Here is a 139,663-nt window from a genome sequence, read left to right on the forward strand (position 1 = left end):
CATAATTATTTTTTAAAATTATTATGAAATTTAAAATTTATTTTAAATGTTTTAACAAATAAAAGGTTGATTTTCAAATTTAGGTTTTAAAACTAAAAATTGCTTTTAAAAATAATTAAGAATTGTTTTTAAAAACTATTTTCAAAATTTTATTTTCTGAGAACTATTTTTAAAAACAGGGCAAAACAGATCCCAAACTTATTTAGCTTGGAAATATGTCAAAGACCATGACAGCCTGCTTGGGACAGTAGGTGTGATGTGCGGGAGCAATTAATTATAATTTAGCTTCCACATGCATATATATTCATGTAACCCACTTTAATGATCAGCCCCTACACAAAGCCCCTCCCTTCGATCCTATTATTGTTTTTTAGTATTTTTACTCATAGCATATTTTCATTGAAACATTTTTCCTTCAAAGTAAAAGCAAAAGCAAATGGCTTGTGTGGGTACTGTATTTTTCCCATGCATTTTCATTCTATGGTAAGATTCAATTTTTATTATGAAAATTTGAATTTTTTTTTAAAAAATAATTTAAAATCATCATTTATATTTGTTTTATTTAAAAAAAAAAAGAAAAAAAGAAAAAGAAAATCATAAATGTAACTCTTAACAGGAAAAGACAAATCTACGAAAAATACTCCCACTGACTCGAAATAAGGATCTACGCCTTATTCCTTGATTACCTACTATTATTATACCCACTGACTTGAAATAAAACTTTCATTTCTTTTCACCCTTGAGAATAAAATATGTATCCTTATTTTTTATTTTTTATTTTTTATGTTATTTATCCGTCCAACTTATCATCTCCTTCAAGTGTTTACTGCAGAGTGAGGGACCCGTGAGAGTGAGGATCCCGAACGAGTGGCTCCTAACCCTACAAATACAAGGCAAGGGGCGTAGCCAACCTCCTCTCCTGGGCTGACTCAATAAATGCGTGCATGTGCTGCATCATGCATGCAGCTTCCCTCATTCACCTACCTTGAAGGTGATGGATTGCACGAATCCCATAGATGCTTCCCTTTACATTCATCCAAAAGGACTCCCAATTAAATGCCGTCCTTCAAACGAAACAGAATTATTACATAGTGGATGTAATCATAATTTTGGTGGTCTCATCCTTCAAACTGCTTTTATTGTTTTCATTACTTTCCAAATCTGCCTATTTATTGCATACCTTAAATACTATGTAAATTTTTTAAATAAGGAATCATGAAGAGAGCATACTGCCATACTTTATTGAATAAATAGGAAGTAAAAATTAAAAAATAAAAATAAAATAGAAGGTTGATATCATTTGTCCTCATCAAGGGAGAGAGATGAGGTGATGGGGGTGGGGTGTGACCCATTGAGGGGTAGGGAATAAATTCAGCTAAAGCAAAATCTATCTACTATTGAACATTCCATGTGATCTCATGAGCCCATGCTTTAATGGGAGGCCTCTTCTCTCTATTTAATAAACCCATCTTCCTCTTTGTCTCTTCAAGTTATATCAACAAATAGACTCCTTCTCTTCATTGCCTATATGCCTATGGTTTTAACATATCTACACCCTATTGGAAATTCAAAAATCCCACAAACTTCCATGGCTTCAAACCTACAGACATTTCTTCAAAAACAATGAAGTTCAAATCTCTAGCCTGGGCAATAAGCCCTCTTGCATGTCAAGAAGCCCCTCAATGATTTCTCACCCTTAGAAACGATAATGAGCACAAATTTTTTCAAGTACTCGTCCTATCCCTCTTCTAATAAGAATTTTGTTTTAGATGGAATAAAGAAAAAAATATGTTGAAACACTCGAGATGAGTTGGAATGGGAATGACCCCTCGAACTGCCATCCCTACTCAATCACCTTCTCCTAAACACGTACATTCACGTGTTTAGGAATGCAACAGCTAGAATTTTTTAGCTGTATTTAAGTATTATTTTTAGAAAAAAAAAAAAAGAAAAACTAAAAAAAAAAACCAGTGCATTCATTTAATGTTATCTTCAATCAGCCATACACAAATAAATGAATGCTCAGCTTTATGTTCTAAGACCTTCCCCTGTAGTTTAAGCTGCAGTTGAGGCATGATACCAAATAAATTGAACATTTTAAGCAGAGTATGGAGAAATCAAAGGGCAAAGGTATGCATGAAAATATTTGGCTGGTGGAGGAATGATAGAATTCTATGAGCATTTCAAAAATTAATATCTTATGATATATTGGAATCTCTTACCATAATTTTCCATAATTCAAGTGTGTTTTAATGCTCCAAAGTTGGATGATACATAACCTTTATAAAAGGACTATATAGCTATACATGCATTACCATTTTCATTATTATTTTGATTTTGAAGGAACTTGAGCATTGAAGTTTGTTCTGATTATGATACCGAAGAGATACCTATTGAAAAGTATGATTGGAGTATATCATTTAAATTTCATTGTTTTATACCATGATGTTATTCATTTGCACACAATCTCAATTTTTATACATTAGTCTCATCATTTGTATTTTCATCTAAAAACCTAAAATTTTCATATATATTGAAGCTATCAAAAATTGAACCACTAAGAGAATAGTCTACCTCAAAACTTGAAGGCGATGTGTAAATCCATCTCACCCCAAATTAAGGGTCATAAAAAGATATGACTTTCACACTTGCAGGTTGACCTGACCGATCGACCTACACCTAAAAAGGTGAGCACAACTGCTCTTATTCTCATATGCCTAAAAGTCAATAAAGTATAAAAAGTCTAGAACAGTCTATAGTAGTAATAGAGCAATCGACTATATAAAGCCCTCACCATGAAGTAATAAGACATAAGATAGCTTCCCTAATCACTTAGAAATTGGTGTAAAAATTCTCATAAAAATCCTCCCCTTGTGGGAAATTCTTCCCTATATCTGGTAAAGTATAATGAAATTTTAGTTATCTTAAAAGATTTTGAGCATCTTCACACATCTAATATTGAAGATGGGGAATTTAGCGGTATCTCTTCAATTAGATTTTTCATTTTTTTTTTCTCTTTTCCTAAATGTGAGACCCGACCCCAACTAATAAATGGGGGAAACATGGGAGGGATGGGAGTATGAATGAGTAGATAGTGGTTAGGATGTCAATCTCCAAACAACGATTCGTGGTAGGGTTGAATTAGCAAGTGAGTTGGATACACCCATCTCAATCATCTGCAATCCATTGAACCTTCATCTTCTCATATGTGTAGTCAGCTTCTGTGGAATTGAGAAGCAACAAGAAATATATGGCGTATCCTTATGGATCCTCCCTCTTTAATTGCTATGTATGACTGCCCATCGCCCAAAAAGGGCCCAAAAAGTTGGGGGAAAATTTATATGATGTATTATTGGTCATGTTTGATCATGAAAATGACCTAAGAATCTACTATATACCATTTAAATTCTAATTTGACCTTGTTCCATACAAGAAGTATTTTTATGCTAAGATCTTGTTTGGATTGATGTTTGAGAAGTAAAAAGTTGTCTTTTAAGCAAAATTTGTCGTCCCATGGAATAATTACTCATGACTAAGTAAGAATTTTATTGTCCCGTAGAATTAGTAATTATTTTTTATGGACATCCAACAATTGGACCCCAAATATTCGTTTGTGAGTATATAATGTAAAGATACTCAAAATTTTTTAAATTAGGTTATATTATATATCTTGTCATGTTGATATCATGTATTTATGTTATACCTATATTTCATGACAAAAATAATAATTTTGGAAATGTCTATGTATACTTTACTAGTGACATTAATTTTGACACATCATATTAACATAATCAATCAATGAAATTGCTTAATATTTTTTTATTAAAAAATTACGAGTCTTCTAAATTTAAATTAGTATTTTTTTTTCAAAAATTGATTCATAGTATAAGTATATTAGGGAGTATAATATAACATACAAAATTGTCAATTGCATAAAAAAGTTCAAAATCTTTTAAATTAGGTCTTGTTATGATGTATTATGATATAGTGCATTTTTGTCATCTTAATAAATGTTATAAACAAAAATAACTTTGATTTATAACGTTTTCTTTTCAATTATTCTCTCTATTTATATAATTATTTTTAAAAAATAAAATTAACTAAAGTATGTTATTGTAAATACTCTATTTATATTATTTAAAAAAAATTATTTTCTACTTTCTAATTATCAAACATTTTTTTTACAAGTTTTTTTCCCTAACATAAGTTCTAAGATGTGATTGAATTAAATGATGAAGTTGAATATCAGAAATCTTCATATGGAATTGATTGACGCTATATTTTGATCCATACTTTTCATTACCTACCTGCTTATGTCTATGTCCCCATGACCAGGTAAAGGAATTCAAATTCTTTTTTCAAATTTTTAAATGGGTTTCATGTTTTCAGATTTTTTTTTTCCTTTTTTATATGATTGTAATATAAAAATACTAAAGAAAACAAGATAAAAAAAAAATATGTATTTTTAAATTAAAATAAATAAAATGAGTTTGAAATAATATATAAAAATTATTTTATTAATTTTAAACCTATTTTATAATTTTTTTTATGTTTTTTTTTTTATATATATTTTTCCCCTTATTTTCTTTAATATAATATTGACTGAAAATAAATAAATCGATTGACCTCAATCTTCAACGTCATCCCCTCAACTTTAGGCAAATCTGCAACTCTTTTTCTACCAAACACCCCCACAGGGAAATGCGAGAAAGTTGGTACCACCAAAAGAAACCCAAGTGGATATCATTTTCTGGCGTGCCAAACACCCCCATGAGGACAGTGGTACTTTGTCCACATCAGATCCTTATCCGGAGACAAGCGCATTTAAAGCGAACCCACGTGGCAGTCTCACCACCCTCCGATTCTTAAACGAGCGTCGGTTGCTTTGTCCCTTTCCAGTGTCCACCCCTTCCAGCTCAGTCATCCTCAAAAATATATGTAATAAATAAATAAATAAAGGACAAAAATGATGTCACGTTATCAGCAACAAAGGCTTGGACCGTTTTTTGGCTTTCAACATCGCACGTGACCGCCGCCTTTTATTCGAGGTTCGGCGAACGTCGTCGCTTTGTTACGTGTCTAAAGCAAAGTACACGTGGCACTCTCTTTTGATCTGCATTGCCAATAATAGTTTAAAATGCAATCAAGTGCCAGCTGGGCTGACACTGGACAACTGTTGCGTCACCACTTCACATTATTTAGCTAATTGACGTATATACCCTCAATCCAGAATGCAATCCTTTTTTAGGTCCATCTTCTAACCTATATAACATTTAAAATGGGTTAATTTCACTTACTCCGTCAGGTTTACCATTCATTTCAAATTAAGAGTGTGTTTTCTATGTTTTTTAAAAATATTTTTAACCTAAAAAGTGTTTTTAAATAATAAAAAATTAGATCTTTAATAAAATTTAAAAAATATTTTTAAAATTTAGAAAATTACTTCTAGCATTAAAAAAATTACTTATAATGTTGACTTATTGATTAATTCTTACTTTTAAATATTATAATTAATTTATAAAATTAACTTTAAATTTATTTTAAATCATCAATTTAATATATTTATCCTTATAAATTATAATTACAGTAAAAGCGATTCAGTAACACTAAAGGATCGTGAAGTAGCAAAAGATATTTGAAAATAATTAGGCCAAATAGGGATAAAAAGGTAAAATAAAAATATGAATTTAAGAATGAGTTAATTGTTTTTATTTATTACTTAAAATTGTTTTTTTTTTTACCAAATATACTTAATTTACTTAATAACTTGAATTAAGTTATTAAGTTACTTTAAATTATCAAGTTATTTTACCAAATACCCATTAACTAAAATTAACCATGAAAAAATCTCATAATAATGATTGAGTTCATTACATTTAAAGTAAATAATCTTTATAAAAAAGATAGTAAGTCACTAGAAATTATATTAGAATAGATCATTGATTAACGTGAATACTTACTTATTTCTAAATTTGTATATCATCTTTGTAATAAGCTTTTTTAATTATATAAAGATATATAACAATTTATTTTTTGACTAAATAAAAAATATCAAAATATTTAAATTTATTTATTTATTTAAAAATAATATATTAATATCAATCAATATTATCAAACTAAATCTATTGATAAGTTATATCAACATGTTACTAAAAAAAGTTAAATGTCATAATTTTCTTATTCAATAAAAAAACAAACAAATTATTTTGTAAAAAAAATTCAAAACAATTCACAAGTAGCTATGGATGTAGAAGATGGGTCTTGAAGTTCATGTATAAATCCAAAATGTTGTTCTTCATGGGTTGTAGTCAAATCTAGTCCATGATATGACATTTCTTGGGAGAATGGGTGGTTGCTATTTATTTCATTTTACCAAGCAATCATTCTTTTACGGACATTAAAAGGAAAAAAACAAATCAAATTTTCAGACATATCTTTCTATAATTATTTTCAAATTTTGGATTTATTTTATATTGGTCACAAGGAACCGACAAGGGTATATGCGAGACAGAGTTTGGAGGGTAAAAATAGTAAAGATGATGGGAAGAGGGTAGATCTCAGTGACGGGGAAAAAGGAAAATGCCAAAAAGGGTAAGGACACAGGGCCCTTGATCTGCGGCCTGGGCTCGGTCGTCCACATGCGCTTGGAGAGTCATGGTTTTGAAGATGAGGCTGAGATTTGAGTCGGCCCGCCCCACATTTTGTGATTAATTATTTATCATTTTAAAGAAAAGAACAGAAAAGAAGGGGGGCGTAGGACAACATGGGTGGTTCCCATGAAAGCCCAGGAACAGGTCACGATCGTGAGAGTTTCGATTAGGTCAGCTGGATTTTCAGTATCCCTTCGCCCTCTTCTCATGGGCCCCCCCTTTGCCCCTTTTTTCTGGCCCACATCGCTCGTGGTATGTTTCCATGCTAATTGTTTATTGCGCTCTACCTTTAGGGGCATTTTTGTCTTTTGGTTTTCGGGCCGGGTCGTCTTTCCTGGTTAATAGACCATGGTTACCTATCTAATTTGATGTCTGCTTAGGATGTTATTATTAATTTTGTCTCGAAATTACTAGAATAGACTTCCATTTCGACAATTTTACACTTTTTTTTTTGGCCTTTTATATGGATTGCTTTTCCTACGAGGTTATTTGTCAGATGTTCTTCCAGCAGCGCCGAAAGTTTACCATAAAAATAATATTTTTTTGAAAAAAAACTAAGCCCCGGTTGATTTTGGATTCTTTAAGTTAATCTGAGTTTGAATTGCATAATTTAAAATCTATTTATAATATTATTTTAATACATTTATATGAAAATTTAAATAACTAAAAGGATAAAATTTCAAGACAATCACAAAAAAAATATATAAATTTATGTATTTTTTAAAAATAATGAAAAACATATAATATAATTTTATATTTCTTTTTAGAAAAATGAATATTATTATATATAATAAAATGTATTATAAATATTATAAAAATATTAAATCGAATTTGAGTTAGACTCGAGTCGTCTTAATCTTAACTTGATCTCAATTCAAATTGAGTTCAAGTTAAAAAAAAATCTAACTTAAGTACAACTTGAGTATTGAATATGATTATTGAAACTTGCTCAAAAATCAGGATCCACATAAATAACATCCTTAATAAAAATACGAGAAGGGGAAGAAGAAAAAGAACAAAAATGAAAAAGATTACGATTATGATTAAGGTTTAGTAGGTATACACGATTAATTTTTTTACTTTTAATAAACAAGGAGAAAAAAGGACGGAAAAGAAAATGAATGATTAGGATAAGTGGTTCGGTTTAATAAGTATACACGATTAGTTTTAGTAGGTATATACTACTAGCTTTAACTTTTAATAAATTCTTTTATCTAAAAATGGAAACAAAGAGGTGCAAAAAGGAAAGGAGAAAGAGAAGGGAAAGGAAAAGGATTAGGATAAGGGGTGGAGTTTTATAAGCATACACGATTAGTTTTAACCTTTAATAAATATTTTTATTTAAAATTAAATACAAAAAGATACCAAAAAAGGAAAAAGAAAATGATTAGGATTAGAGTGAGGATTATGGTTTAATCCGTATACACTATTAGTTTTAAATTTTAATGTATATTTTTAGTTGAAATAGTTCGAGATATATTTTCCTAATTTTTTGAAAGGTATGTTTAATATTATGTTCTTTAAATAAATTTTAGTTTTAAACAAATATTAATTTTTTAACCTAACAATAACCTAAATTAAATGCATCCAAATTTAGAGGAATTAATTTGGAGTTCATTTAACTATGATTTTAAGAAGTGCTTTTGAAAAAAAATTGCACTTTTGGTAGTGATTTTAAGAAGGGATTCTAATCTTTTTAATATTTGAAATTTTTTATTATTTAAGTATTAAAAAGACTAGAAACGTTTTTTAGAATCACCACCAAACACAATTTGATAGTAATTCTAAAAAGCGTTTTTAATATTTATAATACTTTAAAATTTTTATCATTCAAGTGTTAAAAATATTATAAACGTTTTCTAAAATCACTCCAAAACACACTTTAAATGTTTTGTAAAATATTAAAAACACTTTTAAAATCTAAAAAATCACTTAAAATATTAATAAATTACTTATAATGTTTTTTGAAGAAGTCTTCACTCGATAGGTAATTCTCCTAAAAACACTTTAAAAAAACATTTTGATTAAAAATATTTTAAATAGAAACACTATCAAATGCACTCTTAGAATGAGTTTAATAGTAATTTTAAAAAGTGTTACTAGTTTTTTTAATTGTAGAAAGTGTTTAACAATGATTTTAACTTTTATATCTTCCCAACATTAGAAAAATTAGAAACACTTCTTAAAATCACTCTTACATTTGACAGTGATTCTATAAAATGTTTTTTTGTCATTTTAATACTTTAAATTTTTTATCTTTAAAGTATTAAAAAAATTAAAAACACTTTCAAAAATAACCGTCAAATATGGTAGTGATTATATGAAATGTTTTTAATATCTTTAATACTTGAAATTTTTATCACTGAAGTGTTACAAATATTAAAAACGTTTTCTAAAATTACTCCCAAATGCACAAACATTACAAGTGATTTTTGAACACTATAAGTGATTTTTCATATTTTTAAAAGTAATTCCTGAATTTTTCTAAACACCTGATTTTTTTTAAATTAAAAGTGTTTTTTAAAATTACTGTCAAAATGATTCTTAAAGTGGGTTTGATAGAGATTCTAGAAAGTGTTTTTACCATATCTAATACTTGAAAAACCACTTGCAAACATACTATTAGAGTTTTGATAGTAATTATAGGAAATATTTTTAACCTCTCTAACACTTGAAAATTTTCATCATTCAAGTATTAAAAATGTTAGAAACTTTTTCTATAATCACTTTTCAAACAGTTTAAAGATTATGTTTGACTATGATTTTAAAAAATATTTTTAATATTCAAAAGATAAAATATTTTAAATATTAAAAAAACTAAAATCACTCCCCGTAGAACCTGAGACATGATGGATAGAATCAGGTTACTATTATTATTATTATTGAATTTAAAATTTTATTTTAATTTTATTAGTTTTGAGAGGAAGGTAGGATTTGAAAAAGTGATAATGTTGTCCTTATATTTAAAAAGGATGCCTTTGGTTTTTGAAGGCCAGGGGGTGTTGTGGACCGACGACTTGTTAAACTGTACCTTTCAAATGTAGGGCTTTGAGTACCTAACAAGCAGCAAACCCACGCACTCTCTGAGTTCCATTGTCCATTCCATTCACAACACACAACACACAACATCTTGGAGATATGTCCTTTTTATTAACTATAAATAATTAAATATGATCCCCATTTTACAATTTCAAATTATTTGAAAACAAATAATGACAATGAAAATGTTACTTAATTATGGGCCCAACTTAATCTCAAATCAAAAGAAAGTATTTGGAGCTACTCGAGTATAAATTAGGGTTGAAACGATTTCGAAAACTATCATAAAAAATAGTTTTAAAAATTGATCTTATATTTTCTAAAACAAAATTCTATTTGAAAATTTAGAATCCGCGTGATAACTATTTTAAAAAATAGAAAACAATTTTTTTTTATTATCAAATTTGTTTTCTATTTTTTTGTTTTAAAAAATAAAAAATCACTTTTGAAAACAATTATCAAACAAGTTTTTAGAATGAATTTAACTTATATCACATGTTTATAATTTTTTAATTATTTGAAAATTACTTTTTTTCTGAAGGCTAAATTAGTCATTTAATGCAGCATTCTTACTGTAAACGAAACCAACGTTAATGTATCAAAAAGTATTTGGATTAAGGTTCGAGGTCAGGCTAAAATGACAAATATTCCACGCAATTATTTCCATTAAACAGAGATTCGGGCGCTAGGGTTTAGCATTAAGACAGAAAGTGAGGAGGATAAAATCCGGAGAATGACGAAAATACCCCTGTAATAGCATCCAACAAAAGGTTGAGCTAAGAGAGCCGTGGCCATGCATGCCTCACAACAAGTAATTGTGGATGCCATGTGCCATTGAGCAGCTTTTGTCCTTACCCTCCATCCGAGTACTTAGTCATCACTGTGACCAGTGACAGTGGCAGTTTCGTTGTTTTATTCAAATCTGGGGGTTAGTTTGGAGGTGGGCATGCATAAAAGCCGGTGCTCACCTCTTTCGCTCAGAGCATCGGCATCACCTCCACCGTTTCTCCCTTTTCTCTCTTCTTCTCTCTTAAACTTCGCTTCAACCAGACACTCCCAATGAGAGCTGTGGCGTTTCTTTTGCTACTATTGTGCGCCACCTGCCACATTGCCTTATCCTTCACCGACGGTAAGTGCCATTTTCCTGATTTACCTCCTCATCTCAGGCCTCTTCTTCTTCTTCTTCTTCTTCTTGAGAGCTGATGGTGTCTCTGTTCCAATGTTTTTCTCCTCCGTTGGATTTGTTTGACGAACTTTATTTTACGGTTGAGATTAACGGTTATTTGTACGTTATGCATTGGCACTAGGTTAGGATCAATGCTAGCGGTGACCGGCAGCTCTGCTACTAGCTAGATAAACTGACCAAATTAACCCTACCTTTCATGTCGAATTCTAGTCTCAGGAAGGGGCTTAAGGGTCATTTAGATAGTCATAAGTTGCAGAGGTTTCTGGCCGACATTCAAAAGTTGAGGGGCAAATATGCCTTTTTACGCTTCAATAATTTGAATCTCTCGTACTGCTGCGGGGCAGAGGCGGCTCCACATGCTCTCAGTATGGAGAGAAAGTCTCAGTCGTCCATGTGCTCATATTAATGGCTCTGATATGAGCTGTGTGGGCCACTAAGTATCTGTTTAAGTTCAGGTGAATAGAAGTGTGTTAAATGACAATATTGGCCATTCTAGTCCCGCCATATGGTCGTCGGTTTCACCGTCGTAGCTTTCAGCTTCTAACGGCCTTTGGCCTGCTCGATAACCTTAACGAAAACATGGGTGTTATCCTCCTTTCAATTCCTTTGTCAAATGTTTTCAATTTCATGCAAATTTATTGAAGCTAAATTCCAAATAATACCCACTGGAAAACGCAGGGCTATTACCGAATGGGAACTTCGAGCTGGGGCCGAAGCCATCGGACATGAAGGGAACGGAGGTGATAGGCCCGCACGCCATACCGGAATGGGAAACATCGGGTTTCATCGAGTACATAAAAGCAGGACAAAAACAAGGCGACATGTTGCTGGTCGTCCCTGAAGGAGCCTTCGCAGTCAGGCTGGGGAACGAGGCTTCCATAAAACAGAGAGTGAAGGTGATCAAGGGAATGTACTATTCCATTACCTTTAGTGCCGCCAGAACCTGCGCCCAGGAGGAGCGCTTGAACATATCAGTGGCGCCCGACTGGGGAGTCCTGCCTATGCAAACTCTGTACAGCAGCAACGGCTGGGACTCCTACGCCTGGGCGTTCCAGGCTGATTACGATGTGATCGAGATCGTCATACATAACCCAGGAGTAGAGGAGGATCCAGCTTGTGGACCGCTGATCGATTCCGTTGCTTTCAGGGCTCTGTATCCTCCCAGACCTTCCAGCAGTGAGTTTTTATGGTTTGATTCGTTTGAATGCATATAAGCATATTGCATACTGCATACACATTATTATTATTATTATTATTTTTAACATTTGGTACAAGTATATAGTAGTTATGGCACTATGGTCCCCTGCATTAGGTCCCCCCTCTTATATATTGGACCACTTGTTTCGGATTGGGGCTCATCATATAACTATTTGTGGGTAGGTTTGAAGGCCCCGTTTTCCACTCTGCCTTATAGGTATTAGTCAAGGTTTGCTCAAATCTGTGAAATACTGTGAACCCCAATTAAATTATTGGGCTGATCCGGTTTTGTTTTTTCACTCTTTCTGGTAAGGAACACCTTCGTACATGCATTATTGCATTTCCAGGAGCTGTAATATGGTGCTCGATATCTCTCATTTATAACATTTCAGACCCTTTTTTGAGGTGGGATGATCCCGCTTATGTCGGGTAATGGGTCGCCCAAACAATTACTCCCAGGGTATGATGTACAATGTCATAAAAGACACCCATACAGGAAAATAATCGGTTTTTGTATGGGATGATCAAAATTTGGACCTTAGGTTGTCTCTTTGAATCACACCCAACAAACAAATTCATGAGACACAAGTATATTTTTCTAGTGGCTAAACCTTCGCATTCTTTCTTAATTCAATCATCACGTACTTCTTCTTTCATTAGGGTCATTTCGATTTCACATTTAGGCCGAGACCCATTTAAGACACAGACATAGAAAGTACGAGTCCGACGCCCAGAGATCACATTTTGTTAAATACATAGACACGAAGTTACCTATAGGATATAGCTATTGCTTTCAAGAGTTGTATTATTTATTGGCCCAGGAATTAAGTGGTTGGCCCGTTGAAGACCTTGCAAGCATGGTGACAAATCGCCTTTATGAAGTAGGCCAAAGGGTTGCAAAAATGGCACACATCTTCTATGGGTGGATATGCAAGAATCTGATCGATTATGGTCTACTCTAGAAAAAGAATAATAATAATAATAATAAAAGTTTAAGGATCTAGCTTTTTGGAATTATTAATATTTTCATGTCTTGATCATGCAGAGAACCTACTGAAAAATGGTGGGTTTGAAGAGGGCCCATATGTGTTCCCCAACACATCCTGGGGAGTTCTCATCCCACCCAACATTGAAGATGATCACTCTCCGCTCCCTGGTTGGATGGTGGAGTCCCTCAAAGCCGTCAAGTACATCGACTCCGACCACTTCTCCGTGCCGCAGGAGAAACGTGCGGTGGAGCTGGTGGCCGGAAAAGAGAGTGCCATAGCCCAAGTAGCCAGAACCATCCCTGGCAAAACATATGCGCTCTCATTCTCAGTAGGAGATGCCAGCAACTCCTGTGAAGGGTCCATGGTGGTGGAGGCCTTCGCCGGCAGGGACACCATCAAGGTGCCATATGAATCAAAGGGCAAAGGAGGCTTCAAGCGGGCTGTTCTCCGTTTTGTAGCGGTATCCAACCGAACCCGAATCATGTTCCTGAGCACATTCTATACCATGAGGAGTGATGACTATGCCTCCCTCTGTGGACCTGTTCTTGACGATGTGAAGCTGCTCAGCCTCCGCACTCCTCCTAGGCACATCTAAGCCGGCGGCCAGTGTTGATGCAAATTAAAAGGGTGGTTTCTGTTTTGAAGCTCTGCAACTCTGCAGAAACATCAGTTATACTAGAAGTATTTTTGCTATATGAGAAAGCGAGGTGCACTAGCTTGAGTTCTACTACAATCTGGAAAAAATAAATAAAAAAAATATATATATATATATAAATACTAATTAATGTAACAATATATAGTATATGGTAGGGTGTGATTTTATTAAGTGGTTGTGTACTTTTTTAGAAAAATAAATGACAAAAAAAGGGAAAAAAAAAAGAAAAAGAAAAATTAAAGTTGTTCGTGATTTTAAGATCATATGTTTGTGTCTGGGTTCATAATTGTACTGATTTTCGAGGTTTGTTTTAATTTGAGATACTTAAACATGGGCTTAGCCCAATCATGAATGAGTCCCATACATGTACTCAAGTTTGAATCAAGAATCTATGGATCCTACTTAATCTACAAATTGAGTATTATATCTTCACATTTACAAATGGGACCATTTTGACATTACTTTAGTTGAGATGCCTACTCTGCCATCTTACTGTTCGGGTGCCCAAAATCCTATGGTTGAACGTAGATGAAATATGTGAATCAGGTGAAAGATTTCAAATTGTCGATCTTCGTGCAATGATTCCTGGTGAAGAAATTAGAGAAAAAAAAAACACACACACATAGATTTAATGTGATTCGATGAATTGCTTACGTCCACGAGAACAAGGAAGAAAACTTTCACTATATGTCAAATTAGGGTTACATAAAATAATATTTATACTAATTATCAGATAATAAAATTCCAAAAATGCCCATACATCGTACACTCCCCTCGTTCCACTTTGCTCTATTCCGATATTTGTCATTTTTTTCTCCATATGTGTCTTTCTCTCAATATGAACTACATACTACAACACAGAAAATGCTCGAACAATGCTCAAAGAAATGATAGGAGAAAGAAGAATACAAAAATAAAAATGAAGTATACTTGGTGTCGTTCTCTTTCTCATGCTGACTTACAAAAATTTAATTTCTGATGATAATGACACGAGAATTTGGAGGGGTAGTGGTGAAATGGGCCGCACAATTAATCCTACCCTTTATTGGGCTTCATTTTGCTGGATCCAAGTTTGTCCGGATAATATAATTTCAATAAACTGAAATCAGCCCTTAAAGACAAGACCCAAATTGCCAAGCCCTAAGGCACGGCTGGGTTACTGCCACGTGCATTGCACGTGGGGTGTAAAAAATCACAAGAAGAATGGAATCGGACGGTGGAGAGAGTCGCGTTAGGTTGAAGCTAGACGCTAAAACCCTCTTATAGAAACCCTCGCGTTCGTGTTTGTCTCCCTCTTTCTCCTCACACTCTCTCTGCGGACGCATTTTCACAGGGGAAAATATGGTGAGTTTCGTTTTCCTTTATGTTTTTTTCTCTAGAAAAGTTTTAGGGTATTTTCTTTTGGTTTAACAAAAAGGAAAAAAAGAAGACTTATCCAGGACAAATTGAGCTTTGGATCTTGTGATTTATGCTGCATTACTTTCTGTTGAGTTGAGATTCTGTTCTTCTTAGTCATCAAAATGTTAATTGATTTTCTTTCGTTGTCCTACCTTTCGCAAGCAATCAATCGTAGGATAAGTTTGGTTCTGTGATTCGATCCCGTTCGATTGATCTATTTATTTTTTTTCTGTCGTAGGCTTTGCCTAATCAGCAGACTGTTGACTACCCAAGTTTCAAGCTTGTAATCGTCGGGGATGGTGGAACAGGTGATCACAATAAAAATTATATTCTTTGTTCTTCGCTGTGTTCGGTCGCTGAGAAGACCAAGGAAAAAAGAAGACTTCGTTTTTTTCTTTTTTCCTTTTCATTATCTGGGACTTGATGGAACAAAAACTTCCCGTCTTAATCAATGCAACTATTTTGCTCGATCGATTCCTTTTTTTTTTTTGCCTTTTCCTTTTCTTTAAAAATGAAATGCAATGAAACATATTCGAAAATTTCTTTTCCCTTTTTTCTTTCATTCAGAAGTCAAATACAGAGTTCGGGATTTGATTTTCTATTGCCTGTAGTTAATATAAAACCTCACTGTATCCAAGTTTATTTTCCCCATTTTGTGCAATTGGGGTTTTCGTTGGGGCTCTTGTGATTATAAAACTGTAGAGCTTATATAGAAAAGGGATCAAAGCCTTGGAACTCATTTTATGTTGTGGAATTTAATGCACTTTATTTACAGTGATTTTGCTAATCTGAAAGTGGTTTGCCAATGCAGGGAAAACAACATTTGTTAAAAGACATCTTACAGGCGAGTTTGAGAAAAAATATGAACGTAAGTTTGGAGAAAATGTTATGCTCTAAGTTTTCTATCTTGTATTTACTTATTGGACTGTTTCTGAAGATTTTCAGAGTGCTCTTCAGCCCTTAATAGCCCAAATGAGAGGAATATTCTATTCCCAAAGCAAAAGAAAATAGTATATTCTGAATGCAAACTAATTTTCTTTTCCTTTTTCTTTTTTAATCATGATAGCAACCATTGGTGTGGAAGTTCATCCGCTGGATTTCTTCACAAACTGTGGTAAGATTAGATTCTATTGCTGGGACACTGCTGGGCAGGAGAAGTTTGGTGGTCTTAGAGATGGATATTAGTAAGTAATTTTACTAATTGGTTTTGCTGGCCCATTTTTTTACTAAATTTTTTCTGTCCCTGAACATGTATTTGTATTTAACATATTTAACAATTTGATGTTCATATTCATTGCATCACAATATTGTATGTATGAAATCTTTTTCTTTGGTTGGCTGGTTTTTTCAATTTGTGCTCTTGACCTTCATACTGTTGTTAGAATTCCGATTAGAATTGAAGGATTCTTTGTTTTATTATAACCATCTTAATATTTTTTTTTGGTGTTGCTCATGGTGTTCTTCGCTTACAGTTGGTTGAAATTGTTTCTCTAACTCATTGGTGAATGTTCACGTGTTTATTGAATGTGCATGAAGCAATCGGAAGTTAGAAACTGTTTTTTCATATGATTTCTGATTGATGCTAATTTGGTATATTTTAGGCTTCCACATTTGATACCGTCCGTTTGGGTTATTTTTTTCATATTATCTTGCTGTAGAAGTTATTGGTGAAAAAAATGGAGATAAGTGGTTTATAAAACAATTTGTAAGCAAGTGGTTTGTTTTCTTTTGAATTGGACTACCATGTTTGTTTGGGTGAATTAAAAGATTATATTTTTTAAGGCGGGTTGTAATTTCAGTTTGACTGCCCAAGTCGTATTATTGATAAAATCAATTTTAAAGGTGTGTTTCAAATTGCTTAAAAGGTCAAGTAAAATTTTACTTTTTGACTTCATAAATGTCAAAAGAAATATAAATATAAACTCTGCATTTTGGATATAATAATTATGGACATGTTAGACCTGGAGGCTAGTATATGATGATGATATGTATCGGTTAGGGTGTTGTCGTGGTTTGGTTGTTTTCAGGGTGGTGTTGGTATTTGGCCCTCTTCTCTCCATTGCCAGCCTTTTGGTGTGTACTTTGTTGCGCCTCTTTGATGGCGCTTTTTAATATATTCTGTCATTTTACCTATTCAAAAAAGAAAAAAGAAAAAGATGTGTATTGAAGTCATCAATTATCCAATTATATCAGTTGTCATCAATTGCTTATTGAAGTCATGTTTCAGACTTTCTGCATTTGAAGCTGATACATATCAAAATTATCATTTTATATTGCAATTTGCCCTTGGCCATCCAACTCTCTGTAGTCCTTCTTATCCATTGCAAAATCTAAATATCAAGCTCTTCAAGGCCCATTATCAATTCATAGTACAATTCTCAATCCGCTCTGTTCATCCAAACATGAAATGTCTGTATAATGTCAATTTATATACAGATTTTGAGCCACATGCTTCCTTTAGATCATTTTGTGCTAATTAATAGAAATTTGGTATTGTTCATGCTTCACATTGTTTTCCAGATTCACCTTTTTTGAGGTTCACAGCCTCTTTAAGCAATTTGCTAAATTTTTGTTTAATGTGCAGCATCCATGGGCAATGTGCCATTATCATGTTTGATGTTACTGCTCGCTTGACATACAAGAATGTTCCAACATGGCACCGTGATCTTTGCCGGGTTTGTGTACAGGAATCCTAATTTCCTAAATCTTAGCAATTATCTATTATTGAAGGCTTATTCTGAGCCTTAAATCTTATGAAGAATTTTCTGGTTTACCAATTACAGGGTTTGTGAAAATATCCCCATTGTGCTTTGTGGGAACAAGGTTGATGTCAAGAACAGGCAGGTGAAGGCAAAGCAGGTTACTTTCCACCGGAAGAAGAATTTGCAGTATTATGAGATATCAGCTAAGAGCAATTATAATTTTGAGAAGCCTTTTCTCTACCTCGCCAGGAAACTTGCTGGGTAAGGAAGGAGTGCACTATAATTCCTTTATTTTCATATATTTCCAAGTATGGAGCTTAAGGTAATCATCACCAAAATCGGTGTTGTGGTGGCAGGGATCCTAATTTGCATTTTGTCGAGTCTCCTGCTCTAGCTCCTCCGGAAGTTCACATCGACTTGGCTGCACAGCAACAGTAAGCATTTTGTGACAACCAGAACTATCTCTTCTCCTTGTCTCTCACTCTCAAATACACACACAAGCACATACATGCTCCAGCCAGCTCTGTTTGGGAAGTGTTTTTAAGAACAGTTTTTGGAAAATGTTTTCTTATATTTTGTAGAATAAAAGTTTGTTTGCCAACCTGAAATATTTTAAACCTATTTTCTATGTTTTTTATATATGTTTTAAAAATAAATTTTATTTGTGTATTTTCTATGTTTTTTAAATATGTTTTAAAAGATGTTCTCTAAAAATATATTAGTTTTTGCTTTTGGGTTGTTAATCGTGTTTAAAAACTGTTTTAAAAAACAGCTCCCAAACAAGGACTAGATTTCTAAGTGGCCACTGGTTACATGATGAACGACTATTGTAAAACTGTGGTTTTGTTCTGAATCATGTGGTGGTTTTTGGCAGGCATGAGGCTGAACTTGCTGCAGCTGCTAGTCAACCCCTTCCAGATGACGATGATGATGCGTTTGAATAGATGGAGGGTTGTTCCCTGTTGTCCAATGTCTTCCCAATTTTTCTCCCATACATTTAGGACTTGGTAGTTTTTTTCCCCTTTTTTTGGGCTTTTTTTGTTTCTCCCTATATTTTTCTCTTGTGGTGAGATTTGAGGCGGGTGGGGTTTTTTCATTTTTGGTTTGGTACTGTGAGATTTACGCTGGTGTTTTGTGTATGACAAAGATTACATATTTGAAATTATGTGGACTTGCGACTGCCCCTTTTCCTTTCTATATATATCTTCGCATATGTGAGGCTTGTCTTTGGCTTTTGAAATTAATATCCTTTTGAACTAGTAAAATATTACTCTATATAAAATAAAAATCATGTGTTAGATTAGTTTGTAGTAATTAATAGTAAATTAAGTTATTTGATTAGAAGGGTATTTCAAAACTCAATTTTAAAATTTAATTCTTTATATTTTTTTTTCTTGTAAAAATAACTTTTTATTAAAAGCCTAAAGGGTATTTATATTCAAAAAAAGAAAATGGGATGATTAAATTCATAAATTTGAAGATTATTTTATTATTTTTAATTAATTAATTTGAATAAATTTGTATATATATAATAAAATTTTAAATATTTATAAGAGTAGACTTCTGTTTATTTTATAATTCATTTTAATTAAAACATTATCAAATTTTTATTGATTTATTTAAATATTTATAATTAGTAAAATTTTGTTAATTTATAATTAAATTTAACTAAAATATTATTATTCAAAAAATAATAATTAACATAGAATGTCAATTTTCATATTTCATAATATTCACTAGAATAATACCATTTTATTTCATTAATAATTATTGATATTTTATAAAATAAAAGAAAATTGTAATTACAAAACTATTTGTTATATTTTCTGGATTTTATTTTAATATTAATATAATTTTGGAATAAAAATTACTTATTAAAAAAGGTTTTAAAATATCTTGTTGAATCGTTCCACCTATTTATCAAAGTAGGATGGATATACAGCAATTCATTTCTTTATTAAATATGAAATATGTCCATATAAATATAAATATTTTTTTCAAAATTCAAATATCTATTCGTTGGATTTAAATGTAAGAAATGCTATTATGAAAGGGCAAAATGGGAAGAGATAGAAATAAAGGTCGGCGCGCGCCTTGATGCAACTTGTAGGGCTAAGATAGAAGCGCCGGTTTAAAGCGGGATCTAATCCAACGGTTGAGAGAAATAGCGTCCATCAAAGGCTATAATGAAAACACGCGGCGCCTACTTATATATATACGGCTAAAACTCCTACTACCACCGCATTCAAAACTCAAACCTTTTTTCCAAAGCGCTCCTTGGCGGCTTCCATACGAGAAACTCACGCTCACCCTCCAGATGGTTTCCCCTCTCTCTCTCTCTCTCTCTCTGCCTGTTTGGCTGCTTTGAAAGAACAAGGATTCGGGATTTTCTTTTCCATCTTCTCCCGTTTCTCAGCAACCAAACACCTTTTTTAGTCTATACGTGTTTTTCTGATCCGTTTTCTTTCTTCTACAGGCGCTTCCAAATCAGCAAACTGTGGATTACCCTAGCTTCAAGCTCGTGATTGTCGGTGATGGCGGAACAGGTGCACCATTCGTTTTTTTCCTTTCTCTCTCTCTCTCTAAAATAAATAAATAAACCTCGCTTCTTTTCTGCACTGGTTTCTGTTATTTAGATCTGATTTTTAAAGTCCAAAACCCTAACTTTCTTTGATTACTGTAAAAAAAGCGGAAAAGAAAAGGAGAGGGGATTTTACTTTTCTTTTCTTTTCCTATGTTTTTTCAGCAACCAAACGGACGGTTCAAAATGTCTACATTTCCTGTAAATTTTGGAAAATTTATTTTAATTGTAATGGTTGTTTGGATTTATGTGCAGGAAAGACTACATTTGTGAAACGGCATCTCACTGGAGAGTTTGAGAAGAAATATGAGCGTGAGAACTCTTATGTTAATAGATTTAGTTTCTACAGCAATGCATTTTTTATGGATGAATTAAGATGTTGATGTTTGTTGTGAAATTGCGAATTACAGCAACCATTGGTGTGGAAGTTCACCCATTGGACTTCTTCACAAACTGTGGAAAGATTAGGTTCTATTGCTGGGATACAGCTGGGCAGGAAAAATTCGGTGGGCTCAGAGATGGATACTAGTATGTGTTATCTTACTTAGCAATGATGAAATTGATCATTGACCCATTATTCTTTTGAAATCTAGTGTTTTACTTTTATTGTATTTCCCTAATCCAGTGGTTTCAAGGGTTATGGCATCTTTCAATGTTGATACTGCTCTCTCTCATATGTTTCACATTGTGGCTCATTATTTGTATGTCTGTTAATTTTTTTTAATATTTTTAAATGGCGGAAATTTTAATGTTTTGTCTCCTTCCAGTGTTTGAAAAGCATATCCTTGAAATCATGGTTGAAAATCTGGAGTTGCTGTTGTTCTTGCAACATAATAGTTAACTTGTTTGGATGCCTTCGCTCATGTCCCTTCAGTCATGTCATGTAAACTCTTTCAATAAAGTTCCTATTGGAGAGGATTTTTTTTTTTTTTTTTGTCATATGCAGCAGTGTGTTCTTACAATCTCATTAATGGACAGTCTCCTCGATCAGTACAAGCACAAAGAATTTCTTTTTGCTGGTTTTGTTTTTGACTGAAACAAACAAAAGCCTTTTAATAGTTTGAAGTCAGAGAAGGTGCCTTTCAATTTCTCAATTTTTAGATTTCAAAATGCTTGATCACTTATGTTTGATAGGCAATACCTTAATAGAATGTTAGTTTTTCTTCGTTGATTCTACGCTTCTATCATGCTCTGAGAATACATTAAATTCAAATTATACAACAGTATCTCTGTCATGTCTCAGATTGTGATGGAAGATCCTGATGTTGATGTAGAGATTTAAAATTGATTTTTGATGTGTAGTTCTATGATTCCATTATGAGATCAAAGGATCGAATAATTTATCTTACATAAAAGGTTGTGACTTTCAAGGATGATATGCAACCATATCCCTATATTTGATTGTAATAGAAGATCCTGATGTTGGCATAGAGATATATAACTTATTTGTGGTCTATATTTCTATGATTGCAATGTGAGACTCAAAGGTTCATTCCATTTTGTTGTGTAATATGTTGGACATGATTTTAGTTTGTCATGTCATCAGATTTATTTGTTGATCACTGGAGGTGCCATGTGACACCTAACAGAAATGTATTCAAATTCTGAAAAGGGAAACAAGTGAACTCTATATAGGGAATCCTACTGCAAGGGAATATTTTTCTTTACGGTGTTCTAAGATATGTCTGTTAAAAGGTTGAATTCCTTTCAAGTTAAAAATCTTTTGTTCATCAAAACTCAACTGGGAGAATTTTCCGATGTTGTATTGAAATTGTTATTTTTTCTTTACATACCTGTTACCTGTGAGTTCATGATCGTCTCTGCATGGTGCTTGATGTTACAAAGTTTATATGTCAATACGATACATGTTCCAAGCCTTCTGTGTCTTTGTATGTTGCCCACTTATCAGGAGTTGGTCTCATGTTTATTGCATGTGCTTTTTTGCCTTTAAAATCTTTTCATGCTTCTAAGTGGTAATATTTGATTTTCTGTTTGTGCAGTATTCATGGACAGTGTGCCATCATCATGTTTGATGTCACTGCTCGTCTGACATACAAAAATGTTCCAACATGGCATCGGGATCTCTGCAGGTGCACAAATGGAGCCATTCTTTTCTTTTTCCTCCTCCTCCTCCTCCTCATCAAAACTGTCATCACTTGCCTTCTATTTTCTCCTATATTCTGTGGTGGTAGTGTTCTTACTGACAATTATTTATGCTGTATTTAGGGTGTGCGAGAATATTCCAATTGTTTTATGTGGAAACAAGGTGGATGTGAAAAATAGGCAGGTCAAAGCAAAGCAGGTTACTTTCCACAGGAAAAAGAATCTCCAGTACTATGAAATTTCTGCAAAGAGCAATTATAACTTTGAGAAGCCCTTCTTGTACCTTGCTCGAAAACTTGCAGGGTAATTTTTATTGAAACCTTTTCTAATTATTGCTTTCATACCAGTTTGGGCTTAGTGCCTTCATGCTTTTGTTTTCCCTTTTGTCTAAGACCATACTTGGTTTATTGCTGCCTGCAGAGATGTCAATCTCCACTTTGTTGAGTCACCTGCTCTTGCTCCTCCTGAAGTTCAAATTGATATGGCTGCACAAGCTCAGTAAGTGATTCATACCATTTTTCTTTTATGAGACAGTCCTTGTGAACCTTCTTACCTGCTAGATCCACTGAGAGAAAAAACTTCTAAATGTAAATTTTTGCTGTCAGTATGTGGGTGATAATCATGCCTTGAAATTACTTGCGGAAAACACAATAACATATTAGTAGCTTGGTGGTTTGTTGATGACCGCTTAAATCTAATTCAAGAAATTATGTTGTAGCTTAAGATTATCTGGGGAATTTCTAACTATTGGAAGCAATAATCCATCTTTAAACACATTGGCCATTTGGGTTACAGTTTTGATTTTGATATTGTACCCTACCAAGACTACCAGCATCACTGCCATAGATTATGAAAAAAATTTCCAGCTAATATGCAATATTTAGCAATTTTTTTATGGAGTTACGTGGAAATTTCTTGCTCAGACTAACTATTTTGGTGATTTTGTTTCAGCCATGAAGCAGAGTTGGCAGCAGCCGCAGCACAACCACTTCCTGATGATGATGATGACACGTTTGAGTAGTGGGGCTTTAGGCCGCCCAAGCTTCTGTTTGCTTGTCTCGCCAAACAAAAATGAGAGAAACTGTTGCGATGTTTGCTATTATTGCCCATCAACATGTTTAGGTTGAGAATTTGTTCCTGCAATGTGCCTCAGTTTTCCAGTTGAAATCGAGGGGTGGGGGGTTGTACTATGATGAGATTCAATGTCCAGCTTCTTCATTTAGATATCTAGAATCTTGTTTTTCATTTCATGCATGTTGAATGTCAGGGCGGAGGTGTACTGTCTTGCTTGCTCCTCTAGTTCTGAAGTTAGAAAGGAGTTTTCTTTCTTTTCCCTTTTTTTTTTTTGGCTAATTTTTTAATTCTACTACTTGATGATGCTAAGTTATGAGGTAAGAGTGAGATGTACTCACTCTGTTTTCTTTCTCTAGTAACTGCATCCAAATCTGAAAGAAAAATTATATTTCAAAATGGATATTTAATTGAAAAAATTATTGGATCATGGTCACTAATTAGGTTGTTAATGATAAAATACTGATATAACGATGATATCATAAATATATTAATCCATGGATAAACCTTTATTCATAATTGATATATTTGTCAAAGATAAATAAAAATGCTAATATTAATTTTTACTTTTGAGTTTGTTTCATTTGAACTACCTATTCACCCTTTAGATGGTTTCATAGATTAAAATAAGTTTTTTTATAAACTATGATTGTGAATCATTTTGATCCTTAAAATCTCATGGATTGTTTGTTAATTATTCTCAAAGATTGTTTTTTTTTTTTTTTGAGAATAAAAAAATATTTGATAATCAAAAAATAAAAATAGTTTTTTATTTATAAAAATGAAAAATATTGTATTTTTTAGAACATTATTTATTTATTTTTTGTTGTTTTCATTATTTTTTTGAAGTTTTTTTTTAAAGAAATAATTATACAAATATGAATCATGATTAAATTAAAACGTCATATATAACAATTTTTTCCAACACAAGATATTTTAAAAATATTTTAAATTCTCATGTAGACTTTTATTTTATTTTTTTTAACAAAACATTAAAGAATTTTAAAAAAAAATTCTCAAAAATAGGTTTTCAAAATGGTTATTGAAATCACTTTCCAAACAAAACCTTATTCTTCTCTATTTTCCCCCCAAAACCTTTTTCTCTTCATCATGTCACTTCTCCAACGTTCAACCATGTGAAATTCCAAATCTAGTAGCAAAAGGAAAAAGTCTAGCACATGGTAAGTAAAAATACAAATATTAAAATTATTTTGCAAGTGTCATTAACATATTTATGATATAATTTGTAATATTAGACAATAACATTATGTATGCTAATGAGAAGCATGAATTTTGTAAATGTTCACTCAACATTAATGTCCATTAAATTTTTTTATTTCATCAAATGTAATAATTTTTACATATTACATTATGAACCTATGGGTCCTTCCAAATCTTTAATGCATTTAATATGAAACATGGTATGACATTTATGTAAGAAGATCGTAATCTTCATCAATTGGACTTGAACCCATGGAATAATTTTGATGAGGTTGACCACAACCCATCATATGTGAGGGACAAATATTGACCTTATTTGATCAATCACTAAATTAAGTCTTTATATTCCATCAACTCGAAATTAGCTAAAAATGAGTCATTGTTATACAATGTCATCCTTCGATTCTTTTCTCTATAATGCTTTTTAATAGTTCCAACGCCTAGACTAACTCTTCTAGAGTTTTGGTCTATGTCTTATACACAATGTATAACATCATCTTCACAAGTAAGTAATCTCAATGAATGTTCAATTTGGTGTTATTCTCCAATATCCCTTTCATCATTTTTAGCATTATCATCATGTCCATCATTGGTTCTTTTTACTCTTAAAGCATCATAACCAAAATCCTAAAATTATAATTTTTTTATAAAAAAATCACAAACAAAATTGAAGCAATATAACATTAAGAAACTTTCAATTGAATTGTATATAAACCAAAATGAAAATTAGGTATCCATAGAAAAAATTCTGATCAAACAAATCCTTGAATGATCATAAAACCATTATAATTCAATTCTACCCGTTGGATCAAAGTTTGGTTGAAATCTTATGGTTATATCTTCATCTAACCGTAGGAAGCACTTCCCAACATATGGATTGAATTTAAAACACATGGAAAAATTTTCAACCATTGGATCAAGTTATTGAAGATGATAGAAATAATTGTATATCCCAAAAAAAATGGCCAAACTGCCGGCCCATCTTTTGTTGACTTTTGTGAGAAATTTTCTAACATTTTGGTCTAAGATAATAATTGATGAAAATATCAATAATCATAAATATATCTATACTTTAATTTTACAAACATATTAGAGATATATCAATAGATATTTTAAAGAAAAAAAAATCGATAAACCATGATCAAAACTCATGAAAATATAAGAAAAACGTCATAACAATGTAATTAAAAGTATAATAGACATTTTAAAGTTGTTTTATTGAAAATTTTAATATATATATATATGATATAATTTATCATATTTGATAATAATATCCTATGAGTTAATAAAAAAAAATATGAATTTTATAAGTGTGTATTTATTATTAAATTACATCAAATATTATTTCATAATAATATTATGATATTAATTATAATATGCCTAATTTTAAAATATATTTAATATTAAAACTATGATCTATTTAATTCAATTATATTAAATGATATAAAATAAATGATAATATATGTATAATTTTTTTTTAATATTTATATTTCTTATATTTAATTAATATATAAATAATATAAAAAAAAGCTCAAGAAAATTATCACCATAATTTTTATATTTTTATTGTTCAATTAAATTAAATTTAAAAATAAAATAATTAAAACTAATTTGTTTATTATAATATTTTGTTTTTATCAGTGTTGGTATATATTAATTCTCGTGCACATCATGTTATGAAAAGCCAGGTAGCCCAATGGTGAGTGGGGGTCTCTAAGGCTTGTTTGGGCAGCTGGGCTTTGGGTAATACTCCGGCGCCCTGCAATTCAAAATTTGAATTCTCTTCATTTGAATTTTGACTGGGCAGCCCCTAAAGAATCTTTAGAAGATCAACGCAGGTAAACTCAAAGCCGTCGGATCAGCGGACCAAGGAAGTAGGAAGAGAACCCCGTTTTTTTAAAAAAAATTGCCAATAAATCGCCCAAATTTCAGCGATTTTCTACAGTTGTCCGCGATTTTTTTTAGAATTTCGCTGATTAATCAGCCCGACCGATTTTTTCAGCTATTTCTCCACTCATCCATTTTTTCCGAAATTTTGATCTATGATGGTAACAACCATGGGTTTGTTATATCCTCCTTTTTGTGATTATTTTAAAAAAATTTGTCAAATTCAAATCTTATTAAAAAATTACGTTTATTTTTACATTTTTAAATTATCTTTATCTTATTAAATTACTTTTAAATTTGATTTAAATATTTTATTTAAGGTATTTCATAATAAACACACTGACGATGTTTCCTTCAAGTATTTTACAAATTACAAACTGCAATTCTTTAATCTTTATAAAAATTAACAAAGCATTTCTTAGATTTATATATATATATATATAAAATAATAATAGGAAAAAATTAAATTGAAAAGAAAAAAGAGCGGATAGTTTTGTCACTAACCCACATGCAGGACCTTGGAATGGGCGTCACAACTCTTCCCAATTGCCGTCCCATGTAAGTGCTTCAGAGATGGAAAATACAGCCGAAGCTCGCAATTTCCACAAATAGTAAACCTAGCTGTAAATGATAACAGAGTCAAATGCAGTCTGCCCACCAATGCCTTCCAAAACCCAGGGAAAAAAAAGAAACTAGAAAAGATAAAAATCCAGACTAAACAACAATATGTAACAGATCAAAAACAGTTAAAGAGGGCTGAATATACCACCGGTCTCACAAGACTTAAGGTATCGAGGGATCTCCTCTTCATGGTCATTCCTCAACAACTCATCTATTACCAAGTCTTCAATGAACCAATAATAGCCTCAAGGTTTTCTTCTTATGGCGAGCATCATCAGAATCACAAATACAAAAACCTTGTGCTTAATCATCTGACCAGTTGTCATTGACTGATCCAATGGAATTGCCTTTCAGGTTTTTCAAATGATCACTACAATTTGAAAGTATCACCTCTGCCCCAACCTTGTAACTACGTGTCTCAAGGTCCTCTTTTTTCACCCTGTTCAACCACTAAAAATGGTTACCTATAAAGCAGTAACAACAGTAAATAAAAGAAACAAATTATGAAAGAAAAGAATGAAAGAGTGAGCCGTTTATAAATTGTCTTACAAAAATCAAAATAGACCATAAGAACTATTCAGGGTTCTTAGCAGACAGAACACTACCAATTAACTAGGAAGGAGGTCAAGCTTTTTGAGAATCAAAGAACATATGATCCTGTTGAATCTGAATAATTCAGATCCTAGAAAAACAAAAAGGAGAAAAGAAAAGAAAAGAGGAAGCATTAAAATGTGATCACATTTCAAGTAGGTGAAACTACTAAATAAAAATTGTAACCATTTTCTGTCATATATATATATATAGTTGATAATACGCACCTCAACTAATCCCATGGAGCCCTGAAGTAAACGACCAGACAATCCTCTAGTGGCCTTGAGGGGACTCGAACTAGTGACCATTGGGGAGCAAACCCAAGGCCGGACCAACTGAGCTACCCCTCAGGGCTCATTTTCTGTCATATATCACACAAGGTTGGTTTAACCGCAAGCAGGAGAAAATATCTAGTGGTAGTATACATTTTATCCATTACACTCAGAGGCATCAATCCATCTCTACAAAATAAATTTTAGATGCAACAAATAAAATGAATTGAAATCCTATAAATAATATAATAATAAAAGGGAAAAGAACATAACAAAAAGGAAAAGAATACAAATCACCATAGTGGAAAGAATACAAATAACCAAAGGGAAGATGAACCATAATCAACCTACTGCAGCAACCACCCCACAGCCAATTCCTTCCGACCCAATAAATAAATAAATATTGTATAGTAAGTTGCATGTAAGAAAAGATACAAATGTGAGGCCTGATATTGTGATATATAACAAAATGGTAAAAAGCATGAAGATCCTGTGTAATATGATTGTTTGGAGAAAACACTAATAATTCCACAAAAACTGGTTGAAATTATGTAAATTCTACATCATAGAGACAAGAAAATTGCACACAATCTAGGCAACCTTGGTATTGTTTTTTAACATGATTAACAAGCCTGTAGTGACATTCTTTCAGACACCAGCCAATAGGTACTATGACTTAGATTAACCACTCAGCAGTTTGCTTCACTTCCCCCAAAAAATTATGAAGTAAAGAAATATCCCTCAACCAAAACTTAGGCACTGAGCAGCTTCTTCCCTAGATGACTACAAGGAACTTACTTAGCCCCCACAAAACCAGCTATCCCAGGCAATGTTTTTCCCCTCTTTTGTAAATTTCCTCATTCAAGGATAAAGTGAGTTCCTGAATCAATTTTAAAATTGTATGGTCATCCCCTCGTAACACATCCCAGGGAATTCAATAGTTCTTGGGTAAATATCACAGATATTGTACTTTTCTTGATTAGGTTGTGAAATTTCTAAATTAATCTACACATTTTGAATGATTATATACTCCAATGGCATGCATAGCTTTTTTTTTAATAGGTAACATTTTCTTTTTCCTAGGGAATCAAACCTGGAACCTTCCCATATCCCTATTGCAACCACTTGCTACTTGAGAATAAGTTGCATAGCTATTCTCACCCTGGGTTTCAATCTTGAATTTCCCAATGTGTTCCATCTGTCAGAACAAAAACAAACATCCTCCCTCCCTCATCTAATCATCACAAACACCCACAAATTAAAGGGTGTTTTACTGAGTGTATTAACACTGAGTTCTGACAAGCAAAGAAAACATTAAATGTTATAATAGTATGGGCCAAGACACAAATAAACAGAAAACAGGGGCAATGCAAGAAATACTGAAAATTGTTTAGAACCCCCCAAAGCAATTGTGAATATGGATTTTAACAAGTTAGGATGACAGTACAGGATTTTTTTTTCCTTTTCTATTCTTCTCACTAACATATACAGTTGGGATAAGGATTCTCATAGCATATCTTTCATATGATCATGACTTACATCTCATAACAGAAAAAAATAAATAAATAAAGGTAAAAAAACATGCTTAATATAATCTTCACCATTTACATTTTTATTTTCTATGCTATTTCTGTATAACTACATGAATTCCAAAACTGCATATCTGACTTGGTGAGTCAGAGATTCTTAAATTTCAAGAACAACAAACTTTGAACCAATATGCAAAAGGACTTCACATAAGTGAACTTGCAATTAATTTAAGCATCCTAGTTGGGGGCATTTAAAGAAATGAGGTTGCTATTCAGTTTACCTCACATTCTGGTTGTGGGGTGGGGTGGATGGGCCTCCACCTTTTTATCTTCAATAGCAGTTAAGTTCCTCTCGTAAGGACGGAGTTGTGGGTGACAGCTTAAAAGTAATCAAGTTGAAAGAAATTGAAGAGATGGAAGAAGATTTTTATCTTAAATGTAGGGGAAACTGATTCTCAACCAAGATACAATTTATTGTTCATGACCTTTTTCATGTTTGATTTGCATTTTACACCTTTCCTTGTCTCAATGGCTGCAAGATATAAAGGCTTTTGAGGAATCTTATATTGGATGGCCCAGGGTGTAGTTCCAATATCTTCTGGCTGATCCTAGGTCCATGTCTAATTATGGAGAAAAGTAGGGTTTGGCATTTGAGATTTGTTGATTGTGAAATAAGCACCTAAGGAACTCTTTTTGAAATTTTAATATTTGATAGTAAGGAATATTGATGGGATTTTTGCATGACACAAAAGTCTCACTCCTGTTCTTTATTTCTTAAGCTTGCTCCCGCTTTCTTAAGCTCACTTGCTCACCATCCTCTGTCCTCAAATCCAACCCAACCCAACCCCGTGCAGCAACCAACACCACCCCCCCAAACCCCAAAGACCCCAACACTGACCCACCCATTGGCCCACCCCTTCCCTCTCAAAAACCTATCCTTCACTCTCTCCCCCTTCCCCTTTTAGTTATATATAAGTTCGTTCAAATGCAGGAAAATACAAATTTAGATTATTTTACCAAACTTGTTCTTTGATAGGCAATTTTTTTTTTTCCTTTTTGGTACCTGTTGGGACTTTAACCTAGAACCTCCCACAACCTCGCCTCCACCCTTTACCGCTTAAGTTAGGCCTCAAAGACTAGACTATTTTAATAAACTTATTATGATTTTGTCTCTCTTCATTTTCATAGTTTCAAGAATAAATTGGTTTGAGGAGGACATGGACTTTGATCTGTTGATGAATAGGATGGTGCATTGCATAGCACAACATGAAGTGCAAAAGGTGCAGCAACCCCTATACAAGAATATAGGATAAACCAGAAAGGAAAGAGCGAAAAAAAGAAAAAGAAAAAGAAAAATCAATGCATGAATGAAATAAAGTAAAGAAGTAACCCCTAACAATGACTTACACTCAAACCCTTCCCATGTCTTCAAAAAAATCCAAACACCATAAAGATTTTGTTCCCATACTTCATCATATAGCTGTAGACAACAACTAAAAGATAGTAGAATATCTGAGTTGGTCAGAAGAAAAGATACAACAGATCAAAAATCCGTATTAGTAGAGTTGGGATAGGATAAGCAAAATTCTTTAATAGACTTTTACATGTATATAGCTCAAACCCATTTATATCAGGAAAAATTTCCATCGCAGAAATTCTTTGTTAAATCCATTGTTGCATCTTTAACTGAAGGTGGGGATGGGTCATTCCTGAAGAAGGATGCATGTGCTCCCTGGCTACAATTATGGGGGACTCTTTGCAATCTGTAAATCAACCACTTCGTAAGAAAGAGAGTTTTTTTGGAGGATGTCTCCTTTCCATTTGCAGGTAGAAGAAGCATAATAGAAGATTTTTTTTTAGCTTGGAGCTTATACACCACATAAGTGCAAGGAAATCTTTAGAAATTTTATTTTGCGAGGATTTACAGTCAACCAACCTTAAAGATTTTTCTTCTTTTCAATTACGGGAAGATATGAGGATATGCTGATTTCTTTCCTCTCTTTTTTCTAGGTTTATATACCTTGTAATTACATAGGTATATATCAGAGGGTAATAAATCCTATTAAACAACATTCCAAAGAACAATTGCAATAATATAAGTATTTTTGTAAATAATATGGTCTAAAGTCGTGAAATATTAATGTATTCAAATCACAAATTGAAGTAAACAATAAAAAGTAATACGCCAGAGATATTGTAAAGAACAATTCAGATTATTTTGGAACATTGAACTGAATAAAATTTAGTACTGGCACAACTTGGAATCATGAACTCCCTATACCATTGCATTTCCTAATTTTGAAATCAAACCACATTACAAGGTGTATTATCCAAAGTAGTGAAAAAGCATATAACTGCAAACAATAATATTATGATGCAATATGCAAAAAGGAAAAACACAGATCAGCATGCAAGAGAAGCAATGATGTGCAGTATTTAAATGAAAGTTTAACAAGGACACCTTCCATATCAGGAAATTCATGCCAGCTTTGTCAAATTTTTGTTTTTACTTTCTCTGACATAAGACGCATCAACGGTTCACAGCAAGCCTGAAAACCCCGCATCATCTTTAGACCTTTGGAAGCAAGGCATGCATGCCTCCAACTTTGGCCCTGGAAAATGCAGGGGATTCATCAATAACATCCTCAAAACGGAACTTCCTATGCTGTCAAAACGTATGGATGAAATCAAGTTATTATAAATTAGTTCTGGAAGATTTTTATATCAAAACTGAAGAGTACTGAATAGCTGCCTACTACTTTAACTACTCATACATAAATCAACCCATACACTAACTAATAAAAGGAAATAAAAGTAATGGGGAAAAGGAAACAAAATTGCCATTTGCTAGAAGATGTAATAACATTGTCAACATCCATGCCTCAGATTCCATAGGTACACCCACAATACAATAAAAAAGCTTCAATGTTCAGAAAAAAAAAAAATCAGTCACCTTGTCTTACACAAAAAAAAAAAAAAATGGATCATGGACATATATCAGATCACTTTCAAAGATAAAGACTTTCAAACAATGCAGAAGTCAATAAGAGTTCTCTCACACCAAATGGAAAGGCTATTATCTTCACATAAATTACATATATTGCCTTGAAAGATACAATTTGGATCACAAAGGCTGTATCTTTTCTCAGTTCTCACTGCAAATATATCTGTTGCATTTGCTTAGCATTCACAACTATTAAAAATATATTCCAGATCTTTACTAGGAAATACTTAAGGATTATGAGCTCAGAAAGAAAAACTAATTGAGAAGAGTAATAACACCAGGCCTGAAAATATTCATTTCTTTATAAGATCTCTGGTACATAATTTCCAAGTTACAGTAATTCATTGTCAAGACAACTGCACATTGACCAAAGAAGACAAAGCTAAAAAATTTAACAATTCATCCTGCTTCTTACATTGTTGGAGGGGCTTTAAAGCCAAGTAAAAAAAGAACCTATTATAAAAAGAAGGAAAAAAAGAAAACCAAACTACTAGTTAATTACAAAAATTTATTCCAGCAGATATTAAGTTCTTTAGCTCCATCAAATGTTCATCATTTGAAATATGAAGTGAACAGCGAAGATTTGTCAACATTGTTGATTGTTCCCAACTTAAAGGCCCAGAAGCATGCAATGCCGCTAGAGTGCGGCGATAAGCATGCAACTCTAAACTATGGATACTTGCTGCTAATTCCTTTTCAAGAGAAATGGGGCACTTTTCCTCCTCATCTCTCACATCTCCCTCATATCTCTCATCTTCCTCATCTCCCTCATCTCTCTCATCTCTCTCATCTTCCTCATCTTCCTCATCTCCCTCATCTCCCCAATGGTAAAATGATTCAGCATCACTACAAAGGTCATCTGTATCTTGTCTAGGATGTGCTAAAATACAACTGGAAAACTTATTAGGACCATTATTATTAATGCTACAACTACCAACAGAGCATGACATGCTATCAGAATCATTAGATTCTGAACTTCTTGCAAGAAAACAATCAACACCATTTGGTTTTCCCCTCTCCATTTCGCAATATTTAGTTGTACGGTCATTAAAGGAAGCATGCATGTATTTTTCACCCAGATTCAATCGTGGGTAAGCAACAGCATCTACCTTGTCTCGTAATGGAGATGAATACCCGGTGATCACTCGTTGGCGTCCACCATTTTCGATTGCTCTCATCTTCTGAATGTTTCCAGAGTATGCTTCAAGACCAGAGGAGCAATATGGGGATGCTCTCTTCAATGTCTTGGATGAGACCATAGGAGAATCCTGGAAATCAGCATGCTTCTTAAAAAAAGCATCTCCTGCTTGCAATTTTAGCTTCATATCAGCTTGTGGCACCTGGAAACTCATCTTCTGATGACAATTTGAAGTTAACAGCTTGTTGACTCTCACATCTTCAAAAGTGATAGAGCCCTGAGGGCAGAAGCCAAAAGTTAGTAAGTTAATGTAGAAGTGAAGATAACCAATAAGAATCACCAACAATTTTAGTATTGAAGAGAAAAAGACTAAGATCAGTAGTGGACTTACAATTTTAAAAAGTCCCAATATCCTAACATAACTACTTGATAACCATAATTTAAAAAAGGAAAAAAAAAAAAAAAAAAAAAAAGGAATACACGAACTTGACTGAAGATGCAATTCTCAAATGCCGAAACCATGAGCATAACCAAAACCATTATTGAACAACTATTTTAAGAAATTTGCATTCGGACCAATAACAAGAAACAAGACACAAGATCAATCACCAAAGGAGGAGAGAAAATTACTACAATAGAACCAGATTATTACCTGTCCAATCACAACCCATTTGTTATCTATCCAAGCTTGTCGCACTCTGATGTTAGACTTGTGGACTTCAAATTCGTGGCAAGATCCAAGTAGCCTAACCAAATAGTAAACCGCACATGTAACCTTCAAAACCATAGCACATTTCCAAGAACCATCATTGAACACCTCCACAACATCACCAGTCACCCAACTTTCCATACCTTTCACAGGGAGAGGGCAAGGTCTAATAGCCTTCCTAGACACCCTATCCACATTCGCCTTATTTGTCATGCCCAGATAAGAGTCATACCTAACACTGTAGTTGTGCCCATTACCGGAGATAATTTCAGCACAGTGCCAGGCACCTGAAGGCACTTCCTTTTTGTTCAATACCTCCACTTTACTCCCTTTCCTGAATTTCATGTTGGCAGCAACTTCACTAATCTAACCTTCCAAAACCTGTCACAACCAAGAAATTAAATAAAAATTTAATCAGAAAATTCCAATGCATTCCATAAGAACAAAACAACTACAGAAAGGGTTATATTAATTCCAATGCTTTGTAGAACTTCCCTATTTCTACCTTTATTCTCTTCAAACCTGAAATCCGTTTTTTTCCTTCTTAGGAGCTGTTTTCCATTGAAACAAACAGATCAGGAAGAAGAGAAGAGAATGAGAACAACTTTTAAATAGATCTTTAAAAACAGTAGTTAATGATTCAAAACTTACATAAAAAATCCCATAATCAAATCATATAAAAACAAAATCAAGGAAAATAAAAATTAAAAGTTTGATTCTCAATATGAATTTCTTGTACACCCATCACTCACGGGAAACTCCAAAATGCCCAAAAAGTATAAAGAGAAATTAAAAAAAAAATAGTGAACAGTTCAAAAAATTAGTCCCAATTTTTTTTAAAAAAAAAAACATCAGAAACTTTCGAGAAAACCACAGGCAAACTTTGATCACCAAAATACTTATAAGAATTAATCAAATCAAATCAAAGTAAAGCAAACCAAATTCACTAAATACATAACAACAAAAACTCAAAATCCTAAAAAAAAAAAAATTAACACATACACAACCTAAATTTCTCATCAGCATGCAAACACCACGAAACTATTCAACTCCAGATTTCTCATTTCCAATTAAATAAACAGTAATTGAAAAAAAAAATAAACAAATAATATTGAAAATTTGAAAACTCTGAAACTTACCTTCATCAAGAACCAAGCAGAGCAGAAGATGATTTTCGAAACCTGAGAGCTGAATCGATTTTGCAGAAAAAAAATATATGAAAACTAGGGTTTGTTAAAATGAATTTATTTGAAGAAAATAAAAAAATAAATACAAAGTTAATTTATACTAATTTTGCAACCCACAAAAAGTGGAGGTGCGCAGTGCGCACAACCTACACCTAATTCGTAAAGCAGGAAAGGTATAAGCGTAGAGGATCGAGATCCCGAGTTCAGAAGCACTCTCCTGATCTTGCCACGTTGGCAATGATGGGTTTTTGATGAGGTGTCAAGATCAGAGGAGGGATGAGAAATATTCGGGTGTGGAATGGAGGTACTACGGTTATCGGAGCAGGAATTCGTATTCTTAAATATTTGTGATGATAAGTATTTGATGACACGTGTACAGTCAAATAGATTATTGGGAATTTTGGGATTTATCTCTTGGGTAATTTTTAATCCTAGACTCCTACTACAACTGCATCTCTCCATTTTAGAATTTTTTATTTCTTTCAAACTTATCTGTTACGTGCCTTCTCCATCAGTTTTATTGGAAATCAATTAACTAAATATAAATACTCTTACCTGAATTTCTATTGATTTTCCAAATAAACTAACCAAACACCATTCCATATTCCATATGTGTGGATTGATCTTTATTGATATTATTTGTATTATTTTAATTTAAAGAAAAACTAAAAATAATTTTAATCCCAACCATATACTAATACCCTTCTTATACAATTTTCAAATCGCCCTAATTTTGACCATATTTGAAAGATTAGAATAGAGAATGAGAATGAAAAAAATGAAAAATCAATCACGATAGATGTAATGGGGGTTTTGATTCCACTCTTCTACATGGTATTATAATTCATTTTTATTCTCATTTTGTTTCCATTCGTAATCTCGGGTAACAAACGGACCTCAACTGTATTGAAAAAGAGGTCAAACATTGATTATAAGAACCCAATAAATATTTGAAATTTTACATGTTTTGGGTTTCATTGATTAAGAATTAAAAGAGAAAATTAAAGTTTGGTCTTATTCAAGGGGCGGAAAGGTAAGTGGATGAATGTACAAGCTGGACATTGAAGTTTTGTTGTACCAACCTCTCGTGTCATTGTTGCCTAATCTCAAGTGGTATAATATTTTAGAATTCTTGGAATGATAGAGCCATCAAGCCATCAAGCCATCAAATAAAAGAAAGGAATGGGGGTAGTGTATGAGTTGCTTCAATTGACCCAGCATGAGGACCAAAAAACAATGTCAAGATTCCTCCCCACAGGCATCGATATGATGCCCTTCATTGCCCTTTTTCTTAATGAGAAGCAACAGAGATTCCAAGCCTTGTGTAATGTGAGACAGATCCAAAACCCAACGATGTTTGCAATGTAAACCAGGGCGGGCAGGCAGGCAGTTATTGTGGGGTTGGAGCCTGAGGCCAGCAGCCTCACCATTGCCCACTAGGCAAACCTGCAACCTTACCACAGATGGCTAACAAATTTATCATTTATAGGCAGTTGCTGTAAACAATGCATGGTCCCTGAATTTTCTTCCTTAGAATGACGGTTAATACAAGCCTTCCAGGAAGATGGGGGTGCTCAAGAACAGCATCCCTCCGTGATTAACAATAGTATCAATCCATGAGAACATGTAGAAAGTTTCTCTTCGATTAAATAAACTTATAAAAAGAATACCATATTTCCAGCCTTTATCTTACAGTTGCCGGTTTGACTCAAAACCATGTAAGCCTACAGCCAGTTTTAGAAATTCTGTGTTGGGCCTCATTTTATACATATAATACCCACATAGAAAGAACAAAATAGTGGGTTATCTAGCTGGATCCATGTTTTCTCCTTAAAGGCCAAATATCCCAAGAGTAGGCAGCACAAAATCTGAACAAACAAGGCAAACAGATCCCTCCCAAGACAAATACGAGAGAAGCAGCGTGCTTCATAGCATCCAAGATGTTACACATTGGAAGGTTAGCAATTCTGGATCGTTAATAGCGGTGCAGAGTTATCTAGAGATCAAAACGTGCATGCTGGCCTGAGCATTCAAAAGAAACAACAAAGTTGGGGATGAATTAGAAAGGTGAATAAGGTTGGCTTTGAATTTGCAACCATGGACTTGCCTCTATTTCATATTGAAGTTCAGATGGCATAAATGTCCAGAAAAGTACAAAATACCAATGTTTCAGATCCATGCCATTCATCACGCTTAAAATGCTGCAAATTGTTAGAAAGGACAGAAAAATATAAACAGACAGCAAAGGAGGAAATCCGTCTAAGAAGATAAGATGCATCATAAGGGAAATAAGAAAAACTCTAAGAAGGCATAGGGGAGCCTAAAAGTGCAGCAAAACCCTTTTAGCCAAACAAGATCCAAATTGCTACCCTAAATTCAATATACAAATGAATCAAAAGGCAAAGAAATATCCACAATTTCTCTCATAGATTAAGTGCTAAGAAATAGCCAATCTAGAATTAACCATCTGATCACATTACTCAGGTCCCACAATAATGTGAATCTTACCCGTTTTCTCTAGTTTCCCAAGCCCCCATAAGAGTGCCAAAATGCGATGAACTGTTGGCACTAGTCCTACATTTTGTCTCTGTAGACTGAAGCGAATGCAGGCTCCAATACCCAACCAAAGGGCCACTGCTGTATCAATCAAAAAGACGGTCTTCATTACTGGACAACAAAATTCATTATAAAATTTATTAACACTCTCCAAAAAAAAGGAAGGTACTGTTAAAACAATAACTCAAACCACTTCAACTTCACCAACCAATCTCAAGAGAAAGATACATGAATGCTACCAGTAACAGTATGCCCTGGGTTATCAGTGGAGAACACATTAAAGTTTAATTTCAAATGGCTACAGGGAAAGATACATGTACTTTAGATGCTCAATTTGTTCTTGTTACAATAGAGACTAGAATTTCAATCTCTAACATGATACTTTGACTTTTAGAAAACACCTATATCCCTAAAATTATATATGAATGGAATATAATTGAGTAGGCCAAACTATCAAGCTTGAAACAGCTTGACCATTCCAGCTATAAGCCACAAGTGAAATAGAATCACTAGTTCACTGATAAACCAGTAGGCTATAAATTTTGCTTACAAACTCAGATAAATCTTGCTTACCAACCATGATACAATACTGCACATTTCTGCAATTATCATTCCTGTTATCAATAATTAACAGGTTGTCTCCACATGAAATCCTTCACATGCCAAAGTGGTTAAAAACAACACAACCACACAAACATGTGGCTAGTAATAGTGGCCTGCTTACAATTACTTATCTCAAACCTGCAGTTTTTCAGTTTATACAGCAAGAAATCAGGTCTTTACACTAGGAAAATTTTAAAATTTGATCAATTTATGCAACAATAAATGCCAGGAGTATCTTAGCATTTGCTCTATTAAAAAAGGAAAAATCATATATTGGCACAAGCAAATGTCAGCCAATTTGATAACTTATACAAAAAAAAAGTGTATGGACTTATGGTTCATACCTCGAGAGAATGCAGAAGGTGTAATCAATGTTAAAGGAGTGCCCAGCATTCTAGAGTTGTTTAGATCCATTGATCCAGGGAAAGATGAGGACAGTCAACCTAGTAGATAAGAAGGGGGGAAAAAGGAGCAACTGGTAAGTAATGCACAAGCCCATCAGAGTGATCCCTATATATAAAAAACACACTATAGGATAGTGTAATGGACCTTATCTTCTTGGACGGATAAGCTTACAAGGATAAGCGTCACAGCTAACAACATATTTCTTCCTTGATGACTTAAACAAAGGCAAGAAGCAATTTACAAAGAATGACCAATTGAGTGCTGATTTAACCATGTGAAGGCCTAGAAAGGGATCGATCTCCTTTGAACTTTCCATTTATGAGAATATCATAGGTTACATCATCAGGTACAAGGCCTCTGTCAAGCATCTCATCATGCAATGTAAAAGCCTCTTTCAAATTCCCTTCCCTGAAATAACCAGCTATCAGTGTGTTATAAATAAGAACACTAGGAGTCATATTTTTCCTATCCATCTCTTCCAAGATCTTCCGTGCATTCTCTAGCTGTCCTTTATTGCAAAGTCCATTTACCAGAACATGAAATGTGATAATATCAGGCACAATACCCTTGGAAAGCATCTCCATGTAAAGATCTGATGCAAAGACAAGTCTACCTTCTTTCAGCAATCCATCAATCAAAGTTGTGTATGTTCCTAAATCACAAGGAATCCTGTCATTGATCATCTTCTTATACCAAACAAGTGCTGCTTCCATGTTATTCAGATCTCTGAAGCCACTAATCATGCTGTTGTAAACAATTCTATTTGGGGATAAGCCAACTTCAAGGAGTTCAAAGAAAAGATCTTGTGCACTTTCCATATCCCTTCTTTTGCAAAAACCATCAATAAGAGCACTATATGCTGTAACATCCAATTCAAGACCCTTTTCTCTCATTTCATCCTGCGTTTTCAAAGCGAGATCAATCCTATTACTTTTGCAGAACCCATTAATCAAGCTGGTGTAAGTAACAACATTTGGGGAAACTCCAAATTCACACATCTCTCTATAAACAGCCAATGCAGAATCGATGTTACCCTCCTTGATAAATCCATCTACAATGCTGTTGTAAGTCATACAGCTTGGAATGAAACCCTCCTCCAAAAACTTCTTCAGCTTATCCCTTGCCTCTGACATTTGGCCAACTTTGCACAAACCATTGATAATTGTATTAAATGTAAAATCAGTAGGGGCAATATTTAAGCTCAGCATTTGGTCAAACAAGTCTAAGGCTTTTTCACTATCACCTTTTTTGAAATTCCCATCTATCAAAATAGAATAAGTGACCACATTTGGTTTCAAACCCCTTGCGAGCATGTCTGAGAATACACTGGATGCCATATCCATATTCCCTTTCCTGCAGTGGCCAAGTATCATGTCATTGTAAGAAACTACATTGGGTACCATTCCTTGATTTACCATATTATCCAATAAACTGCAAGCTTCATCCATCTTGCCTCCTTTGCATAGCCACGACATCATGATATTATACGTAAAAATATTGGCAACACCGCAATCAACAGCTTCATCAAACAGCTTGGATGCTTCTTCCCACAATGGAGCTTTCAAGTAACCCCGTAATAGGGAATTCACATTAAACACACTAGGCGGGATACCATTGAGTTTCATTTGAGTGTACAGTTCAGAAGCCTTTTCAATGTTCCCACTGTTACAGCAACCTTCAATCAAGACTGAATATGTAACTTTGTTCGGAAAAAGTCCATCTTCAGTGATCTTATTAAACAAATTCAAAGCACTATCCAAATTGCCTTGAGCACAATACCCCTTCATTAAACTCGTTGCAACCACCAAATTCATCGGCTTCCCACAATTTATCATCTCCTCCTTTAGCCTTAAAGCCTCCACCATATTTCCCTGTGCCACACAAGCAACAATAATACTAGTGAAAGTGGCCTCTGAAGGAACCCACCCCCTCTCTTTCATCTCCTCCAACAACTCAAGACCCAAATTCGAATTTGGTTTCTTGCAAACAGCCTGAATAATAATACTATATGCCCCTGCATCAAGTTTAACACCCCTTTCCTTTGTTTCCCTAAAATACTCCTCCGCCTCCTCCACCCTCCCTTCCTTCAAACAAGCTCGAACCATGACATGTACTGTAAAGTGATCACCATATATTCCTCTCAAAACCATTTTATTATACAAATCTCGCAATTCCCCAATCAGATTTCTCCTAACCAGAGCAGTCAAAAGAATATTCATATACGGAACCCAAGGAATCACATCCTGACAGATCATCGCATTGAAACAATCGATTGCATTTTCAATTCGATTGGCCCTAATGTAAGCATTTAGCAAATAATTAAAAACCCGATGATCTAATTCAAAATCGAACCTTTTCGCGCAGTTGATTAGATGATCAACAAAAACAACTGGACTGGGATCCGAATCACCCGAGACATATCGATTAAGCAATTTCCGAGCATGTCCATGAGTCTCAGGCGACCGCATCAAAATGTGGAGCAAAACACAGTAGGCATCTACCCCTCTGATAAAACCACGCTGCGTTTCGGCCCGTTTAAAGTATCTCAGAGCTGATTGTGGGTCATTGACGTGGCACAGAAGAGCATCTATTACATGGTTTTGTGAGAGAGGCGTTGTTTCTTGGTGAATTTGCGAAGTGGGTACGGTGTCTTGGGAGTATCTTGGATATGGGGAAGATGAGTTTCCTGGAAAACTGGACTCTGGACTGATTTTCTCGGGAAAATTGGCTTTCGGATTGGGATCCTCGGGAAAATGTGAAAGTGATTCTGAGGTGGATTTCTCAAGAATCTCTGGTTCTGATATGGCTGGTGGGATAGAAACAGAGCAGACACATTTCGGGTTTGTGAAAGGCCATCGTAAAATTGGAGAGAATGTGGAAAAAGAAATTGCAGATCTCATGCTTGGTTTCTGCAGAAACGAAGGGCTCTACAAAACCTCGAAGCTGTTAAACTTAAACCCTACCGGTCCTCGACTGTGATTTGGGCCTGGTTTGTACTATGATGGCATCATGGCACAAACCGATGTCAAATTCAAAGTCGAGTCGACGTTTTTGCTATGGGCTGGGCTTGTTTGCATCGGGTCGGAGATTTTTAACCCAAGCCCAATTTAGTCGGGCTCTGACTGAATCTCATGTTTCTATGATTGAATAAGTAATAATTTGCCTCTGGCTATATTATCAAACCTTCTAAAAATACACCACCAATCAGATGATGCCACATATCTATTTGTTTATATCCCAACTTTGATCATATACATTTTTTCACTTCATAGATGCCACCATGTTCCTAACATTTTCCTAATAATTTTTATAAGAAAATTATATACTTTCTATTGGTTATGATATCATTAATTATGTCTGCAAAACAAATTTTATGATACAATGCATTGATAATGAAAAATTAAAGCATAAATATAATATAAAACTTGCAATGTTATGTATAAGAAAAAGATAATTTTTCAAAACTATTTTTAAAACAATTACCAAACAGACCCTAAATTTTCCCGATCCGTGATTCATATGTCCCAATCCTTAGTTCTATTCTTGACTCATGAACCCCTTAGCATGATCTCTTCAATCAACTATCAAATGCTCATGAAAAAAATACCAAATCAAACATAATGATAATCATAAGAATTTGATTGATTAATGACTACTAGAAGTTCATATTTAATATTTAATTAAAAGTTAAAACAAATTCTCCTCCTTTAATAAAATGAAAAAAAAAAATGATTTGCTTTGCCCATTTGAGCCATATGACAGAATTCTTATAACATGTCCACTTGGGGAGGCAAAGGGACAAATCTGATGATCCCATCTTGCAGAACTACAAATAGAATTTCCTCTAACAAGATTGTGTGGTGTTGAATGTGATGATACAATTTGCTTTACAGCCTCAAATGAATATACTGTCCATATCCCAATTATATTCACAACAGGAAATTTGATAAATTTTGCTTTGCATTGAGCTTTATAGGAATCCAGATGGATGGGTCATGCCTTTGCTATAAGAAATTGAAAATGTGCATTGTGGAGTGGGACTGACTACAATCCTGAAGGTTCAGTGAATAGATATGTAAGTAATGGAGCAACCACTGCTACGCTTAGACTGTTCCCCAGCAATGCGTATCTGCATACAAAAGCAACTCAATTATATACAAAATTTATTCATCACAAATATTTATGATTTACCAAACTTTGCTGTACTCTTACTACGAGGCCAATGGATTAGCAGAAGGCTGAAGGCATACCCATGTTTTTGTCCAGATTGAAAATGAATTACAGTGAGAAAAAGATGCAACTGGGAACTATGCAAACAGGTCAGAGATTAAAAGAAACAGATAACAGTTATGATGTGGTAATTACTTATTTCCACTATAAAACACCCTACCCATGAAAACATATAAATTGTTCCATGCTAATAGGACTTTTTCAGAAGGAGCTGAATGTTCAGTTTCATCAAAGCAAGCGTTATATCTTTTATAGGAACAGCAATATATCTCATTATATGTGGCACTTGATGAGACATGCAAACATAATGGTGAAACATGATACTATTAAGGATTGGACTGTTAAAGAAGAAAACTTCTAGGGAGCTTTCCTGAGGAGAGGCAACTGCTAAGATGATGAAAATATACAAAATTTTATGGTTTCATCCTATAAAGTGAAGCTATAATACTTGGTCTCTCCAATTTTCTGGGTTTTATCTACTAAAGGGAAGCTATGATACTCGGATTCTCCAACTTCACCCAGCATATTCATATCAACACAACACCTTATGGGTGTGAGTATATATAGCATCATTGTTTAATACTCATATTTTGTTTTGGATATGGTTCTTTGATTCTAATTGATTTCCTTTTACTACTACCACATTCCTTATCAGATAGTTACATTGAAGAAAGAGAGAGTTGCTGGAACATGACCTTTTAGAGTAATATTAAAATATAATAAAGAAAAGAAAAGAAAAGAAATAGATAAAAGAGAAGGAAAAAAGCTTTTATTCTTTGTTATGATCTATCCTCGTGTCCATATTCATTATTGGGATCCTTTTTAGCTAAGTCTTATTATTATATCCTAAAATTTTTATGTCTAAAATATCATCCGCCAAGAAACATAACCTACCCACACTAGAACTCAAACCCATGCAACATTTAAGTCAAGGGTCGAGCCACTTGATTGTAGGACTGGGAAACAGTTCTATGGGATTCCAAAAGTTGGTTTCCATGTGAAATACATGCTTTAGATCACTAATCCTATTGACAATGTAAACATTATCTTAAGATCATAAAAATTATATTTCATTCCACAATTTAACTGGAAAGTGAAAAATAAACACAAAACTTAGAATATGTTAGGAAAAGAAATGTCAATTTATCTAACAACTAAACGCAACATGAGACTAGCAAGAGCTTAGGGTAAATTATAGTTTCTTAACCAGATCTCCCATCTATTTTATTGGTAAATTGGTAAAAATTTGTCAAAGTTCATTGTTCCTACTTTCATCCAATCCTCACACAAAATCATAATAACAAAAACAGAGGGATAAATGTAACATACCGCTGTCTAAGGTTTACATGCTGTGGAAAGTGAAAATCCTCTGGGAAAGAATGCAGATTAGCAACCTAAAAGCTATCAAAATCATAAATTAGTTGATAAGAGACAAAGACAAAAGAAGAAAGAGATATGAGCAAAATTTACACACCTCTCTAGGGGTAAAATATCTAAGACACTGCTCCTCCAACGAGGATGCTTTATCCTTCTTTGACTGCAAGTCGCCCATTTTATAGAAGTCATGAAAAATGAAAATGGTCATAGCAATAATTTCTATAGTGTGAACTAACCTTGAATGCAAACTAAATTTAACTCAGATCTTGGGAGTGTTGCAGAGAACTACCATGGGTTGCACGGAACACTGGGGGCCGAATTAATTGTGGGATGTGAACTAAACAATCAAATATTTTGAAACTAAATCTGGATATTGGTCCAGTGAAATGCCTGATTGAATTAGACCAGGGTTTTTGGTCGCATCCATCCAACATAAATAATAACTATTAGACACTATTGGATGCTAAAAAAATTCTGCAATCTTTCAACCATTCCTAAATTTTACATCATGTATAAAAATAAGATCATCACATCTAAGGGCTAATAAGTATTTGAGCTCACCAAACAAATGAACTGCCATGGCAAACAAGCCCATAAGTCCATTTGATCAAGTATGATGAACTCAAAACATTGTGATGAGCCAGGTTGCTGAAACCTTCATGTAATGGCCAAAGCAACCAGACCAGCTAAACAGACAAAATTTTATAACAGTAGTCCAAACTAATGGTTGCAAGAGTGCCTGATATAATATGAGAAACAATCAAGACTAAGTTTTTAAAATAAGAATATCTATCACGAATCAGCTCTATGCTGTTTAAGAGACTGTCTTTACAGGACTCACTCAGATATTCAACAAACAGTGAACATAATTGAAATTCATACCTGGCCAGTTGCCAAAAGAGAGCCAGTACCCTTCACATACCGATAATAACTTTTTGTAAAACAGCAGCAACGCTTTGAGTTAGGATAGACAATATCTATGATCTTTTTAAGGATTCATTAAAAGACAGAGAGGGGTTTATTCAATAAAAAGTACAACATGACTAATTACAAATGGTACAGGTAATCAACAGGAATAAGCAAGGATACCCATAGCACTTCCCCACCTCTCTATCAAGCTCAATGGAACAGAAAACTGGTCCCAAGAATTACTGTCAGATCTGTCTCTTTCATTGTTCTCCAACTCTCCAGAAGCATCTGTAGAAACACTAAGGGTGTCCAAGTAGCTGGACTCTGTTTCTAATGGGTTGATAGTATTCTTGAATTCAAGAAATCTCTCCACTGGCTCACATGATTGGAGCAACTTATCCCAGATCTTCTCTGATTGATCATGTTCATCAATCAGTGAGTCATCCTCATGACCAAATAATGGGCTTGGAGTTGAAAGTAGTTGGTTATTGAAGAGTTGGTTTTCAAATGATAAAGGTTTCCTTTTTGCCTGTAGCAATAAGTAGATTACATTTATCAATTAAAAATCTGGACAAGTGTGTGTATAGGACTTCTTAAAATCATGATAATTTTCCACCCTTGTATCCAACAAATGACCATAAATTGGTTAGGCTTTTAGTTTGAATTGCATGAACTTCCACAAACCACCTTGAATGAGACCTGATTTTTTATAACAACCCTAATTTTTAAAGGGAAATATTTATCCAATTCATAACCCATCCTAAGTTCCATCCCCTTGTTCATTCTTATATGGAAAAGATAAGAATAATGACAATAATAATAGTGATAAGTGAGACAGCGTTTACCAGGCAAAAGTATCGTGGCCTGGAATATGGCACGCCAAATTGTATTGGGCTCAAAATAAATTCCTGGGTAACAAAACCAGTTTTTGATAATATCTCAATCATTTTCTCGTGTGTATCAGATGTCTGCAACAAAAAAGACAGTACAAAAGATAAGCAAAGAATACTTGATTGAAAATAAAAAATTTATATGCCAAGTTCACAGACCTCGAATCCAACAACATTCTCAACAAAAAGCATAAGTGGAGGATGCAAGGTGTGTTGTATAAGTTCAAGAATCTTGAGAAAAGAAAATGCCCGGGCATCGCCAGAGTGCTTTTGGAGACCTAATCACAAAGTATTTTGAGAAAACATCATCAATCCAAAGATAATTCAAAAAACAAGAAAAGGAAAGCAACAATAGTTCACCTTGTCGGGTGTATGGCTGGCAAGGAGGAGAAAGAAGCCATGCATGAGCTCTATATCTATCAAGATCAGCAGCAGTAAGGCTCTGGATGTTACCCTAGGACCCAAAAAAAAAGTCCATTTTAAGCATCTTAGAAGCCAAATGTCAAAATTTTGAAATGGGTACCTCTGATTTTCTTATTTTTTAGCAGCTCAAAAGCCAAATACCAAAAATTTGAAAAATGGGCAATTAGGATTTTCCGTTTTCATGAACAGCCCAAAAGCAAAAAAAAAAAAAAAAAGCTGCCTACTTTCGGGTGGAAAGCAGTATTCCTCCATTTAATTGCTACTGAGAAACATAAGGAAAAAGAAGGAAAAAAAAGTTTATATTTATGTTGATTTGATTCTAAGCACAATTAAAATTTAAACCAAAGAGTAGGAAGTAGAGTGAGGTGAATGCCAAATTCTGAAAAATCTAAAGAAAAAGGGTTTTTCTGCATATTGCGAATAGGAGTTGAGGTGGAAAGAGAAGAAAACCTGGCAAGGGCGGTGACCGAAATTGTGTTGATAAACATCGTTGGCAATGTTGTTGATGTCGAATGCTTCCACAATTTTCGCATTCACACCTCCCCTCTTTAAAGAGTATCTCTATCGAAACATACACGCAGAGATACACTGAAATTATAACGAACACATATATGCATCTACACATATGGAGAGAGTGAGAGAGAGAGAGGGAGAGAGAGAGAACCATTCCGCCGATGCCACTGTAGAATTCGAGGACTCGCCATGGATCCTCACCTTGGGGTTTGCACAAACCCTTCTCCATTGATGGGTGCTTCCCCTGTGAGAGAGAGCGGCGCCAACTCAGTGCCTTCACGAAAGTTGCATATCATACGACGTCGTATTGTCGTCTCTAGGGATGAAATTGGGAAAATCAAAGCAAGATATGGTTTTATACTACAATCAAATTAAATTATGTAATTTACTTTTTATTAATAAAAATTATTATAGATGTAAAGAATTATTAAAATAGTTCTCAAGACCATTTCTTTTTCATGTAAGTTTTTAAGAGTTTTTACATTTTATATTATTTTTATAATTTTAAAAATAAAAAATATATTCAAACGGACACTTGATTATTTGCACCTTCATGCAATATTTCCAATTTTTACCAGCAATTAGGCTAAGAAAAATATTGGTTAATGTAAAACTGTTGTTTAATTTGACATGCATTTTGTTCATTTCTTATAAGTTATATTTAATTTAGGGATTTTTGTCTCAAACTTAATAAAGAGCTGCACTTTAGCACTCTAGCATCATTTATTAACGAGTTTACTTTTTTTGCACTTCGATTCAAATTTGGTAAAAATAACTTTAAATTGATGTCGTTGAAGTGAAACTTCTAAAAAATATGTTCTCATAATTATTCATAATTTTCTCCTTCCACTACAAAATGTGGTAACTTAACCTAGTGGATTGATATATGTCTTTACATTCAAAACATATCGTTTTATTCTTTAACAAAACGATATGTTATGTTATATTTAATTTGTGAAATGATAAAATAAAAAATAATATAGAATATATATTATTTTTAATATTTAAAATAAAAGTTATATTACATTCGAATATTTTTTATTTAAAAAGTGAAAATTTTCTTATATTTAATAATATTTATGATTAAAATATTTAAACTTTATAAATATTTTTTTATATTATGTTATTAAATATATAAAAATAATTTATATATCATATATTAATATTATTTTATAAATACTTTTTTAACCATAAATTTAATTTATAATGAAAAAATTTATTTTGCAAAATAAGTATATAAAAAAAATAAATTTATGATACATGAAATGAAATATGCATACTTCATATCTTAGTGTGAAATTAACATATCTCATATATAAAAGATGTATTTCATCATTCACTTTTCTCTTTTATCCTATCACATTTTATATCAAATCAACCAAATATAGTCTTTTGATATTTCCCTTGATCGCCAATCAACCTTTGTAGTTAAGTTACTTTTGAGAATTTTAATATACGATTACATCATATGCCAAGTCAATAGGATATCTTTGTACATCCATATGTCATGGACGTTTAGTCCAATTATGCATTTTTATAGCCTTTGTACCCTATTATATGCTTTTGAAATCCCTAAAGCACAATTATCCCACTATTGGGGAATGGCTCCCTTTCCTCTAATTCTTAATGAATGAAATAATTAAGCATGCCATAAAATTTACCCTAATAAGATCCCATTGAATTTGTAACAGGGGACAAAGACATTCCTTAACTTTAGGTTTTAGCCTTTTTGTCTTATAATTTAAAAGAAATTTGATGCTAATATTGATTCCTTTGGGTAGGTTTATAGGTTACAAGGGGATATAAAATGTGGTTAATATGATTAATTATGTTTCCAAAACTTGGGTTTAGATTATGGAGACATGAGAGAAAAAAGGAGAAAGAAGTGGAGATAGGGTTAAGCAGGTTTGGAAGAAGGAAAGAAGGAACGTGGCGGGACTTACCAAGAGTCCAACCGAATCACAATGCTTTGTTCGGTTGTTCTAGACCCGCATCCCATTCATTTGTATTTTGGTTTCATTCTTTTATACTTTGATCTCATTTGTTTGTACCCGATTTCATATATTTATGTTATAATGCAACCGAATGAGATTGCAAACTAATCAATATCCTAAAATTTTCTTGTAGTAATGAGACAGGTCAAACACTGAGGAAGAATTAATTCAGTTTAATTAATAAAAAGGGAAACAAGAAAAATAAAATAATTGTTCTTTTGTGATTGTACACCTTTCTTTAATGTCTTTCCAAATAATACATCGACGAGTCCACTGAGGCTTATGCCTCAAGCCTCCAGGCATGACAAGCGCACTTGAGCCGTGCCTTTGCCAAACCTTGACCCGCAAGTCTAATGCATTTTTTCCTTGCGCCTCATCGCATTTTCGAGGCGCTTCGCCATGAAGCACGCCTCAACATGCACCTGAAAACATATCATAGAATGAGAAAAGGAAAAAAAAAATTAAAATATGATAATTATTTAGATGGAAAGGAAAATATTCCACTGCAAAAAACTTAATTATATATATACATACATATATATGATGGGTATCAAAAGGGCACTAGTGGTAGGTTTGGCTTGATGGAAAAAACATGGAAGCAAAGGAAAACAGAAGTTGAAACGAAGACAAAAACAGAGGGAGAAACTAGAGAGAGATGAGCAAAGGGAGAAATGAAAGAAGTACTTAACACTACGTCCACCGTGAAATAGAGAGGAGGCAACCTCGACAAGAGAGAAAACATAGAGACACATTGCTGACGAGAGAGAGTTGTCAAGATTAGGGTTCTTTTCTCTTGTCTTGTCCTATTTGTATTTGATATTTGTTTTGATTTTTGTTTTTTTTGATACATCAATGACTCCATTGAGGCTTACGCCTTAACCCTCAAGGCATGCCTTTGTCATGGCTTAACCTTTAAGGCATATGCCTTCTAGGGTTGATGTTTTCTTCCTTGCGCGTCACCTCATTTTTGCAGGGAGACCCTTCAACATTGTCTTTCCACCACCATTAATTGCAAGGATTGAATTGCTCTTATAAATGGTTTAAGACGTGCAAGCAAGCAAGCTTGACCAAAACTCCCACTTATGAACCTGAATAGATTGTTTATGCCATGAGACTTGCAATTCTATTTCAGCTTACCACCAAGAAGTGTGATTAAAAATACAAAATAGCAGAGAAGAGACAAACATAGATTAATTATCATAAAGAAACTCCACAACCTTACTTGGAAAACAAAAGGAATAGACAAAAATCTTTCACCTTACAGCTAAATAAATAATGTTCATTAGGTTTCTTCATCATCATTGCAACCTATGTTTGGAAATTCACATTCAACAAAAGAGGTCATACTCTGGCCTCGGATATTGTCTGATAGTTTCTGCCCTTTTCAATACCAAAACAACTCTATTTTTGAAGCAACCATCATGGCAAAAATTTAAACATTTTCTAGTTATGTGCTATTTTATGGCAGAAATATACAAAGCTAAACCCAATTGTGCTTCCAGAGAACATTCAATTGGTAAACACAAGCTTTCCACATGAAGCAATATCCTTGCCAACAGGGGACACAAAAAGGAACTTCATACAGGCAGCAAATATAACCTCCAAGATTTTCAAAAGAGCGTATCAATTTCTTTCGCATTCTACTGAGATGTGTCCCATCAGAGAGTCAACCATTCACAATATTTCAGGTCAAACCCATGAAACAAACAATACATTATTCCTTAACAAGAATCCGTGCGGCCATATTAAAACCAAAAACCATGTGTATCATGATGCACTGGGAAAAATATTAGAAAAATAATAGGGATAATAAATACCTGTAATTGAATTTCATTCACCAATAATCCCGGCAAGAACACAATCCATCTTTGAAGTGGTGGAATCTCTTAGCATCTCGTATGATGAGCTCCCTGCCAACAAGCTTTGAAATGATCTTCAGGGCAGTGTGACAGTCACCACAAACACGAAGATTCTTGATTACCCTAATAGGTGAACGCGCTGGGCTGCTGAGAAGGCCGTAAGCAACAGCAAGTCTCTCACTATGAGCAAGAAGAGCTTCCTCCTTGCCTTCTTGGTCTATGTCATGCAACACAAATCTGGTCTCTGGCACATAACCAGCCTCTTTCATTTGTGCCTTCAATCCCCTTAGTTTTGCGTAGATCTTGTCATTCTCAGGATGAGATGTATCCCCCGCTCGATATTCATGGACCCTGCTCCTAACCTCTAAAAGATTTTGACTGGCCAATTTCTTCTTCTCTTTCTCTTTCTCAAGGTCAGAAGCTTTCACTGGTACAAGGCCTGCTTTTGATTGCTCGGTTAAGCGGGAGGGCTCCAGATGCTCAACAAGCTCAGCACAGCGATCCCCGATTTCCATATTCCCTTGAACTCTACATATATTCATCAAGGTTTCCCAGACATCGACACTTGGCTCTAGCGGCATCTTCTCAACGAACTCCAGTGCTTCATCCAAGTACCCTGAATTACCCAGCATGTCCACCATACTCACATAATGCTTCATGGATGGAACAATGCCATAATCCTTGCTCATTGAATTAAAGTGCAACATCCCCTCAATGACATCGCCTAAGACACTGCAGGCCATGAAGACCCCAATAAACATTTGACCATCGGGTTTCAGTCCTGATTCCTTGAATTGAATGAACAGATCAATTGCCTCCTCTCCAAGATCATTCTTAGCAAACCATGCTATCATGGTGTCCCAGGATGTCAAATTGCGCTCTGGCATTTTCTTAAACACTGCATATGCATCATCCATGGAACCGCATTTTGAATACATCTCTAGGATCCTGTTATAAGTACTCACTTTGAGAGGGGATACTGATTTGATAAGGCTCTCGTGAACAGATTTTGCTTCTTGTAGTGCTTTAGCCTCCCCACATGCCTTCATTAACCGCAGGTACCTGGGCAAATCCACAGGAGTGTGCTGCTTCTCCAACAATCCCAAAACTTCTATAGCTTCCTTTACTTTTCCATCCTTGCAGAAATCATCCACCTCCTCAAGAGTGCCACTATATTGGCTACTCTCTGCAGCTTCTAAAGACTCTCCATCTGGTTTGTAATTACTTGATTTTGGAGAACCCACCATGCTATTCTGAAACTCATTAGAGTTTGTTTGATATTGACCAACATTTGGGTTCTGCTGATATTGAGCAACATTTGGGTTCTGCTGATATTGACCAACATTTGGGTTCTGCTGATATTGACCAACATTTGGGTTCTGCTGATATTGACCAATATTTGGGTTCTGCTGATATTGACCAACATTTGGGTTCTGCTGATATTGACCAACATTTGGGTTCTGTTGATATTGGCCAACATTTTCTCTATAGTACATATTCTCACTTGGCTGATACTGCTGTAGATTTTCTCTATGATATCCACTTGGGCTCTGCTGAAATTGCCTGATATTTTCTCCATAATTCCTATTTAGGTCTCCCAGAGTCTCCGATATGATCTGTTGACAATTCCCATTCCGATTCTGGTTCACTTCTGCTCGTCCCTCACTGTAATATGAGTTCTGTACATTTCTGTTTTGTCCATAAAAGTCATTCGACTTTTGCAATGATTCTCCATAATTTTGCCCACAATACTCATTAATATTTCCACTTTGCCCAACTAGGTTCTGCTGATATTCATTTATAGTGCTTTGCCTACAAAGCTCGTTCTGATTTGCCGGCAAGCCTCCAGAACCTTGCCTATAATTCCTACTAAAATTTCCACTCTGGCTAAATGGGTTCTGCTTAAACTCGTTTCTAGCATATTCCCCGTAACCTCTAGGATTTAAGTCTTGATGAACTTCGGAAGAGTTCATGGAGTTTCCTCCATAAAGCCCATCTGGATTTTGCTGCAAATCCCGGAAACTTTGTCCATTATACCCATTAAAATTCACATTTTGCCCAACAGGGTTCCTGTGAAATTCATTTCTAAGGTTTTCCTCAAAACCCCCATTAGGGTTTATGCTTTGTTGAGCCTCCACAGAGTTGCCTCCATAAAACCCTTGTGGGCTTCCGGAAAAATACCCAGCCGGGCTGCTTTGCCCATTTGGTTTTTGCTGAAACTCTATATGATTCTGATTGTCTGCGTCAAACCCATTAGGGTTTTGCTGATTCTCTGGAGAATTTTCTTTTTGAAACCCGTTAGGATTTTGAAAATCGGCTCTTTCAGCGGCAGTACTAAGATTCTTCAATAAAGTTAGGGTTTTAGATGAAGCCGAGGAGGAGTTGGGAGAAGGACATACCTTGGATAAAGCAGTGAGAGAGTTGATTGTAAGAAGCGTAGCTCTCTTTGCGGACATTGTTTACCTGTCCTGGTGAGATATTCGAGAGGAGAGAGAGGTTCAAGACAATGGAGAGACAGCGGAGGAGGAAAGAAACCAGAGAAGTTAAACCCGTTGGCTTACAAACCTTAAACCCTCGCAACCATTGGCCGCCAATGAACAGTCTTGGGCCTAAAATTGGCTTTTGAATTGGGCCTACTGTTAGTTGACATCAGGATCCCAAAACTCTTTGCCTTTGACACCTCTTTTCTCAAAATGCCAGATGTGATCCACGTGCAAGCCATATGAGCTATTAGTTAATAAATTAATATTATCTAAATTTTATTTTAATTAGTTGGTAAATTTGATAGAAATGTAATTTTTAAAAACTATTATAAAAACAATATAACTATTATTAGTTAAAGAGATTATGAAGCTCCACCTGTTACATAATCGAATGTTTTAATAACATATATCATATATTATTATCATAGGACGGTAGGTTCATGATGAGACCTAATGTTGACATCTTTTTGTATTTTGAAAAGGCTTTAATGGTAATATAATTGATCCAAGGGTGATAATATAATCTGATCTTGATCCAATGATTATAAGGGGCTTCTAACAACTATTTTTATGATACAAGAGTAATATTTGATCAAAAAATCAATTTAGATGCAATTTAATGGCTATTAGCGGTTCCTAAATTTATATGACCTCCAATTTGGAACAAAAATTTCCTATAAATACCTCATTCTCAATTCAATTAAGATCTTTTTTAATCTTATAGTGATCCTTAAAACATTAAGACAAAAGAGGAGAGAGGCTGAAGTACCTAATTCTAAGCTGCCTTAATGTCAAAGATAGGAAGCTAAAAGAGAGAAGTCTAAGGTAGATCATCTTAGGCGGACCACCAAGTGCAATAGTTTAGTAGTTTCAATGGGAAGCAAACCAAACAAGAGAAAGAATTTTCTCGATGCATTGCTACCTTTTATTTTTTAGGATTAATTAATTAAAAGGGATGAAGAGATCCCAATTTTGTAAAATCAACCTCTCTCATTTTTTAACTTGAAGAGTAACCTATTTTTAACATAAATATCATTTAACATTTACATTATTCACACGTGTGTTTTAAAAGAAAGGTTATATTTACAATAAAAAAGATGAGGATATTTTTGTCAAAAATATTTTTTAGGTTGAAAATAAGTAAAATGTTAGTTTTGCAAAGTAGGGATGATTTCATCCATTTTAATCGGTTTTCCCTGCTTTTTATCTCTCAACATTTATAATTTTGGGATTTTGATTGAAGTTGTAAATCAACTATAAATCAAGACTCAACAATTGCTTAAGATATTTTATTAAATTACTAACACTATAAATGATAATTGCAACTCAATTTAAATTATTTTATTAATATAATTTGGATATTTTTAAATAATTTAAATTATTAGATTAATTTTAATATTAATTTCAAACATCAAGGTGAATGAAATTAACCAAAAAAACCTTTAATATGTGTGCTATTGTTTCTTTTATTATTTTTAAAATTTGTTGTAACATTTTTATTAGTTTTATTCGGTTCTAATCTGACGGATATTTTTTATCTAAATATTTTCTCAATCTTTCCATGAAAACTAATATTTTTATCATTAGTTTTTAAAATATATCATACATTCCAAAGATCACAAATCAATTATAATTTTTATAAAATTAGACATTGTAAATTTTATTAAATAACATATATTTAGTTTACACGTAAACATATCTAGTGACGATACAACATAAAGATGGAAATAAGATATTTGAAAAAAAAATTGTTGAATAATTAGATAAAATATAACAAAAATTTAATTAATTATAATTTGAGAAGTGTAAAAAAATAATAAATTTAAATAAAAAGAATTAGAATGTGAAAATTCTTGTGGTAATGACTTTTGGAATTCCTTTTATATGAAAATTGTTTACTGCAAGTCTGTAAAATAGTATAATTTATTTACAATAAGGAACACTAATGTTAAACATTTCAAAATTTTGTTTTATAGGTAAACATAAAAATAAAATAAAATAATAATGTAAATGTTTGTGGGTTGGCCCAACCCAACTCAAATAGGGTTGGGTTAAAATGGAGAATTCACCACACCAAATCTCAACTAGAAGACTAACAAAACATATAAATAAAAATTTATATAATAATAATAATAATAATAATAATAATAATATATTTAAAATCAGGAACAATTGTGTTAAAAGGGTAGTAGGAGGCAATGCCTCTAAAATACATGAAATGTGAGAGATAAAAATATTTTTATTAATAGCTACATGACTCTTATAGAATTGTTCAAAACAGATGTTGGTTGTCTGGATCCACCTAGTTGTCTCCAATCTTTGCTTGGTATTTAAATTTAGACTATATTATCGATGATCCAACTGATTGTCTCCAATTTTTACTTGGTCTTTAAATTTAGACTATATTATCGATTATTCAACCGAGAAATCCATGTGAGTGGAGGAATAACTTTTTCTTATTTGTTTCGCTTGGCTTTTGAAAAACAAAACAATTGAATTTTCGTATCATAATCCATAGCCTTAGATTTTTCTCATAACTGTATAATTAATCATCCCGATAATACCTATTACTGTTAGATTTCGTCTTATTTGTCAACTTAAAAGTGTTTTCATCTCCTCTTATTTGTCAACTTAAAAGTTTTCTTTTCAACCATTTTTTAGAAACACTTGTACCAACTTTTTAATCTCTTCCTTACTTTGTTTGGTTGTTGAAAAAAATAAAATAGAATGAAATTTGAGTTTTGAGGTTGTTGTTTGCTCTGGTGTTTGAAGTCTTGAAACTTGAGCCAAATTATTGTTCTTTACTCGTTTGGTAATTTAGAAAATAAGAAGAAGATTGAGAATGAAATTTAAGTTTTGTGGTTGCTGCTTTGATGTTCAAAGTCCAAAAATTTAAACTAAATGATTATGTCAATGTAGATTTTTACCGAATGAATTATGATTAAATAATAGTTAAGGCTAATTATTTTTTTTCATTTTTTAAAAAGAAAAGTCGATTTAGAAACTTGAAATATTTTTAATCTGTTTAAAATATGTTTGTAAAATAATTTTTATTTGTATTTTTTTTAAATTATTTTTTTATATTTATATAATTATTTTTTAAAATAATCATAAGAAAATAAGTAAAAACAACTAAAAAATATGGACTAATTTAATAATTTTTTTTGAAAACAATTATAAAAAATAGCTTTTAAGAATAGTTTTTAAAAACTATTCTTTAAATTTTATAGAACAAAATTTTGTTTGAAAATCTAAAAGGTTTTTAAGATTTTTAAATATATTTTAAAAATAATTTTTGTATATAATGTTTTACTTTTAATCATTTGACATGTTTATATAATTATTTCTTAAAATGGCCTTTACAAAACAAATGAAAACAACAAAAAAAAAAAACTAAAATATATTATCTAAAAATTCTCTATTTTTTATTTTTAGGAATAAAAAATGAAAAATAGTATTTGTTGGCCAAATATGTTTTCTGTGGGATTTTTTTTTTTTTTTTGAAAAATTGTTATAAAAAACCGTTCCCAAATAGAATATATTACTCGGAAGCACTTTGTTTTTTGTTTTTAAAAATAAAAACTCATTTTTCTTTTTAAATTCCTTTTATTTTGTTTTGAATCACAAAGGTTTTAAAAAATAGTTGGCAAAAATGGCTTTGGTTTATGCGTCCAATCGCTATCTTGTCCTAACAATCTCCTTTTTGTACCAACTTTAGACAGACCACTTTATCCCATTACTTGGGTGCTTTTCATTTTTGCCCAGTTTTGTTATCTAGTCTTTGTATTTGCTGGTTCATGATCACAGCATTGAGCCATTGAATTTAATTTTGCTTTTCTGTGTACTAAAGATTCTTGGCTAATTAGCAGACAAAACATCAACTGCAAACTCACTGGCCATAAAAAACAAACAGTTGCCAGACTATCACCAATAATCAAAGATCCTCTGGTTTGCGGCCATGATGGCTGCCAGCCTCCTACAATCACTAAAATGCTCATCAACTTCCTGGGGTTCCATAGAATGTGGCACCGGATGATTAGCAGACAGCTTTGTAAACAGAAGGATGCAAGAGTCGCTATTGAAGCTGCCAAACTGGCTATGCCATGAAGGATCCTCGGGATTACCGTCGGGGTGGTTGAAATGCCCGCCAAAATACCAAAAAAATGGATTAGAAGTGACAGAAGCGAAATATAAAGAATGTTCATACAGCAAATTCAATCCATACTATGACATATTTGATACTATCCTAGTGACAGCTTATCGTGAGTATCAATCCATGGGCGTACTATATATTAATAAGCCCAGCAGCTTGATATAAATCTGCTATTAGACCTGCAATACACAGCGGTCTTCTTCCTCTTACTTTGTGGGATTTTGCACTGCTCTCGATACGAGCATGGCTGATGCTCCTTTTCCTCCCAACTTACTGCCCGATGAGGCGAGCCCTGAATGGATGAACAAAGGCGACAATGCCTGGCAACTCACTGCCGCCACTCTCGTCGGTCTCCAGACTGTTCCGGGGCTGATCATCCTTTATGGAGGTGCAGTGAAGAAGAAATGGGCTGTGAATTCAGCTTTCATGGCGTTCTACGCCTTCGCCTGTGTCCTTATCTGCTGGGTGGGGTGGGGATATAGAATGTCGTTTGGGACGAAGCTTGTTCCATTTTGGGGGAAGGCTAATTTTGCCTTGGACCAAGTTTATCTCCTGGACCCGGCCTTTGTTGGGAAGTTCCCACAGGCGACAATGGTGTTTTTTCAATTCGTTTTTGCAGCGATCACTTTGGTTTTGATTGCGGGAGCCTTGTTGGGGCGGATGAATTTTTACGCGTGGATGTTGTTTGTGCCCTTGTGGCTGACGTTTTCATACACCTTTGTAGCATTTAGTATATGGTGTCCATCAGGTTTTCTCGCTAAGGCTGGGATTATAGACTACTCTGGTGGATATGTGATCCATTTGTCTTCTGGGGTTGCTGGCTTCACTGCAGCATACTGGGTATGGAGGAACCCTAATTAACCAACCATATGTCCTTCTGTTTTTCTTTTTACTCTATCTGAAATGATTTGTGTGATGTCCTATACTTGCAGGTTGGTCCTCGGCTAACCAAGGACAGAGAAAGGTTCCCTCCTAACAACATCCTTCTTATGATGGCTGGGGCAGGATTGCTGTGGATGGGTTGGACAGGGTTCAATGGCGGGGATCCTTATGTAGTGAGTGTCGATGCTTCGTTGGCTGTCTTGAACACGCATGTGTGCACTGCCACTAGCCTGCTCACATGGCTAATCCTCGACATTGCGGTCTTTGGAAAAGCTTCTATAATTGGTGCAGTGCAAGGCATGATCACTGGCTTGGTTTGCATCACACCTGCAGCTGGTATTCCACTGACCTAGGCCTTGATCTTTTGTTGCAAATATGTTCCATGATAAACTTCATTTGGCTAGACGTGTGACCATGTTTGGATGACATGAAAATGAAGACATTTTTTAAAAAACTTACTCTCAATGGGTAGATATTATTTGTTCTGAGTCCAAAATATGTCTACATGTTAAGAGGAGTCCATATATATAGTGTTATGAATTTTTTATCCCTATTCGATGTGAGATATCACAATCAATCCTATGCAATCATAATATCTTTATTGTATTTCATAGGATTGTGGGATAAAAAAGACGTACACCCAACTCAAGCTAAACAAACTCTTATATGGATTGAGAATCGATTCTGATACTATTGATAAAAATTCATTCCCAATTATGTAGATATTGTCCGTATGACCTTAAAATGCATTTACAATGTTAAAAAAACTTATACATATATAGCAACATAAAACATTAAACTATGAAAAAAATATCTTATGCTATATGTGTATACGCTCCTCCTAATCTTATTGGCACAGTATAAAGTCGCGTGAGCTTATTGGACTCAAAGGCAGAGAATATCTACACGGGAGAGAGAGTTAGTCATTACAATTTTACATTTTATAGGAAATTTAGCTCCATATGTTGTGCTTAAAATGTGAAAATTAAAGCATGCTTACAAGAAGTTATTTATCTTTGATTTAGGGGTTGTACAAGGATGGGCAGCCATAATCATGGGGATTTTCTCAGGCTCCATTCCCTGGTTCACCATGATGGTTGTCCACAAAAAATCTGAGCTCCTTCAGAAAGTGGACGATACAATGGCTGTTCTGCATACTCACGCCATTGCTGGAAGCCTTGGAGGAATCCTGACCGGTCTATTTGCTTCCCCAAAGCTTAACCGTTTGTTCTATGGCTACGATGTTGGTGTAGATTCCACTTATGTTGGCCTATTTTATGGCCTTCACATGGGAGAAGTCAGTAAGGGATTCAGGCAAATTGGAATTCAGCTTCTGGGGATTGTGTTTGTGCTTGTGTTTAACGTCATAGCCACAAGCCTAATATGTCTTGTGGTGCAACTCATCGTGCCCCTGAGAATGTCTGATGAGGATATGGAGATTGGGGATGAAGCAGCTCATGGGGAGGAGGCCTATGCTATCTGGGGTCAAGGTGACAAGCTTGAGAACTCAAGGTATGGGAGTTCAGTCTACGGTGATGTTGAAGTGCCTATGCCCAAGCCCAGGGGAGCTGGCCAAGTTGAGATGACATGAGACATGAGAATGTGTTCCAGGTTTTCGGAAATTGGCAGACTTGATCGATTCAATAAGAGCCCTCAAAGTAACTTCTGTATCTGTGATGTTGCCCAATCAATTGATTGAACTCTGTTTACTTCTTTCTGTTTGTGCTAAGAACTTGCATGAATCCTATTTATATGTTCTTTCTTTGTAGCCTTGTTCTTGAATGAAGTTCCAATCTCATTTGCCTTTTATTTTGTCAACTAATAAGAATCTTGAATAGGGAAGGTCTGAATTGGTGTAAGTACCAAAAAGGGTGGAAGTTTTGGTATTCCCTGCCCGCCAAATGGAAGATAAAGCTTTGGGGCAATCTGAAGGAAGGTAGCAATCTTTTCAGGGTTGGGGAAGGTTGGCTACCAAGTACCAAGCATGGGATAATGTCCCAACTAAGGGCCATCAAGGCCACAGTCTTGGTGGCTGGTGACCAGAAATGAAGCAAGGATCCTTGCAAAAAGGCGCCTACCTAATGGATAGTGTGGAGTTAGGCGTCTTAGGACTAACCCAAGAATAGTCTTAGGACATGCTCTTTTCTTCCTTGTCTTTTAACTTTAATGAAAAATTAAAATCAATGTCACAATTTTTAAAGGAGGTTATTAATATTCTAGAAGTTTTATTAAATATATAAAAAAACTTAGGTTGGGTTTAACAATATTATTATTTGAAGTGCTTTTTAGAGAATCACTATAATTTTTTTTTAAGAAACATTATAAGCGATTTTTCAAAAATTTATAAGAATATTTTTAAAATTTTTTCAAATACTTAGGGTTTTTTAAAAGCGGTTTTTCTTTTTTTTCTTTTTAATTTTTTTTTTAACATATAAAATATTTTAATAAAATTAACCAAATAAGTATAAAAACTCTTATCCAGCGAAAAAAATAGCTTTTGACTTCTTACAAGTAGAAAAAATTTATTTTATTTTTTATAAAAACTATTTCATATTGTATAATTAATATTATTATTATTTATTTCATTTTCAATTAAAGCTAAAAATAAAAAAATTCAAGGATAATTCAACAATCAATACCATATTAGATTATAAAAATAATCTTGATGTTTTTTTTTTCTATCATTTTTGCCATGTAGTAGTTGATCCAAGCATAAAGCAGAACGTGGATTATTTATTTAATTAATTAATTATAGATATTTTATTTAAAAAAATATGTATTTTTATATTTCGTATAAAAATAATTATTAAATTGAATCCATGTTCATAAGATATCTAAAATAGTTAATAGTAATACTTATATCATTAAAATATAGTATCTAAATGATTATAAATAATACTAAAAAAAATATATGAAATGTTAATTATTTTTGGATAATAATTTAAAAATTATATTTTATAAATTCGGTTCTATTTTGTGATTTTTTTTTTGGTATGGGGTGGAAAGAAACTCTTTTCCCTTTTATTTTTCTTCCAAATATAGATTAGGGTATTAGGCAGACGTAATAACACCACATCATCTATTTTTGACCGCTAGGGGACGTAGACGTGGCATCATCAGGTGGCACCACTCCATCAAGAAACGCAGAGGGCAATCAAAGTCAATTTAGTAAAATTTAAGGGGTGGTTTAGTAACTTCGTTCACCAGTGGAAGCAACCAGGCTCGCTTTAAAGTCTAGGTTTTTCTTCCAAACCCTTTTCTCTCTCATCGTCACATTTTCTGTGGAGGACAGCTTCACAGCGTCTCTGAGGTATAACCCTAGGGTTTTTCTCTCTCTACAACTGTCTTTCTCTCTTGGTTTTTTTTTTTTTTTTCTCAATTTCTTGTCCCATGTTTTCAATGTACCACTGCTTTGATCCAACTCCACTTTCTCGCTCAACACTTCGCAAATTTTTTTCTGTAATTTTTCTTTTTATCATATTATATTATATATATATTTTCGAATTTATGCATGTATAGTTCATATTCTGCAGCTGATTAATCTGATATTGCTCCGTATTTGTAGTTGGTTTTGATGCTGTAATTATCGGTTTTCATTTACCAGGGCTTGTGAAGTTGGGCTAGGGTTTAGGGTTTGTGGTTTTATTCAATTTTGTAGTTTATTACTTTCTCTTACTCGTGTCTATTTAGATCTATTTGTTTTTTCTTTCATTTTCTCTAGTTCGAATTCGTTTGCTGATCTTAATCCTTGTCTTTTTTTTTTCTTTTTGATTGTTGATGCCCTCTTCATTCATGTTGGTTTTGAAAAAAAAAGGATGGTGAGAATTTTGACTTTGTGTCTGCCTTTGTATTGTTTTGGTCATATGGTTTGAAAGAATGCTAGAATATTTTAGGAGAAGCTGATTGATGGCTAGGTGATGTTGGGATAAAATACTTGCTTGGCTTAATTAGGTCTTGGTGTCTAAAGAATTTATGCGGAATGCTGCTCTTGTGTATTTTGAGGGATTATAGGGCGGTATACTGCCTTGAGACCTGGCTCAAGTGGTAAAGGTAGGGGAGAGTTTGTAGACGGTTCCAGGTTTAAGTCCCAACGGGGATAAAAGATTTTACCTATCAGAAAAAAAAAAGAGGGCAGTGTACAGGAAGGTGATCTGTGGTGGGTTTAGGTTGGGTCCAAACCCATCAAATTTGTTTTTCTTTAATTTTAATTTTGCTTCTTTTATGTTTTTGTTGAACTCTAGCCTTCCTTTTTTACATTCGTGGTTCTTTTCAACAAAATCATTCTTTTGTTTTAAAAATATAAGCATTTTTCCTGCATAGTAGACTCCATATCAAATCCAATTCTATGCAATCAAATACAGTGTAAGGCATTGATAAAAAATGGAGGGAAAGAGTCCAAGACTTCGTAACAAAATGGAGTACTAAGACATTGCACATCTTACAGGTTTGCTTGACTCAGTTTACAATGTTCATGTGATGGAGGAATGTTGTTCGTAAATTATTCAAATTCAGGCATATGTCTTCACTATCTTAAGACATTCTGAACTGTCACAGTATCTATGACATGGGTATTTTTGTTCCACACATCTTGAACTTTCTGTGTGATGTAGTTATTCTATATGCCTATAACAGAATTTTTTTGTATGACATGGGGTTCAATTGCCTGACACTTTTGGAAACCTTGCTGAAAGTTGGTTGACATTTTTTGTTGTTATAGTTCAGCAATGTTGCATTTTTATCTGCTACCAAATTAAATTGGTGGTGCTTATTGACTCCTGTTTATTGTGTGGTCAGGTCATTAGTGGTGTCTTGATTCTGTGATATTGGAAAACTAAGAAAATGACCAAGAAGAAGAATCCATTGGTCTATCTAGATGTGTCTATTGATGGAGATCCAATTGAAAGAATGGTTTTTGAGGTATTGTTTTTTTTCCAATCTGATAAGTGGAACATCAATTGAGTTTCTTCTGTCTAGTTGATTGTATATGTTTGTTATTTGCATTTATAGTCTGTCTATTATTTTTTAATCATTTGCTATCTTCCCCCAGAGTGAACCATGAACATTTAATTGATTTCCTGTTTTTCTTTTGGGGTGGGGGTTTGCAGCTGTTCTCTGATGTTGCTCCCAAGACTGCAGAAAATTTTCGTGCACTCTGTACAGGTAACATATATGTGAACAAGTATTTCTAAGAACTGCACCTTTCTTTCTCTATTTGTAGCAGTTATTTTTGCTATTATGATTATGATACATATTATAATGTTGTGGTATTTAATTTGTGATTTGTTCATGATTCTAGATGCATTCTCTGTTTTCCTTTTCTTGCAGATCTCCTTGTATGGATTACTCCGTCTAAATTTATAAGTTCATTTGGGATTTCTTTCTCCTTTCTTTTGTAGGGCCTAATTTTCAAGTGTGATATTCATTAAAAAGGATAGTTGTTTGATTTCTTTGACTTGTATTTTTCAGGTGAAAAAGGAATCGGTCCCAAAACTGGAAAGCCACTGCACTATAAAGGGTCCTTCTTCCATCGCATTATCAAAGGATCAATGGTTCAGGTATGTTTTTCAGACTCATTTTTATGCCAAGATTTTGGTTCATAGATTGATTCTGGTTCATAGATTGATTCTGGTTCATTTGCATGTGTCCTTCATTTTCTGGTTGAGCATGGCTTAGAAGTGGTCTTTGTCTTTTAGTCAGTTACCCTTTTTTATGCTGTAGGATACAGGGCTGATGGTCACGACTGCTTTTCTTGTGATGTAGTTTTAAGGTTGTACTTACTGAGTTGTCCATCCTCAAAATTTTTACTAAAATTCACCATGCCTCCAACCCAGTTTCATACACCTTTTCAATTTGTTACTTACCTATGGATTAATGGTTGGTTGATTTTTATTCTGCAGGGTGGCGATTTCCTTAGACGAGATGGTATGCTTTCTTCACTTGTCTCATCTGAACTCGAGAATAGCATCTTTCTTTGTGTTTGTGTAGCAAAATTAACGTATTGGAAGGGAAACTTGTTAATGTCTGATAATGTGATCTGAATTCGAAATTGGTAGCGCACTGGCATTTTTTGGTTGTCAGTCTCATTACTGTAATCTGTTTGGAGAAGAAATCAGGTTGTGAGATGGTATGAAATGGCTTCATGGATTTTTTGGGCATTGCCAATTGCTTAAGTATGGTGATGATGGACAATGCAAGGAAACCACTTTGAATTGGAACACATGTAGTCTCTCAGTATTTTCATGGCTGGTGACTGACAGAAATGGTGAAGCTGATATAAAAGCTCTTTTTTGTTTTCCAGTGTCTGTTATAACCATTGCACCTGTTCTTATTTCTGGAATGGGAAAGCAGTTGTTTGCTGAACCACCTTGACCAGATATGATAAATAATTTAACTCTCTTTACTAGAATTTGGAGTGAACAAACTAAATATCCAATTAACATTATCCAATACCACTTCAATAATCAACTATAGTTGAATTGATCCATGCCAAATTCTAATCTATGTACCATTTTTGGAGAAAGAGCAACCTCAATAACAGTGATTTCTTGTTTAGATCTATGACACCCATTTCCCCTCCTGTTAAAGTTGCTTATTTCAGGCTCATGTTAGTTGTGATTTTCCTGCCACTGAACACATGCCTTCGGCAGTCTGTCTCTTTTGTTTGTGATTGTGCATTTGTAAAGAGAGGAATTTCAGGATTTCAAGGGATTTAGAAGTTCCATTCCCCAAACTTAAAAGAGCTCACCTACTCTGGCTGTAGTCTTCACCAGTGGCTGCCCTTTATGGCAGGAGGCATCCTTTTCTAGATTTTCATGTGTAGTTTGGGTTGTTCTTGTGCTTAAGGAACGTCGTTCTGTTTATGTTTTTTTTTTTTGGGAGAATTCAAAGCATGCTCTTTGTGTGCCCTGCACTCCCTCTGGTGCCTTTTCTTAATTTATTCCTTTATCTATAAAAAAATGTCTAGTAGTTGATAAATTTGTTTTTTTAAGAAGGTTCCATAAAAATTAGTTGGACTAGGGTTGGTAAAGCTACTTTTTTTTTCTCCTGGGAAATTTAACCCCAATATAACTGTTTTTCAGAATGTACTTCACTATTGGTGCCACGGCTATGATTAGTCTATTTTTGCCACTAAATATAGGGGAACAGCCATAACTGTGGATAATGAACTAGCTAGGCTGTTCTTCACTATGTGCTCCTCAAAATATTCTGGTTGCAAAATAAATATTTTAAGTTATGATAAAATATTGAAAGAAATAATGTGCTGTGGGGAAAATGAGTGATATGGGGTTGAACGGAATGTCTGCCCCTCCCCCCTTCCCCCACCCCCAAAAAAAAAAAAAAAGAAAAGAAAGAAAAAACCAAATGAACATCTTTTGAGTGTAGTAGTAGTTTGAATTGTTTTGTCCTAGAGGACTTGTGCTTTTGAGGCTTGCCTAAGCTTAGTGAATTTGCCTTGAGGCTATCACCTCAGTAAAGGATAAGCCTTATCCTATTGAGGCTTACAACGTTGAGGTTGAAGCCTCAAATATCCAATAGGTTTAATGAGTTTGGTGTCTTTGTGGGCTTTTGGTAAATATTTGTGAGAAGTTTAAGCAATAATATTCAATTGGTTTTAATGGGCTTTGTGCTTTTTATAAGTTTCATCATGAGTTGAGAGTAGGTTGAACATTTTACAAAATAAGGGTTTAGTTGGCTTCTATTTGACCATTTTAAAGGAGGGGGAAAAAGAGATTGAGAAGAAGAAATAGAGGATTTATTGGTTAATATTTATTTTGTTAGTGATAAATAAAGAAGAATGACCATTGGAATTTATGGAGGAAGAAGAAGAATGGGCAGATTTTTATATATCTACGTATATTCTTATTTGCCTATCAAAAATGAGAAAAAAAGAAGAAGAAGAATAGGCAAATGTTAACATTGGTGGGAAGGATGATAGGGCAATTAGATATGAGTATCTACTTGGAGGATCCTATTAGTGATAGTAATTAGAGTATTGAAGACTGTTTGATGAAACAATAAGAAAAAGTTAGATTTTAGAAGAGGGAAATGGGAACTAAATTAGAACTATTGATAATGACAAAGAGCTAATTTTCTTATTATGAATTTATAGTTTTCTTATTATTTAATTTTCATGTGATTTTATTGGTGTTTTTTTAGGTTGAGGCTTACATCTCTCCTCATTTGGGGTAATATGCTTCAAAACTGCATTTAGCCTTTTAAAACATAGGTCTCCATTATTCTGAAGTGAATCCTGCTTGACCAAGTCTAAGGTCTTCCTTACTCCTTTAAGTTTTAAATATTTGGTTAACAATCAAGCAGTGAATATTATTCGGGTAATGATTATTTTTACCCTTCACTTGGAAGGTTATCATTTGGACATATAAGTGCCATGGAAGTTCCTTGTTGGCTTTTCATGTGCTTGGAAATTTATTTCTTAAATAATGTATTTTAATGAAAAAGGATTGCTTTTTTTGTTTGGCAGGAAGTGGTGGTGAAAGCATATATGGTGGAAAATTTCCAGGTATCCATCATCTGTCATGTTTATTTTTCTTCTGGCTCCAATTAATCTTGATGCTACTAGTAGGTAGTGTGTAGGGTTTCTTTGGCAATGCATCTTTTTTCTTTGACTTGATTTATTTTTCTGCTAGTTCTATAATTAAGCCTTCCTGCTACAAGTAGACAGTGAGTATAGTTTTTATGGCATTCATCTGTTTCCCTTTTTAGTGCACTTTTTCGCTTATACGTTTTTAGTCTTTTTGGTGTGCTTCTTTCTATCTGTTGGATGGGAGGGGTTTGCGCGTGTTGTGGCTTTAGGCTTCTTCCAGTTGTGTGGTTTGGAAAGTTGGTGAGCTTTGATTATAATATTTTTCATTGTATTCACAACTTTTGTTATATCTTTATTTTATCAGACAATTGCAATTATATTTCATTCTGCATTTTGCATGAAAGTAGGATTGCATTTTTGCATGAGGCTTTTGTCCCAATTAAATTTGACAATGCTATTTCTCTTAATGTGATTTGTAGGGTTTATAGATAACTGTTATATCGAAGTCCTTGCTTGGTTATTTGATTTTTAGATTGGGACCATACCAAGGATTTGACATGTGCTAAAAGTAAGCATGTTTTAAGTTTGAAAGTAATATTGAATCTTTTGTCTTTTTTTCTTTTTTTTTTTAATCTCTGGGGTAGTTGTCGCTTAATAGCTCTATTATGCCCTAGATTGTGTTATGCCGTAGTATGTACTTATACAGAGGTGGTAACTCGGGAAGATTAGACAATCCTTATCTATGAAAGAGGAGAACAAAAAGGGATTTTGCAGTCCTTGATATGTTTCTGAGGTTAAAGAAATTTGCTGATGGTGGTGTGACTAGGAAGTTGTCTGGTTCCTGGATCCTAACTGCAATGCTGAAAACTGAAATAGAAGTTGAAAATAATAGCTCATTCGCTGATCTTATGTTTAAAATGTTATAATTCCAAATGATTATGTTACCATTGATGTAAAGTTTTGTATCTTAACATATGCTTAGGTTTTTTTGCTTAACTGAAAAGAAATAGGTAAATGCTAAGGATGGGCCATATTTAGGGATGACTTGTTACCAAATAATGATGATTTTCATAAAATACTAAGTGCAAGTCATGGCATTGTTTCAGATGAGTCACCCAGGCTAAAGCATGATGGACCTGGCCTTCTGTCTATGTCAGTTGCCGATCGGGACACTGTTGGTTCTCAATTTATTGTCACCTTCAGTGCTAATCATCATCTTGATAGGTTTGTTTATTTACTGGAATGTTACAGCATTTGGTTTTCTTCAATGGATGTTTGTCAGATTGTTCTCAATTTGGTTTTATTTGTTTGCTACGTGAAGAAATTGTCATCTGCATGAAACTGTTCATTTTTGAAATCATTTAAACAGGAAGTATGTAGTATTTGGAAAGCTTGTACAAGGACATGAAGTTTTGAAGAGGATAGAAAGTGTTGGTGATGAGGAAGGGATACCGACTGCAACAGTGAAAATCATTTACTGTGGTGAAATTCCCGAGGGTAAGATACACAGATCTGCTTACTGGAGAGTGGTGTTTACTGTATTGACATGGAATACTGTAAAAGATTTTGCAATTGGAGGCCTTGTCTGGTTCCTTAGATGTGGTTTCCTTTTTCTAATTTTTGAATGCTTATTTTGAATCCTGCCTTGTGGTTTTTTTTGCTTTCATCATGGGCTAATGAACTGTTCAATGTCCTATTGTAGTTTGTGGTTGATATTCTTTATCGTTGTTATTATTATTCTTATGGTATATAAGAGAACATCATAGATGATGAAGATTTCTACTTGGTGCACCTTTTCAAGTGCTTTTAATATAATTGCTCATTTTATATATATATAAGCGGATGAACATTTAGTGATACCCCTTTGCCCCCTCTAAAATCCCTTTTTCCCAACCTCACACTGATGTCACTTGGGGAAACCCTATGGATGCTAATTGGCCTACACCCCTTGTCACTTTATTATGCAGACACTCTCACTCTCTTGCTTTCTCTCTCTCTCTCTCTCTCTCACACACACACACGCACATACACGCACACACACACTGCTTAGATGGCTAGGACTTGGGTGGGGGTGGGATGAGGGGGGTCGAGGTTTAACTCCTTGGAAAAAAGTTTACATTTTAAAGAAGAACCTTAGATTATTTTCTGAGGGCTTGTCTGACAATGGACAGTTGATCACTCCTATTTGAAGCAACAGAACACTTTCTCTTTTGCTTGTTGATTTAATTTGTGTGCGCACACGTGAAAGGAAATGAAATAACTTGAAGCATAATCCTTTGAGTGGAACATAGGATAAATACCCATGTACTTTTACAGTATGGAAGTAAAATATTACATCAAACAGATTTTATGTACCTTGGTGGGCTGTTTTCTTGGTGCTTGTTTATAAAATAATTATATTGCATATGGAAAAAATATTTCACCAAACAGATTGAACATGATACCAAGGATTTAACAAGAGTTAAGGCCCCAAAATAAATATGAATGGTGAAGGATTCATGTAACCAATAAAGCTTCATTGTGATTGTATGAATGCCAGATTTTGTCTTGATTTTGTTAATTTTTAAGCCATCTTAAATTGCAATTTAAGGATTTTTGCAGCCAAATCATGCAGATAAAACCTTGGTCTGGTGATGGGTGAGCTTGGTCATTATTCATGAATTATATATTTGTAGGGTCTAGTGGACCTAAATTTCTTGAGTGATGTAGAACAATACATAGATTGTTGTGTATAATTGGATAATGTGGGCTAGTTTCATTGTTTACTTGAGTAGATCGTGGAGATTCATTCTCACCATTCTCTACTTAAGTCACCACACTTAAAAACACTTCTGGTTGTTTTGATGGGCTTTATTGTGATTTTAGAGACATTCAATCAGTTTTGACTCCTGTCATTGAGCAAGTTTTTAAAATGTTTCTAAGTCAATTCCTGGGGTCTTCGTCTTTTAGTTTTTGAGCATGCCTATATTAGTCTTGCTTTAGAGTTTCTTTGGCTCTGCATACCTGGCCTTGTACTTATTTTTTGCGTTTTCTTCAATGAATTCATAATCTTTTTTGTAGTTTGAGGTTTCACCTTATATATTTTTGTTGTTGCTGCTGCTATTGTAATTATCTATTGCAGTGTTTTTTGTCTGTTCATACCCGACCTTAAACTCTTTTATGGGTTAATCAATAAATTGTTAATCTTTTTGCAGTTTGAGGTTTCATTTTATATCTCATTGTTGCTGCTGTTGTTGTTGTTGTTATTGCCATTATAATTTGCAGAGTGATTAAGAGGGTGTTGCTTGTTGTGTTCTTTCTTGTTCTTTGTGCTTTCAGGTGCTATTTGTATACGTCAGGTGTTCTTTGGTGCATCCTTTTGGCGCATTTTAATTTATATGCATTCTTATAAAAAAAACCATTATAATTTGCAGTTATTTTCTATATTTATACTTGCTTGTATCTATTCTGTAGCATTATTTTCTTCTTTTTTGATTGCTTGATTTAAGTTTTATCTTGTCTAGAGAAAAGGAAATCAATCAAATCCAAAATTGGAAAAGATGCTTCTTCTGATGCTAATAGTCATGAAGTGCGGCGGAGGGAGAAGCACAAGAGATCTTCAAAAGAAAGAAGGAAAAAAAGAAGAAGATACGATACATCAGAATCAGAGTCTCTTTCTGATACAGACACTGAATCATCTGAATCTGATAGTGATTCTGACTCAGAATCATCTTCATACATAAGTTCTTCAAGTGAAGACAGACGGAAAAAAAGGAAGAGATCTAAGAGAGACAAATATAGACGTGGAAAAAGAAGGGATAAACGACGTGACAAAAAGCGCAAGAGACGTGATAAGAAATCAAAGCGCAGATCAAAAAGGTATGATAGGCATTGGCAATATATATTTAATATACCAAAGCGTTGTTTATTTCCTGATTCCTCTCATCAAACTTTTGGGGTGTGACATCTGCATTAGAACAATAGCCTGATATTCTTTCTTTTGAAATCTCTTTTAAGGTCATCGGATAGTCTTACTGATGAGGATAGCAATGGTAAAAGTGGCAGTAGCTCTGCTGATGATGGCACTGATGTTCGAGGTCCAGATTGCAACCCTAAAAAACCTCCTCAGCTAACAGGTATTGCTTTGAACTTTTTTTTTAATAATGAACAGAAACTCTTTCTTGCCTTTTCTTTATTTCTTGATTGTTCATATATTTATTTATTTTTCCTATGGATTTAGTCTAGTTTTCTTTTTATATGCACCATATGTTTGTCTTCCTTTTTTTAATAGCCGTTTACGTGTCTTCTTAATGTTATTTACTTTCACTTGTCTTTCTTGCTAATTATAGCTCCTTAGGCATAATGAATGTTAAATAAAAGTTCTCTCATCCACCAGATCTTGCATGTATTTTTCAAATGTTCAATAGAAGTTCTGTTGCCCACCAGATCTTGCACATATTTGTCAATGTATAAAGGATTAACATTATTTATATGTTTGAAAAATTACGTGAGGTAGATTATTAACATTTCATTTGTTTTTATGATTTATATCTTGATTTTGGCATGAACTGAATTTTCTTTTTTCATATATATATATATATATATATATATATATATATATAAATTCTTCAACAATATTGTTGACTATATGATCAACACCCTGATACAGTGAGGATTGTATTTATTTGATTTTGTTTTGAGTTTTTTGTGATAGGTGTTCTTAATTTATTGGCTTTTTTTTTTTTACTTGTATGTGATTGTTTTTGTACAAATTTCTCCAGCAGGAAATGGATCTCCTGTAGTTGAGGACAGAGAAGCTGTTTCCACTCGTCATAAAAAGGGGGAGGTGGCTGATGTGCTTGAAAAGGAAGAGGGTGAATCACCCAAGGAAAATGGAGATAGGCGGAGCAATGGCATTGAAGAAGTCAAATCTGATAGAAGTGCAGAAAGACAACCTGATGTTGTAGATGATCACCCAGGAAAATCTAGGTCTACTTTCCATCCTCCTCACACCTCAGTTATTCTTTATGCTAACCGATTCTTCCAGATCCGGTATTTTATTAAAAGTTGATGAGCAGGAGCCGAAGCATGAGTCCCAAAAGGACCATGAGTAAGAGTATGAGTATTAGTCCAAGGAGGAGTCTGAGCAAGAGCCCAAGTGTCAGCAGGAGTCAAAGTGTTAGCAGAAGCACTCCCCGCCCACCAAGAAGCAGAACTGTGAGCAGGAGTCCAAGTGTTAGTAGAAGGGCCCCACTGAGAAGCAGAACCGTGAGCAGAAGCCCAGCTCCAGCTAGAAGTGATAGCAGCGGGAGCCCAGCTAGAAGCCTCAGCAGAAGTCCAGTGAAGGTCAGTAGAGGAAGAAGCTTCAGTAGGAGCCCAGTGAGGGCCCGAACTCGGAGGAGCATTAGCAGGAGCCCGGTTAGGTCACTGTCTCGAAGAAGTCCAAGCAGGAGCCCACCAAGAACCTCATCAAGAAAATCAGTTAGCAGAAGCCCTGTGAGGATTTCAAAAAGTGGTGTCAGCAGAAGCCCTATTAAATCCTCCCGGAGAAGCATTAGTAGAAGCTCTGGCAGAGCTCCTTCAAGGAAAAGTGTGAGTCGAAGCCCAAATAGGGTGCCTAGCAGGAATAATCGTCGCAGCTATTCTAGAAGTCCTGCAAGCTCGGGGCGTAGGGCAAGGTCACCTGCTTCTGATCGTTCAAGGACTGTGTCAAGAAGTCCTTCCCCGGATGGGTCCCCCAAGCGCATCAGAAGGGGACGGGGTTTTAGTGAGCGATACTCTTATGCACGGCGATACAGGACTCCATCTCCAGATCGTTCTCCAGTACGGTCATATCGTTATAATAACAGAATTGACCGTGACAGGTAATGAAGCAACCTACTTACGCGAGTTTTTTCAGTCATTTGAGTGAATGGTTTTATACTGTGGTAGTTTATGGTGCATATTTGTTCTTTGTTGCTAGATATCCATACAGGCGGTATGATCGATCACCCAGGCGTTATAGAAGCCCACCAAGAGGAAGAACCCCTCCTAGGTATGTGATTTTCCTAAACACCTCCAATTCCCTTTGTTCTTCTGACTTTTTGGTTGATACTCACCCAAGTTTCGTGAAATATGGTATTTGATGCAAAACACGTGTGCCCGCACACACACTCTGGCACTTAATTAAAATGTGGTCTGTTAATTTCCAATTTCCACTTGTGTGCGATTGATTGTACAGATGTAAAAGTGTATTTCTTGTTCATGGTATCATGGTGATTTATTCTTCATGCCACATTTGCAGATACAGAGGCAGGAGAAGTAGGACGCGGAGTCCAAGTGCTTCACGTAGCCCAATCCGCTACCGTAAACGACGTTATAGTCGCAGTCCTGTTCGCAGTCGATCCCCAGTTGAGCCATCTAGATACCGTGTCTCCCCTCGCCCTGAGAAACGGAGGTCACCATCTAGGAGCAGAAGCCCATCAGCATCTAGATCCTCACTGGATTCCCAGTCGCCCAAGAGAGCAAGCAAAGATGAGTCAAAATCATCTTCTGAAAGTCCATCTGGGAAGAAGGGCTTGGTTTCATATGGTGATGGGTCTCCAGATTCTGGGCAAAGGTGAGAGAATGTAGTAGTGGCTGTTGTAGAGATGGCTGTCTTTGTTGTCTAGGATGAGGGAGCACTCGCGGGTTTTGCCAACTGGGACTGTGGTCACTGTTTCTTTTTGTGTTATTAGAGCGTATGGGCGGTTACCGGATTTTCGGACTTTGGTTTTAGATTTAGCTATTGGCTTGTTTTATAATCAAATATGTTGAATAATGGTATTACTGGGATTATATTAGATCAGCATCTGGGAATATGGATATTCTCCATTTTGTATGGTTCTTTCCTTATGGTGGTCTAAACAAATTTGAGGTGTTGAGATCTCCCAGGTACTGTTTCTGAATTTGGTTGTTTATGGTTAACCTGGATTAACTTCTTAAAATTAAATAGCTAAATCAACTATTGTATTTACAGGAATAATCAATGAAAGGTGGTTTAAAATTTACATGTAAAAAGCGGTAAGTGGCTTTAATGCGACATCATTTCCCTGTTGGGCTATGAATGCTGCTGCTTATAATTGTCTGATTTTGTGCCCAAAACTTCCGATTCTGCATGTGTTCGGTGAACATTCTTAGTCAAAATCTATATGAAACGTGAGGGACAAAATACCTTTATCAGGGTGCCACGTCGGATGACGTTATCTCTTGTCCAATCAGCCCATGTTCTCCATACTTTCCCTTCTTTATCCCTCTCTCATCTCTCTCAATGATTCCACCATCTCCTTCTTCACCATTTTGAATTTCAACCCTTCATCAGCTTGCAAGCTTGACTAGAACCATTGCAGATCATCTTAAACCACTTATTGCTCTTCGATCTTTGGCTGGTCTTTGAATTTGAACTTTGGTCTTTCGTTCTAGGCTGCAGATGCTCACATTTGGAAGCAAACTTTGATCTTCTCGAATTGTACCAGGTGTTGATGCGGGGAAGACCTAGAGGCATTGTAGCTCCCTGAAGTTCTCGCCCCTTCAACTGAAAATGATGCTTCCTTCCATTCTCCTGCAAAAAATGTCCGGACAGGTGGTCTAGACACACAATCCGAAGCTTTTGTCAGTTTGACGGTCAAACATATTGATATTCTTACCCTTGACTTGGTCGTCGGGGGGCCTATTATAGTGTCTGGAACTCCGTCACTTTGAAGATGGGGAGGCTCTTTGACTTTCGCAGTCATGATAGTGCTCAGAGGGTGGCAGAACAATTATTATCCTGTAGGTGGCTGACAAGATTGTTGGGGGGATGACTTGTCGTCCTACTTGTCTTTTCACTTTGCAGGTGGTGCAGGGCAGGGCGTAGCAAGTCGTCTGAGAATGTCCTGTTAAGTATAATTTTGGCGAAATGAGTAATGATTGCCCGCGAAATATGGTCAGGGATCCTATTTGGGACGACAACTATCGGGTTCGGACAGAGGGTAGGACGTGCCACGTGTTCATCAGAGGAGTGGCCTATGAGGCCAGGATGGTCTGCCACGTGTATGCTTAGGGGTGGTCTCTACACCAGGTAGATGAGCAATTCCAAGGGTGCCACTACAATGAGAGAGGGTTAATAAGGCTTGTGATTTCGTTGCCTAAAGGTGTTCTAGTCCTAATGCTTGATTGTCAGTGAAGGCATTCAGTGATGAAAAAGGGAAAGAAGTTGTTGCTATGTTGTTGAGGTTGGTGGTGTTGTTTCTTGAGTCTAAAAAATAAGCAAATTAGATCTAGCCCAAAATGATCAAACAAGAAACAAAACAGATAGGAAAAAGGTTGCTTATCAGAATAAGTTCAATGAGGCATGACAAACATTGTCGTTAAAGTAGATCTGCCCTCCTCATAGATATCATCCTGGGGCAAAAGTAATTAATGTTTTTACCTTCAAGATTCAACCGTCAAATAAATCTATTCCTAGGTGCATTAGGTACGTGAGATGTTGTGTAGCTTAGTTTAAAATATATTCTTCGACGGGTGGATCAGTGGGGCTGCAGTAGACTGGGAGCAACACTTGTGGGTGTAGCCTCGGGTGGATAGTTACAGCAGTGTGGGTGTTGCAAAGGTGGATGCTGCAGTCGGGTTACTGCAAATGGAAGATGCAGCGGGTGATTAGTGCAGTAGAACTGTAGAAGCAAGCTGCAGTATAGAAAAGCAACACAAAAGAGCTTCCAGTTGCAGCACACATAGGTTTTTCAAGTAATTGCTGCGTCTTTGATAGCAGCAAGGGGCACATAGAGAGAAAGTGGGAGACGAAAAAACTAGCGAGAGATAGCTGTAGAGAATAAGATGCAGTAGAACTTTGAAGGGCTGCCTTTATATAGGCAGAGGACTGGATGGACCTCTCCAAAAATTTCTTAATTGCCACAGTTTTTTTTTTTTTTTAAACAGAAATATACCCATGTTCGCCCATGACTCATTCTTTCTTGTAACAAGGAAGACATGGTTATAAGAAGAGTGTAAATAATTTTTATTTTTATTTTTGGGAAGAGTTCTATTGTGAATTATTTTTATTTTATTTTATTCTCTTAGTCTTATATTTTTGGGAAAAGTCCTATTGAAAATTATTTTTATTTAGATTCCCCTTTTACTTTGAGTCATGTTCTGATTACAAGTAAATTCTCCTTTCACTTTTTAAATATGAATACCAATTTTTCAAAGAGTCTTTTCATACATCTATTTGGAGGAATTTTTTCAAAACCCGAATTGTACACATCTCGCTTATAAAGTGCACCCATTGACTGTTGAATCTTGGAGGTAGACCATTGGATCTTAGTGCACTGAGTTCGTCTTCGAAGAGGGTGGATTTATTTCAAGGACAATGTTTTTTACACCTCAGCTAATAAGTTTTTCTTTTTATTAATTTTTTTATTTGTTTGTATCTTTTGAGCTAGTCATTTGTTTCCATACCCTTAAATCCAACCATGGTTAGATGGGCTAAGTCAAAGTAGTTGGCACCACCTAAACTCATGCACTTCTCCTACATGTGGTGGTGGTTTCCATGGTGTTGATGTTTATGTTGATAATTGTGTTGCTTGTGATTTAAGTCTCGATTTTCGAAACTAAATCCATGCTTGTGATTTGTGGTTGTTGTTGCTTTGATGTTCCAAGTTCTAAAACTTGAGCCAACTGGTTTTACTAGTGCAGATTTTTGTTATATGGATTATTACTTAATCATGGTTAACACACTTGTGCACACTTCTAAGCATACAAAAGTGGATTTTGAACCATTGCATGAGAAAATCTAATTGAGTGTACAAGGCTAATGAACCAACCATAAAAGGGGTGTACATGAAGATTTTATTGTATGGATTAGGACTAAAAATATGTATATGGAATTTGAACAACTGTGTAAGGTATTTGCACTAACTATATAAAGCTAATGAATTGATTGTACAAGGCCAAAGAATTGACTGTATAAAGGGTATATAGGATAACCTATTTTCAAGGGATTATAATATTTGCAATCAATTTCCTTACTTCTTTCCCTCACTTAAGGATCACTCGCTTTCAAGAAAGACATTGGAGTTTCGAATCCCTACCTCCTAACTCGGTTTCTTATTTGGAAGCAATCAGTTTATGAATTCCTTCTACCAAATTATCGGAAACATGGTTAATATACTTGTGCACATGAACTCACAATTTAAATTTTTTTTAAATACTAAGGCTGTGTTTGGTTTCTAGAAAATTTGAAGGAAAATGTAAAGGAAAGAAAATATATAAAAAAAAAAAATAGAAGGAAAGAAAAAATGAAGGGAAATAAAAAAATAGATTAAAAGTTGATAAATTTTTTTTTTTATTACTTCAAACTCATTTTATTTATTTTAACTCATCAATATAAATATTAAATAATTTAAAAATACATAATTTTTAATTAGTTTTAATTATATTTGATTTTCTTTGATATTTTTCATAAAACAATCAAACATAAAAAAATAATTTTCCTTTATATTTTTTTTTCTTTCCTTAATATTTTTCGGGAATAAAACAAATATAATACACAGTTGGAGCTTAGTGTGTGAATTTCCATCAAATGGTTCAAATTTAGTGGCTATCTCAACATTTTAAATTTGGTAATAGAGGGTGGATTCACATGGGGTTTTTAAAAAGAAACAAAGGAAGGGTATTTTAAGGATTTTTGGATGTTGACATTTGAAAATAGTCTTTTCACATCTTCTTCTTCCCTTTTAGTCTATTTACATAAAATCTATCATTTTTATGATCATTATCAAATCCATTTACCCTTCAAGATAATTATCTCAAACTAATAAAGTAGTAGATCAAATTTCAACTTTAGTTGTTGAATGTGAATGGTAAAATCTAAGTCTTTGAATAATAGTATAAACCAAAAAAAATGAGATTAAGGTACATAATATAAATAAATGAGATAAGATATAAATAATGAGATACGAAGATATATATATATATATATATATAGAGTGCATTTTCAATATTTATAAAAAGTACATTTTAGTACGAAAGTGAACTTTTATAAGAAACATGCTAATTTATCATAAATTTTCTAATCAATATTATGAAATAAAATTCCAAGATATTGTGATTTTCAATAAAATCATTTTTATATTTTCACAAAATTTCTAATTTAACATTATGAAAGAAAAATGAATTCATCTTTTGAAAAGACGAATTCAATATAGAAAGTGAACTCGTTTTTTTAGTACAAGAAGTGAATTTGTCTTTCAAAAAGTGAGTTCAATGCAAAAATAAAAAAAGTGAAATATTTTTGTATTTATTTTTTAAACAACGCATTTTTTTAAATGTTTTTTTTTTTAAAAGAACATATTTTTAAAAAGAAAATCAAGAAGAGAGAATGAGGTTTCCAGGAATGGAGGTGTTCATACGCACACGTGCAAACCAAATCCCCACACGTGTGACCCAAAACCCAGTGCATGTTAAAACCGTGAAATCTCGGACCCATGAGTCACGTGTGTTAATACAGAGCGAGACCAACAAAACATTTTCCCTTCCGGAGAAACGAAGAGCAAAAATGTGGAGAAGATTGGTATCATCATCGACGTCAGCTTCCCTTAAAACCCTAGCATCGTCATCGCGCCGATCCTCACTGCCGACACTGGTCCGACCACTCACCTCTGTCTCTTCATCTTCTCCTTCTAATACGACTACTTTTCCTTCCCACAGTCCTATCTCCTCCCCTTCCGGTAATTTTCTTTTCTTTCTCTTACTTTTCTCGGCGATCATATATATAGATGGTTTTGAATATGTATCGGAAAAGAAAAGAAAATTTGCGATCGGTCCAACAAAGTGTTACGAAACCGAAATTTTGAGTGTGTGATAGAAAACGAATCCCTGGATTCAAGTGAATCTGTGGTAATAGTTTGGATGCGATGAATTTGATTTGATTTTTTTCTTTTGAGTTTCTAAACAGTAGGATTCCTATCCCACCTATTTTTATTTGGCTCCTCTATGAGGTTTAGATTTGGCTGATTTAAGATATTTTGATGTTCTCTTTTGGTTGGAAATGTAATTATTGTTTTTATTTTATTTTGAATAGATTTTCTCTCAAAGGGGGGAAAGAAGGTTGAAAATGTTATACATATTGCAACCGGACATGAGCGCGAGGAGCTTGAGGCTGAGCTTGAGGTTTATTTTTTGTTTGGGCACATACACATACAAATGCAAAAATTTTTGCATTAATTTATCATTTTTAGGATTTGATCGTATGACGCTGATTTTATTTGATTTATTTAATTCAGGGAAGGACACTTCTTGAAGCGAATTATCCAATTGGTCCATTTGGCACTAAGGTTTGTTTCAATTAAGTTTTTCTTAACTTTGTCACTTTGTATTTTTATTATAAGGTATTCAATGGTGTTTAATTTCATTGCTTCTATCCATAAAGAAAGGCTTTCAATTGGGATGAAATGTTGGTCGCATTTTGCTGCATACAATTGGATTAAAATTGTAACTCAAATTTTATGAAATTTAAGAAGTTTCATTTCTTCTTAGGAATTGTTTTCATGGATTTAGGTTATATGGAATTTAAAACAAAGTCTAAATCTATTGGCATGTAAAGAAAGCAAACAATGGTGATACAATTGGGGTCTCTAGTTCCAATTCCACAGCCATAATTCCCTAGTCAGTGAGATCTGTGTCCTTGTGTCTAGATTTTTGAGGAGCTGTTGTGTTCAATAATCTCTTTCAAGGATTTGTAGAAGGGTGTAATGGATTTGCTAGTCAGTATGATCTGTGTCCTTGTGTCTAGATTTTTTAGGAGCTGTTGTGTTCAACAGTTTTCTTCTGTCAAGTCTGACTGTGTCAGTAAAGGCCAACCATTAGGGGGTGTGGCAGTATGAGTGCCACATAGGATATAGCCCAATCTATATCATTACAATCCCTTACTGTTCTCTTGATATTGGTTCATTGTATACTGTACAAGTATGGATCATGAAAAATCCAAGGAATCTGATTGCCACCTGCCGATAACTGGTAAGCATCTAATGCTATTGGTCAAAGAAACCAAATGATTGAGGATTTTTTTTGTCTATTAAAAATATGGCCCATCATCCAAACTTGTGAGAAATGAGAATGAAGACTCTAGACATGATATGTCCAAAATAGTATGTATTGCCTTTTGTCTTTGCAAAGCTAGCCCTTTTTTAAAGCAATGAGCAATCTTAGAGATGCTTTGCAGTAAACTGACCTATGGCGAGGAAACTCTGGATCGTTTCACTGGAGGTTGTTTTCTTCATGTACAGATGTCTCTTGCTTTCTTTAGCTTATGCCATATCCTGCTTCCCCTCATTGTTATTTTCCTAAAAAGAGCTATTTAAGATGGGCATGTTTCTGGGACTTTAGACATGCATTATTTCAGTATTTGATGATAAATAAACATGTATATGCACAAATTCTCATTATCTGCTTTATGGGAGCAGAAGAATCTACAATTGTTGCGAAATTTTTTTAATCTCTCTCCATCAAAAAACAGTTCTTGATGATGATGATGATGATGATGATGATGATGATAATAATAATAATAATAATTCTATATGTCCGTGTTCCATAGCCATCCAACCTTTATTCAACTATTCTGATAATAATAAAAATCATGTTTATTAAACTGTTCCAATAATAATAAAAATAAGCTTTATTCAACTGTTCTGATAATAATAAAAATCATATTTCTATATCTCTGTGTTCCATATCCATCCAAGCTTTATTCAATTGTTGTGATAATGATAAAAATCATGTTTCTATATCTTTGTGTTCCATATTCATCCAAGCTTTGTTCAACTGTTCTGGATTTATTTCTGCCAACAGAGGGGTGCAATGGCTGTTGGGATGGAAAAACTTGGTAGTGTGTTATGTTCACCTTGTTTTCTTGCATATCTTCCAATTTAGAGAATCCCATGTTAAGACTGTCATGGTAGAGATGTGTCTGACAACTTTTAATGTGTATGTCCCTTTTTGAAAGCTTTCTTGTGGAACTTATAGTTGCTCAAAATCGATGATTTATGCTGTTGGGAGTATCGCTTTTTAATAAGCAGTAGATAGAAGACTAAAGGAAGCAAACTTTGTTATAATTATTGTTTAGGCCACATAATCTCCTTGTTCTTTTTCATGCATGTGTATGTTTAAGTCTCCAATTGTGCTTAAGGTTATCTGCATGTTGAATAATTTAAAAGCATACTCTTGCAACATCCTTTGTAAAATTGCATTCGTAACTATATACTGTGGGCTGGTCAGTGAGATGGTTGTACAATGAATTTTCAAATCATATTCTCATATTTCTGGTTGTGTCATGTTTTACTTTGTAGGAAGCACCTGCTATTGTTAAGTCTTTCTACGACAGAAGAATAGTGGGCTGCCCAGGTGGTCAGGGAGGTAAGACCCTCTTTTGTATTCTTTTCTTAATTTTGTCCCTTCAACTAATGCTTTCATGAATATGTTTGATAGTGTGCTAATTAATTGTCTTATATTATTGATTATAATTTACAGAAGATGAGCATGATGTAGTGTGGTTTTGGTTGCACAAAGACCAACCACATGTCTGCCCAGTCTGTTCTCAACATTTCAAGGTAAAATAATCATTTTCCTCAAAATTAGTCGTTATTTTACTCTCATTCTGTGTGTGTGTTTGTTTGGGGGGGGAACCAATTTTTCCATGTTTGAACAGAAATTTCTTCAGGTGAGGAGGCTCCTCTCTCTCTCTCTCTCTCTCTCTCTCTCTCTCTCTCTTTGTGGGGGGAATCAATTTTTCAATGTTTAAATGAAAATCTGTGTGTGTGAGTATTTGGGGTGGGGGAGCCAAATGGCTCTCTTTCTCTCTCTATAGGAACCAAAGTTCAAACAGTAATTATCTGAGGTTGAAGGGTTACCTCACTGCTGGGCTTTGTTCTTTTTGCCATCTTTATTATTAGTATATCTTAAAGCGGAAATTTTTGGATTTTAATCAATGGAGTTTTCTTAATTTATTATTTTATGTTTCACAGTTGGAAGTAGTTGGCCCTGGTGGATCTCCTTATCACTACTAGCATTGAAGGCTTCCTGCTGGAATAAAATTTTGTTTGATGAAGAGCTAGTTTGCGCTGTGTAACTTGAACACTTTTCAGTTTGTTCTTTTTGGTGGATTCTTAATTCTTGGGAATATCATATTTGGGTAGGTGATTTTTTGGTTTCATAGCCTAGTCATGGACCGACTGGTCCTCAAATAATTCTACCCTTCTACCCTGGCACTAAATAATTTCTGTATCCCAAAAATTTTGGCTTCTTTTGAACTCAATATCTTATTCTTTCAATGCCAAGATGCTTGTGGTATCACATACAGCAATAGACTAACAAGAAATGAATTATAATTTGTTGGAACTTTGATACTATCGTAACAATGTTCAAAAGTCAAAAACTGCTAAAATAGGGTTGAAACAGACAAGACAGCCCAGATATGGAGGTTTCTTCAATGCAATAAAACATTGGAACCATAAAATTTCGAGGGATATATGCTAAATGATCATCTTGGACAATATTAGTATTGTCTTAGAACTGTTTATACGTGTCTGCAGCTCTGCTTTGTGAAACCACTGCAGGCATATGACACACAGTTCAACCATGTCAGCGGCTCGGATTCGAGAAACTATTACTGAGTGTCTCTCTAAAGCTCAATCAGACTCCCCAGAAGTTCAGCAGAAAGCTCTCCAAACCCTGGCTTATATCACCAAGGTGAGTCCCCAAAACAGGAATTTGCTTGCGCAGTCTGATGGAGCTATACCTGCCTTGCTTTCCCTCTCCAGATCCTCCACCACCCTCCAGGCTCTCTCTTTATCCATCCTTTTCTACATCTCCCTAAACCCTAAGCTGAAGCAGTCTCTTGCAGAGATGGAAATCATTTATCACCTCAACTCCATAATTCTCTCCTTAAGCTCCCCAGAATCCAGTAGACTAGCTTCCTCTTTGATCTGCAGCTTGGCAATGCTAGACAAGAACAAGGCCAAGTTTGGGGTAGCAGGCACCATTCAGTCACTGGTGACCGCAGTGTCTGATCCTGGATGTCCTGCTGCCCATCATCTCCTTAGTTCTCTGGCCGAGCTGGTGCAGTTCCACGGAAACTGCACCTTAGCAGTCCGCTCAGGAGCTGTACCGGTCCTGATCCAAGCAGCGCAAAGCAATAACAGTGAGGACCTGGCTGGAACTTCTCTTGCTATTCTGGGACTCCTTGCTAGGTTTGAAGAAGGGTTAAACGCCTTGAGGAAAACTGACCAGATTGTGAATTCAATGGTAGACGTGTTGAAAGGGAGGTGCATGTTGAGTAAGGAAGGTGCCGCAGAAATCCTCCTCCGGCTGTTCGATGAAAGCGAGGGCTGTGTGAGAGATGCTTTGAGGCTGCCGGAGTTCCCAACTGTGCTGGCTGATCTTTCTATACGGGGATCAGCGAGAGCTCGAGAGAAGGTTAGTTCATTAATGAAGAAGTTGATGGAGGCCGACATGGACGCCTACGGGGATGGGAACTCCATATTTTTAAAATGGTAGTAGAGGCCTGGCTTTATTTAGCCACAAGGTTGAAGCGATTTCTCCTTTTCCAGGGTTTTTCGCTGTCTGGTCGTGTATTTTCAGCAGCCATAATCATGCTGAGAATGCAGACGAATTGAATATGAACATTGTTATATTAGAATTGAACCAGTAGCACTGTAAGTTCAATCAATACAAGCACCTCTGGTTTCTTCCTGAGATTGGAAGTTGGGTATTAATTTAGGTTCAGGTCCAATCTTATTCAAACTTCATCTGAATTCTACTCCATATCTTTGGTTGCAGATGAATTCTCCAAGTATGGCCTCCCTTGGTAGATAAGAAAATGTGTGCATCAAAGAGACTATAATCTATACCACTTTCTTTTCCTTTCCGGGAATTTTTTTTTTTTTTTTTTTGAGTGAAGAAATGGGTGATCTTTAGTTGATAAACATGATGAAAACTACATGAGAATCAGAACAGGTCTTCTCACAAGCATTTGATGCATCACATTCATCTTAATAATAATGAGAAGAATACAACTGGGTTTCCATTCTGGCGAAAGGGATAGAAAACAAAATACATGAAGGATTTTCGGATAGCTTCCTTCTTTACCAACTTTTAGAACCCACCTGATGAAATCTCTTCCAAAGCATATATAAAACATTTGGGGTAATTTCATTTTGTTGGTATCATTTTCAAATTTCTTGAAAGGATGTTGTCCCACAAACATTTTCTTTGGGACAACATTCTTGTGGGTTTTCCTGACTAGAAAATTACATTAACTTTTATTATTTGAGGTTGAAGAAAATGATAAGAACATGTTTCCAATGATAGAGATTAAAAATGAACAATTCATTTCACTATCCATATAAACCATAATGAATCCTAAGAATATTTTTCAAACTCCATAATAGGGGTTGAAAATGGAAAATTCATTCCATTATTTATTTATTTATTATTATAATTAAATTATTTATTGAAAATAAGAATAAGAATAAAAATTTATTCTTATCACGGGTTGCTTTCTTTTCATTTTTATTCTTACATACCAAATGCTGTCTAAAAAGTCATGTGATTGCTCCTTTTCCAGGGTTTTTCGCTGTCTGGTCGTGTATATGCAGCAGCCATAATCATGCTGAGAATGCAGATGAATTGAATATGAACATTGTTATATTAGAATTGAACCAGTAGCACTTAAGTTCAATCAATACAAGCACCTCTGGTTTCTTCCTGAGATTGGAAGTTGGGTATTAATTTAGGTTCAGGTCCAATCTTATTCAAACTTCATCTGAGTTCTACTCCATATCTTTGGTTGCAGATGAATTCTGCAAGTATGGCCTCCCTTAGATAAGAAAATGCGTGCGTCAAAGAGACACTATAATCTATACCACTTTCTTTTCCTTTCCGGGATTTTTTTTTTTTTTTGAGTGAAGAAATGGGTGATCTTTGGTTGAAAAACATGATGAAAACTACATGAGAATCAGAACAGGTCTTCTCACAAGCATTTGATGCATCACAATCATCTTAATAATAATGATAAGAATACAACTGGGTTTCTATTCCATTCTGGCCAAAGGGATAGAAAACAAAATACATGAAGGATTTTAGGATACCTTGTTTTAATCTTATGAAATAGATCGAAGCCCATGATCCATATAAACCCTAACGAACCTAAAGAACATGTTTCCGATGATAGAGATTAAAAATGAACAATTCATTTCACTATCCATATAAACCATAATGAATCCTAAGAATATTTTTCAGACTCCATAATAGGGGTTGAAAATGGAAAATTCATTCTATTATTTATTTATTTATTATTATAATTAAATTATTTATTGAAAATAAGAATAAGAATAAAAATTTATTCTTATCACGGGTTACTTTCTTCTCATTTTTATTTTTACATACCAAATGCTGTCTAAAAAGTCATGTGATTTTTATTAATATGACGCATGGTAAACGATTAGTCGTTCGAAAATTAAATGCCCGACATACTCAATTAATTATTGAAAACTTTTAACCTAATCTCCATTTTGAACCATTCCTGTTGAATAAATTAATCCTCATTTGCAGTATTTAAACTCCTAAAAGCAGAGTGGTGGCATCAGCATATTAGAGAAAAATTGTACGTCTCCCATCTCATGATTATTTAAATGGAGAGGCCATCCATAACTTTAAATTCTTAAGATTTTTATAATATAAGTAGGATTCTCGATGTTGGGTTATGTGATGGTTGACTAATTAAAGCAATCCTTAATCTAATCTACAATAAAATTACTTTTCCTCTTGATTCCCCAAGCATTCATACCTTCAATAGTAGTTAGTTAGAGATCATACAAAATAATTGCATGATTTAGACATTTGATTCTAATCAAAGTTTGATCAAATTTATGGGTTAGAAAATATTCAAGTCCACTTTATTCGAATGAAAGTTAGAAAAATGTTGCTTCATAAAATTTTTATTTTTATTTATTTATAAATTATTTAATATTTAATAAAAAATTTATAATATCAATATTATTTTTAAAAAATTTAATTTGTCTACAACAAAAAGTAAGAAACTATCTAATGAAACCTAAAAAAAAAAAATTGGAGTTCCATGTATCACAAAAACCTAATCCAATGCTTTGAACTTCACCTCAATGTGTGAAAATTCATGATTGTGAGCTAAAAACTTTAATCTAGATCATCCTTTTTGAAAGTGGAAAAGATGACAATATGAAGAAATGACCCTTCTTTTGATCTTGAAGTAATCCTGCTTTTTCCCTTCAAACAAACAAGATCTGAGTTTACATTATGAAATAACTAAGGTACCCCTTCAATCTCGATCAGGTCTACTTCAATTTTGTCCCTCTCCCACTATCTTTAGCCAGTAGTGGACGGCCAAGTGGGTTTTGGAAGGGAGTGACAAATGTCACATGAGAGCATATTCATATGAGAACAAATAAAAGTGCACCCTTTTGGTGACGTATGAAATTTGGCATCACACCTTCTTGACATAGAACAGTAGAATGTGATTGGCCCCACAAAAAACATACGCTTTCAAACTATAATAATTCATCCATGGAAAATGCTGGTTTTGAAAATGATAGCCACATGGAATTATTCATGAATATTAGGACAAAGTTGGAGTACTTTCAGCTTATCAACCTCAACCCCATTATCATATTTGTTCCTTCTTTCATTTTCTCATATTCCTTGCTGATTAATTTTATTTTATTAGCAACATTCTGAAGTTTTTAAATCATATTAGATTGGAAGCTTGAGATTGAATCCAGTGTTCATCCAGAAAGGAATTTTTTCCCTTTTTTGTTCTCTGAATGATGAACAGTTTCATGGGATTCTTAGAGAACAACAATTATTCTTGAGTTTATAAAATTATTATTACATGTGATGTGATTGGACAAGATCTGTAAAAGCATTTTCGAAAGGAAATTATTGATATATTATTATTGATATTATTTTGAATTCACTGTATTGTAATTTTCCTAGGAAATAAAATAATTTTGTCTGTGAAGAGGAGAAGACTGAAGACTGAAGACTGATTCGATTGAATGAGAGAGAGGAGGGTGGTGGGGGAAGAGTAGGTTGAGAATATGCAGGTGTTGGGGGGGCATCTTGGTCAGAAAATAAATGTAAGAAAAGGACCAGTTTTGGATTTTTCTAGCGTCTCTATGTGCTGGGGAGTTTTTCTCAAGTATGAACAGACAAAAACTAAAGGAGGTGAGAGAAAGTTGTGTGAAGCAAAGAAAGGTATTACAGAGAGGAAAGAGAAAAGCCCATATGCTTTTGGGTTTGTTCTATCCCCAGTCCAGGTTGGTACAAAAAGCATAAACCCCACTCTCCTTTTCACATCCAAATTCAATCACTTTTATTTTTATTTCCAGCAGATCTTTACTCTGTCTGCAAGTTTATGCTACTTCCATCACTCTTATTCCCTCTTTTTTTAAATAAAAGAAATATGTATTGCCTCACTAATCAAATGAAGATTTGAGTAGTTTTGGGGTTGTATATCAATCAAACATTACAAATATACAAAAGCAAATGGAAAAATATCTTTTTTTTGCTGTTAGTAAAATTTTGATTTTTTTTTTTTTTTTTGTGTGTTTTTGCAAATATTCTTGGGTTATTGTAGTTGAAGTGCTTTACTTTACCCACTGTCCACAAGCATAGATTCTTTATGTGCATTACAAACTAGAGAGACTGGTGGCTGGGTCGTTCATTTTATGCATTGATGTGCTTTGATCTGTTGTGGATTCTTTGCTCACAAAAGAGTGCCCGCTTTTCCTTTTGTCACTTTCTTTATCTCTTCTTTTCTTGGGTGCCTTTCTCTTTCTTATAATTTTTTGAAGGTCTCAAGCAGTGCTCAAATTGTGTAAGCAGTGAGTGCTTGATGCAGATTCATGGCTTATATTCCATTTTTCATCCTCTCATATGGGTATAAATAGAGATGGTCAATTTTGATTTTTATTCATTGCAGGTGCTCTTCTCAATCATTGCAACAAGTGGTCTGCACAGTATAGTCATTTTTGTGGAAAAATAAAATGAACTTCAATAGCTCCACTATGGGTTCTGGTTAGTTTTTTTTTTTTTTTGAACCTTTTCAGTGTCTGGGTTTTCTGGGAGCATACGAAGTGTGTATGCCTGCTAGTAGCTATGCTTCATCTTTAGGTCTTCTAAGCTTTGTCCTTGGCCTTCTGGGTTTTTGTTCTGAAATTTGTTACTGCAATATTTCAGGTAGTAGAACTACTAGAAGAACATTTGAGTTTGGAAGGACCCATGTGGTCAGGCCAAAAGGGAAGCATCAGGCCACTATAGTTTGGCTACATGGCCTTGGTGACAAAGGTTCAAGGTATTAATGCTGGTTTCTTATCATTATAGTCTTCGCTGATATTAGCATTCCTTTGGTTATAAATTCAAGATGTTTCTTTCCCTTGTTTTCATCTGAACTTTTTGTAAGGCAAAACCATCAAGCTGCATCTTATATACCTAGTTTGAGTAATGGGATTGAAGTGAGTTGAATGTACATGGTAGTTTGTTTGGTTAAGTTTATACACATTGTGTTATTCCCTGCTTTCTAAGCACCATTGATGAAGTTCAGAGTCTTTCTCTTCGTTTTAGGAATATGCCTGTGTGAGAATGGTGGACTGGTTTTGTTCAAAAGAAAAAAGGGAGAAAGAGAATGTCAATGTCTTGTCTTGTTCATGTGGAGAATTTTGATGTTTAATTAACTTCTTGAACCTTGTCTTCTTCTAAAAAATTCACATTCTGATTGATTTGATGGGGGAGAAGAACTATGTGCCATGGATTATATAAGATATCATGAGCTGTCGTTTTCTTCCATCATCTCTCTTGATTCTATGTTTTATTGGAGCAGCCTCGAATCTTAAAATTGTATATGCCAAAACCTAAAATGGGGGACCACTGTTTCACTGTCTTGCTTGTCCTTTCAGCTTTGCAAGAGTTATACTATTTATATTAATAGTCCTAATGCTTAAGTATTATTCCCTAAATTATCATCAACTGAGTCGTATAGTTTATGATCTCTACCATCATTGCTAAAGCTTCTACTCAGCTTTGTGTGTGGTCCCATTAGTATGATTTAAATAGTTTATATCGTAGTGTTCTTCTAACTTCTTGAAGAGCCCTAGCAGCTATCTGTACTATTGGTTTCTCATGCTTTATTATTTCAGCATTTGCTTATCCCGGTTTCCCAGTTGAAGGATGGCCAATAGAAACTAACACGAGTTTCTCAATTTTTGTTTTCTTTTGCAGCTGGTCCCAGATCTTGGAGACCTTGCCTCTTCCAAATGTAAGGATACGATTCTTTTTCAAATTTGTTGCTTCTTTGTATAGGAAATAGTCCATGCAACATGCATAACTGCTTCCCCTAGTCCTTCTGCATGGAAAGAATGTACTATCGTTCCACAAGTATAATTATTCCACACCAATTGGAATCTATGATGCAGATCAAATGGATTTGCCCAACAGCTCCTACTCGACCTGTAGCATTACTTGGTGGATTTCCATGCACTGCTTGTAAGATTTATTGCCTTGAAAAAGTTCTTTGTAATGTTTATGTTCAAAACTACCAGAAATTCTAGGTGGTTGCAAGTTTTATTAGTTCTCTTGTGGTTACTCAAAAATAAGAAATTATCCAGTGATTTATTGCATATCATATGACAAGTATTTAATGTTCCATTAAAAATTTTCTGCTAGTAAATACTAATGAAGAGATCTAAAAAAGTCACTTGTGTATATCAGGGTTTGATGTAGGAGAGATTTCAGAAGACACTCCTGATGATTTGGAAGGTTTGGATGCTTCGGCAGCTCATGTTGCAAATCTGTTATCAACAGAGCCTGCCAACAGTAGGTTTATCCCCTTTGTAGCATTAGAACTCTCCAATCTTAATTTCCTACATATGAAATGCTCAGTAAAAGAATTCTGGACATTGTTCATTTCTGCATGTTGCTTTCTTTTTGTTGAACAAGAAAATTTGGAAAAGGTTAACTTCCTTTATCTCCACTTGGGTTTCTTTGAACTAAACCAGTAAACTTGGTTCATTTTTCATTTTTATTTCTCATCTTGATTTAGCTTGATCTACTCAATAGTAAACTATGCTTACTAGTTTCTGCTCCAACTTTCTTTTACTCTCACCTGTCATTTTTTCCAAATTTCTACTCATTTTGCAATATTTGTAAATGAGGTGGTCCATGACATTGAAATCACTATTAAGGTCATCAGCACACAATGCTGGCTGCCCATATGAAATCACTACTATAAACCTCAGTATACTACCACAGTTCTAGTAAGAAATATTCTTCAGCTTAACAACTAAGCCAGAGGTTTATTGCATTTAACTAAAGTGACAAATTAGGATTATCATGGAGGCCATCTTATGGTGCATCACAACTTCAGAAGACTGCAATACTTCCAGAAACCCCATTTGCGCTCTTTTTAGATGCGTATAAAACAAAACCGAGTATTGCTTTTATCATCCCTATGAACATGCTAGCAAGTTGTTACCATGTCCAAGATGCTCAATAAACTAATGATGGGGCATCAAAATTTGAAATTTTACATTCTACAGTCAAACTCGGTGTTGGAGGCTTCAGTATGGGTGCTGCAGTAGCTGTCTACTCTGCAACATGTCGGGTTTTAGGGCAATATGGGAATGGGAACCCATACCAAGTCACTCTAAGTGCAATTGTTGGACTAAGTGGCTGGCTTCCATGTTCAAGGTTTGGCTTCAGTCGTATGTACAAAAGAAGCACCCACAGACACAACTGCACACAGGCACGTAGAGACAACACCAACATTCTCTTTGTGGTTTAGCATTTCTTTCTACTCAGCAGCTATCTTTTTTCCAGGACCTTGATGAACCAAATGGAACGATCACATGAGGCTGCAAGGCGCGCAGCAACCTTGCCTATTTTGCTCTGTCATGGATTAGGTATTTATATTTATGTTTGACATTTTGCTAGTACACTCTTGATCTATTTTTAGTCACTTTTAAGCCTGTGTCTGCAATGTTAACATCACAGAACCTTCTCTGCTATAAATTTTGTACTTCAAGTAGCTGGATTTATGGGTTTATTTATCATATCAAAATTTTAAAGCAAGATGCTATTTTCTGTTTCACTGAATCAGGAGCTGTCTGCTCTTGTTTGGCTGTGTTTATTTGATATAAACTTGAGAAAAACCTTGAGAATTCTGTGCATCCTGTTTGAAGTCTAGTTTGTTCCTACATCTTTGCTGCCAGTCAGCCAGTAAAACATCATAAAGATGTTTTTACTGTTCATGTCTCCTTTAATGCCCATAAGCTGTTTCTGTTTGATTTCAAAGATGGAACAAACCTATTAGCAACCTAGTATCCTTATATGACCTTGCATGTGTATGTGCACAGGAGTTTTCTTGGAAACACAAATTTGCTAACTCCTAATGTTATCATTAATTTTCCCGCTCATCCACCTAGGTGTCTTCTCCTATGGAAATAATTTATTATTGTTTATCTTAATTGTGAAAAGTAGCAGGGTGCTCGGCTTGGGCTAGGTTAACTTGTACAGAAAGGCTCATAAATACAAATATCATATGGTCACAGTTTCTCTTCTCTTTGTTATTTGGATGGGTGGGCATGTGGCGGTAAGGAGGGAAAGTAGATGTATGGAGCTAATAACTACCTTGCACCAAGGTCAGGCCATAAAATTAAGATTTTGATCCCCATTATGCTCAAATAGTTCCCTTTAGATTAAATATCTTAGTTCCTTTCCATTTCATAAATGTTGCAAAGGTCTTCACTATTTGCAGGCACAGGAAAAGTAAATAAGAAAACAAAGAGCAGTACACATTAAATGTGATTTTCTAAGTGTTTTACTCTAATTGAGGAGACAAAAAATTGTTGCTCTCATAGCAAATTTGTGTTTGTACAAAGAAAAAAAAGGACATTCCCAAAATGCACTCAACAAAGAAGGAAATGATATTTCATACATGAAGCAAAGAGCCATGCCACAACAGAGGTTGGAAAAAAATGCTTCTAAAATCCTTGAAAATAGAATGAAGAAACGATGACAAAAAGGAAAAAATAAAATAAAAAATACTTCTTAGCTGCAATGAGAAGGGAGAACCTATATCAATGGTGCACTGGTTTCTTCATTATATCCCAAATATTGCTAAAATCACTGACCTGCATCCCTGATCTCTGTCTTGTACTGCTGTGATCTTGAACATCATTGTAGTGGCTCAACAGAGGCATTGCTCTTTCTACATATGAGGATAATATCTTATTTTGCTGTTGCAGGTGATGATGTGGTTGCGTATAAACATGGAGAGAAATCTGCACAGACCTTAAGTGCAGCAGGATTTCGGAATCTTACATTTAGAACCTATAATGGGTATTTGGTGTTTTTTTTTTTTTTTTTGTTTTCAAGCACAGGTTGTCATGCTCATTTCTTCCTAACAGCAATGTGATCAATTCTGTATCCTGCTATGCAGGCTTGGCCACTACACCATCCCTGAAGAGACCGATGAAGTTTGTAATTGGCTAACTGCAAGGTTGATGCTTGACGGGTCCAGGTCGTAATTGCGGGAAAGCTGGTGAGGAAGCATATTAAGGAATAGAAAAGGCAGTATAGAGTGGGTGTTGGTATGGGGTATATGGTATAGCACAAATCTGTCCTTCCACTTATTATTCCCTGTTGATCTCTCTCTCTTTTTTTTTTTTCTTTCCTCCCTAAAATAAATCTTTTAGTATTGGCTCAAGTCTGGTATTTGTTTAGTTGGCTACTTGGAGAAGGTATTGGTTTTCCCCTTTTCTCTCTATTTTTAATTTCTAGGGTTTGGGTTAGTTAACGCTCTCTACGGAGAGTTTTGGTGTTTGGGAGATGATGTAATTGAGAATATTTTCCTTTCTTTAAGGTTGCTGAAGATTGGATGTCTTTTTAAGTGCATTAGTAGAATGCTGGATGCTGGTGGATTCGTTTCACATCCTCCACTTTATCACCAGGCATGCTGAAATGGTCATCTTTCTATCAATCTTCAACATAATGGGAGGATTCCAATTATCAACTTTATTTTTCAATATTTGTCAGAAAATGAGAAACCAATGCATCTGCTGAAAGAATAACAGCTACCATACATACCTCCAGCAGAAAGAGACCATCTGGAAAATGTTGCCATTCTATCAGAAATTGAAGCAATGGTTTGATTTCTAGGGTTCAAATTTTCATTTACCGTGGAGCAAGAAACTTCTGTCAGATGGTCCACAAAGCAAATTTTATCTTTCAAGGCAAACAGCAATGACAATTGGTAATGAGGAATTCAAACCAAAAATCAGTTTCCGAGAAAATCAAAACCAAAGTTCAAAGTTTCATGTACTGAAATGGGAGAAGTTTGTTTCTACATGACACAAGTTAAATCATCCCAGGAAAATTTCAGTAACAACTGCATCATTGTTTATTGATAATGCTGGCAATCACAACAGCACAGCAAAGTTGGGTACAATAATGGGGCTAAGAAAACAGCCCAACTGGAATAAAACCGGGAGCAAACACCCCTCCATAAAAACTCCATTCAACATTGACTAGTTGCTTATTTCTGCCCAACCGAATAGGAGGCAACCTCCAATAATCCCTAGATCCCAATTGACTAAACACTAGAAACATGCAATTGAACAACAAAGAAATGCTCAAAAATGCGGAAAAAAAAAGGAAGAAAAAGAGAACATGAATGAGGAGCAGCAGCAGTCTGACTAAATTCCGTTTTCCATCTTTGCCCATTAATCCTTGCAAATTGTTGTCACTTGGAATCCTGCTTCCCACAAAAGCAATGATACTAGTCAGTATATTTGAGTAAACACATCAAAAGAGTTACAAATGATGAGAATATGCAAACCTGACACAATCTTCCAATCCGCAACTTAGAGTTCTGCAAATGGCAATTTTTGCATCCATATCCATAACTAGGACAGTTAACTAACCACATTAAGCATATACTTCAATAATAAAGCTCAAAGGGCAGTCTTTCTAAACAGGCAGGACAAATCCATGAACAGGACTCACATCCAATTCCATGTATTCCAGTTACTTATTGCTAGTACTATCTTGAGGATCACTTGAATTTTGATGGGAGCTGCTTTTGGCATCAATGCATGGGGTGAGGGGTGGGAAAGAAGGAACAGCCTGCAATATGAACTTCCGGCCACTTTTCAAGATTGCCAAGGAGCTGGATGACCCACGCTCATGCGATTGAATTTTTGGAGGAGAAACCCGTTTCTGCTTAGGGGAGCTTGCTTTTACTGCCTTCGTGGGAGTAGAAGCATCTTTCAGTATCGTGGGTGTGTCATCTTCCAGTATGTCATAAAGCTCATTGTCAGATTCAAGTCCCTGGAAAATTTTGGTCTCACCTAACCGAGTTGATGGTGGAATTGGTGAACTACGCCAACGAAGGGAGCCACCTGACACAAGATGGTCACTTCCAGGACATAATTGGCCTCTTGAGACATTTGTCAATCCACTTGTTTTGGATGAAGCTGAAGGATTCATGGCTGTTGTTGGGAGAGAGCTTGGCAATGAAGTGAAATGGCACACATCAGAAAGTCTGTCACATCCTGGAGTGAATTGATCTACTTTTTCTGCATTACCATACTCAAATTCATGCTCATAACAAGCCATATCCCAAATTTCTTTTCCTGGTTCAGGGAGAATATTGTGACTATCTGAATTCTTTGGAGATACTGGGGATTTTCCATAAGACGATAAGATGGAAAAATCAGATTCTGGTGATTGAGCATATCTTCTGGAAGGAATTTGAAATTTTGCTGCATCATTTCCATGGCTAGATAGGAAAAAATATCATTCAGAAAATAAAGGAATAAAGATTAAAAATCTGGTGTATCAAAAAAAAAATGAAATAAAATAAACAAACAAGTCCTACTCTGAGCACTGAAATGATGGCGTCATGGGTGTCATGTTATGTGGATTACAAAGCTCAGGGCGTAAGAAGTCACTCCTTCCTGCAACCATTTCCAGCTTCTTGTCAAAAGAACTTTCCAATCTATCATCATTGGCTCTTCTGCTCATCATTTCTTTGAATGCACCATATTCTGGAAAAGGGGAAAAAATGCAATCAAGATTAGGCAAACTTTATTATTGAGTACATATATGTAAGGATGCTTCATAAATTTCAGTTGATTGGAAGTAGATACTTTCAATCTCAATACACATAATTCTATATTGTTGAAATGTTCCTTTTAATCCAAACTTGATAAACTAGCCAATAATTATAGCAACATGACCTAAACGTATGACTGGGTTAGTTACAAATGAACGAACTTTGTTATGAATGTTGAGGACTACATTATTTTTTTTTTATAAGCAACAGCAGAAAATATATTAAAGAAGGCCGAAAGGCCGCACCGCATACAGGAGGTATACAAAGCAGCCACAAGGCCAAAAAAAACCAAAAACAAGAACGCCTCACCAGCCTTTAGGGGACCGCTACCCACTCCAAGAAGCCTAGAAGTGAAGAGGACTCTTCTCCCCTATACAACTTAGCCCAATTCCACAGACTACATACAAAAGAATTCTTAAGAGTCTGAATAGCCAAAAGACCCCCTCTAAAAACTAACCTATTTCTTTCCTTCCACACCGTCCAAAATATACATAACGGAATGGTCTTCCATATCTTCTTCCTTTTTTTACCCACAAAAGGGCCCCGCCAACAGAACAACGCCTCTTTGACCTTCTCTAGAAACACCCACTGAATCCCAAATAAAGCAAAGGCGATATCCCAAAGGGTCCTAACCACTGTACAGTGTAAAAGAATGTGATTTACATTTTCCTCTTCACAACCACACAAAAAACAACAATTTGGAAGCTGCCACCCACGCAATTGTAGCCTATCCAACGTGAGGATTTTTTCCCAAGTAGCCTCCCACGCAAAAAAAGCCACCTTGGTTGGGACCTTATCCACCCAAATATTTTTTCCCGAAAAAACAAAAGGATTAGGGGCTGTCAGCAGATTGTAAGCCACCCGAATCCGAAAACTGGCAAAATCCCCACCTTTCCAAAGCACTGAGTCCTCCTCTGGGGTTACTCTGATGTCCCTTAGCAAAAAGAGCAAATCTTCTATCAGCACCAGCTCCCAATCATTAGAATCTCTAATCAATCTGAGATTCCACCCTCCTTGGCCAAGCCTTGGGTCCCACACATCATTCACCAATTCATTACTGCACACTGCCAAGGCAAAAATCTGGGGGAACGCTTGGGACAGCGCTTCGGTGCCGCACCAATGATCAGTCCAGAACATGATCTTAGTCCCCCTCCCCACCTTGAACCTCATGTTATTCCAGCACCAGCTCTTCTCCTTTAAAATCTCCTTCCAAACTCCCACTCCAAAGGGCCCCCGGGCTTTCTTAGATTTCCAACCACAACCCTCCAACCCATGCTTCACCCCGATTACCTTCTTCCACAAGACATCCTTCTCAACGGCAAATCTCCAAATCCACTTGCCCAATAAGGCCTTGTTCAATAACCCCATTCTCCTAATACCAAGACCCCCCTTCTCCTTTTGAGTACACACCACCTTCCAATTAATTAAATGGATTTTCCTACCCGTGTTTCCCCCTCCCCAAAGAAAATCTCTTTGTAATTTCTCAAGCCTTTTAGCCACTGACTTAGCATTCTAAAGATGGACATTTGATAAATAGGAATGCTAGCTAGGGTACTCTTAATCAGGGTGATTCTCCCGCCCTTAGACAAGTATTGTCTTTTCCAACGGGTAAGTCTTCTCCTCATTCTTTCCTCCACCCCATCCCACGTGGACAAGGCCTTGTGCTGGGCCCCAAGGGGCTGCCCCCAAGTATTTAACCGGAAAGCTTCCAATTCTGCAACCTAACTCCATTGCCATTTCCTCAATATTATCAATCTCCCCTACTGGTATCAGCTCGCTCTTGGCCAGATTGATCCTAAGCCCAGAAGCCGCTTCAAACCACGCCAAAATCCATCCAAGATGAGTTAATTGATCCTTGTTAGCCTCGCAGAAGAGAATAGTGTCGTTTGCAAAGAGCAGATGAGACACCATAATCTCTGCATCCCCTCTACCTCTTAGCCTACAATCAGTAATGAAGTTCCCCTGCACTGCCCGCCTTATGAGTGCACTCAGCACTTCCATGCCCAAAATAAAAAGATAGGGAGAAATTAGATCTCCTTGACGCAGACCCTTAGAGCTGGAGAAGAAGCCTGCTGGAACCCCGTTAATAAGGACAGAAAATTTTACCGTTGAAAAGCACCACCACATCCAATCCATCCAGCGCGACCCAAAGCCCATCTTTTTCAAGACCTTCATAAGGAAGCTCCAACTGATGCTGTCGTAGGCTTTCTCAATATCCAATTTGCACACCAGCCCCTTTTCTTTCCTCTTCTGCCAGTAGTCAACCACCTCATTAGCTATGAGAGAGGCGTCTAGAATTTGTCTCCCCCTCACAAACGCATTCTGATCAGCTGAAACCACCTTATCTAACACCATTTTCAGCCTATTGGCCAATACCTTGGCCATAAGCTTGTACAGCCCCCCTAGCAGACTGATAGGCCGAAACTCCCCTAGGTCCTCAGCCCCACCTTTTTTTGGAATGATGACAAAAAACGTGGCGTTCAGACTTTTGGCAAATGACTTATGATCGTAAAATTCCTTGAACAGCTCTACTATCTCCTCCTTAGCGAAGTCCCAACAAGCTTGCCAAAAGGCCACAGTGAACCCGTCCGGGCCTGGGGCCTTATCGCCGTTCATATCCATCAGAGCAGAGAATATTTCTTCTTCAGTAAAGGGGACCTCCAAAGCTTCAGCTTCACTACGGTAAAGACTTTTAAGATATAGCCCCTCTAAGTCGGCTCTCCACCCTGGTTCTTCCCTTAGCTGATGCTGAAAGGCCTTGACAATCCCCTCCCTCACCTCCTGCTCCTCCACCAATTCCACCCCATTTATTTTAATTCTGTCCAAAAAGTTATTTCTCCAATGGGCACTAGCCATCTTGTGGAAGAACCCTGTATTCTTATCCCCTTCTCTAAGCCACAGCTCCCTAGACACTTGTCTCCAATGGGCTTCCTCCAAAAGAACCCACTTCTTGAAGTTCTCCTTAGCTTCATTTTTCAAATCCGTTTCCCTTTCTGAGAGGTCCCTACCATTTTCCACCCTGTCCCAAAACTCGATTTGCCGAAGGGCTGAGCTTTTGTTCACTTCCACTCTACCAAAAACATCCCTGTTCCACACTTTAATTTTCTCCTTCATCTCCTTCATTTTAGCAGCCATTCTAAAACTAGCCCTTCCTACTCTTTCCCCTCCTTGCCACCATTCCCGAAGGAGCTCCTTAAACCCGTCCACCTTGAGCCACATATTTTCAAACCTGAACGGGGAGGGTCCTCGGCTCATCCCGCCCCCCTTCAACAAAATGGGGAAGTGATCAGAGGTAGGCCTAGGGAGCCTACACTGAACAGCCCCCCTGAAGATATCTAGCCAACCCTGGGATACCAAGAATCGATCCAGTCTCGCCCAAGTCTGGTTGCTCCTGCCCCCACTCCAAGAGTACACTCCCCCCTGCAAAGGAAGATCAATGAGGGCAAGGTCATCCACCACCTGAGCAAACCTACGCATTGCTCCATTAAGGCTACCCTGCCTGCTCCTATCCCTTTGAGATAAAGTGACATTAAAGTCCCCTCCTAAGCACCAAGGGTCTTCCCAAATTCCCCTTATCGCTCCTAACTCCTCCCACAACTCCTCCCTCTCCTTCCTGTTACACGACCCATAAACTCCAGTAAAAATCCAAACCACTCCGTCTTCAACATTCTTCGATATAGAAAAATTGCCCACCTCCATCTCCAACAGCTCCAAAGATCTCTTATCCCAACAAACCAAAATACCACCCGTTGAGCCTTGGGCTCCCATAGCCCCCCAATCGAGGAACCTCCCAGAGCCCAGACTCCTCACCACCCCTCAGTCATAGTCTGAATTTTCGTCTCCTGAATGCAAACTAAGTCGGCCCTTTGACTCCTAATCAAAGCCTTGATCACTTTCCTTTTAGAGCTATCATTAGCTCCCCGAACATTCCAACTCACCAACCTTAACTTCATAAGACAGCTGGAGACTGGCCCCCTCTTCCTTGCACAATGCCTTTCTGCTTCCTTCCCCCATCATAATTGATGGAACATTCAAGTCTCTTCAATTCCCTCTCAAATTTTGAATTTTCTAGGAGAGACTTGCTGTGCACTTTTTCCCTTCTTTTTCTGATTTTGACCATAAAATCCATAATGTCTTTCTCTAAACCCATTGTTGAAAACCCCAAGAACTGACTGAACCTTGCCAGCTCACTCTCCTCCCAGTTGGCCTCCCTCCAATCCCTGATTTCTGGAACCGTCTCACCAACAAGACAGAGGTCCTTTCCACTGGATCCCATCACGCCGTTATTATCTTCCAAAATCTCCCAGCACTCCACAGTCTTCATTACTGAAGGCATCCTTCCAATCATCCTCCGGTCCATAGATTCCCTCTGGGATGCGTCCAGAACCACCCTAGAACGGCCGTAATACTCCCCCAGTGGAGTCCGACCAGAAAAAGAAGAAGGGGGAGAAGGAGAAACACACACCAACGGCCCAAAGAAATTAGAGGCATTCCCATACCTCAAAGTTTCTTCCAGTAGAACGTCATCTGTCTTTGAGTTCTCCTCCAATCTATGCTCCTCAGCCACAGGCCTCCACAGCCATCCGTCACCAAAGACCAGGACTAGTCAAGGCCCCCCACAGAGCTTGGGCCTGCCCCATTAAAGGGATGGACCCCCCTCAAATGGGCTTCGTCAGCGTTAAAGGCCAGAGACGAGTCCGGGCCTCGAACCCCCAGTCCAGCCCCTCCGATTAGCTTCTTCGAGGCCCGCCCAGCGTCAAGAGACAACCCAAGAAGGGACGGCCCAGAATCGCAAGGATAGGTTGTGGGCAGGGAGGGCCCAGAGGCGAAAGAAGGCCCAAGGGCCCACTGCGTCGCCAACCCACACGATTCATAGGGCCCATCCAACACCAAACCCGAATTCGGAACCGCAGCTGAACCCGACCCCGAGGACTGCCCCCTCGTCCCATCATCAGACTGCAGCCTGACCTCGAGACTTGGGCCTCCTACCAACCCCCTCACGCGCCCCCCCGCGCGTGCAGGGACTTCACCCCCAACCTCGCCTTCTGAAACAAGAATGCCTTTGCCCTTTCTCTCCCTTGCCATTCTCGCAGCAAGTCTGATTTCCCACCAAAGTGTGAGCTCATAGCAAACCTCCTCGGTCCGAACTTCCACTACGTTGGAGGGCCTCTCCTTATTGAGCTTCACCAAGATCCTTGCCCACTGCAAGTCTTCCAACGTCTCCGTCTGAGAGTCGATATCGAGGAAACCCCCGCAGGCGTCCCCTATTCTCCTCAGAGTATCTCGCTCCCATAGCGAGACTGGCAGTCCCAGGATAAGCACCCAAGCCTCGCACCTCTTTTCCCCTTTCGGCGTACACCCACTCTCAGGCCTCCATTTTTCCAGACTGAGAGGAGACCCCGCGCACGAGAAACCCCCAATATTTAGGGCTTTCTCTGCTTCAGCCAGAACCTCAAATTCTAAGAGGGCTTTGCCCCTTTCCAATTTCGCTATTCCTAAATTACCCTTCAAACTCCAAAATTTCGCCAATTTAATCCCCCAACCTCTCAAGTCGTCCCCTTTCCCAGAGCTAGGGTCCCAGCTCCCCACCAGGTAGTGAACTAGTTTCCCCATATTCCGGCTCAACTCCCTCTTGCATAGCTCCACCCTCACCACTGCGGTCTCTATTTCCTTTGATTGCACCACAACTTCCGCATAGGTTTTCCCCATTGATGGCCTCAGAAGCGTCGCGCCCTTTTTTTGTAAACTCTCATCTCTGACGTAACACCCCACACGGCGTAGCATCTCCGCCATTAACACCCAGCCACCCTTATCTCCATTGCCCTTCAGGATATAAATGCTAAACCTTTTATTTTCCAAATCTGTAACCCCTAATCGAATGAACAGCCCCCCCTTATTTTGGTCACGCACCATAAGAAAGGACCTCCCACTGTCCTTCCACTTCCTTTCCCAAGTTCCGGTTCCTACGTTCTCAATACAGGCCTCCAGACCATCAATAAAGCACCCAATGCTATTCGGTCCCAACCTGATCCACGAGGAGACTCCCCCTTTCCTTTCTACAATCAGGGCTTGCACCTTGCCTTTCTGCTCCCTTACCTCTACATCAAACCATTTCGACTGCACACCAAAACTTCCCTTCTTGGCCCTACTCCTAACCCCCACGAAGTCGTCACCTTCTACATCAACCCTTGTGTCTCCCTCTAGCCCTTCTAGAACTCGTCGCCGCTCACCTCGCTCCCTTCCATCACTTTCACCCTCTCTCACACTAACCCTCTCTCTCGCTCTCTCGCTCATTTTTTTACTAACTTGAGGACTACATTATGAAAAATGTTATTTCCAAAAGCAGTCATTTAAGCAACAAATTCTAGAGGTGTTTTTGTTTTTTTGACTTAATTTTAAATATTACTTAAAACTAAATGGTACTTAATAGTATTAGGTATTAAGTTGTTTGTTTTTTTAATATTTTATTTCTATTAAGTATTAAAAAGTAAAAAAAAAAAACCAATATGTTACTTTTAGCATTCTTTCGATCAAAAAAATTTAAGAAATAAGTAACTAGTCAACAAAAAGTGAAAAAACCAACAATTTGAAACCTCAAAGCAAATAACTTTCAGCAAAAAGTTAAAAAAACAAACGCCACCTAACATAACAAGCAATCAAGCATTAATGATATTGTTTGAATTAAGCAACAAGTATAAACAAGACTATCGTTGGTTCTTTTTACTCTGTTTCTAAATTAGCTATATCAGAATTATTTTGACATAATACATAAATAGTGACACAAGATGCTATCAAATATAGTGGTAAAATCAAGTGGAGATCTCACTCTTGATTATGGGCTTATTTGGTGCGGTTGTAACTTCAAGTCAAATACTTTTCTGAAAAGGCTTGCACATATATATATATATATATATATATATATATATATATATTATAAATAGAATAAATTTTGAATCCTCTTCCTGCAACTTGTTCTGTGAAAGCATCCTATTCCAACTGTACTAAAAAAAGCTTTTAAGCCCCAAAACTCTTCTACTTTAGAGTGCTTAGTATGTCAAATGGGATCTAAGGTGGGGTTTGGTTTTCTATCTGAAGTGCAAGTCTAGATTTGATTGAAATCTGAATAGAAATCAATGCAGAAGTGTCATTGAGACTTTGGATTTCAAATAAAAGTTAAAAGTTTGTCTTTTGTATTACAAAATATGTAAAAATAAGACTAAACTGGACACACACGCATACACACAACAATAACATTAGCAGCAGCAACAAATAAACAAACAGGGCCTAAAGTCTTCCTAGGAGTATAAACACCATTTTCCTCCCTAAACCATTAACTAAAGCTAACATTTGACTCTTGCCCAACCAAAGGGCAAAAAAACATTAATGATAAAACAAAACTCAGAGTGAAGTCATGTCTCAACAAGCAAGGCATTTAAAGCTCATTATATAAGCCCCCAAAACAACCTCATTCCATAATAATGGTATCTTTCTGTTTTTTTCCTTTTATTACCATTGATATTAGGAATACTATCATATTAATCATAATGAAATAAGTTGTAGAGTCCTCAACTTACCTTCCTTCCTGCCATAGACATTTTTACAACCCTCACAACGGCATCCAGCAGAACATCCAACATTAGCCTTTTAAGAAAAAGCAACAAATCCCAGAACATCCTACATTAGCCTTTTATGAAGAAGCAACAAATCCAAGCTAGAATAAGTGTAAAGGCCAAAAAAGAGATGAGCATGATATCATAAATACAGTGGTATCAACATATGAAACCTGATAGCACTCGCAGTATTTTTTCAAACACATTGACTTCTTGCAATTGCAACCTCTCTTGTGCCTCGCTGATGATGGCGTTGACCTTCCATCTTCCTGTACAGTGAATCCAGCTTGTGAAGAGTCTATGTCATATATACATAAATCCTTGAATAGAATCAAAGTTGAGAGGTTCAATACCCCACTATTTATTGGAGACCCGTTGACAGGTGGGACAATCTTCGGAGCAAATGCGAGAGGATTTCGAGATTCAATTTGTTTCCGTGTCTCAAGAACTCTATCATCATATTCAGCTCTGTTGAAGCATCCTACGCAAGCACAACCTTCAGCGCAATAGATTCCGGCAGCAAAACAATCACAATACCTGGAGAGAACTACTTTAGATAAATTTACAAAGATGATATGCATTGGGTTTACTAATATGACTGGCATCACTTACAGTTTCAAGCATTTGGACTTCTTACAATTGCAACGTTTGCAACCGTCGCCATCATTGGTGCTTGATGCCTTCTTTCTGGAGTTAAAAAGATATTCCCCCCCCCCCCCCCCAAAAAAAAAAAAAAAAGAAAGAAAGAAAGAAAAAACAAGTATTGAGAAAAAGAAAGAAAGAAAGAAAGAAAACCAAGTATTGAGAAGCACTGAAAAGTCAAAATTGTGAGAAATAACATGGAAGCTTGCCTTCTCTTTTTTGGGCTTGGTTGGTTGAATTCCTCAAGACTGTCCATATGCTCTGAGTTAAACTTTCTCTTATCACATGGAATCTCATGAAGCTCAATTGGCTTCAACAGCAGAGGATCCTTTGATGGTTCCAGACCTTGGGAAGACTGAGAAGTATCAGAACTCATTGCAATTGAAGCCTTATTTTCGTTTCTCCTATCTTCAGTACCAGCTGAATTCTCTATTACATTTGACGGAATTGAGTCACTCATTCTCCATGCACTCGAATAATCTTTCTCTTCTAATTTCAGGCTTGTAGTAGAACTGAAACCCATGGGCACAGCATTGACAATGCTATTTAAGTGCAGGCCAATACCAGATGGCTTGGAACCTGCTAGGGACGAGTTTCCACTGTTTTGAGGAGGAAGCATGGTAGTTACTGGTTGTGAGTAAGCCAATTGCTTGTTGCTGGAAGTTGTAGTTAAATCCACACATGAGGATTCTGGAAGCTCTGAATCACTAGGAGTAGCAATTAATCTTGAATTGGCTGCAATACTTGTTGGATATGAAAAACTAGGGTTGTTTGTGATTATATTCAGTTGAGCCTCTCCAAATTGAAGGCACCGTCTAAGCATGCCACGTTGGTGCTGAGTCTGCTGACTGGCCTACATCAATGTTGTAATTATTATACAGCAAACAGCAAGTCCTAAAAGAGTTTGATAACCCAAAAAACAGAAAACAAATCCAAATGCTTGCTTCTTTTGATGGCATCATTTCAAAAGGCCAGAATGATTCTGGTCATTTATCAAGTAAACAAAGCCACCTGGCCTTAGTGGCATTGTAATCAAGGATCACATGTCTAGATAAACTTATCACTGTAAAATAAATGCAGAGAAGTAACAGTTCATGGAGTTGTCTTTCTATAGTCAAGGATCCATTAAGTCTCTTGGGACATATTTTGTTATCTTAAAAACAATATTTGTCTTATTGTTTGAAATTTCAAAAATTCCTATTAAGACTTTGTTACTCGATTACCGTCTTATCAATATTTTTACTCATAAATCCATAACCAGTGTTCCAGATGAAAAGCCAATAACCTTCTAAGCTTTTAAGCAGCCTTTGGTACAAGTGGTGGAGAGTGCAGGTGCAACTTTCCTCTGATGTGACAGCTTTCCATGCAGCATTGAAGTCGCACATTCCATCCAAAAACAGGACAGTTAGGCCTCATTTTTCCAGCATTATCTCAATTTATTTCCCAGAAACTCAATAGGAAACTTTAACAGGAAATAAAATTTCCATTTTCTCTGTAACCTCTTGCTAAATTAACAAAGCCTTAATGGGTTTGTTAAGGCAAAATGAAGTACAGTGAATACTATCAAACAAAGGAGTTCACGTTTTCCATGCTGTCACTAAAATATTGGCTTTTCCCTTCCTTTCAAAGCTTTCCCATTTCTTTTTTCCCATATTAATCATAGAATCTTAAAGGAATCATTATCCACATCACAAAGGTTCTAATGTTCCATGCCTGACATTACTTTCCATCAAGAAGGTCTCTTAAAGAAATAGGCATCATGTAAAAGCCATATTTATGAATGAAACACACCCATATGGCCAAAAAGAATGAAAAATAAAGTTGCATAAGATTAAAGTTTCTGATTGTGTTATAAGCGAAATTTCCCATATGGCCTGAGAATGAACAATGAAGTCACTAAGGAATAAAAGATATTGACCATGATTTACCAAGATCATGACAATTGGGAACCATCCAAATTTTGGATATATCAAGTTATCAACCACTAGTGTTTTGTTAACAAACTGTATAAGAAAATAATACTGACCTTCGCCTATCAAAAAAGAGAAAAAAAGGGATACTGCCATTTGAAGTACGGACTCCCTCAGTAACTTCAAACAAAGCATGCTGTTTCCACTCATAACCAAATAGAGGAAGAATGGTTGCACAGAAAATGTACCTGCTCTATCCAGAACTTGTTTTATCCCTGACCAACACAACTTGTCTTTGTCTATAAAAGATGATCCAGTAGGTCCTCCAGAAAGAATGGTTGCACACCAAATTAACATGCATAACACTATTTCTTTCACTATACTCTAGTTTAGCTATTTAGACACACTCCATGAATGCTTTCTTGAAAACTAAAATCAAAGGAAAGGAGAAATTTGTCCATAATTTCATCCAAGCTATTTTAAACACATAAACAATTTGACTAAGAGCTGCAGAATCTCTCTTTAAACAAGATTTTAACCTCTCTGTCACTTCTGTACTGTCTAATGCATCCTGAAGGATTGAACTTCTTAAATCCATATATTACCCTCTAAATGATAATATAAATATTCCCTGAGAGCCCTCTAAACTTGTTTCTTTTCCTATGCAAAAACACTCTGTTATAGCATTTATATGAGAAATAGGTAAGAAAACTAAACAAGAAAACAAAAGGCAAGCTCATTAGCAGCCAATTGTCAAAGATGGACCAATATTGACATGTTCATCCCACTCTTCAGGCCTGTTTGGGATGGCTTTCTATTCTAGAAGTTGAGGTCGAAACCAAAGGCATCATTGTCTAACGGTAACATTGATATGATATGTATAAGTTGTATTAAACATGAATAGCTTCTTACATAAGTCAAAATAGATTTTCTAGGGAGAAGTAATATTTTCCTGACTGCATGTTAAGATCTATTTTAAGTCATAATCACATTGAAAAAAAAAAATCATCCACGTAGCCACAAAACTCTAATTGAGCTTGAAAAGAGCTTTTGGCTTCTCAAAAACCAATCTATACAAGACCTTCACCCTCTATTTTATTATGTGCTTCATTTATGCATATAGCAGATGTTCTTCCTACACACTATCACTAAAAAATGCATCACATTATCTCTCAAAGAAAGTGCTTTATCATACCTTTCTACATACAAGTGAGTGAGAACAGATCATAGTAATATAAAGTCCATAGAGATGGAAAGCATATATCTAACGAGGAAGAGTGCTAGTTAGAGAAACTAATTCAAAGTAAGTGAATGGCTATACATCCAAAATATAAAATACATGTTAAAACACCAATATGATAAAAATATTTAGAATGATATCATAGAGTGAAGGGCCTAGCCATCTTTCAAATTAAGCCAATGCTACAAAGCTTATAATGATGTACTCATCTAGTGTTTGTCTTTTACATCCACATTGTTTTGTATCCATGTTCAATCTCTGCATTCATGCAACCCTAGATAATATATATAACTTAGTATAAAAATTAAAGATGTAATAGTTTGTACCTCAGGATCATGCAGCACTGTGTTCTCAACAGGCCCATTTGAGATTTCTCCTGCTTGCTGAGCACAATTTTCATCCATCTGTACAATCTGCAATGCTTCGGGCATCAAATGGGGAGTGCAATCCGGTTCATCCTGATTGCCTCCTGCAGTCTGCAATTTAACATCTTGTGATATATTATAACAGAGTTTAACAAACAGAAACTTCTCTGTCAAGATTTATAATTTTATGCTCCTAATTTGATATAAGGCAAGAATCAGCAGTTACCTGAGCCACTGAACTTTCATATAACTGTTCAGAAGCATAGTCCACAGACAAATTAGATTCTACATTTAGGACTTCTGTAGATGTCCTTTCACCACCTCTTTGCTTTCCATCAATTGGCACTGGCTTAACATTGAATGCTGACTTTCCTTGAAGTTCATCTTCAGCTTGCTCTAACAAAGCTGGAGATGCATCCACTTCCCTCTTTTTATCTACACTGATATTTTTTTTGTCAAAAAATCTTGCGGTGGTATTGTTTGAGTCCGTAAAACCACTTTGTAATGATTGAAGTGCATCATTAGATTGATTCAAACAAGAACCAGCTGAATGTGCAGAAATTGCAGAGTCTGCCTCCATGGTATCAGCCAAGTATTCATCAACACACCCAGAGGAGCTGCAGGGTTGGTCTTGCACAGAGTCCTTAATATCACATTCTTTCTCAACTTTAGCTACCAACCCAGTGTTCAATTGGGCATTTGCATTATCAGAAATATTTGAAACAGCGGCCACTTTCTTGCCTCTCCCGTTGTCTGTTGAAAACTGTACATGATGGCATTGCGTCCTAAGAAAGAATGATAAGTTTTCAGATAGTCAATTCCAAAGTCCCAATCCATGTACTTCAATCTGAAAGCAATTCTAAAGTCTGAATCCCAGTACTTCAATCTGAAAGAAATAAGTTCATAGTGAAACTAAAATATGCCAAACCTTTTTAGAAAACTTGTTTCGTGATGCGGATTGATCCGTGGTGATGTAAACACAAGAGGAGGAGAACAAAGTCCTGGGAATTCTTGTGCAACGTGTGCAGCCTTGACAGGTTTTATAGGAGACAGGTTGCTAACGTATGTAGAGAAAGGGGAGTCCTGAAATCAAAAGGAAATAAGAAATAAGAAATCCAAACTTCGAAGAGGGGACAAAGTGATAGTTTTGAAGGGTTGCCTACCAAACATGATGTTTAGAATCATAAAATGAAATCTCCAGTTAGAAAATCACAATGTATTGTAAGCATAAAAGACTTCCTGTGGCACCACTATGTGTTAGTATCTAAGTGATTAGCCACATGATGCTGACATATAATTCTCCCAGGAAAATGATAGCCTAAAGTAATCTCTTCAGATCGTTCCATGAAATCTCAGCATTCCTTCGGATAGCATCATTCTGAGTGAGAGAGAACATCTAAAGAAACTTTGTATTTTCGGTTGAGTAGAAAATGCAAAACAATGGCAGCCTTAAAAGCGCAATAAACTTAATAACAAAGTTCACACTTCACACATCAAATGCTAAGTGGCAATAATTGCAGAATCGCCCATTTAACGATACACACCAATCACTCAGAAAAACCACACGCCCGCCTTAAAACCGGTCCAAAACCCTCTACACCCACTTTAAATCCAACACCAGAATTAGACCCAGAAACGAAGCATTAAACCCTAACCTCAATGGGCACCAAACCTTCACCACATATACAACAAACTAAAAACAAAAAACTGCTTAAAGTGACCATCCCCACAAGGAAAATAAATAAAAAGAAAAAGAAAAAGAAATGACAATCTAGATCAACTGGAACTAAAACAGCGAACAAATAACTGATTGGATGATACAAAGAAATGAAATGTAGAAGAATAAAGATACATATAAGGAGAAAGGTGATTACTTGAACTGGAGGAGATTTTGATGAAGAAGTGGCGGTGGTGGCGGTGGTTGCAGCAGTTTCAGGAGGGGGAATTGGAGGAAATGCAGTGACTTGAAGTGGGGGAGATTGTGAAGAGGATTTGGTTGTGGAGGTGGTAGTCTTAGCAGTTTCAGGAGAATCCATAGTAGTATCAAACCCTAACCCTAATCCCTAAAAGCCTCTATCTCCCTCCTCTCTTTCTTGATCTCCTGAAACAGATGACAAAAATGTCTCACATTTTTTCCTGAGAAAAGGAAAAAATAAAAATAAAAATGCAAGGGAGATAGTGTGAGAGAGCGGGCGTTTCAAAAGCGAGCGGGAACACTGGCCTTGTCACCATTTGGTCTGGGCCTGGCCCACCTAACTCCGGCCTGTATGGTTCTTTAGCCCAGCTAAAGTCCGACTCTATCTTCAGTTCGTTAGTATGAAATATTTTTCTAAATAGTCAACTAATATTTAAAAATAAAAATGATCTGAATAATGCTTTTGATAATATTGTATAACAAAAAATAGATTTTTGAAATAAATTTTATATATACTAATCCAAAATTTATTTCAAGTGATTTTTTATGATATTGTTTGAATAAGTTTTCTTATTTTTTATTTTTTATTTTTTATTTTAAAAAAGATGATATTACCTTCTATCTAAAACTCATGAAATCTTATGTATTTTTAAAATTATTTAAAAAAATTGAGGTATTAAAAATTTTTACTATTTCAATTTTAAAAATAATATTTTAAAGAGATAAATAACTACTTTTTTATTTTTAAAAATAAAAAATTATATTCGACCAAGTATTAATTTTTTTAAGTGGTTTTTAAATTTTTTTACTATCTCATCTTTATAAGAAAAGTTTTTTTAATTATTTTTTATGGGTTTAGTAAATTAACTTAATAATTTATAGTGATTTAATAACTTAATTAAGTTATTAAATAAATTAAATATATATTTATTAAAATAACTTAATATCTAAAAAGGTTATGTTCTTTCTACATATATGGAAATCTAAGTCTTTCAACTCTCTATTTTATCGAATTAACTATGACTAATCTAATAGAGTAGGGTTAATAAGAAGTTTAACTATGACAATCAATTTCAATTCAATTCAACAATTTTATAATTTCAATTCAACAAGTCGAGCAGTAACTTTTCATCATTCCCAACATCCTAATAATTGAGACTTCCTATGCATAATTGTAGCCTTTTGTTATACCCAAAGGGTACTTAGTACCCTCATCAACTACTAGGTTGTAATACTTGAAAACTGTTTTAAGTAGTAAGTCACAATAGTTAACTTATTCTTACTTAAATTTAGAATTATGTTTACAAAAAAATTTGAGATTGATATAAATTCAATCATAAAGTTTGAGAGGTGTTTGGTAAAACTTTATACATGACTCAAGTTTACTTTAAATTAAATTATACTTAATTTGTTAATTTAAAACTTATTATTTAATTTTTACTTTAAGTATTAACGTTATTTTATAAAATTAATTTAAAATATATTATAAATCATCAAATTAACATATTTATCGTTATAAATTATAATGGAGATCATAAAGTAATAGAAAAAATCGTGGAGGTAATTACGGTAAATAGAAGTAAAAGATAAAAAAAAATTGGACTTAAAAATAATAAAAATTGTTTTTACTTATTATTTAAAATTATTTTTTACTATAAATTGTATCATTAAATTATTTTATTAAATATATTTAATTTACCTAATGACTTAAGTTACTGAGTTATTTTAAGTTATTAAGTTAATTTTTCAAACACCCACTTAATTTATTAAACATCAAAAGTTTAATTCTCTTACTACTATTCTAAAATTTTAATATGTATAAATTTACATGAATCAAACTGGATAAAAAAGAATAAATATCATCAAGTGGGTTGAATTTAGGTTCGCAAAATACACGACCAAACTTTGAAAATTCATGTATTTTAACGTTAAAGCTTCGAAAAATTGTATACATATATATACATATATATTTTTTGGACACAACCTACTGAACATGATAGGCCCTAATACTTAAAATATTGATCAGGCTTGTTAAAAGCATTGATAAAATAATGCACCATGCTATTTTTGTTTGGCAATTACTCGGTCTATAATAATAGAAATTGAATACTCTTTTGGATTTTCCATGAAATCCCAATTTAATAATACTATAATAAAATTAAAATATAAGTAAAAAATGTAGTAGGTAGGAAACCAATCAAACCAACCAACCATGAAGATTATTATGGTCAACAACTTTATACTTATTTAATATTCTCTCATAATGTGCCAACATATTTAATAGGTTTATGTAGCCAATCAAGCATGCAAAAGATTTGATTTGATGATTTTGTTTTATATTTGTTTTTTTTAGATAAAACGTGTTTCATGCAATCACATTAAAATAATCATAAAATAATTTTCTTTTTAAATAATTCAAATTTTATGCAGGTTAAAAGTAGTATTTAAGATGATCAAAGACAAGACCTATATCATTAACATGTAATACGTGAATTATTAAATATAATACATTTAACAAAAAAAGTATGAAATGTTAATTATTCTTAAATAATTACTTGAAATTTGTATTTTATAACATTGAGTTCCTATTTTGGGTATGAAAACACTTTTTTTTTTGGTATTTTATGTATCATCTTTTGAAAATTAAAAAATAATTTATTGAATAAAATTTTTAACAAACCCATTTGAAAACAAATTTTTAGCCTAAATCGAAAGTATAATCTCTACGATATTTGATTTTAAACATCGAGGTTAAATTATATATAAAATATTATCAATATGCTTAACAATTTAAGATGATTTTAAGTTATCATATTATAATTAAGTTACTGATTATTTAAATTTTTAGTTTTAAATAACGTTATTTATTAAAGATAACTTACATACATTTTTTTTTTCCGAATTGTTGAATTACCATATTTACCTTTATTGATATTAAGTAATGGGGTTATGATGGAGAAAGGAGGGGAAGAAGAGACATGAACCATTAAGGAAAAATATTTTTAAAATTTAGAAAAGTTTAATTATTTTCTTTTGTTTTGAAGTATAATATTAAATTATTTTATTATGTTAATATATTTAATTATTTAAATTGAAATATTAAAATATTAAATTATGTTAACTTATTAAATTAATTCTTCCAAACATTCCCTTGGCATTGTGTAAAATTTTGCCTATTTGTCCAGGCCTTGGTCTTGAATTTTTCCATTTACATGATGTGGTGGCATAAACAAATACACTAGCTGTGTACTATTACAATATAATGTTCTTGGCAATATGCCATCAAGATTTCAATATCTTGAGTCAAAATTTTTTCTTTGATTTCAAATGGGTTACTGCATTGGAATTGTCGGCAGCTTCGCATTTTGACTTTTTATGCACAAGATTGTTTTCATACCTTATTGCTTACTGACTGTAGATGAAGTAGCTTTTTTAAAATGGTCACAACCCGTGGCCTTTGCAGGGTGGCGCCCTCTTTGCAATTTGAACCCGATTTAAGTGCAAATATTCATGCCTGCATGGACTCTTTGGATCACAAATAAACAAGGGGCAAATCTACTTTGTCATAATTTGTGACGTAGAACGGATGAAACTGCAATATCCCACATTGGTTGAACCTTATATGGGAATGTGGTCTCACATCATTTGATATTAGAATAAAATTGGGCCTATCTTGCTTGTCTCATACTCAACCATTGAGTGGGAGAGTATGATGTAGGATGGATGGAATTCCAACGTCCCACATCAACTAATTGCTAACTTTGGTTGAGCGTTATATGTAGGATTAATTACCTATACTCCTTAGTATTTTTCAACTTTATATGTAGGAATTACCTCTACTTCTTAGTCTTCTAGGAGCGTATGTGGTATTACATCATTTAATATTAGAGTAAGGTTTGGTATAACTCGCCTCATACTCATTGACATAGACTTTAACAATTGAGTGGAGTGTGGCATAGGACGTATAGGAAGTCCAATGTCCTACATTGACTAATTACCAATATTTGTTGGACCTTATATGTGAGACCACCTCTAACTCCCATTAGTTTATACTTTTGGGGAGTGCATATGAGACCTACAACTAGGCCATGAGGCCAATGCCACTGTCCTATCATTGGGTTGTTTAAAGAGGGATAAATTAACACTTATTTAAATTACCTAATAGTTTCATTGAAATTTATATTGCATGTAGTTCTGCACATAAGAGTCATAACCTCTACTCCTCATTGCTTAAGCTTTTGGAGTGTATGCGGCATTGCATCATTTGGTATCAAAGTAAGGTTTGACCTAGCTTGCCCTGTGATCATTAACATGGGTTTCAACAATTGAGGGAGGGAGTATGATGTAAGACGTATGAAAGTTCAATGTCCTACATTGGCTGATTACCAACGTTAGTTGGATCTTATATGTGAGACTACTTCTAACCCCATTAGCTTAAGCTTTTAGGAGTGTATATGAGACCTATAACCGGGCCATGAGACTGGTGCTACCAGCTTCTCCTTGAGTTGGTTAAAGAGAATAAATCAGCACTTATTTAAATTACCTAATAGCCTTACAGAATTTCATATTGCGTGTAGTTCTGCAGATAGGAGTCATAGGGCAAGACAGTCAGGGTTTATGATCATTTAGGAAAAATGATAAGTTCTCCAATACGATAGTAAGCTTCTTTGGCACAGTTAAATGGCATATCCTCCAATGTAAGAAAGTGAAAATCTCTTGCTAGTCATCGCGTAGCATCATTTTGGATTTTCATATATAGATGCCCTAATAGAAGTACCCCTTTTTTGAGTTTTGGGTCAAAAAGACTCTTTTAAAAAAAAAATTGTAACATCTAACCACTCTTTCAAATTTATGTTCAAATTGCCTTCTTTGGTGCCACGTAAGCATCATATCATTAAAAATATTTTTTTTCATCATTTTAGTTAACTGCGGCTTCATTTTTGAACTAAAGCCGCAGTTGCCAACAAAAAAATTAAAAATTATTAAATTATAATTTATGATTGAAATTTAAAAATATACTTAAATAATAAATTATTTATATGTAAATTTAAAAATCTAGTATTACTTCAACAAACATAAATTGATAAATAGAAGATATTATAAATGAATATTTTATTTATTAATAAATTAATAATCTTAAAATAATAAACTTATATAATATATAAATAATATATAAAATTGTATAATTTATAAATTTAAGATATTTAATTTATTGTTTTTTAAGACGTTAATTTATTTGTATTATGATAAATTTATCTTTATTAAAATAATAGTATACTTTTAAGCCGCAGTTGATAACTGAAATTTCAATTATAATTTTTTTTTACTTTCAAATTTAATTAAAAACTATTAAATTACAATTTATGATTGAAATTTAAAAAATATACTTAAATAATAAATTATTTATATTTAAACATTTTCATGTTTAAATATAATAAGTTTAAATATAAATAATTTATTATTTAAATATATTTTTTAAATTTCAATCATAAATTGTAATTTAATAGTTTTTAATTAAATTTGAAAGTAAAAAAAAATTATAATTGAAATTTCAGTTATCAACTGCAGTTTAAAAGTATACTATTATTTTGATAAAGATAAATTTATCATAATACAAATAAATTAATATTTTAAAAAACAACAAATTAAATATCTTAAATTAATAAATTATACAAATTTATATATTATTTATATGTTATATAAGTTTATTATTTTAATATTATTAATTTATTCATAAATAAAATATTCATTTATAATATCTTCTATTTATCAATTTATGTTTGTTGAAATAATACTAGATTTTTAAATTTAAATATAAATAATTTATTATTTAAGTATATTTTTAAATTTCAATCATCATTTGTAATTTAATAATTTTTAATTAAATTTAAAAATTTAAAAAAATTAACTAAAGCCGCAGTTGCCAACTGCGGCTTTAGTTCAAAAATGAAGTTGCAGTTACCAACTGTGACTTTTTTTTTAGTTCAAAAATGAAACCACAGTTACCAACTACGACTTTAGTTAAAAAATGAAGCCGCAGTTGCCAACTGCGGCTTTAACTAAAATGACGAAAAAAAATATTTTTAATGACATGACGCCTACATGGCATCAAAGAGGCCAATTTGAACATAAGTTTGAAAGAATGGTTAGATGTTACAATTTTTTTTTTTTAAATGGCCATTTTGACCCAAAACTCCCATTTTTTTCCTCCATAACAAAAGTACTTTAAATGCTAAAACAAATATCTTGCTGGATGGTTACATGAACCTCAAAATTTCTGATTTTGGCATGGCAAGAATCTTTAGGGAGAATGAGACTAGAGCAAAAACAATTAGAGTTTCGGGACATGGCAAGTAGAAACAGTTTCTTCCCAAGGACAAATATATAAGCATGTAATTCTTGTATAGAATTAAATTGAGTACATTTATTCTATTTCCTTCACATTTCCAATACCTGTTCAATGTGACTCAGTATGTCGTCCTGTAGAAAGTGCCCAAAACCGTCCAGACGTGCTTTCAACTCAGTATGTTGTCTTGCTCCTTGCTCATTTTTATGTCAAAATTATTAGAGAAGTTTCTCAAATTTCCCAATTTTCAATTGATTTCAAAGCACTTAACATTTTTTTTACTAAAACATAGTGTTCTAGCTAGAGCTCTAGTTTTTCGTCATTTTGCCATGGATGTAGACTTTAAGATGAATCATATGTTCTGACTCTTCTGAGTCTTTTTGTTCTGTCTTCATGGTCTTATTTTCTTCTCTTTATGATTTTTTTTTTTTGGGTCATGGTTTATCATAGTAAAATGCTATATTGATTTGCTATTTTCTTCTCTTTGTCTTTGCTTTATCCCAACAAAAACCATGGTGTTTGCTGCATCATCTGGAGGTTCAACCCAAACCCACTACCATTTGACTCTTCTGCGGGTCAAGTGTAGGGAGAAAAACGAAAACATTAGAATGAAGATAAAATAAAAGCGTACAGCTGGGTTCATAAGGAGTTCAACATTCTTGTTTGACAAGTAGGAAAGCTAAAGGAAGGTGCCGGACTATGTCTTTCGAACTCAATTGCAAGATCAATTGTGTCTTCAACTTCTCAGCTGAAATGGCCTACATAAGAGTTTATACAGAAGGGTGTCTTTCTCTTGTTTCACATCTCATGTGCTTTAGCTTCTCCGTGTTCTTATCCCGTGCAGTAGACACCATTAGACACAAAGACACCCTGAGGGAAAATCAAACCTTAGTTTCTGCAGGTGGGGTTTTTGAATTAGGCTTCTTCACTGATGAGTCTACCGGCAATCACTTTCTGGGAATTTGGTTCAAGGACGATGTAAACAAGAAGGCAGTGTGGGTTGCCATCCCTGAAAACCCCATACTGGATTCCTCTGGCGTTCTTCAGATAAGGGATGATGGGAACTTGACATTAACGGGCAGGTGATATGATCGTTCACTCAGAGATGCTTGCAACTAGTAGTAACACAACTGCAACACTTCTTGATTCCAGAAACCTAATTCTTAGACATGAGGATGAAACAATTTGGCAAAGTTTTGATTATCCAACTGATTCATACCTTCCAGGCATGAAACTAGGATGGTTTAGCTCGTCTTCCGATCAGCCTAGGCTGCAGATTCTTGTTTCATGGTCAGACCAGATGTCACCTTTATTATGGCAACAGAAATGATCTTTTGGACATCAAAGAGAAAGGAGGAGGGATCATTTACATCCGAGGAGGGCATGGTACGTCTGAACATGGCTACTTTATACAAAACGCACAAAAAGAATAAGATGTGAAATATTCTACATGTTCCGTCTTTTTCAATCACATGAAGGTGATAACAACATCAAAAATACTAGTCATGTATGACTAATTATAATTATAATTATAATACTTGTTTATATCTTTTCTTTGGTAATAGACCAAGATGATTTCAACCCTTATATGATATTTTTTATTTATGTCAAATGTGTTAGGTGCATCGGAATTCTCGCTATAAGATTGTTTTCTTACCTAATTGCCGAATAGCGGTAGAGAATTCACATTTGATTAGTTTGAACATTGTTTTTAATAAGTATACAATATCCCTCCCGTTCTTTTCTTGTTTTCATCCATCATTTTTGGTGGGTGACAATCCAGTTAGGGCATAAATTAGAAGTAACCATTTTTTTCCTGTTTCAAAAGTGCTAACCAACCATGATTTGCTTGAGATGGTGGGAGGAAGAGCAGGAGGGTTTGGATAATTATTATGGGTCCCCTGGCTTCCTTACTGGGGTCTATTGCAGTCCCTTTGTTGTGCTATCTCATATGGAGGAATCGCAAATATAAAGCTAGAGGTTCAGTTCTGTCTTTTGTCAGTGGACAAAATTATCAGATATTAGTTAAACCATACATGGTGCAATGAGAATCTTTTTGTTAATGTGATCATCAGAAAACCAAGAAAGGAGTCAAGATGACAGGAGGTGGAATCCTAAGGTTAATATAAGAACAGTCAATGAAGTTAGAAGCGCAAGAGAATTTGAATTTAACACAGAAGGATCATGAAAAGCTACCATTATTCAGCTTTTCTAGCTTAGAGGCTGCCACAGATTACTTTGCAGATGCTAATAAGCTAGGAGAAGGCTGTTATCGCCCAGTTTATAAGGTAAATGATAGTGTTTTCTATCTGCCAAATGATGGTAAGCCTTCTTTAGTAATGCATTCAAGAGATAAGAGTTTTGGCATATAATTTTGTGTGTCTCAGGGTAAGTTGGTAGAAGGACAGGAGATTGCAGTGAAAAGACTTTCCCAGAGGTCTGGGCAAGGATTAGAGGAGTTCAAAAATGAAGTCACACGGATTTCCAAGCTCCAGCATCGGAATCTTGTTTGACTTTTGGGATGCTGCATTCAAGGAGAAGAATACACCTTAATCTATGAGTACATGCCTAACAAAAGTTTGGATTCCTCATTTTTGGTCTGTGAAAATTTATATGTTCGCAATTGATCTTCATGAATTTCATTTTTGCTACTTCACTAATGGAATTGACTATAAATGTGATGCAGGTTCAACAAGACGGGTACTATTGGATTGGAGAAACCGTGTCAACATCATCGAAGGGATCTCAAGGACTACTTTATCTTCATGAATATTCAAGATTAAGGATAATTCATCGGGATTTGAAGACCAGCAATATTTTGCTGGGTGCTGACATGAACCCGAAAATATCAGATTTTGGCATGGCTAGAATCTTTGGGGAGAATGAGATCAGAGCAAAAACAAACAGAGTTGTCGGCACATAGTAAGTAGAAACAATTAACTTCTCCCCAAGAACTATAAGCTCACTCATGGTTCATCTGTCTTCCTTTCATCAAATGCATAAACATATCTTGGTGAACATGGTGGAACAGTGGTTATACGTCTCCAGAGTGTGCCATGGAAGGCCTTTTTTCCGAAAAATCCGATGTTTACAGCTTTGGGGTTATTGTGCTAGAGATTGTAAGTGGGAAAAGGAATGTCTCCCTTTAATGTATCTGATCATTTTCTAAACCTACTAGGCCATGTAAGACACTAGCTCTAAATTTGCTCACTAATTTAGATATGAGTTTCTTGATATGTTGAGCTTTTGGAATTCACATTGATTCACTAATTTCAGGCCTGGAACCTGTGGAAAGAAGGCAAAAGCATGGAGTTGGTGGATTCCAAAAGAAGGCATTCTTGTTCTACAAGTAAAATTTATAGATATGTCCAACTGGGTCTGCTATGCGTGCAAGAAAGACCTGCAGATCGGCCTACCATGTCCCAAGTTGTTTCCATACTTGGCAATGAAACCGCAGCTATGCCATATTCGAAGGAGCCATCCTTTCTAACTCACATGGGCGGGACCGAGGGCGATTCATCATCTAGTAGGAAAAGAGCTCGATCTATGAACGATGTCACAATTTCAGAAATATATGCCAGATAGCAGTCCAATGAGATGGTGGTGTTGAATTTATTAGTCATAAACACAGATTGTTCCTCTCTATGAAGAACAAAACTGTGGTAGGCCTGTGATTCCTATGTAGGATTAAGGTAGTACTATTCTTTTGTTTGCTTCAAATGTTTTTGTTTGATGTACATGAAGGTTTTTGATGAGAGAGTCTGGGGGTGTACTGAATTAGTAAATCCAATCCACTGCCATGGGAAATGGGCCTAAGCCCATTACCAGTTAGAAATGGTTCAGCCCAACTGGACCCAGAGAGTATGAGGCCATTACAAGCAGGATGGTACCAATCCACTTGGCAATCCTTACTTCTTCCATGCCCATCACTTCCAATGCCTCACTTGTTCTTGGGCTGTGGTGTTGGTACCTGACTTGAGTAACTGTGGGAATGAAAAACAGTGAGCGACACGTGGAATACAGGGACACGTGCAAATTCCAAGGGATATACCTAGAATCCTAACGCATGGAGTTACGGAGGAACAGAGGAGGCGGCCTTCTCCATGTGTAGGCCAATTGTTTTAGCCCAGATGCAGTCATTCTCTATCTGTGGAAGGAAAAGGATGCTTGGAGAACCGACACTCCCATCTTTCTCTCTTGAAGGGAAGTAATCCATCTTTCTAGTTTGCCCTCTAATGTCTGAATGGACTCCTCTGCAAGACTCCATGGGGATTGAAGGCATTGAACCAGGTTCTCCACTCTCATGGGAGAATTTGCAGGAGGAGGACTCCTTGTTATCATCCTTAGATAGAGCAATCTTTGCCAAGCAAGGCTCCCTCCCATGCCAAGACAACATGATAGGAAATGCCTTGCCTTCTCCCTATGGAAGTTTCTCCCTAGCCTCTAAGTCAATCACTAAGGGAGGGAGGAGAAGGTAAGGAAAAGATTTTTTGTGCACAAGGAGTGGTATATATATATATAGACTTGAGGGTCTTTAGTGTGATAGAGAAATGATAGGGGACTCAGGGTAGTCTGCTCGATCCCCTCTTTTAGCGAGCCTTTCTCATAGACTAATTGTTATGCGAGGAACTTTGCAATCAACCAAGAAACCACATATGCCTTTTTCAAGCTTCTTTTTTTAGTTTAAGTGGTTCCTTCTCCAACAATTGCCTACTTATTTGGGGGCAATGTAACAAGGATCCCAAGAGCCTTGAGGAGGTTAGAATTGTAGGGAGTCTCGAATCACTTTGTTCCTTATAGATCCCAAGATCAGGTTAGGTGCATGAAAACTACTTAAAACATCTAAATCCTATGAAATGGAAACAAAATAGACAAATTTGAACACAAAAGGATCCAAATTAGTGCTTTAGAAAACAATATCCCTGATTTAGATGTTACCAAATCAATTCCTTTTGGTGAAAATCAATCTTGCAGTTGTTGGAAGTGATCTCGTACACCCAAAATCTTATACTTGATGGATCTCCCTTGTTTCTTAGCACACAAACAGTGAGGGAGGTTTGATAGGGTAGAGGCTAGGGCTCTTTTTCTATTTTAATGGTGGAAGACTGAAAGTATGAAAACCTTAACTCCTAAAGGAGTATTTATAAGGTTCTTTACTGGATTTAAGTTCATTGAACTTATTATGAGCTTGGATCACTTAATCTAACTCAAATAGGGTCCTAATTAATTAATTAACCTCATATGGTCCTCTAATTAATCAATTAGCTCAATTCAGAGATATCGTTCACTTACCTTTGTGTAATATTGTGTAATTACCAAAACGTCCTTATACACATATGTGAACTAAGAGTGAATCCAACCTTTATAAACCGTACCAATAAGGTATATGAGGTACCCATAAGATAGTATTGGCTTTCTCAAAATCAAAATTTGAAGTTGATTCAACATCCTACCATAGAGATTCAACTGCACTGTAGTGTCCTATGTAAATGATAATGACATACTAAGCGCTCGGTCTATAACCTGCTATCTATTGTATATAGTCTCTTCATGAACCAATATCTGTAACTTAACGAGGTAAAAGATATCGTCCTCTCAAGACTACCTCTACTATCCTTGAGTTATAAATCTTCCTATTATGTGATCAATCGGCATATCTTAACACACCAAGAACTTATATCAAGTTTCACTTTAGGAACAACCATATCATAGTTTACATGAACACACTTTCTTAAGATCACTTAAAAGGACACTTTGTTTCAATCTCATGAAATATTATGTTGTCTCTATTGAGAATACATATTGTTACCAACTTTCATTGATAGTGACCTAATTTATAGGGAATGTATGATCACTTTAAGATTTCACTTGTAGGTTAAAGCTATTGCTAACTTTGATACAAATATAATATTCTCTCAAGATTGAGAGATAACATAATGTAGTAACTTGGTAAAGTCAAAATTACTCGATAACTTTATGTTATGACTCACCATAAGTTCTATCCAATATGTGGTTATACACACCAGTGCACTCATCACGGAAACCCTATCCCGATAGTCAAGACTAGTCATTCTCCCAATTAGGAGGTAGTGCACTATAGCTTCTACTGGATTGCCCAAGCCCTCAAATCAACTATGAACAAATCATCTATTTGCAAGGAAACCATAATTTGAATTTTTCATGTAACTCTTAATATACTCAAGTTATGTACAATGCAAAAGATGCAAGCTAGAATGTTCATAAGGTACAATGCATGGAATGAGGGTTGATTAAAGTGAAACTAGACTTTATTAATAAATAATAAATTCCAAATTTGTTACAACATATTATACTTTTAAGAGTTCTATTCTAATAGGAATTAGTGATGTAATTTCCTTTAGGGGGATGTCATTATAAAAGAACATCAAAAACTCCTAAACGCTAATAGGAAGAGCATGAACCTATGTTAAATTCCAGTAGTCAAATGTAGTGGCACCTTGAACCAAAACGACTAGGGCATGCTTCTAAGTGTATGAGGATTGACACATTGACCCAATTGGTGAGATGTGATGGATCGCTTAGTAGCCCTTAGATTTTATGAGAGAAAGGGAACAAAATTGAACCATGAAAAAAAAAAAAAGATGGATAGGGGAGATTGGCCATTAACATACCTTCCTTGCCCTCTATTAAAGGCTTGTAGACTGTCTTTCACTAGAAAGTGTCCCTGCTCCTCCCATTTCTTTATCAAGGATCTTGAAGATAAGGCATTGATTGTGTCATTATAACTAATATATTATGTGCCAATCTTATGCTTCTTAACCTAGGAAAGGAAAAAAAGCTCCCTTGAACTTAAGTGGTAGCTAGGGTCATGTTTATTGTGTACCAGCAATAAGAACACTCATGGTGTTGGGATTGAATTGATACAATGATACCCTCACAAAATTGAAAAGGTGCCTTAGAAATTTTGGAAGTGGCAAGTAAAACCCAACCTTCAAGTGTTCCATTGGAAAATAGCCTTCACCATCGTGCAAAGGTTGCAATCAGTCTTAGTAAAATAACCCTAAAACCCTTAATGAAGGAGAGATTTGGAATCGACAGAATGTAACAATGTTTTTAGAAGCCATAAATGATGTCTTAAGAGAAAAATGCATGCCAAAGGCAAGACAAGTTGAAAAGTGAAGGCACTAGGATAGTGAAAAACAAGGTTGCAAAGGCAAAGAAATTGAAACAAGGAGGTAAAAGAAGAAACACAGTGGAAGGACACCCTTGAAATAGATAGCAAAATAATGACCACTTTGGGAATCGAGCCAATATAATCATCCTAGCACATCTATCAAATCTCTTGGCAAAGAGTCCACCATTGTGAGGACTTTTTGATTTTTTTTGTCTATTTAATCCCCTACCTAATGAGATAAATACAAATAATGCACAACCAGGTTTTATCCCCTCTTATGAGAACATAATATGAATCAATCAAATAGAGTAGCAAGAAGACACCCAGTCAATAAGTATATGAACACTAATAATTTTAGTGTGGAATACCTTCTTCAATATGAGAAGTAAAAACCACGGGACCCTTAGACCACTTAAAAAACTCCACTAATATAATTAATGGGTTACACAATTCTCTTTAGATAAAACTAGATGCATACATCAACCATATCTCAAGACAAATTGATCTTGACAATTTCAACAACTTTGCATAAAAACATTAGAGAGATCTCACCAAATACACAGATCTCACCAAATACACCACTGTTCTTGGACTAAAATATAACTTTTCAGAACTACAAATCCAATCTCCACCGTTAGAATGAATATCAATGAGTTCTGAATGTGCTTTTCAAAAATCGGCTCAATCGAACCACGGATTAACCTTGATCGGAGTTCATGATCAAAACTGTCCGGATAGAAAACACATCAAAACGGAGGCTCTGTTCTCGGACTGCAAGACGACTGTCCGGATCTCCAAATTCGATCTCCACCGTTCAGAATGAAGATCAATGAGTCATGAACCTCTCCTCCAAATTTCAGATCGATCGGTCCACAGACAAAGTGGGATCGGACCTTTGATGAAATCTGGGCAGTGAAGAAAAAAACTGAATTTTTCTCTCTAACTTAAAAAATGGTGGTTCTCCCATTTCTCTCTCTTTTCTCCTATCTTTGGTGGCTGCGAAAAATTGGAAGAAGAAGAAGAAAAAAGATTCTTTTTCTAATCCATTTATATAAAGGCCCAAGAGGCCTTAAATTTTGGGTCTTCCACATGAGGAAAAACCCAACACTACCTAGTAAAATGAGGATGTGGGGAGGAAGTGTGAGGATGAAAGATGAGAGTGAAATGTGTAAGAGAAGGACATGTATACATTCTCCAAGGGAGAGGGACTGCCAAGAGCATCTAATAAGGGAATGAGTTGGAAACCCTTGACTATCAACTCATGAATCAACTGTTGAAGCATAATGTGATCGTAAATATTAAAAATGATTGAATATGACTTTATAATTACAGCATACATAATATTCTATCTCTAAATAAAGGAATTTGTAGTTATTTACTAATGAAGCATTAATGAAGTATGAACACTTCAACCATACACCGGCATGGTAATTGCTCCTAACTATCCTAAGCCCACCCCATTAAATATTCTAAAGGAGACCAAGGGAATTAGGAAAATAAGTCAATTCTCTCTCTTGCTCTCTCCCTTCCTATTTCTTTTTAATTTCTTTGTTTGTTGCCTTTTCTTATTAAAAATATCATGATTAACTTAATTACCGAAGGAGTGGAAGCTTATCTTCCTATCTTTGCTTTAACCAGTCCCTATTCATCCCTTACAGTAATTGACGTGTCTCTTGTGCACATCTCTACTTGTAGAGCAACAAAGAAGCTGTACCGGTTACTTCATTAATAAAATTCCATGAAGATGTATTAGTCACTTCATTAGTAAAATCCCTAAAAGGGCCTTAACAATGAAGCTTGAAATTTTAGGGTTTGCTCGAGGAAAAGAGTAGAAAATGATGAATTGAACATATGGGGAGTGTGGAGCATAATAAAAATAAACATGAAAAAGATAAAAAAGATATTGAAAGATTAAAAAGTAAAAGAAAAGAGTTAACTTTTATCATTGTTATGACGTCTCTACCACCCCACGTGCATGCAACCCAATACTCATAACTCATATGTATCCGTTAATGCAAGACATTATTTTTTCAAAAATATTTCACTTCAACTTTTGTGTTCCTCCTTCATATATTTCAAATTTTCACCTCCCTATCTTAAGAAGCATTTCATACTTTAAATATCCAAAACGTTACTAGAAGGTCATGACACTGTATTTCATAATAAGAACATAACATTAAATAATTCCATATATCTTTTTACTAAAATTAAGAATCTAACATTAAACATTCTGCTGTGCTGTTCTTAGAGTCGGTTTAAACCCCAGATGAGTTTTCTTTACTTGGATTAAAAATTAAAAATTAAAAATTAAAAATCCAAAATTCAGGTGAGTTCTTATTTGTATGGAAAAGCATTTTGAAGGAAGGATTATGGCCTAAGTATGAAGATATTAAAAGAGGAAAGTATAAAGAATGTATACGTTAGGGAGGGCATTGGGGTTTGGTCATGGTCATGCATGGCAGCATTTCCCAAAGAGAATCGAATAAGTCTCTCTTTCCTTTTGCTTTTTCACAGTTTGCTACAGCCTTCTTTACCGGTCCCCAAGAAAATGGTGGGTGCATGGTCTCATGCCCTATTTTTTTTTCCCATCTCTATTTCATGGAGAGTAGTGGTGGGCTGATGCTACCTTCTCTTTTGAGACCGGGGACGGGGGGAGGGGGGAGAGAGAGAGATGGATTCAAAATGAATATAAGAGGAAAAACTATATATACACACATATATAAATAAATAAATAAATTAAACTGACAGTGAAAAAGCCATTGCAGTGAAGGTCGAAGAAAAGAAAAGATCAAAAAAGAAAAAAAGATGGTCAAATTGAGCCTCGAAGACTTCTCTTCCATCATCAGTTTCGACTATCTTTATCGAAACTCTACCATTTCCTTTCTTTAATTTTTGAAACCCTCATTTCTTAATTATATCTTCCTCTTATACCATCAAAATATGGCCATATAAAGAGAGATGTCATCTCTTTGGATATCTCAATCAACCTACGCAACCTAATCAAATTAAATAATTAAAATAAATTAAAAGCCCACGTCCTTCCAAGTTATTGCCATGCAACTTTTTACCTCGGATTCGGCTACGGCTTCGATTGTTGCCAAATATCTCCCTCCATTTCATGAAATCTGACATGCACGAGCGACCCCAAGAAAAAAAATAAAAATTGCAGACATCAATATTCGTGAATATTAGGCTAAGAATTCTGGGTGGTTGAGGAAGCAAGATTAGAAGATCATTTAAAAAAATCAAATGATAAAATCCTAATTAACTGTCATTTTTTTAGTCATTAATTGGCTGATTTTTTTATAGAAGTCCAGTACAGACCATGGATGATATAAAATTTCTTGTTCCATGACTGTCCAAAGGGAAAAGGATCCAAGGTTTGAAGCCTAATTTATGTGCAAATAACAAGGCATTATACCCATCTGAGCAGGAAGCCACTGGTTTCTTAACCCCTTTTTCATGAGATCGATGCTGGTTTCTGTGGGCCGGACATGGCGGACAGCCACTTTACACTGCCATGTTGTGTGATCAATCATGGGAATGAATTGTTTGATATAGAGATCTTGAAGAAAACTTGCTCCACTCCAAAGTGTAGGACATATCCATGTACTGGGCCACTAAAATTAAGCATATTCATATACATATACATATATACATATATATAAAGCTCATGTAACATGATGCTCCATTGTTTTGTTAAAATTAGGGTTAACCCCATTTGACTTGTGTGGGGAAAAAATATTACCTAAGTACACAAAAAAAAAAAAGAAAAAAAAATGGAATATTCAAAATTGAAAAGCGACAGCAATTTTTCCTCAACAGTAAATGTTAGGATGCGTGGGCTCAAGTATATTACTGAAAGGAGACATGACTCCTAGTGATTTTTGAGATAAGAATAAGCTGTGGGGTCTTTTTCTTTAAGGTTATATTTTTAATGTATGGAATATCCATTTTGTCTGGTGAGAAATAGTGGATTTTGTTCCTCCTTATCCAATTTTTGAGTCAACAAGAAAGCACTTGTGCGATACTGTGCTTTTGTGAACCCTAATTCACTTTACTAACTCGTCACCTGAGGGCCCTGAGTGCCATAGTCAAAAGGTTTTTCTATGAATTCTTGGATGAGCTTCTTCTTGATTAATGCCTAGAGGTTACATTGTATTATATCTTGTTTTGCCATGTATGTGGGGACATGGGAGCTTCGATCGGCTTCGCTAAGCTTGAAAAATGAAGGTTGAATCTAATTCAATGTCGGGCTCTGCTTCATCCTTGTATTCAATCCATCCATTTGCAGGTTGAGCTGTGCAGCAGGTGTATGCCCATTTTCTCAAATGCTTGTGAATCTGCATGCAAACTGATTTTGAATCGTTTGTGATAAAGTTGAAAAGGAAGGGAAAAACGGGTCGATCGAATTTCGATTTCAATTTGCATGAAAGGATACCAATGCAACTTAACAAGTTCTAAGCTAAAACTACACACAAATTGTAATGCAATTGGGTGTTACAGTTAAGTTCATTTTGTATGTTCATGGAGCTCTAATGAAGAAATTATTTGATGGGTCTGAACTGGGGGATCCTAAAAACTTCACAAGAATTGAGTATGGCCAACATTTCCCTGATAAAACCATATAATAAATGAACATAAAGTTACATATAACAAGCTTTTGAATGGATAAAAGAAGGGTATTTTCGGAACTCTCTGGATGTGAGATTTGAGGGAGGGTATGTGCTCATGCACTTTCATCTGGTCTCTACACCCAAAAGAAGGTATAAGTTAGAGCTTTATCAAAATTTTCAAAAAAAATTTCCATCTTTTGGAATCCATCTCAAAATTTCTTTATCTCTTTTTCTTATTTTAGGTTATGTGATTCCATTCTTCAAGGATGACATTGAATGATATGAAATTTTAAAAATAAAAAAGAAAGAACATCCTTAGCCCTCCACGGCTACCTCGATCCTCGATTCTGGAGGCCTAAGCAACTATATAAACCACCTCAACCCACAAACCAAAATCACAAGTGCCCTAAACTATCTCCTCTTATTCTGCTACTAGCTAGCCGTTCAACTACAATTGATCCACACCGCTTTTTCAACTCATCCTTGTCTCCATGTGAGTCCCTCTACATCATTTCTTTTAATTCCAATATGCTTTTCTATGTTCCATGCATATAATTTCAAGGTCCTGACCCTCATTTTATACTGTTCCCCCCCCACAAAAACCAAGTAGATTTACCAACTCTAATGTGTATAGTTTAATATTATGTATTCCCTAGCCATAGTAACTTAATTTTTATTTAATTGACATTATTTTATTTTATTTTATTTATTATTATTATTTTTTTTTGTGGAATGTTAGAGAAGGGAAAATGAGCCGACCAGGAGATTGGAACTGCAGGTCATGCCAGTATCTGAACTTCCAAAGGAGGGACTCGTGCCAACGCTGCGGAGAGCCAAGACCAGGTGATAGGGGAGATTATGGAGGTTTTAGTAGGGGTAGTTCATCGTTCGGGTTTACTGGCCCGGATGTTAGGCCTGGTGACTGGTACTGCACAATTGGAAACTGCGGAGCACATAACTTTGCCAGCCGCTCAAGCTGCTTCAAGTGCGGTGGGTTGAAGGACGAGTCATCTGGCGGATATGAGGGCGATATGTCTCGTCCAAGGGGTTTTGGGTTCGGTAGTGGTGGCAGCAGTGGCAGTGGCCGCTCCGGGTGGAAATCCGGTGACTGGATTTGCAACAGGTGAATAATTACCCTTCTCTATTCATCTAACTTCATTTGATCATGAGTTTAATATTACACTCAAATAATATAAACATGCATGCATATAAACATATATATAGTAAAGGACTTTTTTCTATGAATAAATATGATTTGAATTTATCAAACAGGTCTGGCTGCAATGAACACAACTTTGCAAGCAGGATGGAGTGTTTCAGATGCAATGCGCCTAGGGACTCCGGCAACAAGTCTCCATATTCATCATAAGATTTTCCCTTTTTGGGTAGGGATCTGATCACTTGAGCTCAGTCACTGTATGTACATTTAATCTACAGTATAAGTATCCCCTCACTGTACGAACTTTAAAATCTTTCTCGATTTTCAGGTATGCAGTCCATGGAGAGAATCAAGATGCACATCTAGCTACTGATCCCAAGTCGCTCTTTTTCGCTCCCAGTACTGGCATCAATCTTTCCTTTTTTTGCTTTTGTTTTGTTTTGCTTTGCTTTGTTTTGTTTTGCTTTTATTTTGAGTATTTATCATCTAGGGAGCTTTAGATGAATCATGGTTGAAAGACCTATGGTCCAAGAAGAGCTAAATCATTGAGCATTTTGTGAGTTTCTTATATCAAGTACAGCCATGTAGTGATCTGTTGGTTTCATTTAATCTAATATTACTAGTGTCTGTGTTTGAGATGGTTTGCAGCCTCTCCCTCTCTCTCTCTCTCTCCCTCTTTCTCTTCCCTCTGGAATTGTTACAACATTTATGGTACAGGATCTGCTTTTTTTCTGGGAGTAGTCCAATGAATTTTTGACACTTCTTTTTCCAATTATAACTGTCAATCAGCATTATACATATCTGCAAAGCAATTAAAGGAAAGCCATTCCATGGACCACAATGGGAGCTTTTTGATTAAACCAATGCAACAGAATTATTAGATATAAGTTTCAAGGAATACCCATGAAGTATATCTTTTTTAATTCCCTTTAATTCAATTATTGATCTTTTACCCAAGCATAATATTTCCAAAAGATGAGCCATCTATAGCTTCAAAATCTAATGTCTACACACCATGGTGCCACCATGGCCACTACTAAGGCTTCTTCTGGAAAAAGCAAAACAGGCATCCATCGATTCGCTTTAATCAGTTAATCATTGTTCATCACCAGAGATGGACCATGCTCTTGTACTAAGTGTGGGTCCTCTTGGTTACATGATGACCCAACCCAATGTAAATTTGGTAATCTGGAATGAGTTCATTTATCATGTATTAAGGCATCATTTTAGGGTTTACTGAAAGATTTGGTTTTGGATTTTTGATCTGAGAGCTGAGGTGATTACAACTAACCGCATTCTTAAAGATGGTGGAACTTTCTTCATAAGCTTCATGGAGGTGCATGGCTATTATATACAAGTCACGTAAAATCTTGTGCTGTGTTTCTTTTCTTAGTTCCTGACTAGGCGAAGTAAGAGATGCTTAATTTGGATGATATTCCCCATGAAGATATGTAGCTTCCAATCAAAATTTAACCCTATGATGATTTCTTTTAGGCTCTCAGTGGGCCATTTTTCAGAGGCCTAGCTCGTTCTTGGAATATTTAATTGGCTCATAATTCCATTGAATTTGGTGCATGCCACCTCCTAGTTAATTGTATTTGATTGCACACTAAGATGGACTACAAGTTGCTCCAACTCACATGGGTGAACAATTGTATTTTGTAATTATGATCGTAGCTTCAAACTGGTTACCAAGGTTACTAAGTTATGTTTCCAAGGGATTGGAGTGGAGAAATTTGGTGTAGGTCTGCATATTTTTTCAAGGACTTGAAAAATTCAAGGCATTATTTTTCTTCATTTTACTCTTCTTGATTCTCTCTTCCTTAGCTCCCTTCCTTCCATTTTTGTCACTAGAACTCTCGTCTAAACATTTTGCACAAATGATTCACTTATCACATAACTTAAAATGACATGAATCATTAGATTCAAAATAAACAATATCTATACTATAGTCATGACAGATAAGCCATAATGAGAACATGTGCGATCACAACTACCTTGTCTCTCAACTTGTCTTTGTTTTTATTCATATACATGTGGAGTTTTTGGAGACTCTCCTTCTTTTTGCACTTTCTCATGCAAAATTTGATCTCTTCTTCCATATATAGAATAAGAAACAAATCGGTAAATAAAGATGTATTTAGGGATGTAAAGATTCATAAAAATTAATTTGACTCACCCATAACTTTTTATTTATTTATTATTCTTACATTAAAAAAAAATAATTAGGAAAGAGATTTGAAATCACAATATCATGAAAAGTTCAAATCTAATGAAGTGTTTTAATGGTGTTTGTCTCTTTAAAAAAACTATCATGTCTATATGCTATTTGTAGTTTTTCCTAAAAACTTTCTCCTGTATTCTTTGTCGATTGAAATGAACTATTGGTGACATTCTTGCCGCCTCCTTTAATGAAAGTAGGGATGTATGTTCCACATACACTCATGTACTTAGTAGCATGACAGATGAATTGTTCGAACCTTTATGTAAGGGGTTTTTGTCGTGTGATAGGACCAAGCTATGATCCTTCCAAGTTTCACATTTATTAGTGAGAATAGCTCAGTAATTTATTTGTTATCTTAAAGTAAATTTAAAAAACCATATTTATAGTTTTCACTTGTATTTTAATTTAGCCTTTAATTTGTTTTTTCAAATAATTTAATGCTTAATTAGTCCAAATGTCAAATAATTGCCTTTTATTAAGGTTTTTTTTTTTTTTTTTTTTTCAAAAAATGAATGAAAAAAGCCCTTATGTTCAATAAAAATATAGATATAAACGTGAGTTTGATCTCATATCATAATTTTTACATGTCTAAATCATATGCAAAAGAATCTTCTCTCACCAATCAATGTGTTTGAACAAAGAGAAATTTATTTACACTTTTTCAATATCATGTAATCATGTGGTCATAAATAGCATAACTCATTCATATTATGTTAATTCTCTTTCTTAATCATCCTTTAATACCCTTTTCAAGGAGTCCTTTCAGGGGAAGCCATCTTTTGAATGGGTTATAGATAGATCAAAGTTGAGATATGATGATGATGATGAGAAAATATATTGGTATGCATTATTGGTGTTATTATTATTAAGATGATTGCTAATCCACAAAGAGGGGAGGGACTATCTCAAATATATTGAATTGAATTAATGCACATCCAATTAACGAAAGATCTTAGAAAACATATATTAAATCTTGAATTCACATAGGATTCGGAAGCTTTTTGAAGCATACATCTCTCGTGGGTTTCCTCATTGACCTCATGGGTAAGTGTTTTAAAGTAGGGAGGATTAATATTATTGGTCAAAAAGTAACCACACATTCATTAGTGTCTCCTACTACACTCCATTATTTAGCTTTTAGCAAGATTCTTTGTCTCCCTTTGAGCTTAGCTTTATGTTATTTCATATGCTTTGTTGATGTTTGTCAAAGTACCCCTTACACCACCTTGTCACCTTGGGCTACACTAGAGTGTTGAAAGCACACTCCATTTTGAGCTTTCTTCATTGTGGCAAACACACACACACACACGCAAGGAGAGAGAGAGAGAGAAAAAAAAAATAGAATAAAACCCACCTTCTAGTATGAAATCTAATATTTTCATTCAATTTTATTTGGATAAATATAAAATAAAAATATGATTAAATAAAAGAATAACATGATTAGGGTACAATAAATATAAACAAAAATATGTAAAAAATATTTGTCTCAAATACAAAGAATATAAAAAATTATGTTCAAAGTAATAGTATAAAATTTTTCTTTGTATATTTGTATTTGATTGAAACGTTTTTGACAAAAAAAAAAAACTCAGAGATAACATATTAGCTAGTAATCTAAAAGAGTTATTATGCATAAAAAAAATTCCTCCATGCTATCTAAGATTAAAAAATAAGATTTATTATGATGAAATTATGAATTATTGCGTATTTCTATAAGTTTTGATGAAAATAATTGAATCCATGTAGGATGGAAGTTTGTTTTAACTTTTCACAATGACGACAAATCAAATCAAATTATTAGAATTATTTTTGTGCAAATAATTTGTAAAATTCTTTATTGAGCATTCCAATAAATCTCGATGAAAATGATTGGATCCATATGTGGCGGGAGTTTGTCTTGACTTTTTGCAATGACGGCAAATCAAAGAGTGAGAAAACCAACGCAAAATTAAGTTCATATGCTTTCATTATTAATCTTTCATAAATATAATTTAATTATTTATTACTCTAAAAATAACAAACATGTCTCCTCTTTTAGTCTCATGGATGACCTCCTAATAATCAAAATTGCATCAAATTAAGTATGAAGTAATTATAAATTAATTAAGAGGGAGAGGGCAATGAAATTCGGAAGGACAAGACACATGATAGATTCCCCATGGCCTTGAAAGAAGAAGAAGTGGAACAACTTTAATCATGAGTTAAAATGTCAGTTTTGGGGACCAAAGCCAAGAAATGAGTCAATTGAGGGGATTAGGGAGATGGAGTTGAAGTTTAAATGGGCACTGTGATGGTCAATGGTAACAAAAACAAGAGCACTTTTCTCGATCTTTAATGCACGGAAAAAATGTCCTATACTTTTTTTAAGCTTTTTCTTTTTTCTTTTTTCTTTCTTTTTCTAAACTAAAGCCACACTCCCATCTTTAATTAATTGCTCTCACTCAACTTTGTCAAGTGCCCATTCAACATCATTCATTCCTATGCTTTTAACTGAAAAAGCCTTCACAGTGTCACATAAATAAAATGAGTTCCACCCACCCACAATTACATCCATTCTTCAAATTTTTTATTTTTATTTTATTTTATTTTATTTTATTTTATTTTTTGTGATTACACCAAGAAGAAAGTGGGTGCTTGGACCTTCAAAATTTGGGTTGGCCAACCAACTGGGTTAGAATGTGCCAGGCCCACACCTTAAGGCCTGATATTGGGCTGGGCCGGATATGGAGCCCAGTCCATACCATAGGGCCTCAAGCAGATTGGCGATGATGCATGTAAGTCAACTCAAGTTTGACCCAGCTTCATCTCAAATCAGAGATGTTTAACCTCACTTCAATTTAGGGTTTCTCTATGATAACATGTTGAGAAGACGTGGCTACATAAGCTTATTTTTTATGGTGGGGGGTTTTACTGTAATGTTTGTGTAGTCACAAAATTGTCGAGAGATTATTAGTATTTTAAACTAGACAAGGTTGACAATTTTGCTCTAAACCCACACCCTTTACAACGAGTTTAAACATTCAACTATGTTTTTACTATTTGATCCTATTTACAAAGTTTTTGGGAGATTTGGTAAGTAATATTTCATGTGTGTTCAATGTTCATTATGTTGTTTGGTAGATCGATATTCTTGATCAAGTTAATTGATAACCAATAAAATCTAAATGTACGTAATTTTAAAATTAAGATATAACAAATCTCTTTATTTATTCAGTGAATCAAAAGCAAACTTTCAATTTCATAAAACATGAATTACATGGGAACAACGTCCACAAATATTGGTCTATTTAATCCATACATTGAATAGTAGTAAAACACATTCATCTGTGTAACAACGTACATTTCATATATATGTATACACAGATGGATAATTCAGCAGCAAAAGTAATTACTTAACAGACATGCCTGAAAATATGGTTTGTATGAGAGTGAGTAGGAGGAGTATAACTGCAGCAATTGTAGACGCCCCTCTCCATGGTGAACAGAAATAGTCATGTCTCAATGCGGCCTTCCACCTGTTCCATGGACCATCGCAGTATTCATTTAGGCCTTTAGTTATATCTGCAAGATGGAAATCAGTCCCTATCAGAGTATTAATGAGTAGATTGTTAAACAGATTCGTAACCGCAACGTTGTCGCACAGCCAGTTATCAATAATTCCCTTGTTAACAAGTACATCAACGTCTTTAGTCGTGCTTATAAGTTGCTCCATGAGGAATATGTAGTCGGTAATGTAGCGGCCTTTTCGGTAGTGACACTGCTCAAAGGCAATGAGGTTTCGAAGCAAGGATTCACACTTGTCTCCCAGACGTAGCCTTGGGATTTTCAGAACACCATCACTTCTTCTATAGTCGATATCAAATAAGCGTTCGTTTTTTTGAGTCCAATTCGAAACTCACCCCCGCCTCATGGAGCTGTGTTGCGGTAGGTACCATGAATTTGAAGTCTGAATCGTCTGATGGTGTCGGTAGCCTGGGGGATGAAGGTTTCTGACAAACTATTAGCAAATCAACAAAGTGCTTTATTTCTTCATCAGTACTAGAGGCCTTCTTTGCAAGTTTTTAATTGTTTCTTCATGACTTCTGGAATTTGGCATTTGCAACTGGTATTGGAAGAATTTGACAGACAAGAGAAGGAATGAGTAGTAGTCATTTTGGTGTCCTGGAACGGGCATCACTGCCAGCAGGCTGTAGAGAGTGAGGAGAAGAAAGAATGGAAGCTGGTTTTCTAGCAAGGTCATGTCGCGGCGCACATCAACTACCAACCATGGCTTGTGGTATATTCGATCACCTGGTTCGATAGTATTGCAAAGGCCCAAGATCACTTCAATGATGAAGCAACCATCCACTAGAATCATCTCCACAAATTCTTTGCTGCTCATGTTTATGCGCTCCATGTAACAGTCTCGGGCCCTTTTCTCCTCCCTGGATATAATTTCAACACACTCCTCTAAGGTTTTGCTGGATTTAGAAAGAAAATTTTGGAGGTACCTGAGCTTATGCTCTTCCATGGCGACCAAGTGCTCTTCGCCATGATGTAAGGGACCGATGGAGACCACTCTAGGCGTGTAGGCTTCCATATTTACTTTCCGCAGTTTCTGTGGCACTCTATATATACAGCATGTAGTCGACAGGGGAGTCAACCTGTCCAACCTTCCTTGAAGAGAAGTAGCCACTTCTTTGGATGACTTCTTCAACATTTCATCCGAAGCATAGTCTTCTTTTCCAGCTTCTCCTAGTGGTTAAATAATTAACAAAGATGAAGTAATCAATCAATTCTTCCTTCAAATCTTATCACATTTTTGGTTGTTTGGAAAAACCTGAAACTTATTACTTAATCACTCAACTTAACTTTAAGTTAAATTATTTTTTAAATTATTGACTTAAAATTATTTATTACTTATTTTTTTACTCTTAAGTATGGAAGTTTGTTTAATAAAGTTATATAAATTTTATTTTAAATCATTAAATTGACATATTTACTTTTATCAATTTTAACTAATCTTTATCTTATTGATTTTAACTCATATTTATTTTTATTAATTTTAAGTAATAAATTTATTTATGAAACATCCATATTTAAAATACTATAGTTATATAAGATAATCATAAAATATTTATTATAAAACATAAGTAATAGATGTGAAATCCTAAATCTAAAATATACTCTTACTAATATGAATAAATAAGGTAAAAATGATTTGAGATTAAAAATAAATTAACTATTATTTTTAACTTAAATAACTTTAAGTTTGACTCAAAATAACTTATTAAATCATTAAAATTTATATATATATATATATTGGAAAAGTGAGATTTGATTTACTAATATGAAAATATATGGTAAAAAGAACCCCAAATATTTTAAATCGGAGTTATCATCATTTATTTAAAAATAATTTAAAATATATGTATTTTTAATGAGTCATTCAATTATTTCCAAAAATGTTATTTTACTTGTCATTTCAATCAAATTAATTGACAACTAAACTTGTCCGTATAAATGTTTATCTTCTTTTTAGATATTTTATTAAATTTTTTTTTTCTCTAGAAACAAATAACTCTTGGGATTCTTATTTTAATTTCCTAAAAGTTTAGGAAATATTGTGTAAAAAAATCCTATTTAAATAGGATCAATTTTTTTTTTATTTCCTAAAATTTTAAGAGGGAATATTGTCAAACAAATTCTATTTAATTATAATTACCAATTCAAAAAATAATAAAGTTGTTTATTAAATAATAAATAATAAATTTAATGATATATAAGTATTTTAATTATGATTAATTTATTTAATATAAAATATTTATTTATTTATTTTTATACTATATATCGAAGTACAACCATATTGTAAAACAATTTATATCTAAAAAAAACTCTTATAACAAATTTTATTCACTATTATATTAAATAATTATTAATATTACATAACAAATATAAATTTATTATTAGTTTATTTATTATCAAAAATATGAATTTATTTTTAACTTATTAACACTATAATAAACTCTTCTTCTTTTTTTCATTTTTCTTTTTTCAAATTCTTACTTTATAATGTTTTTAGAGAAAATAAATTCTCAAATAATAAAGTAATAAAATAAAATAATAATAATAATAATAATAATAATAATAAAATATCTAAAAAGAAATAAAATATTTACATAGAGGAGTCTAATTGTCAATTGATTTAGATGACATGACAAATAAATGAGTATTTTTGGGAATAATTGAATGACTCATTAAAAAATGTATGTATTTTAAATTATTTTTAAATAAATGAAAATAATACTAATTTAAAACATTGAAGGTTTTTTTTTAATATATTTTTGTATTAGTAAATCAAATTTCACTTTTCCATATATATATATATATAATCAAATTTAGGGTTTTCATAGGATGCATAAAACTACACTATCTTTAATAAGTTAATTTATTCATAAAATTGCACAATAAAATAAAATAAAATAAAAATTTCACTTCATAGTGAATTAGAAATTGATATATTAGATTGCATGTACGTCTAATTAACTCATCTGTTACTTTTTTTTTCTCCTCACATATTTGTTAGAATGCAACAATATTCTTTTTAAACCCAAAAATAAACCACCTAAATGATGACACTCGAATGCTACAAAAGTCTTAACCTACCCTCAACTGATTTTCACATGTTGGAGGTGGAATTGTTTTGGGGCAACAATGTTCATGAATGGATCACTCAAATGGTGCAACCATGTTCATTAAAATGATGCAAGATATCCATGAGTTCCTTTGAAATGACAAACAAATTGAATACAGGCAAGCTCACCAGAAGTGTTATCCTGCGATGAAATGGTTGTTGCTTTTCTCTGAATCATTGCTGCCGATCTCTGGAGTAATTCCTTGGCCTCTTGTGATATTATAACACAGCGTAGTGGAAAGAGTGTATCTTAAAACCCTGCTCGAAGAAATTAAAAAGAACATGAAAACACAAGTTCAGATCTTCGTTTCTTCATCACTAGCTTTTGCAAGGAAGGGTATTCAGCACCTGCAGTCAGATTTTGGATTCTAATGGTCATGACTCTCAATCAGAAAAGATACTGGAAAGCTTCCCTTTTTCTTGGAAGTATACTGTGCTTTTTAGTTTCTTCTTCACTCTTACCGCATCCACTGAATGAGGATTAGGTGAAGGGTGGGGCTCAGATGACGCACGTGACGTCCTCAAAAATAAGAAAAAGAGAGAACAAAAATTTGGAGAATTTTCTGAATATATTATATATCTCAAGTTTTGCTGGCCAAGTTCAAGTTGCTTGTTTTCAACCGTATGATATTATACCATTTGCATGTCAATTAAGAATGAAAATAGTGGTAATATGATGTTTTAATTTTACAATATTATATTTTATGTCCTCAAAAATAAGAAAAAGAGAGAAAACACGAATTTGGGGAATTTTCTGAATATATTATATATCCTATGTCTTTCCGACCAAGTTGAAGTTGCTTGTTTTAAATCATATAAAATATTATATCGCTTGCAAGCGAATGAGGATTAGGTGAAGGGTGGGGCTTAGATAACGCACGTGACGTCCTCAAAAATAAGAAAAAGAGAGAAAACAAAAATTTGGAGAATTTTCTGAATATATTATATATCTCAAGTTTTGCCGACCAAGTTCAAGTTGCTTGTTTTCAACCGTATGATATTATACCATTTGCATGTCAATTAAGAATGAAAATAGTGGTAATATCGATGTTTTAATTTTACGATATTATATTTTATGTCCTCAAAAATAAGAAAAATAGAGAAAACACGAATTTGGAGAATTTTCTGAATATATTATATATCCTAATTAGTCTTTCCGACCAAGTTGAAGTTGCTTGTTTTAAATCATATAAAATATTATATCGTTTGCACGCGAATGAGGATTAGGTGAAGGGTGGGGCTTAGATAACGCACGTGACGTCCTCAAAAATATGAAAAAGAGAGAAAACAAAAATTTGGAGAATTTTCTGAATATATTATATATCTCAAGTTTTGCCGACCAAGTTCAAGTTGCTTGTTTTCAACCGTATGATATTATACCATTTGCATGTCAATTAAGAATGAAAATAGTGGTAATATCGATGTTTTAATTGTACGATATTATATTTTATGTCCTCAAAAATAAGAAAAATAGAGAAAACACGAATTTGGAGAATTTTCTGAATATATTATATATCCTAATTAGTCTTTTCGACCAAGTTGAAGTTGCTTGTTTTAAATCATATAAAATATTATATCGTTTGCACGCGAATGAGGATTAGGTGAAGGGTGGGGCTCAGATGACGCACGTGACGTCCTCAAAAATAAGAAAAAGAGAGAAAACAAAAATTTGGAGAATTTTTTGAATATATTTGTGGACCCGCATTTTTCACGTGCGTCCACACTCGATCGGCGAGACTCGCTTTTTATTTGTGAAAAATTAATTTTTGAAAAAAGTTAGAGTCGCCACTTATTTTATTTTTATTTTAAAGGGAAAATAAAACAAGAAAGAAAAACCCTAAAATGTGACTCCATAATTTTTGGAAAAAAGACATGTCTTTGAAAAACCCGAGTCTTGGTCCGGGGATCAGGTTACTTATTGGGAAGGTACCTCTAGGAAGTAGCACCCCTCTAAGCCCTAAAAAGGTCTCTACTGACTAAATTGAGGGAAACGTGGCAATTAATCGGTTAATTATGGATACCTAAGTAGGCTAGGTGGTTCCAAAAAAATAGCATGCCAAACAAGATCAAATCATAATAAAGAA

At 34.8% G+C, this 139,663-nt stretch overlaps 15 protein-coding genes, 1 long non-coding RNA gene and 1 pseudogene across 37 annotated transcripts; 11 read left to right on the top strand and 6 right to left on the bottom strand.

Annotated features, from left to right (window-relative positions):
• Positions 1-10,664: 10,664 nt before the first annotated feature.
• LOC117912887 lies at positions 10,665-14,126 on the top strand. Its single transcript, XM_034827671.1, has 3 exons — positions 10,665-10,818; positions 11,554-12,051; positions 13,118-14,126. Exons 1-3 carry the CDS (start codon positions 10,749-10,751, stop codon positions 13,654-13,656), a joined length of 1,107 nt encoding a protein of 368 aa, XP_034683562.1. The 5' UTR covers positions 10,665-10,748; the 3' UTR covers positions 13,657-14,126.
• An 832-nt stretch (positions 14,127-14,958) lies between these two features.
• LOC117912888 (GTP-binding nuclear protein Ran-3) lies at positions 14,959-19,027 on the top strand. Its single transcript, XM_034827672.1, has 8 exons — positions 14,959-15,060; positions 15,353-15,422; positions 15,926-15,982; positions 16,181-16,298; positions 17,699-17,789; positions 17,899-18,077; positions 18,173-18,250; positions 18,691-19,027. The coding sequence occupies exons 1-8, from the start codon at positions 15,058-15,060 to the stop codon at positions 18,758-18,760; spliced, it is 666 nt and encodes a 221-aa protein (XP_034683563.1). The 5' UTR covers positions 14,959-15,057; the 3' UTR covers positions 18,761-19,027.
• A 913-nt stretch (positions 19,028-19,940) lies between these two features.
• Positions 19,941-23,929, top strand: LOC117912889 (GTP-binding nuclear protein Ran-3-like). The gene is made up of 8 exons (XM_034827673.1): positions 19,941-20,136; positions 20,293-20,362; positions 20,653-20,709; positions 20,808-20,925; positions 22,398-22,487; positions 22,624-22,803; positions 22,921-22,998; positions 23,452-23,929. Exons 1-8 carry the CDS (start codon positions 20,134-20,136, stop codon positions 23,519-23,521), a joined length of 666 nt encoding a protein of 221 aa, XP_034683564.1. The 5' UTR covers positions 19,941-20,133; the 3' UTR covers positions 23,522-23,929.
• LOC117912890 lies at positions 20,932-22,062 on the top strand. The gene is made up of 2 exons (XR_004651053.1): positions 20,932-21,280; positions 21,376-22,062. It is a non-coding gene; the product is annotated as an uncharacterized LOC117912890 (long non-coding RNA).
• Positions 23,930-27,040: 3,111 nt separating the features above from the next.
• Positions 27,041-35,873, bottom strand: LOC117913029. 10 transcript variants are annotated; one of them, XR_004651070.1, is made up of 8 exons: positions 35,683-35,869; positions 34,487-34,924; positions 33,806-34,111; positions 32,154-32,304; positions 31,100-31,455; positions 28,119-28,252; positions 27,906-27,982; positions 27,041-27,739 (listed from the first exon to the last, which is right to left on the bottom strand). XR_004651070.1 is itself a non-coding variant. In XM_034827883.1 (5 exons), the coding sequence occupies exons 2-4, from the start codon at positions 34,886-34,888 to the stop codon at positions 32,185-32,187; spliced, it is 828 nt and encodes a 275-aa protein (XP_034683774.1). In that variant the 5' UTR covers positions 34,889-34,924; positions 35,683-35,869; the 3' UTR covers positions 27,041-27,739; positions 32,154-32,184. The 10 variants fall into 10 exon arrangements, 7 of the variants coding, with proteins under 7 accessions (XP_034683774.1, XP_034683775.1, XP_034683771.1 ...); XR_004651071.1 differs by lacking the exon at positions 31,100-31,455; XR_004651072.1 differs by lacking the exon at positions 31,100-31,455 and having other exon boundaries at positions 28,119-28,352.
• Positions 35,874-37,355: 1,482 nt separating this feature from the next.
• On the bottom strand, positions 37,356-42,282 carry LOC117912624 (pentatricopeptide repeat-containing protein At3g54980, mitochondrial-like). 7 transcript variants are annotated; one of them, XM_034827297.1, is made up of 4 exons: positions 39,439-42,282; positions 39,234-39,332; positions 38,239-38,397; positions 37,356-37,752 (listed from the first exon to the last, which is right to left on the bottom strand). In XM_034827297.1, the coding sequence occupies exon 1, from the start codon at positions 42,192-42,194 to the stop codon at positions 39,561-39,563; it is 2,634 nt and encodes an 877-aa protein (XP_034683188.1). In that variant the 5' UTR covers positions 42,195-42,282; the 3' UTR covers positions 37,356-37,752; positions 38,239-38,397; positions 39,234-39,332; positions 39,439-39,560. The 7 variants fall into 7 exon arrangements, with proteins under 7 accessions (XP_034683188.1, XP_034683185.1, XP_034683190.1 ...); XM_034827294.1 differs by having other exon boundaries at positions 37,356-37,931; XM_034827299.1 differs by lacking the exon at positions 38,239-38,397.
• Positions 42,283-43,010: 728 nt separating this feature from the next.
• On the bottom strand, positions 43,011-47,943 carry LOC117912626 (tRNA (cytosine(38)-C(5))-methyltransferase 2). 2 transcript variants are annotated; one of them, XM_034827300.1, is made up of 10 exons: positions 47,788-47,943; positions 47,574-47,684; positions 47,061-47,154; positions 46,860-46,978; positions 46,656-46,778; positions 45,991-46,339; positions 45,784-45,878; positions 44,999-45,061; positions 44,854-44,918; positions 43,011-43,423 (listed from the first exon to the last, which is right to left on the bottom strand). In XM_034827300.1, exons 1-10 carry the CDS (start codon positions 47,863-47,865, stop codon positions 43,339-43,341), a joined length of 1,182 nt encoding a protein of 393 aa, XP_034683191.1. In that variant the 5' UTR covers positions 47,866-47,943; the 3' UTR covers positions 43,011-43,338. The 2 variants fall into 2 exon arrangements, 1 of the variants encoding a protein (XP_034683191.1); XR_004651029.1 differs by having other exon boundaries at positions 43,390-43,423; positions 44,854-44,925.
• Positions 47,944-49,783: 1,840 nt separating this feature from the next.
• On the bottom strand, positions 49,784-54,039 carry LOC117913552 (pentatricopeptide repeat-containing protein At4g32450, mitochondrial). Its single transcript, XM_034828550.1, has 2 exons — positions 51,448-54,039; positions 49,784-50,052 (listed from the first exon to the last, which is right to left on the bottom strand). Exon 1 carries the CDS (start codon positions 53,943-53,945, stop codon positions 51,465-51,467), a length of 2,481 nt encoding a protein of 826 aa, XP_034684441.1. The 5' UTR covers positions 53,946-54,039; the 3' UTR covers positions 49,784-50,052; positions 51,448-51,464.
• Positions 54,040-58,028: 3,989 nt separating this feature from the next.
• LOC117913172 (ammonium transporter 3 member 1-like) lies at positions 58,029-60,825 on the top strand. Its single transcript, XM_034828120.1, has 3 exons — positions 58,029-58,965; positions 59,058-59,343; positions 60,033-60,825. The coding sequence occupies exons 1-3, from the start codon at positions 58,369-58,371 to the stop codon at positions 60,596-60,598; spliced, it is 1,449 nt and encodes a 482-aa protein (XP_034684011.1). The 5' UTR covers positions 58,029-58,368; the 3' UTR covers positions 60,599-60,825.
• Positions 60,826-62,231: 1,406 nt separating this feature from the next.
• Positions 62,232-74,442, top strand: LOC117913083 (peptidyl-prolyl cis-trans isomerase CYP95). 4 transcript variants are annotated; one of them, XM_034827989.1, is made up of 14 exons: positions 62,232-62,317; positions 63,802-63,924; positions 64,113-64,167; positions 64,474-64,562; positions 64,905-64,929; positions 67,490-67,528; positions 68,659-68,776; positions 68,922-69,049; positions 71,056-71,410; positions 71,549-71,667; positions 72,313-72,520; positions 72,610-73,395; positions 73,494-73,565; positions 73,815-74,442. In XM_034827989.1, exons 2-14 carry the CDS (start codon positions 63,847-63,849, stop codon positions 74,131-74,133), a joined length of 2,391 nt encoding a protein of 796 aa, XP_034683880.1. In that variant the 5' UTR covers positions 62,232-62,317; positions 63,802-63,846; the 3' UTR covers positions 74,134-74,442. The 4 variants fall into 4 exon arrangements, with proteins under 4 accessions (XP_034683880.1, XP_034683883.1, XP_034683882.1 ...); XM_034827992.1 differs by having other exon boundaries at positions 72,316-72,520; XM_034827991.1 differs by lacking the exon at positions 62,232-62,317 and adding an exon at positions 63,290-63,451.
• A 4,565-nt stretch (positions 74,443-79,007) lies between these two features.
• On the top strand, positions 79,008-82,851 carry LOC117912152 (cytochrome c oxidase subunit 5b-1, mitochondrial-like). The gene is made up of 6 exons (XM_034826641.1): positions 79,008-79,254; positions 79,608-79,696; positions 79,810-79,860; positions 81,871-81,937; positions 82,052-82,131; positions 82,546-82,851. The coding sequence occupies exons 1-6, from the start codon at positions 79,083-79,085 to the stop codon at positions 82,585-82,587; spliced, it is 501 nt and encodes a 166-aa protein (XP_034682532.1). The 5' UTR covers positions 79,008-79,082; the 3' UTR covers positions 82,588-82,851.
• A 307-nt stretch (positions 82,852-83,158) lies between these two features.
• On the top strand, positions 83,159-85,211 carry LOC117912731. Its single transcript, XM_034827421.1, has 2 exons — positions 83,159-83,995; positions 85,146-85,211. The coding sequence occupies exons 1-2, from the start codon at positions 83,159-83,161 to the stop codon at positions 85,209-85,211; spliced, it is 903 nt and encodes a 300-aa protein (XP_034683312.1).
• Positions 85,212-87,770: 2,559 nt separating this feature from the next.
• LOC117912791 (acyl-protein thioesterase 2-like) lies at positions 87,771-93,545 on the top strand. 3 transcript variants are annotated; one of them, XM_034827503.1, is made up of 10 exons: positions 87,771-87,873; positions 88,539-88,633; positions 88,796-88,910; positions 89,834-89,870; positions 90,028-90,097; positions 90,323-90,427; positions 91,150-91,300; positions 91,430-91,512; positions 92,857-92,950; positions 93,051-93,545. In XM_034827503.1, the coding sequence occupies exons 2-10, from the start codon at positions 88,603-88,605 to the stop codon at positions 93,136-93,138; spliced, it is 774 nt and encodes a 257-aa protein (XP_034683394.1). In that variant the 5' UTR covers positions 87,771-87,873; positions 88,539-88,602; the 3' UTR covers positions 93,139-93,545. The 3 variants fall into 3 exon arrangements, with proteins under 3 accessions (XP_034683394.1, XP_034683393.1, XP_034683395.1); XM_034827502.1 differs by lacking the exon at positions 87,771-87,873 and adding an exon at positions 87,927-88,440; XM_034827504.1 differs by lacking the exon at positions 87,771-87,873 and adding an exon at positions 87,927-88,433.
• Positions 93,546-93,975: 430 nt separating this feature from the next.
• Positions 93,976-109,632, bottom strand: LOC117912790 (protein tesmin/TSO1-like CXC 2). The gene is made up of 12 exons (XM_034827501.1): positions 109,368-109,632; positions 108,422-108,576; positions 107,720-108,278; positions 107,455-107,604; positions 104,188-104,831; positions 103,949-104,023; positions 103,690-103,873; positions 103,510-103,605; positions 103,301-103,367; positions 95,490-95,658; positions 94,449-95,390; positions 93,976-94,364 (listed from the first exon to the last, which is right to left on the bottom strand). Exons 1-11 carry the CDS (start codon positions 109,527-109,529, stop codon positions 94,637-94,639), a joined length of 3,015 nt encoding a protein of 1,004 aa, XP_034683392.1. The 5' UTR covers positions 109,530-109,632; the 3' UTR covers positions 93,976-94,364; positions 94,449-94,636.
• A 6,875-nt stretch (positions 109,633-116,507) lies between these two features.
• LOC117912732 lies at positions 116,508-119,339 on the top strand (annotated as a pseudogene).
• An 8,539-nt stretch (positions 119,340-127,878) lies between these two features.
• LOC117913088 (TATA-binding protein-associated factor 2N-like) lies at positions 127,879-129,335 on the top strand. Its single transcript, XM_034828000.1, has 4 exons — positions 127,879-128,016; positions 128,263-128,646; positions 128,796-128,908; positions 129,011-129,335. Exons 2-3 carry the CDS (start codon positions 128,273-128,275, stop codon positions 128,890-128,892), a joined length of 471 nt encoding a protein of 156 aa, XP_034683891.1. The 5' UTR covers positions 127,879-128,016; positions 128,263-128,272; the 3' UTR covers positions 128,893-128,908; positions 129,011-129,335.
• A 4,807-nt stretch (positions 129,336-134,142) lies between these two features.
• Positions 134,143-137,901, bottom strand: LOC117912733 (UPF0481 protein At3g47200-like). The gene is made up of 4 exons (XM_034827422.1): positions 137,709-137,901; positions 134,946-135,640; positions 134,839-134,878; positions 134,143-134,800 (listed from the first exon to the last, which is right to left on the bottom strand). Exons 1-4 carry the CDS (start codon positions 137,755-137,757, stop codon positions 134,295-134,297), a joined length of 1,290 nt encoding a protein of 429 aa, XP_034683313.1. The 5' UTR covers positions 137,758-137,901; the 3' UTR covers positions 134,143-134,294.
• Between the last annotated feature and the right edge of the window lie 1,762 nt (positions 137,902-139,663).

Source organism: Vitis riparia, chromosome 4 (genome assembly GCF_004353265.1).
Source record: "Vitis riparia cultivar Riparia Gloire de Montpellier isolate 1030 chromosome 4, EGFV_Vit.rip_1.0, whole genome shotgun sequence".
NCBI lineage: Eukaryota > Viridiplantae > Streptophyta > Magnoliopsida > Vitales > Vitaceae > Vitis > Vitis riparia.

Excerpts from the sequence above, each read along its gene's own strand:
- LOC117912791 (XM_034827503.1), top strand. The coding sequence starts at position 88,603 with ATGAACTTCAATAGCTCCACTATGGGTTCTG. Across the intron at positions 89,871-90,027 it reads AGACCTTGCCTCTTCCAAAT|ATCAAATGGATTTGCCCAAC; the intron begins GTAAGGATACGA and ends TCTATGATGCAG. Across the intron at positions 91,513-92,856 it reads TTTGCTCTGTCATGGATTAG|GTGATGATGTGGTTGCGTAT; the intron begins GTATTTATATTT and ends TTGCTGTTGCAG.
- LOC117912889 (XM_034827673.1), top strand. Across the intron at positions 20,363-20,652 it reads TGTCGGTGATGGCGGAACAG|GAAAGACTACATTTGTGAAA; the intron begins GTGCACCATTCG and ends ATTTATGTGCAG. Across the intron at positions 22,488-22,623 it reads TGGCATCGGGATCTCTGCAG|GGTGTGCGAGAATATTCCAA; the intron begins GTGCACAAATGG and ends TGCTGTATTTAG.
- LOC117913083 (XM_034827989.1), top strand. The coding sequence starts at position 63,847 with ATGACCAAGAAGAAGAATCCATTGGTCTATCTAGATGTGTCTATTGAT. Across the intron at positions 63,925-64,112 it reads TTGAAAGAATGGTTTTTGAG|CTGTTCTCTGATGTTGCTCC; the intron begins GTATTGTTTTTT and ends GGGGGTTTGCAG. Across the intron at positions 64,168-64,473 it reads TTTTCGTGCACTCTGTACAG|GTGAAAAAGGAATCGGTCCC; the intron begins GTAACATATATG and ends TGTATTTTTCAG.
- LOC117913088 (XM_034828000.1), top strand. The coding sequence starts at position 128,273 with ATGAGCCGACCAGGAGATTGGAACTGCAGGTCATGCCAGTATCTGAAC. Across the intron at positions 128,647-128,795 it reads GGTGACTGGATTTGCAACAG|GTCTGGCTGCAATGAACACA; the intron begins GTGAATAATTAC and ends TTTATCAAACAG.
- LOC117913029 (XM_034827879.1), bottom strand. The coding sequence starts at position 34,888 with ATGAAATTCAGGAAAGGGAGTAAAGTGGAGGTATTGAACAAAAAGGAA. Across the intron at positions 34,112-34,486 it reads AATGGGTTGTGATTGGACAG|GGCTCTATCACTTTTGAAGA; the intron begins GTAATAATCTGG and ends TTCTGCCCTCAG.
- LOC117913552 (XM_034828550.1), bottom strand. The coding sequence starts at position 53,945 with ATGTCCGCAAAGAGAGCTACGCTTCTTACAATCAACTCTCTCACTGCT.
- LOC117912624 (XM_034827299.1), bottom strand. The coding sequence starts at position 42,194 with ATGAGATCTGCAATTTCTTTTTCCACATTCTCTCCAATTTTACGATGG.
- LOC117912733 (XM_034827422.1), bottom strand. The coding sequence starts at position 137,757 with ATGATTCAGAGAAAAGCAACAACCATTTCATCGCAGGATAACACTTCT. Across the intron at positions 134,879-134,945 it reads ACTTGCAAAGAAGGCCTCTA|GCTACCGACACCATCAGACG; the intron begins GTACTGATGAAG and ends TTCATCCCCCAG. Across the intron at positions 134,801-134,838 it reads ATTCAGACTTCAAATTCATG|TTTCGAATTGGACTCAAAAA; the intron begins GTACCTACCGCA and ends GGCGGGGGTGAG.
- LOC117912790 (XM_034827501.1), bottom strand. The coding sequence starts at position 109,529 with ATGGATTCTCCTGAAACTGCTAAGACTACCACCTCCACAACCAAATCC. Across the intron at positions 108,577-109,367 it reads CAAAATCTCCTCCAGTTCAA|GACTCCCCTTTCTCTACATA; the intron begins GTAATCACCTTT and ends TTTTGATTTCAG. Across the intron at positions 107,605-107,719 it reads ATGAAAGTTCAGTGGCTCAG|ACTGCAGGAGGCAATCAGGA; the intron begins GTAACTGCTGAT and ends GTTAAATTGCAG.
- LOC117912731 (XM_034827421.1), top strand. The coding sequence starts at position 83,159 with ATGTCAGCGGCTCGGATTCGAGAAACTATTACTGAGTGTCTCTCTAAA. Across the intron at positions 83,996-85,145 it reads CAGCGAGAGCTCGAGAGAAG|GGTTTTTCGCTGTCTGGTCG; the intron begins GTTAGTTCATTA and ends CTCCTTTTCCAG.
- LOC117912626 (XM_034827300.1), bottom strand. The coding sequence starts at position 47,865 with ATGGAGAAGGGTTTGTGCAAACCCCAAGGTGAGGATCCATGGCGAGTC. Across the intron at positions 47,155-47,573 it reads TCGGTCACCGCCCTTGCCAG|GGTAACATCCAGAGCCTTAC; the intron begins GTTTTCTTCTCT and ends TTTGGGTCCTAG. Across the intron at positions 46,779-46,859 it reads AGAATGTTGTTGGATTCGAG|ACATCTGATACACACGAGAA; the intron begins GTCTGTGAACTT and ends TTTTTGTTGCAG.
- LOC117912152 (XM_034826641.1), top strand. The coding sequence starts at position 79,083 with ATGTGGAGAAGATTGGTATCATCATCGACGTCAGCTTCCCTTAAAACC. Across the intron at positions 79,697-79,809 it reads AGCTTGAGGCTGAGCTTGAG|GGAAGGACACTTCTTGAAGC; the intron begins GTTTATTTTTTG and ends TATTTAATTCAG. Across the intron at positions 82,132-82,545 it reads TCTGTTCTCAACATTTCAAG|TTGGAAGTAGTTGGCCCTGG; the intron begins GTAAAATAATCA and ends TATGTTTCACAG.
- LOC117912888 (XM_034827672.1), top strand. Across the intron at positions 15,983-16,180 it reads GTTTGAGAAAAAATATGAAC|CAACCATTGGTGTGGAAGTT; the intron begins GTAAGTTTGGAG and ends TAATCATGATAG. Across the intron at positions 18,078-18,172 it reads CTCGCCAGGAAACTTGCTGG|GGATCCTAATTTGCATTTTG; the intron begins GTAAGGAAGGAG and ends TTGTGGTGGCAG.
- LOC117912887 (XM_034827671.1), top strand. The coding sequence starts at position 10,749 with ATGAGAGCTGTGGCGTTTCTTTTGCTACTATTGTGCGCCACCTGCCAC. Across the intron at positions 10,819-11,553 it reads TGCCTTATCCTTCACCGACG|GGCTATTACCGAATGGGAAC; the intron begins GTAAGTGCCATT and ends TGGAAAACGCAG. Across the intron at positions 12,052-13,117 it reads TCCTCCCAGACCTTCCAGCA|AGAACCTACTGAAAAATGGT; the intron begins GTGAGTTTTTAT and ends TTGATCATGCAG.
- LOC117913172 (XM_034828120.1), top strand. The coding sequence starts at position 58,369 with ATGGCTGATGCTCCTTTTCCTCCCAACTTACTGCCCGATGAGGCGAGC. Across the intron at positions 58,966-59,057 it reads GCTTCACTGCAGCATACTGG|GTTGGTCCTCGGCTAACCAA; the intron begins GTATGGAGGAAC and ends CTATACTTGCAG. Across the intron at positions 59,344-60,032 it reads TTGCATCACACCTGCAGCTG|GGGTTGTACAAGGATGGGCA; the intron begins GTATTCCACTGA and ends TCTTTGATTTAG.